The 144179-nt window shown below is 37.4% G+C and overlaps 4 protein-coding genes across 5 annotated transcripts in view; 3 read left to right on the top strand and 1 right to left on the bottom strand.

Moving 5' to 3' along the window:
* LOC106085752 (glucose dehydrogenase [FAD, quinone]-like) overlaps positions 1-1222 on the bottom strand; it is a 1928-nt gene extending 706 nt beyond the window's left edge. Inside the window, exons 1-2 of the mRNA XM_013250155.2 lie at positions 914-1222; positions 1-851 (exon numbers count right to left, since the gene is read on the bottom strand). The exon at positions 1-851 is cut by the window's left edge and continues 706 nt beyond it. Of these exons, the coding sequence (XP_013105609.2) occupies positions 1-851; positions 914-1222 (1160 nt within the window). The remainder of the gene's footprint in view (positions 852-913) is intronic.
* Positions 1223-11653: 10431 nt separating this feature from the next.
* On the top strand, positions 11654-15277 carry LOC106085756 (glucose dehydrogenase [FAD, quinone]). Its single transcript, XM_013250160.2, has 2 exons — positions 11654-12084; positions 13580-15277. The coding sequence occupies exons 1-2, from the start codon at positions 11776-11778 to the stop codon at positions 15140-15142; spliced, it is 1872 nt and encodes a 623-aa protein (XP_013105614.2). The 5' UTR covers positions 11654-11775; the 3' UTR covers positions 15143-15277.
* A 9175-nt stretch (positions 15278-24452) lies between these two features.
* Positions 24453-26853, top strand: LOC106085753 (glucose dehydrogenase [FAD, quinone]). 2 transcript variants are annotated; one of them, XM_059368178.1, is made up of 4 exons: positions 24453-24693; positions 24739-24890; positions 25141-25819; positions 25881-26853. In XM_059368178.1, exons 1-4 carry the CDS (start codon positions 24540-24542, stop codon positions 26780-26782), a joined length of 1887 nt encoding a protein of 628 aa, XP_059224161.1. In that variant the 5' UTR covers positions 24453-24539; the 3' UTR covers positions 26783-26853. The 2 variants fall into 2 exon arrangements, with proteins under 2 accessions (XP_059224161.1, XP_013105610.2); XM_013250156.2 differs by having other exon boundaries at positions 24454-24693; positions 24757-24890.
* A 34060-nt stretch (positions 26854-60913) lies between these two features.
* Positions 60914-109665, top strand: LOC131996732 (glucose dehydrogenase [FAD, quinone]). The gene is made up of 3 exons (XM_059366561.1): positions 60914-61371; positions 107965-108215; positions 108284-109665. The coding sequence occupies exons 1-3, from the start codon at positions 60914-60916 to the stop codon at positions 109663-109665; spliced, it is 2091 nt and encodes a 696-aa protein (XP_059222544.1).
* Positions 109666-144179: the final 34514 nt, after the last annotated feature.

The raw sequence follows: 144179 nt of genomic DNA, 5'->3' as shown, positions 1-144179 counted from the left end.
GCCAAAAGGCCTTTTCCATTTATCAAATAGTCATAGACCATATTGGGAAGCAGTTTGGCATCAGCCTCTTCATTGAATGCAACAAATGCCAAGGCCACAAAATGGTCGTGGAAATTTTTGCCCACTGGTAAATTTCGCATTAAGGGAATTAGCAAAGGCTTCAAAACCTTCTTGGGGCCTATGCCTGAAAGCATCAACAGCTTGGGTGTGTTCAAGCTGCCGGCAGATAGAATTGCTTCCCGACCCACCGCAACGCTTAACTGCTGTTTTTGATTTAAAATTAAATCTATGGACTTTATGCGCTTGCCAGTTACATCGAACTTTAGTTTTGTGACTTGAGCATTTTTGATGATTTTCAAGTTGTCCCTTTGCGACAGCCGTCCCAAATATCCTTTGGCTGAGCCGGTGCGGCGACCTTTGCTGACGGTGCCTTGGACCACACCATAACCCAGGGGGGTATTTTCATTTAGAACATCCACTGTTGGTTGATGCAACTCCTTGGCTGCCTGAAGAATGGCCTGCACAATATCCTCATCACTGTGTTCAAAGTCCTGCACCACCACATAGCCCAGAGGATGGCTGCTGTTGCCCTGGGGCCGTGTAGCTTTCTCCAAATAGGGCCTCACATCATCATAACCCCAGCCAGTGTTGCCCATTCGCAGCCAATTGTCATAATCCTGGCGCAAGCCTTTCATATATAAAAGACCGTTAATGGCTCCAGTTCCACCCATGCCTTTGCCCTGTACCCAATGACATCTATTAGAGTTGTAGGCATTGCAAGCTCTATCCGTGGGTTCGGTGAGATAGGAGTAAATTTTATTTTGCTGCTGGCTAAGAAATAACCTGGGCACCTAGGGAAGCACAAAAGCGGGTGAGGACAAAAAAGCTATTTTCCCCAAGATAAAAGTACTACCTCTGATTCATGCATGGGATTGTCTCCAGCCTCCAGCAGCAAAACTCTCCATTGGGGATTTTCACTAAGACGACTGGCCACCACGGATCCTGCCGAACCTGCTCCAATTACCACAAAATCAAAATTTAAAGAAGCTGAACGGGCCATGGCCTCATCACCATAATCCACTGAATATTCCTCCTCATGTCCCAAGTCACATTGGGCGGTGTATAGGGACTGAACAAGCAGAGTTACTAAAGTATTCATGACACCTGCATTGCTAAAGCCGGAGCACTGGGCGTCACGAGTATTGGCTATAGATAAGGACATTTTTTCGCAATGACTGCACAAATTTCTGCAAGACTATTAGGCAAAGAGAAGTCGTAGAAGCTTAAATAGTTTTCAATAGCTTATGGGAAATGGGTTTAGCTTTGGGACTTGTTATTTAGTAAAAATAATAAATTGTAGTTTTTATTAAGCTGTCGACGTGCGATAACCAAAAGGGAATTTCATTTCGAATTAATTTAGGATAAGAAACACAAAGTGAACGTCTAAATCGTTATGGAACCGAAGGAAAAATTAAAAAAAAAATGCAATAAAATTAATTAAAATAAGGAAAACCACTTTGTAATAAAATAAAATAAAAAAATAAAAATAAAATAAAATAAAATAAACTAAAATAAAAAAAAAAAAAAAATAAATAAAAAAAAAAAATAAAATAAAATAAAAATAGAATAAAGTAAAAGAAAAGAAAATAAAATAAAATAAAATAAAATAAAATAAAATAAAATAAAATAAAATAAAATAAAATAAAATAAAATAAAATAAAATAAAATAAAATAAAAGTAAAATAAAATAAAAAAAATAAAAATAAAATAAAATAAAATAAAATAAAACAAAATAAAATAAAAAAATAAAATAAAATAAAATAAAAAAAATAAAAAAAATAAAAAATAAATAAAAATAAAAATAAAATAATAAAAAAAAACATAAAATAAAAATTAAAAAAATAAAATAAAATAAAATGTAATAAAATGAAATAAACTAAAATAAAATAAAATAAAATAAAATAAAATAAAATAAAATAAAATAAAATAAAATAAAATAAAATAAAATAAAATAAAATAATATAATATAACATAAATTAAAATAAAAATAAAAATATAAAATAAAATAAAAAAAATAAAAAGAGTAAAAATAAATAAATTTAATAAAATAGAATATAAAAAATAAATCAAATAAAGTAAAAATAAAACCAAATCTTATATAAAAAACTTAATTTGTGATTGTTTATTTGTTCCGCATAGACTCAAAAATGGCTGAACCAATTACCTTGAACTTTTCACAGATTTTGTAGGTTGATCTGGAAGGAAACATAGGCTATATAATTTTTTGATATCGGAAGTGGGCGGATCTTCCCCCTTACCACAAAAGTACTACCCAAATGTAAAAATGTACCGATCAGGACAACATGGGACTCAAATGAAAGGAACTCAGGAGAAGAGTACAAATTTCATATTAAAAATTGAATCCAAGTAACTGGGGGCCGCCCCAACCCCAATAACCCCCTTAAATAGGATTATTGGACGATCATGACAATATGGGACACAACTGAAAGGTATTCGGGAGTAGATTGCGGACATGGGTAGGAGGGAGGAACAGGACTTATAATTTGTTGATGGCGGAAGGAGGCGCACCCTCCCCCGTTACCAGAAAAACACCACCCAAAATCAACCCCCTCATACCCCCAAATGCCCACATTAGTCAACAATGGCTATGTGGGACTCTTTTGCACTCTTGCAGTCACCTTAACCAAAAAATGGTTTCTATTATTGGTGTCGGATGCCTTGGCGGCTACCCAAACTCCGCCCAATGGATAAATAGATCAATCACGACAATATAGAGCTCAAACGAAAGGTGTTTGAGAGAAAAAAAAAACGAATTTGATATCCAATTGGAGAGTCATGTGTTTGGAGAGTCACCCTACCCCAAAAATACCTCCCTTATCTGACGTATTTACCGATCATGGCAATTTGTGATATAAAAGCTATTTGGGAGTAGAGTACGATATTTATACTCCATTTTGGGGACAAAGACCCTGGGATCCACCCGACCCTCAAACAGAACTTATTTACCGATCACGCCAATATGGAGTTCATAGATAATGACTGCTCCTTCATAATTATGTAGGGGATGTTAGAAGAAACAAGAAAGAGTATGGTAAGTTCGGCCGGGCCGAATTCTTTGCGCGGTATCTCTCTTTAGACAAACAGGGAAAAGAGGATAAGAATTGTTATGCTATTGGAGATATATCTAGTAATAGCCCGATTCGGACCATAAATGAATTGAATGTTGAAGACCATAGTAGTAGTCATTGGGTAATATTGCAGTCCATTTGGATAAGAATTGCGCCTAGTAGGGGCTCAAGAAGCATATTCTTCGGGAGAGCGGTTCATATAGGTGCTGTATCAGGCTATAGATCGATTAAGACCATGGGAGAAGCCGTTGTACAAATTTCAGCAAAATCGGGTAAGAATTGCGTATTCTACTGTCTCAAGAAGTCAAGATCCCAGATCGGTTTATATGATAGCCATATCAACTTCTAGCACAGTTGTTAGAAGCCATCACAAAGCATCTCATCGACCAAATGGGATAAGAATTGCGCCTTCTCGATACTCAAGAAGTCAAATCGGGAGATCGGTTTATATGGGAGCTGTATCTAAATCTGAACCGATATGATCCCTTTGCAACCCCCAACGACCTAAGCCAACACAAGGTATCTATGCAAAATTTCAAGCGGCTAGCTTTATGCGTTCGACCGCGTGATTTCGACAGACGGACGGACATCGCTAAATAAACCCAGAACGTCGAAACGATCAAGAATGGGGTCTTGGACGAATATTTCGAGGTGTTACGAACGGAATGACGAACTTAGTATACCCCCATTCTATGGTGGTGGGTATAAAAATATTAAAATAAAATAAGTTAACCATTCTCTTCATGACTGTAAGATGTCATAAAAAATACCATCTCCGAAATTTCAGCCAGAGGCTCAGGAAGTCAAATTGGGAGAAGGGTTTATATGGCATCTATATCAGGTTATTAACTGATTTAGACAAAAGTTAGCAAGTTATTGAAAGTCAAAATGATACGTGGAAAATTTCATCCAAATCGGATAAGAATTGCGCTCTCTAGAGGCTTAAGAAGTAATATCGAGAGATCGGTTTATATGGCAGCTACCATACTTGGCAAAGTTCTTGGAAGTCATACCAAAATGACACCAGCAAAATTTCAGTCGAATCGGATAGGAGGCTCAAGTTATAAAACGGATAATGGAATTATATGGCAGCCTTATCCGGTTATGGACTGATTAAAACCATGCTTAGACCAATTGTTGGAAATCGTACAAAAACGACATGCGCGAAATTTCAGCCAAATCGGATGAGAATTGAGCCCTCTAGAAGCTCAAGAAGTCTAATTCGGAGATCGGCTAAAATGATCAAATGAAACTTGCGGCCAGTACTTTGTTCACAAATTAACATGGACATACAGGCAGACGGACATAGCTAGGATAGGTTAGGTAAGGTTGAAAAGACAGTGCGAATATAAATCCGCCCCATCCCACTATGGACATACATTTAAGCTAGTAATCGTCTAGTACCTAAAAAGTAATCTCTAAAAAGGAAATCTAAGTCAGGAATTCCTGGTTCTTAAAAAATCGCTAATTGTTCTCCACACCACTTCCCTAAGTTGGATCATATCTGGTATTGTGTCCCCACCTAAGTGCCAGAGTCTGTTAGCCGTGAAAGCCGGGCAATGACATAGAAAATGCTCCAATATCTCATCATTTTTATCACATGCCCTGACGGACCGATATTGCATAAGTGAGCTCGTAGTCCTATGTGTATCGTTATGATACCTCCTGCTAACTTCCTTTCAGTTATAGCCTCGTCTTCTCACAATCTGGTTTCGCCGTCCTACCGACCGTTATGCTGTTCCACAGGGTCATATGCGCATTCGTAGCCCATGCCCTTTACTCAGACTTTGTTCATCCAAAAGGCCACGGGGTAACCAAGTTATTGACGGCAGTCCTCCGGCCTTCACTTTCAAATCGTTGCTCTATCATTACCCCTTACTCCGCTATGGCCCGACGACCAAACGATGCGGATTGTGCCATTCTCAGAGAAGGCGTTTATCTCCTTCTTACACTCCAAGACTGTTTGTGACCTTACCGTCCTGGTTGTTATTGCCCTGCATGTCCAGTAAGGACAGTAACCTTAAAGATGTTCCCACTGGACATTCTCGCGTTAACACCACACCACTTGATGCATTCCGTGATCGCCCCGTTCAGTTAAAAGCAGATCTCAGTCGCTGGGTTCTCAATGTAGAACCCCAGACCCACTCTGTCCTCCAGCTTTGATCTATCTTTGTAGCATGATCTTCCAGATGACAATACCAGAGTAACGTCAATCCAAGATTATGCCGCGCGCTCGTCCTCATGTGTCGTCGCAGTTACCCGATCGGAAACCTCTTCCCTTCCTTCCAGGTTTCATATTGTCGCCTCGACGATACCGCGATGGTTTGACCTGCTCCTATCTTCCATCCATTCTCCCATCGCACTGAGTCTCATAGACATCTCATTTGGGTCGGATGTCTAAAATAGTCTTCTTGGGCGTGGTCCTCATCGCTCCGCCTATGCCAAGACAACATATTCTCTGAACCTGTTGTATGGTCCTTATGTTGATCTTCTTTTCCATCGCAGTTCACCAAACTACTAAGGCGTAAGTAATTACTGGTCTTATCACGCTCCTGTAGAGCCAGTTGACTATCCTCGGATTCAAGTCACATTTTGAGCCTAAGGCCCGTCTACATAGCACCTAAAATCTGTGGGCCTTCCAAAATACGCTTCACTTCCAATTCTGTTTCCTGGCGAAGATCACTCCCAAGCATTTGACCTTGCCAGATATCGAAATCGTTCTATTGAGGAAACGTGGTGGGTCTAATTGGCCCATGCTCGTTTTCTTCATACGAAACCATTGCTCCTCTGCGGCAAAAGTTTACGGAATGTGTTATCTCTGGACGAGATGACCACATTTGCCCTCCGAGATCTTGTCATTAAACTTCTTGAGTCTTCCTTCACTGGGTTCACGTGAATGATAATTTATAAAGCTATCGAGGACATAGGGTAGACACTTTGTGATTTGGTTATAATAGAAAATTTCATGAAAAGGATATGGTCCTGTAACCATGGTTGTGTTGGTCATGTTATTATGCCCACCACTGTAGTATAGGGGATATATTCATTTATTTTTCATTATTAACGGAATATCTTCTTCAATAATTGGCATTTTTCTTTCAATACTAAAATAACACCTCTTATTGGAAACCCCTGTATACTGTACGCCCATCTGTAAAAAATATCTCAGTACATTGATTTCTAAGGTCATTATAGTTCAGGCACTACGTCATTGCATGCTTGCGAAAAGTGTAACGCCAGCGACACTCCTCTTGCTGCCTCTTGCTATACCTGAATAACTTGTTCGCAGAAAATCAGTAATAAAAATATATCACCTCTAGGGAAAACTTGCTTTTAATATAGAAATGATAATACAGCAATGATTTAATTTAGTACAAACTATGATCCTCTAATTGTTTTGAATTCTAACTTAATATTGATATAAAAATACTCTAGACCACAAATACCCAAGTAAAATTTCTCAAAAGTGTTTATTATTTAAATGTGCATGGTCATGACGCCCATCTAATAACTTTCGCGACAATGTTGGTCATAACCTTTTGGCGTGATTGTTATTTCTTAATTAAGGGGTTTGTTAGAAATCAGTCTATCGAACGATGTCGACGAAAGCAGTGGAATGGAAATAAGTAAAAAGACAAAAAAAAAAATGCGGCCGGGCCGAACTTTGTATAGCTGCCACTTCAGCTATATGGGTACTTTAATCATATTTCGACAAAAGCCGGCGAAAATGCAACATTTATGAAACTATAGCAGCTATAACGAAATATAGTTTGCTCTAGGCCCAATACAGCATGGACGTCAAGGGTCTAAAGTAGTTTACTCTTCTAAAATTCAAGGAAATCCTATTGATTTCCTTTTTGGGTTGCCCAAAAAGTAATTGCGGATTTTTCATATAGTCGACGTTGACAAATTTTTTCAACGGCGTGTGACTTTGTAATTGCATTCTTTCTTCTGTCTGTTGTCAGCTGTTACTTTTAGCTTGCTTTAGAAAAAAAGTGTAAAAAAAGTATATTTGATTAAAGTTCATTCTAAGTTTTATTAAAAATGCATTTACTTTCTTTTAAAAAATCCGCAATTACTTTTTGGGCAACTATTTTAATAAATAAGCCATTTATGGGTTGAAAGGCAGTAAATCGAGGCGATTGGCTGATATATTTAAATATGATCCGATCAGCACTATATTCGGGAAGGAAGACTAGAGTGGAGCCGTCACCGTCAAAACTCACCATACTAAAGTTCTGCAAAATCCCGTTATAAAAACGCATGATATGGCTGAAATACCCTAAATCGGTAGATAGGTGTACTCGACTATGGCAGCTCTACCCAAATACGACTCGATCTAAACCCTACTCCCCATGGATGATGAAGGGTCCAACATAGCTCACAGTGACAAATTTCAGCAAAATCGGGTAATAATTGCGGCTTCTATGGGCTTTTGATCCTAAATCAATAGATCAGTCTATATCCGAGCTATATCAGGACATTGTCCGATTCGGACCAGATTCGCCAAAATTCAGTGAAATCGGGAAATAAATGTGACTTCTATGGGCCCTATACCTTAAATCGGGAGATCGGTCTATCTCACAGGGTTGTAACAAGATATTGTCCGATCTGGATCATATGCGATACGGATATCTTAGGTCTCAAGACAACTCAATGTGCCAAATTTCAGCGAAATCGGGGTAATAAATGAGGCTACTATGGGCCGAAGATATTGAACTGGGAGATAGGTATATATGGCAGCAATATCTAGATATAGTCTCATCTGGACCATATGCTAATCGAATGAGAAGAGGCAATGCAAGTCACTGTGTGAAATTCCAGCTAAATCGGGTAATAAATGTAGCTTCTATAGGTTCCAGATCCTGTGTTGGCAGATCGGTCTATATGGCAGCAATATCTGAGTAAAGACCGATCTAAAGCATATTTGAGTCGAATATCGCGAGGCTTTCAGCGAAATCTGGTAATAAATAAAGATTTTTCCCTGCTTAAGTCCCTCAATAGGGAGATGAGTCTATATGGCAGTTATATCTAAATATGAAGGAAGAATAGGCTTTTTAATTTGTTGATATCGGAAGGGGGGCGGTCCCTCCCCCTTATGTCAAAAACAATACCCTAAATTAAAAAGGACCAACTCACTATTTAAAATTCCAGCGAAATCGGCTATTATGGGTTCCAGACTCTTAATCGGCAGATCAGTCTATATGGCAGCCATATCTAAATATAGTCCGATCTGAACCATATTTAAATCGAATATCGCGAGGCTTCAAACAACTCACTGCTTCAAATTCCAGCGAAATCGGGTAATAAATAAAGCTTTTTCTCTGCTTAAGACCCTCAATAGGAAGATGGGTCTATATGGCAGTTATATCTAAATATGAAGGAAGAATAGGCCTTATAATTTGTTGACATCAGAAGGGGGGGTGGTCCCTCCCCCTTATGTCAAAAACAATACCCTAAATCAAAAAGGACCAACACGCTATTTAAAATTTCAGCGAAAACGGCTATTATGGGTTTCAGACCCTTAATCGGCAGATCAGTCTATATGGCAGCCATTTCTAAATATAGTCCGATCTGAACTATATTTGAGTCGAATATCGCGAGGCTTCAAACAACTCACTACTCCAAATTTTAGCGAAATCGGGTGATAAATAAAGCTTTTTCCCTGCTTAAGAGCCTCAATAGGTAGATCGGTCTCTATGGCAGTTATATCTAAATATGAAGAAAGAATAGACTTTATAATTTGTTAATAATGGAAGGGGAGCGGACCCTCCCCCTTATGACAAAAGCCCCACCTTGAATAAAAAGTGGACCGATCGGGACAATATGGGTATCAAATGAAAGGTATTGAAGAGTAGAATACGAATATGGTATTTAAATTTGTCTACGTACCTGTCGGGCCGCCCCAACCCCAAAACTCCACCAAACAGGCATATTGAAAGTTCATGGCAATATGGGGCTCAAATGAAAGGTATTCGGGAGTAGATAACGAATCTGGCATACAAAATCAGGTCAAAGTATAGGGAGTCACCCCACCCACCAAAAACGCCCCAAATAGGCATATGACCCATCATGACTATATGGGACCCGTTTTGTTTGTTTGTTCCGTAGAATCAAAAACGGCTGCACCGATCAGGACCAACTCGCTATTTAAAATTTCAGCGAAATCGGCTATTATGGGTTTCAGAGCCTTAATCGGCAGATCAGTCTATATGGCAGCCATATCTAAATATATTCCGATCTGAACCATATTTGAGTCGAATATCGCGAGGCTTCAAACAACTCACTGCTTTAAATTTCAGCGAAAATGGGGTAGTAAATAAAGCATTTTCCCTGCATTAGACCCTCAATAGGGAGATGGGTCTATATGGCAGTTATATCTAAATATGAAGAAAGAATAGACTTTATAATTTGTTAATAATGGAAGGGGAGCGGACCCTCCCCCTTATGACAAAAGCCCCACCCTGAATAAAAAGTGGACCGATCGGGACAATATGGGTATCAAATGAAAGGTATTGAAGAGTAGAATACGAATATGGTATTTAAATTTGAGTCTACGTACCTGTCGGGCCGCTCCAACCTCAAAACTCCACCAAACAGGCATATTGAAAGTTCATGGCAATATGGGGCTCAAATGAAAGGTATTCGGGAGTAGATTACGAATCTGGCATACAAAATCAGGTAAAAGTATAGGGAGTCACCCCACCTAACAAAAACGCCCCAAATGGGCATCATGACTCTATGGGATTCGGTTTGTTTGTTTGTTCCGTAGAATCAAAAACGGCTGCACCGATTTTCTTCAAATTTTCACAGATTGTGTAACTTTGTCCGGAAGGAAACATAGGCTATACAAATTTTAGATATCGGTTGATGGCGGACCCTCCCCCTTAACCCAAAAAATAGCACCCAAAACCAAAAGTGGGCCGACATGGAAAATAAGGGTATCAAATGAAAGGTATTGGAGGCTAGAAAACGAATATCGTATTAAAATTTGGGTTAAATTACCCAGGGGGCCGGACCGGGAAGCCCAAATCCCAAAACTCCACTGAAATGATATTGGGTTGCCCAAAAAGAAATTGCGGATTTTTCATATAGTCGGCGTTGACAAATTTTTTCACAGTTTGTGACTCTGTATTTACATTCTTTCTTCTGTCAGTTATCAGCTGTTACTTTTAGCTTGCTTTAGAAAAAAAGTATAAAAAATTATATTTGATCAAAGTTCATTCTAAGTTTTATTAAAAATGCATTTACTTTCTTTTAAAAAATCCGCAATTACTTTTTGGGCTACCCCAATATATTCGACGTTCATATCAATATGGGACTCAAATGAAAAGTATTCGACAGTAGTTTACAAATATCGCATAGGTCCTAGTAATGGGAGGTTGCCCCATCCCCCAAATATCACCAAATGGGCATATTAGCCGACCATGGCTATATGGGACACAAATGAAAGGTATTTGGGAGTAGATTACGAATATGACATACAAATTTGCGTTCAAGTCTAGGTGACGCTTTTTCTCCTCAAAATACCTTATATAGGTTAATTGACCCATTATGACAATATGGGACTCAAATGAAAGGTATTTGAGAGTAGAAAACGAATTTGATATCCAATTGTGGAGCCAAGTGTTTGGTCTGGACTTTATTTCCGACTATGACAATATGGAGCTCAAATCAACGATATTTGGGAGTAAAGACCGAATTTGATATCTTTTTTCAGGGCAAAGTGTCGGTGGCCGCCCCAGCCCCAAAACATCCTCCAAACACTCTCAAATTAAAGGGATTTGGGAGTGTAGCAGGAATTTGATATCCATATTTGACTCGAAATGTCTAAGGTGCCATCCCTTATAAGAATACATGGACAGACAGACAGACGGACATAACTACATCGAAACAGGCTGGTGATTCTAAGCCGATCGGTATACTTAACAATGGGTCTAGCTCTTCCCATTCTTTTGTAATTTTTTAAATTAAGAATTTTACTTGCAATATTTGGCTTTTTTTCTCTACATTTCAAATATTTAATATCTGCATATTACCCTTCCCATTCCTAGGCTTCCCCTCCTTTTGGCTCATGTAGTTACTGAATGTCTAGAATTATTATTTGTTTAAGTATTCTAAACCAGTTCGTAATATCCCCACTTATTGTCTAGCATTTGCATTACTCACTTGTTTCACGACTTAAGCAACGTGATAATTAAATCCCAAAGACTTAGGCAAGTGACCAATTTCAGAAGATTAAGTTTAAATGTGTTAAACCATGTCGCAATAACCGATGATCCAAAAATGGCTTACCTGGAAAGAAAGAAAAACAAAACAAAAATTAAAATAGAAATAAACCAATGAACCCTTAAACATAGCTAAAATATTGGTAAATAATAGTTGCGGAAGCATAAACAGATGGCGGGATTAAATAAAGCACGACGAAATCTTTTGCTAAATGGCCTCTGTCAAAGCATTGCTAAATGAGAGCTCTTAGCAGTTAGAACTCCAAGTCGTGTCTTAATCAATCTTGGCTCAAACACCAGCCCAGCCCAACCCAGCCGACTGTAAACATGATGAGGCTTTATCTAATCTCCACAGCATTCGGTTTGATCAGTTGTAGTTTGACTAGCCAACGTTCAAGATGTCGGCAATTGCAGCAGCAATGGCCACAATGGCCGCTCAGTGCCCCACAGCGAGTGTGGGAACTTTGAATACCCTGGTGACAATGCTGGTTGAAACCATTCTAACAGCCCAATGCAATTTGGAAAGCAAGGATATGCTTGTAGAGGATTACGCCGATGAGGCTTTGGCCAAGGGTCTGGAGACTTTTGATTTTGTTATAATTGGTGCAGGAACAGCGGGTTCGGTTTTGGCAAGTCGTCTAAGTGAAAATTCGGATTGGAAGGTGTTGGTGTTGGAGGCTGGCGGTGATCCTCCACAGGAATCAGAGGTAAATTAAAACAAGTTATGAGCCGCTTCGGACCATACTTAAATTATATGTTGGAGACCTGCGCCCTTTGGGGGCTCAAGAAGTAAAATAGAGAAATCGGTTTATATGGGAGCTGTATCAGGCTCTAGACCAATTCGGACCATAATAAACACGTATGTTGATGGTCATGAGAGGATCCGTCGTACAAAATTTCAAGCAAATCGGATAAGAATTGCGTTCTCTAGAGGCTCAGAAGTCAAGACCCAAGATCGGTTTATATGGCAGCTATACCAGGTTATGAACCTGGTTATGAGAGAACGGTTTATATGGGAGCTGTATCAGGCTCTAGACCAATTCAGACCATAATAAACACGTATGTTGATGGTCATGAGAGGATCCGTTGTACAAAATTTCAAGCAAATCGGATAAGAATTGCGTTCTCTAGAGGCTCAAGAAGTCAAGACCCAAGATCGGTTTATATGGCAGCTATACCAGGTTATGAACCGATCTGAACCATACTTGGCACAGTTGTTGGATATCATAACAAAACACGTCGTGCAAAATTTCATTCTAATCGGATAAGAATTGCGCGCTCTAGAGGCTCAAGAAGTCAAGACCCCAGATAGGTTATATGACAGCTATATCAGGTTATGGACCGATTTGAACCATACTTAGCACGGTTATTGAAAGTCGTGACAGAACAAGCCATGCAAAATTTCAGCCAAATCGGATAGAAATTGCGCCCTCTAGAAGCTCAAAAAGTCAAGACCCCAGATCGGTTTATATGACAGCTATATCAGGTTATGGAGCGATTTGTATCATACTTAGCAAAATTGTTGAGAGTCATAACAAAACACCTCGTGCAAAATTTCAACTAAATCGTATAATAATTGCGCCCTCTAGAGGCTCCAGAAGTCAAGATCCCAGATCGGTTTATATGGCAGCTATATCAGGTTATAGACCGATTTGAACCATACTTAGCACAGTTGTTGGAAGTCATAACAAAACACTTCATGCACAATTTCAGCCAAATCGGATAAGAATTGCGCCCTCTAGTGGCTCAAGAAGTCAAGACCCCAGATCAGTTTATATAACAGCTATATCAGGTTATGGACGGATTTGAACCATACTCAGAACAGATGTTGGAAGTCATAACAAAACACTTCATGCACAATTTCAGTCAAATCTGATAGAAAATGCGCCCTCTAGAGGCTCAAGAAGTCAAGATCCAAGATCGGTTTATATGGCAGCTATATCAAAACATGGACCGATATGGCGCATTTACAATGCCAACCGACCTACATTAATAAGAAATGTTTGTGCAAATTTTTAAGCGGCTAGCTTTACTCCTTCGAAAGTTAGCGTGCTTTCGACAGACAGACGGACGGACATGGCTAGATCGACAGAATGACGAATTTAGTATACCCCCATCCTATGGTGGACGTTATAAAAAACTTTCACATTTACCAAATTTTTTTATTTTTTTTTTGTTGTTTTTTTTTTGTTTCCTTTTTAGATTCCCGGTTTCTTCTACAATCTTCAACATTCCCCCTATACCTACAACTATTATGTGGAACCTGGTCACCGCTCCTGCAAGGCCTTTGGCAATGGCACCTGCTATTGGCCCCGTGGCAAAGGCATAGGCGGTTCCGGCATGGTCAATGGCCTTATGCATGTCACCGGCACTCGTGGCGATTATGACAATTGGCTGGCCTTAAATATCACCGGCTGGGGTTTCAATGATTTATGGCCGTATTTTGAGAAAGCTACTACACCCCAAGGCAATGACACCTATCCCAAGGGTTATGTGCCCGTCGATGGCATCTTTCCCTTTTCTCAGGAAAACACTCTGATGATCTTTCAAGCGGCCCATGAAATGAAAAAATCCATATTAGGCAGCTTTGAATTCGACAACATGCTGGGCTATTCTCGCATGCAGGGTACTGTGGAAAATGGTCATCGCATGAGTTCGGGAAAGGGCCACTTGGCTCGGGTGGCTCAGCGTAAAAATCTGAAGGTTATTAAAAATGCCCAAGTGACAAAGCTAAATTTTGATGAGAGTGGCAAGCGAGTGACTTCAGTGGATTTTGAATTAAGGCAACATCATAATCTCAGTGTTAAAGTGGGCCGTGAGGCCATAGTGTCGGCAGGTGCCATAGATACACCAAAAATTCTAATGCTTTCGGGGCTGGGGCCTGCCGAAGTGTTAAAACCTTTAAACATTTCCCAGCTACGCGATTTACCTGTAGGCCAAAATCTACAGGACCATGCTGTGGCGGTATTCTTTGCCAAATTTGAGGCTGAACCTGTGCACCAAATGGAAGCCTTCGAAGACCTTTACCAATATATGCTCTTCAGTACAGGTCGTTGGTCTAGCATTGGGGATATGGGCACTGCAGGTTTCATACAACTGGATCCAGCATCTCGCGATGACTCCCAACCGGATCTTCAGATAATCCATAATGTTTTTCGCCGAGGCGATGCCAACACCCTCAATACATTCCTGAGTGGCCTTGACCTCAGGGATGATCTCAAAAAGTATTTGCTCATAACCCTAGAGGACCATTCGATTTTTATGGGCTTCATATTGCTGGCCCATCCTAAATCGAGGGGCTCTATTACAATAAAATCCCAAAGCCATCTAGATGATCCCATTATAAATGCCAACTATTTTAATCAGACCGAGGATAGTGAAAAGCTTATCCAGGGCCTGCAGTATATGGAGAAATTTGTCAATACCAAAAGTTTTCAAAGAATAGGAGCAAGTGTGGTGCAATTACCCATAAAAGAATGCAAGCAGTATGAGTTCAAGAGCAAACCCTATTGGCAGTGCTATTTGAGATTCCTTAGCACCACTTGTTATCATCCCGTGGGTACTTGCAAAATGGGAGCCTCCGAAGACATCACTGCTGTAGTAGACCCCAGACTTATGGTTAAAGAGATGGAGAATTTGCGAGTAGTGGATGCCTCCATAATGCCCTTGATAACCAGTGGCAATACCAATGCTCCCACCTTGGCCATAGCCGAGAAGGCCGCAGACCTAATCAAAGAGGATTGGTTAAATAAAAATGCTCCTTGAGGTATATGAAGCCTGGCTCTAAGAAAATAGACGAATTTAATTCCGCATAAGGAGGTTTTCCTGCTCCGTGATCACTAACCTTGCAAATTGGTTGTTTAGGTATTTATTATGATTAGAATTTATGTTAATTTTAAGGCCGATATTTTATGCATATTGCTTTAGCATAAGTATTTCTCATGTTGTTTATGGTTCTAAACAAAGAATATTCTTAGTTATGAATAAATGTGATTATGAAAATAATTTGAATTTTAAACTGGCCCTGAAGAAATTTATTTCGTCTTTTTGCCATGCATCTCATTATGATGAAGCAGAGAGAAGTATAGAGCACTCTAAACAACAACAAAATTGAATAAAATGACAACTATAAGAGATTTCAAGGGAGGCTTAACACTAAACGTGTCATTTACGCTTGCACTGTGTGTATTGCAAGAACAGATAAGTGGGAGTATGAGAGACAAGAATTGGATTAAGGTGAGAGAGATACAGTATTCTAAGAGAGAGAGAGATCAAAGACATAGCTATGGTGAGTGGTGTTGTATTTCCACCTTTTTTACTTTGTTTTTCTATGCAAGAGTGCAAAATTTGGCGGCTAGCTACTTAAGGAGTTGAATTCTTGTTTGAACCGTTGAGTGGAGCGGACGTATTGTTATTTCACTCCGCTAGAATTTTCCTGTAACTCGTAATAGGTCATTATTTTTGAAAGAAAAAATTTAAGTCACTCAAGGATAGCTGCGATAGAGGTATTCATTAGGCGGTTGACGATCTGCGTCTGTTTCCAGTGGAGCAGCAGATCTGGAGCCCGGGAGTAGACTCCAAAGACCCAACAGCTGCGTTGGTGATACCAGGCCATAGCATGTTGTCTGCTACTGAAACCTCGACTAGTGGAGCGGCTATTGACAGCCGACTGGTCAGCAGGGTCTTTTGACAAAGACACCTGGTTCGAGTCTAAAGGACAAGGCCGAACCTATTCTTTCTTCGAATGCCTATATTTTGCCTAGGTCATCGGCCTTCCCCGGCAAACCAATACCCCCTTTAAGAGGTTGGAATAATTGAAGACGCATCGCTCTCAGGTTTATTGGAGGCTTGGTACAAATGAGCCTAAGACTCTCTCTAATGGGGAGAGACTCTCTAAATTGGGAATTAGCTGCACAGGCTACCCCAAAGACTACACGTCTAGATTCGGAAAATGCACCACAGTCAGCCAAAAGGCTGCGGTCATCTGGAGGGCATCCCATGCCTAAAAGGACTAGGGCGAACAACAGTAAGATGGGTCCAAGAACCTTTGCTAATGTCGCTAGGGACAGTTTGATGATGGCAGTTGTCGACAAGGGAGAAGAACAGGGCTGCATACCTAGGAATAATTGTAGTGGGATAGTCAATGGATTGTCATCAGTATACTACGATGTCCTTGCGGAATTTCCTGGGTCCAGTTTGTGTCTATGCAGGCTAGTATCAAGGCCGATTCAGACTAATTGCCTTCGGCGATCAACGCTCAATTGAAATGTATCGTTGTAAGCTAAAAAAGATTGGTGGAATCTGGCACTAGATTTAGTCAAGAAGGAAGATATTCCTTCTCGACCAATGGCGCATGCTTGGATACCAAGGATTCCCTCAGACCCTGCATCGATACTTGAAAAACTAAGGGAATATAATCCCAATCTTTCAACCATCGACTGGAAGTATGGTAGATTGGATGAGGCTGATGGTGACCGGAGATATGTATTGGATTGCCCAAAAAGTAATTGCGGATTTTTCATATAGTCGGCGTTGACAAATTTGTTCAAAGGCTTGTGACTCTGTAATTGCATTCTTTCTTCTGTCAGTTATCAGCTGTTACTTTTAGCATGCTTTAGAAAAAAAGTGTAAAAAAAGTATATTTGATTAAAGTTCATTCTAAGTTTTATTAAAAATGCATTTACTTTCTTTTAAAAAATCCGCAATTACTTTTTGGGCAACCCATTAGTATGCGTACTAAACTCCGGCTCCGGCTCGCAGACCTCAACAAGTCAGAAGGGGTTGTATCCTGCGGATTCAACAAGTTGAGGAATCAGTAGACGACTCAGCAGTTGATGTTGAACACTTGCCTGAGTAACTATCGACCACATCGCTAAAGTCTGGAGAATTGCACGAGGCTGGAAATCCCCCTGCCACAATTGAGATAGGAGGGTATGGCATCAAAACGGGAACCATCAAGCCCTGTGTGGGTGGATCACAAAGTTGGACTGGGCTCAAAGTGAGTGCCAGCGGGGTAGCATGGAACTCAGAAAGTACTTCGACAGCAGCAGTCAATGAAGCATCTAAGGAGAAATCATCCACACCGCAAGTACCCAGTGTCCTGAGGAAGAGTGTTTCCACAGCTTTCTCATATGCCCCTGGATGCGTACGGAAGCTCATCATGACAAGTTCTAAAGAATCTTGTGGGGATGAACTCCTGTTGGTTTCGGAAGATGAGGCTAACACAACAGTGGTGGAAATTCTGAATCCTGTCTATGCTCCGGTTTCTATAGATAAATCTCCACCATTGTAAGGCCGCCTATTTTCACCACGGGATCATTAGGCACCATCAGTGAAAATTTCAAGAAAATCGGTTCAGCCGTTTCTGAGTCTATAAGGAACACACATACACACAAACAAACAAACAGACCTACAAACAAACACAAATTGATTTTTATCTATAAGATAATGTGTAATTGCGAGAAAAAGCAAGGGGCTTTATCTGAAATATACTTATTCGCTCTTGCAGCACTAAGAAGAGTTGGAGGACTTATTGAGCCGTTCTCTCCATCGTACTCACTAGTATTTGGGTGTATAGGGCACCTTAATCAATTTGACAAGGGTGTAAGGCTGAAGTTACATGGGGTAACAGAAATCATTAATCCACCAATAACAACACACACTTGCTCAACTTTTATAAGTTCTTTGCTATGCTATTCTTTGAATAGAAAGCATTGAATATGATCTCGAGCTGGAAGATGTTTAAAAAATCACTAAAATATTTCATAGCTTTTAAATATATTTTTGGACAATCCTGCCATTTTCTTATGTATAAACAATTTAGTAAAAATTTAATTTGAACAAAGGAAATATTTTAAATTTTTTGTTAATATTAATTTATTATTTTTTTTTAATTCTTTCTATTTTTTCATAACATTTCTGTTGCTTGGTATATTTTTTCAAGTTCAATATTTTATAATTATTATAGATTTTTAGTACTCTAAATTTCCATAAAAATATTTCTTTCTATGCGTCTACGAAATATGCGACCAGCATAATTTGCATTTATGCTGGTCGCATATTTCATAGGAGCCAACAAAACATGAGAGCTGCAGTAGGTAGTCAATATTAGATTCGATCGCATAAAAAGAGAAAAACATCACTATTTTCATTATCGCCTTATAATAAAGGCACAATTATAATAGTTGTTGTTGTTATTTCCAAGAATATTTAAAAAGCAATTGAGATTAAGAATAATAAAATGTTTAATCTAAGAAAAAATTTTAGTACACAAAATTGAATGTGAATTAACTGAAGTGTAAAGGTGGGGGAGAAAAATTAAAATAAAAAAATTAATATGAGGAACATTTGAAGAATTTGGGGGGAAAGCCAAGTGCATTATGAAATATTAAATGCTATCTTAAAAGCATTTGATAAATATTTTCAAGGGCCAAACACAAAAAGAAAAACATAAACAAAATAAAAAAATAAAAATATTATCAGGACTTTTTTTATTGTTTTTTTTTTTTGTATATATCATTTCATTCATAGCCATAAATGCTAATGATTAATGCTTGTTTAAACACCGGTAGAAGAAAAAACAAATGAATTATTGATTTATATTCTTAATCAGAAAACTAGAGCAACAAGTCAACTCATTCAAACAGGTGGTTGGACAACAATTCAATGCTTCATAAAAGTTGCCAAATTTACCTAATGGCATGTCAACAAGTTCTTATGGTTTGGCTATATTAACTTAATCACACTTTTTAATTGATATATTTAAGAAAAGAAGAAAAATTGGTTTATGAATTATTTATTATGAGCCCAAAGAAGTGTGGACTATAAAACAGAGAATTTGTTTCAGAGTCTTGCCAGTCTCGTCTTTCTTATTGTAAAACATCAAAATATTGATTGATGATAAGCATTAAACAATGGTCTAAAGCCGGACAATATCCTGCAATGGAATCTCAATATTGATTTTCTTTGAAATTCAATGAAAAAAAGGCATTGCTCGTAACTAACAAAATCCAAAATTATTCATGGTAGGATTTTACAGACTTATTAAGCCCATAAAAAAGTTCTAAGCCCCCAATTAGACCTTTAAATATACGATCAATTACAGTTAAATGTTTCGCTTCGCTTTATATAAATATTTTGTGCCAAAACTTGTTTTCTAATCAAAACAACACGCGTTCAATTTTATTAAATATGTGCGAATAAGAAAGAATTCACAGTTTTTAAGCGCAACTTAAATATGCAGATTATCAATATAAACAGTCTAGTTTCTTTAAAACAAAATCACGTTTTTTAATAATGATTGATTTAACATAGTTGAGATTGTCCATAAATTGTCTGGGAATCACAATGCCTGCTATAAAATAATTTTTAAAATTTCCCACGAACATTTGGTGAATGATAAAATAGACTTTTTAAAGATTTTGGGATTAAAAGATTATTGAAAGATTTAAGATTATGATGATTTGAAATAAGATGAAGAAGTGAAATGAATTCTAAAATAATTCTTTGGCAGTGAAGTGACATCCCATGTCTATTCTTTTAGTATTAGCTTATGTTAGATTAGATAAAGTTGGAAGGCACGCGAATAGCAACACCCTTGGTTACTAGCTGCCGGACTAGGAAACCCCAGGCCCATTTTGTTTACCCCCGAAGAAGGTAGAAGAGAAGTAGAAGAAGAAGAAACAAGTAAAAGAGTGATAAGTTCGGCCGGGCCGACTCTTGGGAGCCCGCCACAATGGATTCTGGCATAATTTTATTCTGAAAAGTGATTTCTTAGCTATTATCTATTTTGCCAACAATGGTTTAAACAGCTAACGCAAGTTTCGTGTTTTGCTTCATTGTCAAACATCTTCAGTTTGGTCCATAATTTAACCATGAGTCGTCTTACAAACGAACAGCGGTGTTCTGTTACGATTTCCAATAACTGTGTCAAGTACGGAGGCCACCGTAGTGCAGAGGTAAGCATGTCTGCCTATGAAGCTGAACACCTGGTTTCGCTGAACAGAGGTGTCGCACTGCGGCACGCCGTTCGGACTCGGCTATAAAATGGAGGCCCCATATCATTGAGCTTAAACTTGAATCGGACTGCACTCATTGATATGTGAGATGTTCGCCCCTGTTCCTTAGTGGAATGTTCATGGGCAAAAATGTGCATTTTGTGTCAAGTACGGCCCAAATCGGTCTATAACCTGATATAGCTCCCACATAAACCGATCTCCCGATTTGACTTATTAAGCCCCTGGAAGCCGCAATTTCCCTCGGAATAGCTTAAAATTTTTAATGGAGTGTTTCGCTATGACTTCCAACAACTGTGTCAAGTACGGTTCAAATCGGTCTATAACCTGATATAGCTTCTATATAAACCGATCTCCCGATTTGACTTCTTGAGCCCTTACAAGCAACTTTTATCCGATTTATCTGAAATTTCGTATGCGGTCTTCTGTTACGATTTGCAATAACTGTGTCAAGTACGGTCCAAAGCGGTCTATAACCTAATATAGCTCCCATATATACCGGTTCCTCGATCATCCTTGCTCGGTTCCTAGAAGCTTTAATTTTTGCTCGTTTGACAGAAGTTTGGTGTGTAGACTAAAATAATGTTTTTCAAATAAATTTATTGTGTAAAAATTTTTAGCAGAATCCATGGTGGTGGGTTCCCAAGATTCGGTCCGGCCGAACTTTTTTGGATTTTATACACCATACGATGGGGGTATACTAATTTTGTCATACTGTTTGTAACACCACGAAATATGCGTCTGAAATATAGCCATGTCCGTCTGATCGTCCGTCTGTCTGTCGAAAGCACGCTAACTTCGGAAGGAGTAAAGCTAGCCGCTTGAAATTTTGCACAAATACTTTTTATTCGTGTAGGTCAGTTGGGATTGTAAATGGGCCAAATCGGTATATGTTTTAAAAGCTGCCATATAAACCGATCTTGGGTCTTGACTTCTTGAACCTCTAGAGGGCGGAATTCTCATCCGATTTGACTGAAATTTTGCACGTGGTGTTTTGATATCACTTCCAACAACTGTGCTAAGTATGATTCAAATCGGTTCATAATCTGGTATAGCTGTCATTTAAACCGATCTTGGGTCTTGACTTCTAGAGCCTCTAGAGGGTGCAATTCTCGACCGATTTGACTGAAATTTTGCACGTGGTGTTTTAGTATCACTTCCAACAACTGTGCTAAGTATGATTCAAATCGGTTCATAATCTGGTATAGCTGTCATATAAACCGATCTTGGGCCTTGAATTCTTGAGCCGCTAGAGGGCGCAATTCACATCCGATTTGGCTGAAATTTCGCATGAGGTGTTTTGTTATGACTTCCAATAAGTGTGCAAATCGGTACATAACCTCATATAGCTGCCATATAAACCGATCTGGGATCTTGACTTCTTGAGCCTCTAGAGGGCGCAATTTTTTTATGGATTTATTGTCTACACATCAAGATAGTAATCTTATAATTAGAGTGTAGATTTATTGTTAAATAATACATCCGACTAAAGTAGGTTCTTAATAAATAAACTAAATTACAATGAATAAAAAGTGTTAAAAAAACCGCCATATGTAATTGGGAATTTAACAAAAAGCACAAATAAAAAATAATTACAAAAACAAAATAATTAAAAAAAAGTTAAAGCTAAATTTAAAGAAATTAAATATCAGTTAACTATGAGAAAAATTTAATAAGCCTTTCTTTAAATATAGTCGTGTTGCTGATGCATTGAATATCGTGTGGTAGATTATCCCAAAGACGTATGTTGCTAATATAAAATTGTCGTTCAGACATAAGACTCCGTCTTCTAAAAGGAATTAGCTTTCTTCCTCTATCAGATTGGTCAAACCTCAGTCTCTTAAACAAATATCTGGATTTCTTTTCCACAATAATCTTATATAAAAATATTAATGATCTGGTATTTAGAAGATTGTTGAAACTAAGTCCAAATAGAGAATCTACGTATTGTGAAACATGCTGACTCCTTTTTAAACCATACACATAAAAGTCTATGCTGTTAAAAGCTACATTCAATTTTCAGAGGCTTGAAGAATGACAATTCGAAAAAAGTTCACAACCATATATCAAACCTGGAACTAGGAATGTTTTCGCCAGAAGAATTCGGATATTTATGGGTGTAAAGGGGTGTGTGATCCATAAAGCACGAAGCTTTGCATAAGTCTGCCCGGCTGCAATGTTAGCATGATCGGACCAGCTTAAATAACTGTTAAATACCACGCCTAAATTCTTCGCACTATATGCAATATCAATCCTCTGACCATTAACGAAAATATTCGGTAGTCGCATGTTGAAATTCTTGTTTTTGTGAAAAACCAAACATTTAGTCTTACTTGGATTTAACAACAAACCATTTGCAGTCGCCCAGTCATAAACGCGATGTAGGTCCGCATTAAGTTTACTTATGCAGTCGTCTACATTGTCCTCACTCTTTGTGAAGATATACCGACATCTGTCCATGAAGAATTTTCTCGAAAACCTTAGAGAGATGGCATAAAATTGATATCGGCCGATAATCAACGTTGGATTTGGGAATGGGGATAATCTTTGCATGCTTCCCAGTAATAGGATACACAATGGAGCTCAAAATTGAGGTACGTATGGAAGTAACATTCGTACAAATCTCGGATCAACTCCGTCCAAGCCAATTGCATTTGACTTAGCACGGACAAAACTCTCATAAACTTCCTTATGGCTAACACATCTAAACTCAAAAGGACTACGAGCATCAAAAACGAAAGCCGGCCCATCATCATCACTGTAAAATTGCGTGTCCGTTTGTACATCGGGTATGCTTACGAAGGTCCTGTTGAGTTCATCTAGATCCCCATGGTGTCGAGTGTTTGACTTGGGTTTACCCACTCCGATGTCATGTATCACTTTCCTCTTACTCTTCGAGCCAATTGCGCAATAATATTGGTAATTTGTGCTTGATATGTTTTCATTGATATAATATTGGGAATTGGAGTTAAACCCAATATCATACAATAATAATTTGTTGTTATTTCGTTTTCGTATAGCTTGTTATAGATATTAAGAAAAAAATTGTTGTCGTATGGCGACATAAACTTAATGCGGAAAATACGGCGAAATACGTTGTATAGTGTTATTTCTGTTCTACAAGCGGTGAATTGATTTAATTCTATCCGATTTGGCAGAAATTTAGTACATCTGCTGCTCTCATGACCTTCAACGTACGTGTCTAATATAGTCTGAAACGATCAATAGCTTGATACAGCTGCCATATAAACCTATCTCCCGAGTTTGCTTCTTGAGCCCCTACAAGGTGCAAATCTTATCCGAATGAAAACAATGACTTCTACAATGTTCAGCATTCAATTCATTTATGGTCTAAATCGGACTATAACTGTTTTTATTTTTAAATTTATTTATTTTTTTTTTGATTTCAATTTTATTTCCCAAACCCATGTACACGAAAAAATTTCTTTATCAACAAGAGTCCCTTTCTCTACTTTCAGATAAAGAGAGAGAGAGAGAGTAACTTACGTACGATGAAAAATGCCATAAAGATTTGTTCAGCCGCTATGGCGCCTATGCCATATTCAAAAATCCAAAAACCCACAAATACACCAACAAATTCACCTTGACTTTTATAAAAACACAAGAAAAAAATTCATTTTAATAATTGTACACCAACAATTCTATAAGGAATGATTACCCATATCTCCTACTCTACCAACAAAGAAAGAGCAACAGAGAGAGAGGGAGAGAGATTGAGAGTAAACAGCATGGAGAGCACATACTTAAGCTTAAGTGCTGTTATACATTTATTTAAAAGCAGATAGGCGCACCTACAAACTTATCTATTAAATAATTTGATTAGATAGAGCTTCAGTGAGAGAGAAAGAGAGAAAGAGCGAAAGAAATTTAAAACACTTGATGAGATGATGTTTGTGTATTTTGCGATACTGTTGTTGTTGTTGTTTATTCATTAAAAGCTTGCCACCTTATCATATCATAGCCATAAACAACTAAAAGTATGCAAATAGCAATGCACTTTGCTTACTTAAGTGCCGGTACTTTAGAATTTAGATTATTGGCGCCCACTATGGCATAAAAAGATCTAGTAAACCTCAAAGCGAATTTAGTTCAAAGAAGTTTTTCAAGCTAAAAGAACATTCGTTCAAATGGACTACCTAAGCACAGAGTGTGCTGCCCGTTCAGCGGGACCGGCAAATACACTGATGACCCTATTGCTGCAGACTTTAATAACGAAATTTTGCTCATTAAGTGATCGCTCGCATTGGCCCAAAGATTATGGTGATGATATTGGCAAAAATGGTATGAGTTTTAAGTTTTTTTTTTTTGGTAAATAATATCTCAAAGGAGATTTTATGCTTGCAGGTTTAGATGAATATGATTTTGTTGTTGTTGGTTCGGGTTCTGCTGGTTCGGTGGTAGCTGGTCGTCTAAGTGAAAATCCTCAATGGAAAGTTCTACTCTTAGAGGCTGGTGGTGATCCTCCAATTGAGACTGAGGTTAGTAAGTTTGAAGGTCAAATGAAGGTTGGGTTTAATGAAGTTTACCAAAAAGGTGGTGCAAGGGTGAAGTGGGGTTGAAAAAAAAAACAAAGCACTATTTGTTCAATTTTAGACAAAATAAAGCAAATATTGAGAACTTAAGTACCAAGTACCGAAACTTCCTCATCATGCTGAGCTTTCTAACACATATTACCCCCCATATTATCCCATAACCTTAAAGATGTTAATTTTCAATTTTCTTTTCAAGTTTGTCGGTTGGCACATGTCCACACAATTCTCCGACTGGGATTGGCAATACCACACCGAACCGAATGGCAAAGCTTGCATGGCCATGGAGGGTGATAGCTGTCATTGGCCTCGTGGCAAAATGTTGGGTGGCACCAATTGCATGAACGCCATGATCTATGCCCGCGGAACTCGTGGCGATTTTGATGATTGGCTTAATCGTGGCAATCCCTCATGGGGCTATGATGATGTTATGCCTTATTTCCGCAAAGCAGAAGATTTACGCTCCACCCGTGGTGATTATATGGAGGGAGACCATGGTGTGGGTGGGCCCATGATAATCGACAACTATGTCTCTGACAATGAGTTTCGAGAAACCATTAAAGCAGGCATGGCCGAGATGGGTTATGGTACAGCTCCTGACTTTGCTGAAGGTTCCTGGGTGGGTCAGATTGATATATTGGGCACCCAACATAAGGGTAGACGTATAACCACCGCCAAATCACATTTGGATAAAAATCGTTCCAATTTACATGTCATACGTTATGCCCAGGTGAAGAAGGTGAATTTCGACAACAACATGAAGGCCACTGGGGTAACATTTGTGCTGAAGGGAGAAAAGGAATATACGGTGAATGTTAAGAAGGAAGTAATTTTGAGTGGAGGAGCCATAGGATCGCCACAGATTTTAATGTTGTCAGGTAAGAAATAAAAAAATTTATAAAAAAACCCTTGTCATAACTATTCCCTATTGATTTTTAGGAGTGGGTCCTGCCTCTCAGTTAAAACCTTTGGGTATTCCTGTCCTTAAGGATCTTCCTGTGGGCCAGAATCTCAAGGACCATGCCAGTCTTCCAGTAGTCTTTCAAATAGACAAATCCACAGCCCGCAAACCCACCGAGGAAGAACTTGTGGATGCCATGTACAATTTGATTATGGGCCGTTATAGCAAACTTTTGCATCATGAGGCCACCGCCCTTACTGGCTTCATTAACACCACTTCCTTGATGGGCCCCTATCCTGATATACAAACCACAAACTTTTTCAGTCTTATGCAGAGCCCCGAACTTAAGGGCTATGTGAAGGCCACTGGTTTTAAGCAACATATAGCCGAATCCATTTTAAAGGCCAATGAGAACTCCAATACCTACATAACCTATTTGTTGCATTTGAAACCCTTCTCCTTTGGCCATCTGGCCTTAAAAAGTGCCAATTATTTGGATGCTCCTCTCATTCATGCTGGCTATATGTCGGATGACAGAGATGTAGAGACCTATATAAGAGCTTTGAACATTTATGCCAAAATTCCAGAGACCAAAGCTTTTAGCGAGAGGGAAACGGTATTACATAAAATCGATTTACCCGCCTGTAACTCCCTGGCCTATCAAAGTGACGAGTATTGGCGTTGTTATATACGTCACATGACCACCACTGTCTATCATCCGGTGGGTACCACCAGAATGGGTCCTGAGACAGATAGCTCAGCTGTTGTGGACTGGCGTTTGAGGGTACATGGCACCAAGGGTCTACGAGTTGTGGATGCCAGTATTATGCCTGATATAGTGGCTGCCAACACTAATGCTGCCATTATAATGATTGGAGAGAAGGGAGCTGATATGATTAAAGAAGACTGGCAGGGCAAGGACTTGCATGAGGAATTGTAAGGAGGATTTTGTAATTTTTGATACTTAATTTTATTTTTTTTTTTTTAATATATGAAGAAATAAAACAAATAAAAAAATAATAATAAAAAAAGTAACTGCTGATATACTTTTATTGAAGCAATAAAAAATCGACGGAATCGGAAAAGAATTGCGCCCTCTAGCGGCTCAATAAGTCAAAATCACAGATCGGTTTATATGGCAACTATATCAGGTTAAAAACCGTTTTGGACATCTCTTGACACAGTTAATAGAAGTCAAAACAAAAAACTTTCATGCAAAATGCCAAAAAAATCGAATACAACTTGCGCCCTCTAGAGACGCAAGATGGCAAGATTCGAAATCGGACTGTCTGGCAGCTAAGTCAGGTTACGGACTGATTTAGACCATACTAGGCACGGTTGTTGGACAACAAAGCAATTACTTTTTGGGCAACCCAATATATAATTTTTTGTGTGTTAGATAAGGACTTCGATGAGTTACAAACGAAATGACGAAATTTGTATACTCTCCATTCTGTGATGCTGGATATAAAAATCGAAACATTATATGAAACTGTTTGTAAATCCCGCATCAGTTACCAAAAAATGCATGTAGCGAATAAACCATACCATGATAGCAATAAATATCTAAAGTTTGATAAAAGCTTTTCATTATGAAAGCTTTCCTCATATAGCATGTTCACAAGCCATATATTATGGCTGCAGTGATTCTTAAACTATAACACAATGGTTTGAATAACTCCAGCAATACATAAAAGGAATAGCAATAGGCACGGGCGGTGTCGCTGTATAATACCCTACACCTACCCTATAAGTACAAAGTAGGAGCTATCTCTTATTTAAAACCATTTTTGATGGACATAGCCGGAGGTTTCCAGATGGGTTATTAGAACTGTACAATAGAACAATCAATAGAACTGAAAATCGGGCGATATACATAAATGGCAGCAATATCTAAATCTGAACCGATTTCTATGCAATTATGTCGGGGTTCTATGCACCACTTATTTCGGGGGTCTAGAGAAAACCCTTCCTGCAAAATCGGTTAACAAATGGCCATTTTATTGCAGTATTACTGAAAATCGGATGAATATATAAATGGGAGCTATTTCCAAATCTGAGTCGATTTTTTCCAATTTCAATAGGCTTTGTCTCTAGGCCGAAAAACATGCCTGTATCAAATTTTAAGATGATCGGACGATAATTGTGAGCTGTACTTTATAGACAAAATAACATGGACCAACGGACAGTCAGACGGACGGACAGACAGACAGGCAGATAGACAAACGGTTATGGCTAAATCAAATCAGAAAGTGATTCTGAGGTGATCGATATACTTATCAATCTGTCTTCTTTCTGGGTGTTACAAACAAAATGCACCAAGTTATAATACCCCGTACCACAGTAATGGTGTAGGGTATAACAAACAAAACTTCATCTTTACGTCCGACTACCGTGGACGAGTGAAATTAAAATTTGCCCATGAACATTCCATTAAAGAACCGTATCAGACTTTCCTCATATCTGGATATGCTGTCCCACTTAGGGTTTAACCTGCAGAAGGGCCAAAAGGGTCCGTTTTAGACTGCCTGACCATAATACGATCTTGAAGGCTGAGATCCGGGCGATCAGGGAATCCGTAAGGTGGTGAGATGTTTACGAGAGGACATCGAGTGTGAACAGCTTAACGGACAGTAAACTAGCCATAAGGGCAATAACAACCAGGACGGAAAGGTCACGAACAGTCTTGCAGTGTATGAAGGAGATTAAAGCCTTCACTAGAGAACAGAGTGGGCCAGGCGGTCTGCATTGAGAACCCAGGGACTGAGATCTGTTTTAGACTGCCTGACCATAATACGATCTAGAAGGCTGAGATCCGGGTGATCACGGAAGGCGTGAGGTGGTGTGATGTTTACGAGAGGACGTCGAGTGTGAACAGCTTTACGGACAGTAAACCAGCCATAAGGGCAATAACAACCAGGATGCTAAGGTCACGAACAGTCTTGCAGTGTAAGAAGGAGATTAACGCCTTTCCCTGAGAATCCGCATTGGTTGAGTGCCGGGCCATAGCGGAGTAATGGGGAATGAAAAAGCAGACGATTTGGCAGTTAAGGCCAAAGGGCTGCCGTCAACAAACTTGGTTAACTTAAAGCCTTTCTGGTCGACGCAGTCCGAGTTAAGAGCGTGTGCTACGAACGCATTTAACACAGTGGAAAAGTGTAACGGTCGGCAGGAAGACAAAAATCCTATAGGGGAGACCCGGGTTGTGAGAAGATGAGGCTACTACTGAGGGGCTCAAGAAGTCAAATCGGTAGATCGCTTTATATGGGAGCTATATCCGGTTCTTGACCGATTTGGGCCGTACTTGGTACAGTGGTTGGAAGTCATAACATAACACCATGTGCAAAATTTCAGCCAAATCGGGTTAAAATTGCGACTTCCAGGGGCTCAAGAATTCAAATCGGGAGATCGGTTTATATGGGAGCTATATCAGGTTCTTGACCGATTTGAACCGTACTTGGCACAGTTGTTGGAAGTCATAACATAACACCATGTGCAAAATTTCAGCCAAATTGGATTAAAATTGCGACTTCCAGGGGCTCAAGAATTCAAATCGGGAGATCGGTTTATATGGGAGCTATATCTGGTTATAGACCGATTTGGACCGTACTTGGCGCAGTTGTTGGAAGTCATAATAGAACACCATGTGCAAAATTTCAGCCAAATCGGGTTAAAATTGCGACTTCCAGGGGCTCAAGAAGTCAAATCGGTAGATCGGTTTATATGGGAGCTATATCTGGTTATAGACCGATTTGGACCGTACTTGGCACAGTTGTTGGAAGTCATAACATAACACCATGTGCAAAATTTCAGCCAAATCGGTGAAATATTAAGGCTTCCAGGGGCTCAAGAATTCAAATCGGGAGATCGGTTTATATGGGAGCTATATCTGGTTATAGACCGATTTGGGCCGTACTTGGTACAGTTGTTGGAAGTCATAACATAACACCATGTGCAAAATTTCAGCCAAATTGGATTAAAATTGAGGCCTCCAGGGGCTCAAGAAGTCAAATCGGTAGATCGCTTTATATGGGAGCTATATCCGGTTCTTGACCGATTTGGACCGTGCTTGGCGCAGTTGTTGGAAGTCATAACATAAAACCATGTGCAAAATTTCAGCCAAATCGGATAAATATTGAGGCTTCCAGGGGCTCAAGAATTCAAATCGGTAGATCGCATTATATGGGAGCTATATCCGGTTCTTGACCGATTTGGTCCGTACTTGGTACAGTTGTTGGAAGTCATAACATAACACCATGTGCAAAATTTCAGCCAAATTGGTTGAAAATTGAGGCTTCCAGGGGCTCAAGAAGGCAAATCGGGAGATTGGTTTATATGGGAGCTATATCTAAATCTGAACCGATATGGCCCATTTGCAATCCCCAAAGACCTACGTGAATATGAAGTACTTGTGCGAAATTTCAAGCGGCTAGCTTTACGCGTTCGACCGCTATAGTGATTTCGCCAGACGGACGGACAGGGCTAGTTCGCCTCAGAATGTGGAGACTTTATGAGGTCTTAGATTAATATTTTGAGGTGTTGCAAACGGAATCCCCTTCCTATGGTGGTGGGCATAAAAATAATCACAATTTTCAGCAATGCATTTAACATTTTTTTTTTTTAATTTATTCAATATATTGCAAAATTCTTCCTTGCCATTTGAATATTATGTTAATATTTAATCAATTATTGGGTTAAATAAATAAAAAAAAAACATTTTTATTTCACACTAAACTTCAAAATATTTTATATTTTTCGGATATTACTTAATGGTCCTCATGGAGAGTCACTGCATGCAATGCATGACGATCAAATGTCGTTTAGGTTTTTTTTTTCTTTTTTTTTACAAGTTCATGGATGAATATTAACAAGCAAATCATGGCAACGATGCCATGGCAAAGCGACACTTTCACTATTAACAAATATTACGTTTAATGTGAATACACCAAGCTCTTAAAGGCTAGAGGCAAAGGGGTGGTCTGCAAAAAAAAAAACCAAACAAATTCGTACAAATTTTCGGCACTTGTCAAAATCATAACGAAATTTCAATCGATTGCAATTTTTTTTTTTTGTTTTTTTTTTTTTTTTTTTTTTTCAAAGCAAAAATCAACAAAGGTTTACCAAAAAAAAAAAAAATTATTAACTGCTTATTTTGCCCATTCGCACAATATCATTGCTCATTAATAGCTCAAAGGTACTTCGTGTTCAAATAAACTCATAAGCGTTAGCTGGGTAATACGCCTCGTCTAGAGGGGTGTGAGCTTAAACGCATAGGCATTATGCTTAGTAGCCAACGATTAGTGGTGGCTGGGTGGCTATAAAGCCACATTTCCATGCGAATCAAAAACCTGATCAATTGCTAACAATATTATAACGATTTTTGTAATTTTATCACGATGGGTCAGGTTATCGATTTAGACCATAGCCATATGGAAATCAATTAACATTGTAAAGTGTGTATGCGATAGGCTATTAACTGCTGGCATATCGCGTGTCTGCCTTTTTGGCAGTGGCAAAAGTTGAATTCCACTGTAATGGCCTATGGCCTAAAGAAATTGTAAAGCATATGCACACGTAAAAGCTATAGAGGAAGCATTTGCTCGTTGTCATTGATTTGATGAAAAGTTTGTTTCTTAAGTCTTTTGTTTTATTTATTTTTTTTTAAATACAAATTTTTATCGATTTTTCTAAAAATCCAAATTCTGAGATATCAAATTTCCCAGCACCTCCGAAGGAAGGGGGTATATTCATTTTGTCATCCCTTTTGCAACACGAAACGAAAATATCCGTTTCCGACCCTATAAAGTATATATTGGCTTGCCCAAAAAATTATTGCGGATTTTTCATATAGCCGGCGTTGATAAATTTTTTTCACAGCTTGTGACTCTGTAATTGCATTCTTTTTTCTGTCAGTTATCAGCTGTGACTTCTAGCTTGTTTTAGAAAAAAAGTGTAAAAAAAGTATATTTGATTAAAGTTCATTTACTTTCTTTAAAAAAAATCCGCAATTACTTTTTGGGCAATCCAATATATTCTTGATCGGCGTAAAAATCTAAGACGATCCAGCCATATCCGTCCGTCTGTCCGCAAAATGCAAATTTTGCCCTTGAACATTTCACTAAGGAGCAGGCGCAAACTTCTCATATATCAATGAGTGCAGTCCGTTTCAAGTTTAAGCTCAATAATAAGGGGCCTCCTCCTTTTTATAGCCGAGTCCGAACGGCGTGCCGCAGTGCGACACCTCTTTGGAGAGAAGTTTTAAATGGCATAGTACCTTACAAATGTTGCCTGCATTAGGAGGGGAAAATCACCGCTGAAAATTTATTCTGATGGTCTCGCCAGGATTCGAACCCAGGCGTTCTGAGTCATTGGGGGACATGCTAACCTCTGCGCTACGGCGGCCTCCATCCGTCTGTCTGTTGAAATCACGCTACAGTATTTAAAAATATAGATATTGAGCTGAAACTTTGTACAGTTTCTTTTTTTTTGGCCATAAGCAGGATAAGTTCATAAATGGGCTATATAGGACTATATCTTGATATAGCCCCCATATAGACCGATTTGCCGATTTAGGGTCTTACGTCCATAAAAGGCGCAGTTATTATCCGATTTTGCCAAAATTTGGGACAGTGAGTTAGGTTAGGCCCCTCGACATCTTTCTGCAATATGGCACAGATCGGTCCAGATTTGAATATAGCTGCCCTATAGATCGATCTCTCGATTTAAGGTTTTAGGCCCTTAAAAGGCGCATTTATTGTCCGATTTCCCCGAAATTTGGGACATTGAGTTAAGTTAGGCCCCTAGACATTCTTCTTCAATTTGGCCCAGATCGGTCCAGATTTGAATATAGCTGCCATATAAACCGATCTCTCGATTTAAGGTCTTGCGCCCTTAAAAGGCGCAGTTATTGTCCGATGTCGCCGAAATTTGGGGTTGTAAGTTGCGTTAAGCCCTTCAACGATATTTTTCATTTTGGGCTAGATCGGTCCAGATTTGGATATAGCTCCCATATAGACCGATCTCTCGATTTAAGGTCTTGGGCCCATAAAAGGCGCAGTTATTGTCCGATTTTGCTGAAATTTGGAACAGTGCGATCCGTTAGACCACTACACATCGCTCTTCAATTTGGCCCAAATCGGTCCAGATTAAGATATAGTTTCCATATTGGCCGATACCTCGATTTAAGTTTTTGGGCCCTTAAAAGGCGCATTTATTGTCCGATGTCGTCGAAATTTGGGACAGTGAGTTGTGTTAGGCCTTTCGACATCCTTCTTCAATTTGGATCCGATCGGTCCAGATTTGAATATAGCTGCCATATAGACCGATCTCTCGATTTAAGGTTTTCCGCCCTTAAAAGGCGCAGTTATTATCCGATTTTGCCAAAATTTGGGACAGTGAGTTGTATTAGGCCCTTCGACATCTTTCTTTAATTTGGCCTAGATCGGTCCAGATTTGGATATAGCTCCCATATAGACCGATCTCTCGATTTAAGGTCTTGGGCCCATAAAAGGCGCAGTTATTGTCCGATTTTGCTGAAATTTGGAACAGTGAGTTGTGTTAGGCCTTTCGATATCCTTCGTCAATTTGGCCCAGATCGGTCCAGATTTGAATATAGCTGCCATATAAACCGATCTCTCGATTTAAGGTCTTGCGCCCTTAAAAGGCGCAGTTATTGTCCGATGTCGCCGAAATTTGGGGTTGTAAGTTGCGTTAAGCCCTTCAACGATATTTTTCATTTTGGGCTAGATCGGTCCAGATTTGGATATAGCTCCCATATAGACCGATCTCTCGATTTAAGGTCTTGGGCCCATAAAAGGCGCAGTTATTGTCCGATTTTGCTGAAATTTGGAACAGTGCGATCCGTTAGACCACTACACATCGCTCTTCAATTTGGCCCAAATCGGTCCAGATTAAGATATAGTTTCCATATTGGCCGATACCTCGATTTAAGTTTTTGGGCCCTTAAAAGGCGCATTTATTGTCCGATGTCGTCGAAATTTGGGACAGTGAGTTGTGTTAGGCCTTTCGACATCCTTCTTCAATTTGGATCCGATCGGTCCAGATTTGAATATAGCTGCCATATAGACCGATCTCTCGATTTAAGGTTTTGCGCCCTTAAAAGGCGCAGTTATTATCCGATTTTGCCAAAATTTGGGACAGTGAGTTGTATTAGGCCCTTCGACATCTTTCTTTAATTTGGCCTAGATCGGTCCAGATTTGGATATAGCTCCCATATAGACCGATCTCTCGATTTAAGGTCTTGGGCCCATAAAAGGCGCAGTTATTGTCCGATTTTGCTGAAATTTGGAACAGTGAGTTGTGTTAGGCCTTTCGATATCCTTCGTCAATTTGGCCCAGATCGGTCCAGATTTGAATATAGCTGCCATATAGACCGATCTCTCGATTTAAAGTCTTGGGCCCATAAAAGGCGCAGTTTTTGTCCGATGTCATCGAAATTTGGGGTTGTAAGTTGCGTTAAACCCTTCAACGTTATTTTTCATTTTGGGCTAGATCGGTCCAGATTTGGATACAGCTCCCATATAGACCGATCTCTCGATTTAAGGTCTTGGGCCCATAAAAGGCGCAGTTATTGTCCGATGTCGTCGAAATTTGGGACAGTGAGTTAGGTTAGGCCCCTCGACATTTTTCTGCAATATGGCACAGATCGATCCAGATTTCGCTATAGCTGCCATATAGACCGATCTCTCGATTTAAGGTTATAGGCCCATAAAAGGCGCATTTATTGTCAGAATTCGGCGAAATTTGGAACAGTGAGTTGAATTAGGTTTTTCGACATCTTTTTGCAATTTGGTCCAGATCGGTTCAGATTTGGCTATAACTGCTTTATAGACCGATCTCTCGATTTTAAGTCTTGGCCCCATAAAAGGCACATTTATAATCCGATTTCGCTCAAATTTGACTTAGTGACTTGTGTTAGGCTGTTCGGCACATTTATAATCCTATTTCGCTCAAATTTGAAATTTTGACTTTTGTTAGGCTTTTCAACATCCGTGTCGTATATGGTTCAGATCGTTCTATATTTGGATATGGCTACCAAAAAGACCAATATTTTGTTCTGCAAAATTGAACAATGACTTGAATATAGACCACTAATATTCATGTCAAATTTGTTTCAAATCGGACCATAAGCTGCTATGGAGGCATAAATTATGCATTTTCCCCTGGATTCTGACGAAAGGTGGTTTATATGTATAGCCGAGGTGGTGGGTATCCAAACTTCGGCCCGGCCGAACTTTACACTTTTTTACTTGTTTTTTTTTTTTGTTTCCTTCTGCTATTTTCTGCATCAAATTTGAGCAAATTTGTGTCTTAGGTTTTTTGCTTTGTTTATATTTTTGAAAAAATTTGTGTCTCAACCACCTAACCAAAAAACTTATTTCTTACAATTTTCTGAGGAAAAAGTTAGTGAATTTTATTTACAAATATAAATTTCCTTGTTTCTTAAATCTTTTGATTTAATTCCATAAAAAACAAATTTAAAAATAAAATAAATTTTTCTTCCAGATTTGTAAACGAAAACCGATTCTCCCAATTTCAATAGGCTTTGCCTCTAGTCCAAAAAGATACCTGGTCCTAATTTGAAGACATAATTGTGACCTGTGCTTTGTACACAAATTAACAAGGACAGTAAGACAGACGGATGGATGGACTGACAAGCGGACGAATCTATCTTCCCTTTACCCCAGTGGCGACCTGTCATAACGCCCAAGTGGTTATAAGGCCCAAAATCAATTTTGGGCGTTAAGACCGCCCACGCCGCGGTCATATGGTTCAAAATGAAATTGAGAGTTAAGAACGCCCAAATAAAAAAATTGGGAGAAATCGCCCAATTTTGATACCCATTACCATCGGATGGGGGTATACTAATCGAGTCATTCCGTTTGTAACACCAAATCTCAAATGTTCGTTTCTCAAGTTGTTTGTTTCGTTCTACAAACAATAAGTGGTTGATTTTTTACTATCGAGTTCGTGTCTTAAGTCTTTTGTTTTTGTTCTACTGTATCTAAGAGCAGGAAGTTTGTTTCTTAAGTCTTTTGTTTCAGTTCATATTTGAGCTTTGTTAAGCCTTTAAAATTTATATTTTTCACAGTAAAATTTCTTGCTAATTCGAAAGAGTGTTCTGCCTACAACCAGCTAACCAAAACAATTATTTCCTGCCCTTTCGTTTAAGATATTAAATTTCATTCCCTTAACAAATGAAAACTATTAAATACTTTTCCTTTCTTTTACTTTTTTTATCATAAAATAAATCATATAACAATTACTAACATGTCATTTCTTTTGCTCTTTCTGTAGCGGTAATTCATGACAATGGGTGTCTTAGTTTACCACTTTGCACATCTCTCAACAATTTGCAATTGAATCTCTTGTTTATTTATTTGTAGTTTTTTTTTTATTATTAAATATTATACTTATTGTTGTTGTTCATAGTTTTGAAAATTTTTTAAGTAGACATTTCATTGTAAAGTCTCTTTGCGGGTTTTTAATGTCATTGCATGCGGATCTTCAGCTTCACAGTGTCCATGATTTGGAGAGTGTGACTTGGGTACATGCAATGATGATTGCATGATGAGTGATGTCTTGTCTATTTTTATATGAAATCATTTTTTTTGCCATGCCAAAAAAAAAAAAAAAAATATCGTAAAGCAACACAGCCCCATTTTTTTTGGTATCAAAATTACTTTGTTGTTTTTGGTGAATTAATTCATTGGTACTGGATCTTTAGTTTTGACAACTGAATTGTTAGAAAAAATTCAAAGACTTACTTAATTTTACGATACTTGTAGCAGGAAAATAATGAAGACAAAGCCATTACAAAGATATATCCATGAAAAATGTACCATCGTTAAGAAAAACTAGTTACCTGAAAATAAAAAAAAAAAAAAAACAATAACAGTTTTAATATGAGGTGTTATAAACTTAAAATAAATAACGAAAATTTGATTGATAAAAGGTGAACTAAAGCGATGATCATTATATTTTCCCATAAAAAACGAAATTTACGGAAATCATCCAAAATCAAAATTTCATTTACAAGAAAATTTTGTCAAAATTTTATTTCTATAGAAAATTTTGTCAAAATTTCATTTCTATAAAAAATGTTATCAAAATTTTATTTTTTTAGAAAATTTTATCAAAATTGTATTTCTATAGAAAATTTTGTCAAAATTTTATTTCTATAGAAAATTTTGTCAAAATTTTATTTCTATAGAAAATTTTGTCAAAATTTTATTTCTATAGAAAATTTTGTCAAAATTTTATTTCTATAGAATTTATTTTAATTTAATTTTAATTTTATTTTTTTAGAAAATTTTATCAAAATTGTATTTTTATAGAAAATTTTGTCAAAATTTTATTTCTATAGAAAATTTTGTCAAAATTTTATTTCTATAGAAAATTTTGTCAAAATTTTATTTCTATAAAAAATTTTGTCAAAATTTTATTTCTATAGAAAATTTCGTCAAAATTTTATTTCTATAGAAAATTTTGTCAAAATTTTATTTTTATAGAAAATTATGTCAAAATTTTATTTGTATAGAAAATTTTGTCAAAATTTTATTTTTATAGAAAATTCTGTCAAAATTTTATTTTTATAGAAAATTCTGTCAAAATTTTATTTTTATAGAAAATTTTGTCAAAATTTTATTTTTATAGAAAATTTTGTCAAAATTTTATTTTTATAGAAAATTTTGTCAAAATTTTATTTTTATAGAAAATTTTGTCAAAATTTTATTTCTATAGAAAATTTTGTCAAAATTTTATTTGTATAGAAAATTTTGTCAAAATTTTATTTTTATAGAAAATTCTGTCAGAATTTTATTTTTATAGAAAATTTTGTCAAAATTTTATTTTTATAGAAAATTTTGTCAAAATTGTATTTTTATAGAAAATTTTGTCAAAATTTTATTTTTATAGAAAATTTTGTCAAAATTTTATTTTTATAGAAAATTTTGTCAAAATTTTATTTTTATAGAAAATTTTGTCAAAATTTTATTTTTATAGAAAATTTTGTCAAAATTTTATTTCTATAGAAAATTTTGTCAAAATTTTATTTTTATAGAAAATTCTGTCAAAATTTTATTTTTATAGAAAATTTTGTCAAAATTTTATTTCTATAGAAAATTTTGTCAACATTTTATTTCTTTAGAAAATTTTGTCAAAATTTTATTTTTATAGAAAATTTTGTCAAAATTTTATTTTTATAGAAAATTTTGTCAAAATTTTTTTTCCATAGAAAATTTTGTCTAAATTTTATTTCTATAGAAAATTTTGTCAAAATTTTATTTCTATAGAAAATTTTGTCAAAATTTTATTTTTATAGAAAATTTTTGTCGAATATGTATTTCTATAGAAAATTTTGTCAAAATTTTATTTCTATAGAAAATTTTTTTAAAATTTTGTCAAAATTTTATTTCTGCCAAAAATTTTGACACCCAAAAATTGGTCCCAAAAGCGGGTATTAATTTCGTGCTCTTCTCCCCAATACCTTTCATTTGAGCTCCACATTGACATGGTCGATAAATATGTCCGATTTAGGGGTGTTTTGGGGAGTGGGGTGGTCCCCCAAACACTTTGCTTTGAAAATAAATCAGCATCGTGCTCTACTCTGAAATATCATATTTGAACCCCATATTGCCATTGGCCTCAACATTAGATATCAAATTCGTATTCTAATCTCAAATACCTTTTATTTGAGCTTCTCATTGCAAAAGTCAGCAAATATGTCCGTTTTGAGGGGTGAGCCCTAAAAACTATCAACATCGAGCTCCACTCTCTTTGAGCACTAAATTGTCATGGTGAGCAAATACGTCCTATTTGGGGGTTGCTATGGCGTTGGATGTCCCCTAGACAGTTGATTCTGAATGTTGATATCAGATTCGTGCTCTACACCCAAATATCTCTCATTTGAGTCCCGTTTTTCCATATTCGGCAAACATGCCCGATTTGGGTGGTGGTTTGGGGGATGAGGCGGCCACTGAGTGACTTGGCACCGAAAATACATTAGACCCGTGGCCTCCTCGAAAACAACTTTTATTTGAGTCCCAAATTACAATAGTCAGCAAATACTTCCCATTGTCAATTTTCCCGGTAAACATGTCCGTTCGGGTGGGTTTTGGGATGGAACGCCCCACCCCAACCCCCCCAAGTTATTTGACCCCAACATTTTATACCAATTTGGTACTTTTGTGGTACTATAAAGTGGCATACAAAATTTCGCTTAAATCTGGCGTTTTTGAAAATTTTGGTAAGGGGAAGGGTAAACGACCCTCCCCCCCCTTGGATATCAAAAAATTTAGTACCCTATTTTCTTGAAATTTCATGAAAATCGGTTCAGTCGTTTTTGAGTCTATATGGAAAGGACAACCAAACAGACAGATCAATCACCAAACAAACAAAAAAAAAAAGCTCAATAATTTCATTTTTATATAAAATATATTTTCTAAATTTTTTATTTACACTATTTTTTCAAAATTTTATTTCAATTGAAAATTTTGTCAACATTTAATTTCTATATAAATTTTTTTTTTAGAAAATTTTGTAAAATTTTTATTTCTATAGGAAATTTTTTTATAATTTTATGAAGATGCATTGCGTATCAGAAATCATGATCCATTAGACAGTTAAAGTGTTTTAAAAAAAGAAAAACACTCACATGCTCAACTTTTATAAGTTTTTTTGCTATGCTATTCTTTGAATAGAAAGCATTGAATACGATCTCGAGCTAAAAGATGGCGTTCTATATCAAATTTTCTTGAAATATTTTTACTCACATTTTTTCTAAAATTCAGGTTTTTGAGTTCTCATAAGTCTCTTGGCAACATTTTTCGGTGCAACAATTTTCGAGAGTAGGCCTTTTGAAAAATCAAGGTTAGAGAGTAGGTTGTGTTCATGCATGCACAAAAGGATTTGCGCTTGTGTCTTAAGTCTTTTGTTTGTGCTCGTGTCTTAAGTCTTTTGTTTGAACATCGAAAACTGAGGGTTTTGAAGCATGGGGTACGTAGATAACAAGAAGAGAGGACACTACCCATGGGGGATGGATGAGGAGTGCCCTCTCTTGTTGACAAAATGTTTATGAATTGCGTAAAATGTGTTCGTGTCTTAAGTCTTTTGTTTGTATATCGAAATTTGAGGGTTTTGAAACATTGTGAGAGCGTCCTCTCTTCATGTTATCTACGTAGGAGTTGACAAAATGTTCATGTTACACACAAATTGTTGTGTGTTCGTGTCTTAAGTCTTTTGTTTCCTTTTTATCTCTTCTTATAAAATTTTTTATCTCTTCTTTCAAATTTTCTTGAAATATTTTTACTCACTTTTTTTCCATTTTTTGAGTTCTAATAAGTCTCTATGCAACATTTTTCCTAAATTCGGTGCAACAATCTTCGAGAGATGGCGTTTTGAAAAATCAAGGTTAGAGAGTGGGTTGTGTTCATGCATGCATAAAAGGATTTGTGCTTGTGTCTTAAGTCTTTTGTTTGAATATCGAAATTTGAGAGTTTTAAAGCATTTTAAAGAAGAGAAGACACTCCCCATGGGAGTGTACCAGGGAGAACGTCCCCTCTTCTTGTTATCTACTTAGGAGTTGACAAAATATGTATGGATTCCGCAAACAAATTGTGTTCGTGTCTTAAGTCTTTTGTTTGTATATCGAAAACTGAGGTTTTTGAAGCATTGTGAGAGCGTCCTCTCTTCATGTTATCCACGTAGGAGTTGACAAAATGTTCATGTTACACACAAATTGTTGTGTGTTCGTGTCTTAAGTCTTTTGTTTGTTTTTTTTTCCCTTCTCATATATTTAAATTTTTTCTTAGCTCAATTGTAACTGAAAATTTCTCCATTTTATAAACTAACCTCGTTATTATTTCACTTGCGATCACTTGGCATTGCGTGTGAAAGATAATATCTATCAGTTTGAACCAAATGTGTTCATAATAATTTGTAATGTTTGGCTTCCGAAAAAAATAAATGCTAGAGATAGAGCCTAAGTGTGAGTACACAGAGGTACGTGGGTACGCATACGGTAAACCATCATCAAAAAGTTAATCGTAGAAAAGAAAACTTTAAATTAAATGAGTGAATGAATTTCAAAGTTAATTTTATAGAAAGAAAGGAAACAAAAAAATGTTGAGAAATGGTCTGGGAACATATTCAATAATTTCGGAAGATTTAAAAAAAATTTCATTATGGATAATAAGATTGAGGGGGAACTTGACCTGATACAAAAACTGAAAAATGCTAGAAAAATTTGTAACAAAATTTCTATTGTTACCTAAACATTGTAAATAAGTTTCAGTTGTTTCTTTTACAGTTTTCTATTAACAAAAAGAGCAAATCAATTATCATAAAACAAATTTTGGGGGACATTGTTGTTTATGCTTGGGGTATTTTAAAAAAATTAAACTTAACTACCGTTATGACCACACAAACAAAAAATAAATCAAATCTCATATAACGTTTGACCTTTTTTAAGGTAATTGGTTTCTTTTTGGAGTACGTGAATTTTAAGGGGACTTTTGGGCTATACTGTTTGCTTTGGGCTTGGAAGTGGTTCAACAAAATTTAATTTAATGATTAAGCATATGTAACGGAAATTACTTAAAATAGCACAATTTATTGCCTTTTTTTATTTGAACAATTTTGCCTAAGTGCTTTGTTATGTGTCGCTTTGCCTCAGTGTTCCGCTGTACTTCTTAAATGTTTGATTGTTTACAAATATTAACGCCTTTTTTTGGCTTATTTGCTTTAATGGCTTGGTCTGAGGTAAAGTTTGTTAATGTCTTGGTCACTCTGTGAAAATTAGATAACACATGGTGAATGAAGAAAAGCGACAATTTGTATTTTTTTTTTTTTGAAACCAGATCAAGGTTACATCCATTTGTTGATAGTTTAACTATGTTATCTTATTCATTTGTATTTTTTGGTATGAAAAATGACTTGGACTATTATTGGGAAGATATTGGAAATGTATGTTTGAAGGGGGGAGTGTTTTCTTTAGAAATTGTCAAAAAAATGTATAAAGACTACAAGAAAAACAATGGAGACAATTACTTAATTTACTGGGAAATCAACTAAGTTTTAGCAGAATTTAATTTTTACAGAAAATTTTATCAAACATTTATATGTATAGAAAATTTTTGTTAATATGACAGTTCTACAGAAAAAGTTGTTTATTTTCTTAAGGAAGATGTGACAAAATGTTATTATTGCAAAAAATTATATAAAATTTTTATTTTTTTGATTTGGATATCAGATTCTAATTCTACTCGCAAATACCTTTTATTTGAGCGCCAAATTGACATAACGAGTAAATAAAGGGTGATTTTTTTGAGGTTAGGATTTTCATGCATTAGTATTTGACAGATCACGTGGGACTTCAGACATGGTGTCAAAGAGAAAGATGCTCAGTATGCTTTGACATTTCATCATGAATAGACTTACTAACGAGCAACGCTTGCAAATCATTGAATTTTATTACCAAAATCAGTGTTCGGTTCGAAATGTGTTCATTCATGTGTTCAGCGATGAGGCTCATTTCTGGTTGAATGGCTACGTAAATAAGCAAAATTGCCGCATTTGGAGTGAAGAGCAACCAGAAGCCGTTCAAGAACTGCCCATGCATCCCGAAAAATGCACTGTTTGGTGTGGTTTGTACGCTGGTGGAATCATTGGACCGTATTTTTTCAAAGATGCTGTTGGACGCAACGTTACGGTGAATGAACACATTTCGAACCGAACACTGATTTTGGTAATAAAATTCAATGATTTGCAAGCGTTGCTCGTTAGTAAGTCTATTCATGATGAAATGTCAAAGCATACTGAGCATCTTTCTCTTTGACACCATGTCTGAAATCCCACGTGATCTGTCAAATACTAATGCATGAAAATCCTAACCTCAAAAAAATCACCCTTTAGTTCCTGTTTATGGGGTGTTTTGGGGAAGAGGTAGAACCCCTAGAAACTTGGTCCGGAAAGTGGATATCAATTTCCTGCTCTACATTCAAATATCATTTATTTCAACCGTATATTGCCATTGCCCCCAAAATCACAAAATCTAATCACAAACACCTTTCATTTAAACCCCATATTGCAAAAGTCAGCAATTATGTCTGGTTTGGGGTATGGACCCTAAAGGCCATCATTATCGAGCTACACTCTCTTTAAGACTCAAATTTTGATGGTGAGCAAATACGTCCTATTTGGGGGTAATTATGGAGGTGCGACGTCCCCGAAACAGTTTGTCGTATGTGTTTACAAAAATTCGTGGTCTACTCCCAAATACCTTTCATTTGAGCCCCATATTTATAAAGTGGGAAAACAAGTCCGGTTTATGGGGTGTTTTAGGTATGGGGCGACCACTCAGTGACTTGGTCATGAAAATGTATATCAGATTCGTATTTTACTCTAAAATACCTCTTATTTGAGCCCCATATTGCAATGGTCAGCAAATATGTCCTATTTGGCGGATGTTATGGGGGTGGGGTGGCCCTATGGATTTTACTTTCAATGACCTCAGTTCAGTCCCATATTTCCATAGACGGCAAAAGTTGTCCTATTTGGAGGATGGGGCGGCCACTCAGTGATTTCGCACTCAAAATATATATCCGATTCGTGTTCTACTCTAAAAATACCTTTTATTTGAACCCCACATTGACATGGTCAGCAAATACGTCATATTCGGATGGTGTAATGGATGTGTAGGTGGCCCCATAGACACTTTTTCCGAATATTCGATTCGATTCATATCAGATTCGTAGGGAAGGGATAAAACCCTAGAAACTTGGTCCCACATTTGGATATCAGATTCGTATTGTATTCGCAAATAGCTTTTATTTGAGCTCTATATTGCCATGGTCGATAAATATGTCTCATTTAGGGGTGTCTTGGGGCTAGAGTGGTCCCCCAAACACTTGGTCCTAAAATTGGATATCTGATAGGTTTTCTACTCTTAAATACCTTTCATTTGAGTCCCATATTGTCGCGATTAGTCTATATAAATATTTGGTAGGTTTTGGGGGTGGGTCGGCCCCCCTAGGTACCCCATCCGAAATTTGAATACTAAACGTTGGCTTTTAGGCAACTATAAAAGGACACATAAAATTTCGCTTATATCGCACCCCCCATCTTCGAGATCTGGTGTTTTTCTATTTTAGGGTAAGGGGGAGGGTCCGCCCCTCTTTAGATATAAACAAATTTAGTACCCTATTTTTACCATAGGTCCATAATGCACCAACTGTGAACATTTCAAGAAAATCAGTTCAGCCGTTTTTGAGTCTAAACGAAACACACAAACAAACACAAATTAATTTTTATACCCTACACCACAACTGTGGCACAGGGTGCATCCCAAAAGGAAGAGAGATAGACCCATTGAAAAGTATACCGGTCGACTCAGAATCGCTTTCTGATTCGATTTAGCTATGCCCGTCTGTACGTCTCTCTGTCCCTGTTATTTGTGTACAAATTACAAGTCGCAATTTTCATCAGATCGTCTTAAAATTTGGTACATGCAAGTTTTTCAACCTAGAGACGAAGTCTATAGAAATTGGAAAAAATCGATTCAGATTTGGATATAGCTCCCATATATATCTTCGTCCGATTTAGAGAAATGTTGCTAAAAAGTTCTCATTTGTTAACCGATTCCCTCGAAATTTAACAAGAAGGTTTTCCTCTTGACTTTCGACATTACTGGTGAGTTTCATAAAAATCGGTTCAGATTTAGACATAGCTCTCATATATAAATATAGCCCGATTTTCACTCTTAGAGCCACTGCAAGCACATTTATTGACCAATCTTGCCAAAATTTTGCACAGCGCTTTTTTCGACGACTACTACAATATTTAAGAATTTTGGTTGAAATCGGTTCAAATTTTGATATAGCTCCCATATATATGTTCGTCCGATTTTGAGAAATATTGCAATAATTTGCTCACTTGTTAACCGATTCTCTCGAAATTTGGCAGGAAGGATATCCTCATGACTCTAAATATTACTGGCGAATTCCATAGAAATCGGTTCAGATTTAGATATGGTTCCCATATATATGTTCATCCGATTTGCAGTAATATTGCAATAATGTGGTCATTTGTTAACCGATTCTCTTGAAATTTGGCAGGAAGAATTTTCTCTTGACACTCGATATTAATGGTGAGTTTCATAGAAATCGGTTCAGATGTAGATATAGCTCTCATATATATAACGCCCGATTTTCACTTCTAGAACCACTGCATGCCCATTTATTGATCAATCTTGCCAAAATTTTGCACAACGCTTTCCTCGACCGCTACCACAACATGTGTAATATTTGATGGAAATCGGTTCAGATTTTGATATAGCTCCCATATATATGTTCATCCGATTTGCAGTAATATTGCAATAATGTGGTCATTTGTTAACCGATTCTCTCGAAATTTAGCGGGAAGAATTTTCTCTTGACTCTCGATATTACTGATGAGTTTTATAGAAATCGGTTCAGATTTAGATATAGCTCTCATATAAATATCGCCCGATTTTCACTTCTAGAACCACTGCATGCCCATTTATTGACCAATCTTGCCAAAATTTTTCACAACGCTTTCTTGGCTCGAAATTTGATTGGGATTGTTTAATAATTCATCTGAAACCATCCGCCGGGGTCCATAGAAATTGGTTCAGAATGAGATATAGGTTCTACTGTGTGCCTAAAGGGTAGGTGTAGGGCTTTATATAGTCGGCACGGCCGGACTTTTGCCTTTCCTTACTGGTTATACATAAGATATTCTTCCAGAAAGAAAGAACATTTAAAGAAAATTTTGTTGGAATTGTATTTTTAGATAAATATTCAATATTTATAGAAAATTTTATACATATTTTATTTCTTAAGAAAAATTTTATAGATATTTTTTGGTTTTTTTTATAAAAAAAGATTAAAAAATATTTTTCCTTAAAAAAATTTCAAAATTTTGTCAAAAATTTTGTTCTATTCAATAGTATCTCGGGACCATATGCTGCCTTTTTCTTTCTTTTTTTTTTTTTTTTGCTGCTTAAATTCAATTTACCTTAAAAATCCCTTTGGCATGTTACATGTTAGCTAACGAAATAATTTTGCCACACGAAATTTGTCGCATTTCCCTTGGTTACGTATGATCGTGATATGAAATTAGGTCTGGGAAAATATTCAAATTGCAGCTAAATCGTTTTTATACCAACTTAAAATTAAACTTGTTTTCATTACTAGGCAATTAAATTACAACAAAAGCCAGAGAATTGCTCACTAAAATAGAGTAAAAAATAAAATAGTTAATGTTATCAAATCTTCACATGGTGGCGACCAAAAAAAAAAAAAAATCACAAAAAGTGCCTCATATGTAGGTTATGCATAAAATGCGTATTTTGGGGACCATATACCCCCTGGAAAAATTAAATATCAAGCAGCAGATATACTTATCATGTGGCAACTTAAATCCCATTTATAAATGAGTTGAGTTTTTAATGACAAATATTTACTAATAATTTTTTTTTTGATATGCGTTCATGCCAAAGGGAACTGATGTTATCCCAGACTATAATTAAACACAAACTTGCTGAAATATGGTACGTTTTTCTTATCATTTGTTGGTATTTGTGGTGTTTTTTAAAACGTTTTTGAATAATTTGCCTTATGCATCAATGAAAATAGAAGTCACATCAAAAAATGTTTTTGTATAGTGATACCCTCTATAAAAAAATGAAGATGCTACAGCCATGTCGACCTTCAAATACGCATGTTGCCACTTGAAGGTATGCAACTTGCAAAATTACATGCTCAAAACTTTTGGCACATAATCTGCAACACAATGTTGGCAATTTTTAGTTTGCAAAACTGGTTTCATGAAATCAGAAACAATAAAAAAATACATATTTTATCTCAAGTTTTCAAAAATTTTGTTTAGTATACGGAATGGACTAAATTATTTTACTTGTAAAAATTTCATATCTTAAGAAAATTCTGTCAAAATTTTATTTCTATAGAAAATTTTCTCAAAATTTTATTTCTATAGAAAATTTTCTCAAAATTTTATTTCTATAGAAAATTTTCTCAAAATTTTATTTCTATAGAAAATTTTCTCAAAATTTTATTTTTATAGAAAATTTTCTCAAAATTTTATTTCTATAGAATTTTTTCTCAAAATTTTATTTCTATAGAAAATTTTCTCAAAATTTTATTTCTATAGAAAATTTTGTCAAAATTTTATTTCTATAGAAAATTTTGTCAAAATTTTATTTCTATAGAAAATTTTCTCAAAATTTTATTTCTATAGAAAATTTTCTCAAAATTTTATTTCTATAGAAAATTTTCTCAAAATTTTATTTCTATAGAAAATTTTCTCAAAATTTTATTTCTATAGAAAATTTTCTCAAAATATTATTTCTATAGAAAATTTTCTCAAAATTTTATTTCTATAGAAAATTTTCTCAAAATTTTATTTCTATAGAAAATTTTCTCAAAATTTTATTTCTATAGAAAATTTTCTCAAAATTTTATTTCTATAGAAAATTTTGTCAAAATTTTATTTCTATAGAAAATTTTGTCAAAATTTTATTTCTATAGAAAATTTTGTCAAAATTTTATTTCTATAGAAAATTTTGTCAAAATTTTATTTCTATAGAAAATTTTGTCAAAATTTTATTTCTATAGAAAATTTTGTCAAAATTTTATTTCTATAGAAAATTTTCTCAAAATTTTATTTCTATAGAAAATTTTGTCAAAATTTTATTTCTATAGAAAAATTTCTCAAAATTTTATTTCTATAGAAAATTTTCTCAAAATTTTATTTCTATAGAAAATTTTCTCAAAATTTTATTTCTATAGAAAATTTTCTCAAAATTTTATTTCTATAGAAAATTTTCTCAAAATTTTATTTCTATAGAAAATTTTCTCAAAATTTTATTTCTATAGAAAATTTTCTCAAAATTTTTTTTCTATAGAAAATTTTCTCAAAATTTTATTTCTATAGAAAATTTTCTCAAATTTTTATTTCTATAGAAAATTTTCTCAAAATTTTATTTCTATAGAAAATTTTCTCAAAATTTTATTTCTATAGAAAATTTTCTCAAAATTTTGTTTCTATAGAAAATTTTCTCAAAATTTTATTTCTATAGAAAATTTTCTCAAAATTTTATTTCTATAGAAAATTTTCTCAAAATTTTATTTCTAAAGAAAATTTTCTCAAAATTTTATTTCTATAGAAAATTTTCTCAAAATTTTATTTCTATAGAAAATTTTCTCAAATTTTTATTTCTATAGAAAATTTTCTCAAAATTTTTTTTTCTATAGAAAATTTTCTCAAAATTTTATTTCTATAGAAAATTTTCTCAAAATTTTATTTCTATAGAAAATTTTCTCAAAATTTTATTTCTATAGAAAATTTTGTCAAAATTTTATTTCTATAGAAAATTTTCTCAAAATTTTATTTCTATAGAAAATTTTCTCAAAATTTTATTTCTATAGAAAATATTCTCAAAATTTTATTTCTATAGAAAATTTTCTCAAAATTTTATTTCTATAGAAAATTTTCTCAAAATTTTATTTCTATAGAAAATTTTCTCAAAATTTTATTTCTATAGAAAATTTTCTCAAAATTTTATTTCTATAGAAAATTTTCTCAAAATTTTATTTCTATAGAAAATTTTCTCAAAATTTTATTTCTATAGAAAATTTTCTCAAAATTTTATTTCTATAGAAAATTTTCTCAAAATTTTATTTCTATAGAAAATTTTGTCAAAATTTTATTTCTATAGAAAATTTTGTCAAAATTTTATTTCTATAGAAAATTTTGTCAAAATTTTATTTCTATAGAAAATTTTCTCAAAATTTTATTTCTATAGAAAATTTTGTCAAAATTTTATTTCTATAGAAAATTTTGTCAAAATTTTATTTCTATAGGAAAATTTCTCAAAATTTTATTTCTATAGAAAATTTTCTCAAAATTTTATTTCTATAGAAAATTTTCTCAAAATTTTATTTCTATAGAAAATTTTCTCAAAATTTTATTTCTATAGAAAATTTTCTCAAAATTTTATTTCTATAGAAAATTTTCTCAAAATTTTATTTCTATAGAAAATTTTCTCAAAATTTTATTTCTATAGAAAATTTTCTCAAAATTTTTTTTCTATAGAAAATTTTCTCAAAATTTTATTTCTATAGAAAATTTTCTCAAATTTTTATTTCTATAGAAAATTTTCTCAAAATTTTATTTCTATAGAAAATTTTCTCAAAATTTTATTTCTATAGAAAATTTTCTCAAAATTTTGTTTCTATAGAAAATTTTCTCAAAATTTTATTTCTATAGAAAATTTTCTCAAAATTTTATTTCTATAGAAAATTTTCTCAAAATTTTATTTCTAAAGAAAATTTTCTCAAATTTTTATTTCTATAGAAAATTTTCTCAAAATTTTTTTTTCTATAGAAAATTTTCTCAAAATTTTATTTCTATAGAAAATTTTCTCAAAATTTTATTTCTATAGAAAATTTTCTCAAAATTTTATTTCTATAGAAAATTTTGTCAAAATTTTATTTCTATAGAAAATTTTCTCAAAATTTTATTTCTCTGTTAGGGTATTGTTGACCTGGTTTAAAATTCTTGTAATTTTGTTGTATTGTATCGGCTATAGGTCCATTAAAACACAAATATTTAAGGTTTTTTTTTTTTTCTTTTATTTTTCTCCAATATTTCGGTAGACTCCGTCTACCATTTTCAAGGCTAGTTGTATTTAAATAAAAAAACAGAAAAACACAAATTTTAGTAAAAACGAATCACACAATAAAAACAGAAAAACAATAATTTTTAAGAAACTTTAATTCCTATTACATTTAATGAGTTGTTACACGAACTATTGTCTGTTGGCAACTAAATGTTCTCTTCTGCTGTGCTTGTTGACTGTGTGGCGGTATACCTTCGCGCAGCTTTCTATATCTTTCTTGAAATTCATTCTCTCGTCAGGCGGTAAGTCGATGATATGCAACATCTCGAGAGTGAATCTTCGTCTGTAATTGTTCTCTTGAGCTAAGATGTCCACATCGTTGAGGTTTGGCTTATGACCAGTCAATGCACAGTGGGCTGCTAGTGCAGTTTTCTGCTCGATTGGTCTATTATTGGCTTTTTGGTCAGATTTATGTGCAGATAACCTAGTTTTCAATTTCGTCATGGTAGTGCCAATATATGCCATCGGGCATATATTGGACTTGTCGCCGTTACATCTAATTTTATATACCACGTTTGATTTCTCCTCATTTTTAATTTTACATTTTGTCTTGCTGAATAATTCATTCACAGTTTTGCCTGTTTTTAATGCGAGATGGTATTTGTCCTTGTCGTATAGATTTGATTTGCCAAATCTTTCGGAGAATCCTTGTATGTATGTTAGCGATTTATAAATTTTTCCTTTTGTAGGCTGCTCTCCGTCTATGATTTTTCCAAGACGTTCCTTGGCCTTGCCTAATAGTGAATTAATTGTCCAATTAGGGAAGTCGTTGGCTCTAAGAATTGCCTTTATTTTCCTCTCATTGTCAGGATGAAAGTCTGGATCACTAATGCTAAATACTCTTCTTATAAAATTCGTTGCTGTGTTTGTTATTACTCTCTTGTGGTGTTTAGAGTAAAAATTGATTAATCTTCCGGAAGCCGTCGATTTTTGATACCAATCTATTTTTAGCTGGTTGCCATGTCTATAAACTACCGAGTCCAAATAAGGTAGTTTGCCATCATATTCTTCTTCCTTCGTAAATTGGATGTAGTTGTTGAAGGAGTTCAGAGTCTTCAGCGTCTCTGCCACGTCTGATTTCTTCAAAATCGCGAAAATGTCGTCTACATATTTTGTCAATATCTTAGGTTTTCTTATTTTGTCAAATGTGTTATTGAGAAGTTCCTCCATTACGATGTCAGCAATAATGGGTGAAGCGGGTGATCCCATTGGCATTCCTCTAAGCTGTTCATACAACTTGTCATCGTATTTAAAATATCTGCTGTCCTTAATGCAGAATGTTAGAATTTCCTTGAAAATTTCCCTTGGAATATTGGTATATTTTTCAATCTCGTCCCATTTATTCTCAATTGTCTGGAGTGCTAAATTTATTGGAATACTTGGGAACAAGGACACCACGTCAAAAGATACTAAAACTTCGTCATTTTCTATGGTCATGTTCTTTATCTTAGCTTTAAAGTCCACTGCGTCTTTCACATTATATTTGGAATCCTTGGTGATATTTTTCAAAATATTCACTATGTACCTACATAGATGATAGGACGGCGCGTTTATTGATGAACATATTGGTCTCAACGGTGTACCTTCTTTATGGATCTTTGGGAGTCCATATATTCGAGGGGCCAATGCGGTCTTGCTGGTCAATTTATTCTTCTCCTGGATGCTGATAAGATTCAAGTTGTGAAGTTTATCCACCAATTTGTTGTTCCTTGTCTGTAGCCTAGATGTTGGGTCAATCTTTAAGCGCCTATACATACACATATCGTGTATTATTGCCTTCATTTTTTGCTCGTAGTCATCTTTGTACAAAGCCACTGTCTTTCCTCCCTTGTCTGCCGTTAAAATTAATAAATCCTCATTCTCCTTTAAATATTTTCTTGTTTGAGACACTGTGTCCACCACATATTTGTCTCTCATGCTCATCTTTGACTTTCGTAAGTGATCGTCTATCAATGTTGTAAGCTTGGTTCTTCCCATCTCCTGTTCCTCTCTATTCTCTATAGTTTGTACACACTCCTCTCCCTCTGCAATGACTTGCAAGAGTGGAAAGTTCTTGTTGGTGTGTGGGAGAGCGTGTTTCGGACCTAAAGAGAGAATCCATTGTACGTTCGTTGGTATCTCTCGCAAAATATGTAGACGACATTTTCGCGATTTTGAAGAAATCAGACGTGGCAGAGACGCTGAAGACTCTGAACTCCTTCAACAACTACATCCAATTTACGAAGGAAGAAGAATATGATGGCAAACTACCTTATTTGGACTCGGTAGTTTATAGACATGGCAACCAGCTAAAAATAGATTGGTATCAAAAATCGACGGCTTCCGGAAGATTAATCAATTTTTACTCTAAACACCACAAGAGAGTAATAACAAACACAGCAACGAATTTTATAAGAAGAGTATTTAGCATTAGTGATCCAGACTTTCATCCTGACAATGAGAGGAAAATAAAGGCAATTCTTAGAGCCAACGACTTCCCTAATTGGACAATTAATTCACTATTAGGCAAGGCCAAGGAACGTCTTGGAAAAATCATAGACGGAGAGCAGCCTACAAAAGGAAAAATTTATAAATCGCTAACATACATACAAGGATTCTCCGAAAGATTTGGCAAATCAAATCTATACGACAAGGACAAATACCATCTCGCATTAAAAACAGGCAAAACTGTGAATGAATTATTCAGCAAGACAAAATGTAAAATTAAAAATGAGGAGAAATCAAACGTGGTATATAAAATTAGATGTAACGGCGACAAGTCCAATATATGCCCGATGGCATATATTGGCACTACCATGACGAAATTGAAAACTAGGTTATCTGCACATAAATCTGACCAAAAAGCCAATAATAGACCAATCGAGCAGAAAACTGCACTAGCAGCCCACTGTGCATTGACTGGTCATAAGCCAAACCTCAACGATGTGGACATCTTAGCTCAAGAGAACAATTACAGACGAAGATTCACTCTCGAGATGTTGCATATCATCGACTTACCGCCTGACGAGAGAATGAATTTCAAGAAAGATATAGAAAGCTGCGCGAAGGTATACCGCCACACAGTCAACAAGCACAGCAGAAGAGAACATTTAGTTGCCAACAGACAATAGTTCGTGTAACAACTCATTAAATGTAATAGGAATTAAAGTTTCTTAAAAATTATTGTTTTTCTGTTTTTATTGTGTGATTCGTTTTTACTAAAATTTGTGTTTTTCTGTTTTTTTATTTAAATACAACTAGCCTTGAAAATGGTAGACGGAGTCTACCGAAATATTGGAGAAAAATAAAAGAAAAAAAAACCTTAAATATTTGTGTTTTAATGGACCTATAGCCGATACAATACAACAAAATTACAAAAATTTTATTTCTATAGAAAATTTTCTCAAAATTTTATTTCTATAGAAAATTTTCTCAAAATTTTATTTCTATAGAAAATTTTCTCAAAATTTTATTTCTATAGAAAATTTTCTCAAAATTTTATTTCTATAGAAAATTTTCTCAAAATTTTATTTCTATAGAAAATTTTCTCAAAATTTTATTTCTATAGAAAATTTTCTCAAAATTTTATTTCTATAGAAAATTTTCTCAAAATTTTATTTCTATAGAAAATTTTCTCAAAATTTTATTTCTATAGAAAATTTTCTCAAAATTTTATTTCTATAGAAAATTTTGTCAAAATTTTATTTCTATAGAAAATTTTGTCAAAATTTTATTTCTATAGAAAATTTTGTCAAAATTTTATTTCTATAGAAAATTTTCTCAAAATTTTATTTCTATAGAAAATTTTGTCAAAATTTTATTTCTATAGAAAATTTTGTCAAAATTTTATTTCTATAGGAAAATTTCTCAAAATTTTATTTCTATAGAAAATTTTCTCAAAATTTTATTTCTATAGAAAATTTTCTCAAAATTTTATTTCTATAGAAAATTTTCTCAAAATTTTATTTCTATAGAAAATTTTCTCAAAATTTTATTTCTATAGAAAATTTTCTCAAAATTTTATTTCTATAGAAAATTTTCTCAAAATTTTATTTCTATAGAAAATTTTCTCAAAATTTTATTTCTATAGAAAATTTTCTCAAAATTTTTTTTCTATAGAAAATTTTCTCAAAATTTTATTTCTATAGAAAATTTTCTCAAAATTTTATTTCTATAGAAAATTTTCTCAAAATTTTATTTCTATAGAAAATTTTCTTAAAATTTTATTTCTATAGAAAATTTTCTCAAAATTTTATTTCTATAGAAAATTTTCTCAAAATTTTATTTCTATAGAAAATTTTCTCAAAATTTTATTTCTATAGAAAATTTTCTCAAAATTTTATTTCTAAAGAAAATTTTCTCAAAATTTTATTTCTATAGAAAATTTTCTCAAAATTTTATTTCTATAGAAAATTTTCTCAAATTTTTATTTCTATAGAAAATTTTCTCAAAATTTTATTTATATAAAAAATTTTGTCAAAATTTTATTTCTATAGAAAATTTTCTCAAAATTTTATTTCTATAGAAAATTTTCTCAAAATTTTATTTCTATAGAAAATTTTCTCAAAATTTTATTTCTATAGAAAATTTTCTCAAAATTTTATTTCTATAGAAAATTTTCTCAATCTTTTATTTCTAAAGAAAATTTTCTCAAAATTTTATCTTTTTTTTTTTTTTTTGCCCCAAAGATATGGTCCCACATTTGGATATAAGTTTCGTATTCTACACCAAAATACATTTATTTGAACCCCATATTGCGCTGGTCAGTAAATAAATGCTGTTTGTGGGATGTTTCGGGGAAAATGCGGACCCCGTTATTGGTTTTCTAATCTCAAATGCCTTTCACTTGAGCCACATTTTGCGATGGTCGGTAAATTTGTACCCTTTTGGAGGGTGTTTTGGGGAAGGTGCAGTGTCCCAAATACATGGTCCCTCATTTGGATATGAGATTCGTATTCGTATTCCCTTATTTCAACCACATATTGCTTTGGTCAGTAAATAAATGCTGTTTGTGGGATGTGTTGGGGAAGGACTAGACCCCAGAAAATTGGTCCCGAAAGTGGGTATCAATTTCCTGCTCCACTGCCCAATACCTTTTATTTCAGCCCCACAATATCATGGTCGATAAATTTGTTCGATTTAGGGGTGTTTTGGGGAGTGGGGTGGTCACCCAAATACCTAGCCTTAAAAATATATCAGCATCGTGCTCTACTCTCAAATATCATTTATTTGAACCCCATATTGCCATTGGCCTCAAAATTGGATATCAAATTCGTTTTCTAATCTCAAATACCTTTCATTTAAACCCCTTATTGCAAAAGTCAGCGAATAGGTCCGGTTTGGGTAGGGCCCCAAAATATTATCAATATCGAACTTCACTCTCTTTAAGAGCCAAATTGGCATGGTGAGCAAATACGTCTTATTTGGGGGTCGTTATGGGGGTGGCACGTCCCCAAGACAGTTGGTCCCGAATGTTGATATCAGATTCGTGGTCTACTCCCAAATACTTTTCATTTGAGCCCCATACTTTCATAGTCGGCAAACATGTTCGGTTTGGGGGGTGTTTTGGGGGATGGGGTGGCCACTCAGTGACTTGGTCATGAAAATGTGTATCAGATTGGTGTTCTACTCTAAAATATCTCTTATTTGTGTCTCATATTGCAATGGCCAGCAAATACGTCCTATTGCGTTGCCCAAAAAGTAATTGCGGATTTTTTAAAAGAAAGTAAATGCATTTTTAATAAAACTTAGAATGAACTTTAATCAAATATACTTTTTTTACACTTTTTTTCTAAAGAAAGCTAAAAGTAACAGCTGATAACTGACAGAAGAAAGAATGCAATTACAGAGTCACAGCCTGTGAAAAAATTTGTCAACGCCGACTATATGAAAAATCCGCAATTACTTTTTGGGCAACCCATATTTCAGCATCATGCTCTACTCTCAAATATCATTTATTTGAACCCCATATTGCCATTGGCCTCAAAATTGGATATCAAATTCGTTTTCTAATCTCAAATACCTTTCATTTAACCCCCTTATTGCAAAAGTCAGCGAATAGGTCCGGTTTGGGGTAGGGCCCCAAAATATTATCAATATCGAACTCCACTCTCTCTAAAACCCAAAATGTCATGGTGAGCAAATACGTACTATTTGGGGGTCGTTACAGGGGTGGAACGTTCCCTAGACAGTTGTTCCCGAATGTTGATATCAGATTCGTGGTCTACTCCTAAATACTTTTTATTTGAGCCCCATACTTTCATAGTCGGCAAACATGTTCGGTTTGGGGGGGCGGCCACTCAGTGACTTGGCCCTGAAAATATATATCAAATTCGTGTCCTATTGAATATCAGATTCGAATTCTACACTCAAATACCTTTTATTTAAGCCGCATGTTGCCATGGTCAGCAAATAAGTCCTGTTTGGGAAGGGGGTGGTCCCCAGAAACTTGGTCCCACATTTGGATATCTGGTTTATATTCTATTCGCAAATACCTTTCGCTTGAGTCCCATAATGCCACGGTCGGTAAATATGTCCGATTTAGGGATGTTTTGTGGTTTGGGGTGGTCTCCCTAACACTTGGTCCGACAAATGGATTTCAGGTAAGTTTTCTAATCTTAAATACCTTTCATTTGAGTGCCATATTACCATTATCGGTAAATATGTCCAATTAGGGTGTATTTCGGGGCTTGGGGTGGTCCCCTAAACACTTGGTCCGACAAATGGATTTCAGATAAGTTTTCTAATCTTAAATACCTTTCATTGGAGGCCCATATTGTTGTGATTGGTCTACATAAATATTTGGTAGATTTTTGGGGGTGGGGCGGCCCACCCAAAATTTGAGGCCCATATTGTTGTGATTGGTCTATAAAAATATTTGTTAGATTTTTGGGGGTGGGGCGCCCCTCCCCCCCCCAAGGTACCCCATCCGAAATTTACATACCAAATTTTTGTTCTTAGGTTCTATAACAAAACAAGAAACAAAATTTTGCTTTATTCGCACCACCCATCTACGGGATCTGGCTTTTCTGAAAATTGGGTTAAGGGGGAGGGTCCGCCTCCCTTTTAGATATCAACAAAGGTAGTACCCTTTTTTCACCACGGGGTCATTATGCGTCATCTATGAAAATTTAAAGAAAATCGGTTTAGCCGTTTTTGAGCTTATAAGGAACAGATGGAACAAACAAACCAACTATCAAACACAAATTGACTTTTATAACCTCCGCCATTGGATGGGGGTATAATGACTTCGTCATTCTGTTTGTAACTCCTCGAAATATTCGTCTAAGATCCAACAGAGTATATATGTTGTTGATCGTCAAGTCCGTCCGTCTGTCCTTCCGTCCATCTATCCGCCTGTCCGTCCGTCTGTCCGCTTGTCCGTCCGTCCGTCTATCCACCTGTCCGTCCGTCCGCCTGTCCGTCCTTTCATCCGTCCGTCCGCCTGCCTAACCGTCCGTCCGCCTGTCCGTCCGTTCATCCGTCCGTCCGCCTGCCTGACCGTCCGTCCGCCTGCCTGACCGTCCGTCCGCCTGCCTGACCGTCCGTCCGCCTGCCTGACCGTCCGTCCGCCTGCCTGACCGTCCGTCCGTCTGCTTATCCATCCGTCCGTCTGTCTATCCGCCTGTCCGTCCGTCCGTCTGCTTGTCCGTCTGCTTGTCCGTCCGCTTGTCCGTCCGCCTGTTCGTCCGTCCGCTTGTCCGTCCGCCTGTTCGTCCGTCCATCCGTTCGTCCGCCTGTCCGTCCGTCCGCCTGCCTGACCGTCCGTCCGCCTGCCTGACCGTCCGTCCGCCTGTCCGTCTGCTTGTCCATCCGTCCGTCTGTCTATCCGCCTGTCCGTCCGTCCGTCCGCTTGTCCGTCTGCTTGTCCGTCCGCTTGTCCGTCCGTTTGTCCGTCCGCCTGTCCGTCCGTCTATCCGCCTGTCCATCCGTCCGTCCGTCTATCCGCCTGTCCGTCCGTCCGTCCGTCCGCCTGTCCGTCCGTCCGACTGTCCGTCAGTCCGCCTGTCCGTCCGTCTATCCGCCTGTCCGCTTGTCCATCCGTCCGTCCGTCCGTCTATCCGCCTGTCCGTCCGTCTAGTCCGCCCGCTTGTCCATCCGTCCATCCGCCTGTCCGTCCGTCCGCCTGTCCGTCCGTTCGCCTGTCCGTCCGTCTATCCGCCTGTCCGTCCGTCTATCCTCCTGTCCGTCCGTCTATCCGCCTGTCCGTCCGTCCACCTGTCCGTCCGCCCGTCCGCCTGTCCGTCCGTCCATCCGTCCGTCCATCCGTCCGTCCATCCGTCCGTCCATCCGTCCGTCCATCCGTCCGTCCATCCGTCCGTCCATCCGTCCGTCCGCCTGTCCGTCCGTCCGTCCGCCTGTCCGTCCGTCTATCCACCTGTCCGTCCGTCTATCCGCCTGTCCATCCATCCGTTCGTCCGCCTGTCCATCCGTCCGTCCGCCTGTCCATCCGTCCGTCCACCTGTCAGTCCGTCCATCTGTTCGCCCGTCCGTCTATCCGCCTGTCTGTCGAAAGCACGCTAAATTTCGAAGGAGTAGAGCTAGTCGCTTGAAATTTTGCACAAATACTTCTTATTATTGTAGGTCGGTTGGGATTGTAAAAGGGTCATATCAGTCCATGTTTTGATTGGATATTTACTTCTTGAGCCACTAGAGGCCGCAATTCTTTTCCGATTTGGGGTTTTGCACGAGGGGTTTTGTTAAGACTTCCAACAACTGTGCTAAGTATGGTCCAAATTGGTGTATAACCTGATATAGCTGTCATATAAACCGATCTGGGTCTTGACTTTTTCAGCCTTTAGAGGGCGAAATTCCTATCCGATAAGGATGCAATTTTTAACGATGTGTTTCGCTATAACTTCCACAAACTGTAGTAAGTCTGGCTCAAATCGGTCCATAACCTGACATAGCTGCCATATAAATCGATCTTGAATCTTGACTTCTTGATCCACTGGAGGGTGCAATTCTTATCCGATTTGGCTGAAATTTTGCACGACTTGTTGTGTCTTGCTTTTCAACTGTGCCAAATATGGTTCACATCGGTTAATAACCTGATATAGCTGTCATATAAACCGATCTGGGATCTTGATTCTTGAGCCTCTAGAGGGCGCAATTATTAGCCGATTTGACTGAAATTTTGTACAACGGTTTCTCCCATGACCTTTAACGGCTTCTCCCATGACCTTTAACCATGGTCTGGATAGGTCTATAGCCTGATACAGCTCCCCTATAAACCGATCTCCCGAGTTTACGTCTTGAGCACCTAAAAGGCGATTTGGCTGATATTTTACACAATGACTTCTACTATGGTCTCCAACATACATATATAGATACCGGGAAAAGAATTCGACAAATGCGATCCATGGTAGATTCGATCCGGCCGAACTTAACACTCTTTTACTTGCTATTGGGTTGCCCAAAAAGTAATTGCGGATTTTTTAAAAGAAAGTAAATGCATTTTTAATAAAACTTAGAATGAACTTTAATCAAATATACTTTTTTTACATCTTTTTTCTAAAGCAAGCTTAAAATAACAGCTGATAATTGACAGAAGAAAGAATGCAATTACAGAGTCACAAGCTGTGAAAAAATTTGTCAACGCCGACTATATGAAAAATCCGCAATTACTTTTTGGGCAACCCAATATATATATAAGAAGATTGTGTCAAAATTTTAATTTTAAAGAAACAATTTTAGTGCTATAAAAAATTTCGTCAAAACTCTATTTTTGAAAAAAAGTTCTATAGCAACAAAAATTTTTTTTAAATTTAATTTTTAAGAAATATTTTTATTTGTTTTGAAAATTTTGTCAAAATTTTTTTTATATAGAAAAAATTTTATTGCTATAGAAATTTTTTTTCAAAAATTTTTTTTTAAAGAAAATATTCTATATCTATAGAAAAATTTGACAAAATTTCTTCTTTAAAGAAAATTTCGTCAAAATTTATTTTTATAGAAATTTTTATAAAAATCTTGTATTTTTTGGAAAAAAATTTTTTTTTGTCAATATTGGATTTTTATATTGGATTTTTATTTCAGTAGAATTTGTCCTTAGATGTTTTTTTCGAATTTTTATCAAAATTGAATAGTTGATATTATTATAAGAAAAAGTAATAAAAAGCCTATTGGTTGAATAATTCACACATTTATTTCAGCATTGTTTATTGTTTACCTATGCTGCGGTTTTGCAAAAGTTTCTCCATTTATTGTTCTATTATTTGACAATTGTAAACGATCATTTATGCTGCCACAATACCAGAAATGCAAACTTGATGACAACATTTTTATAACAACAGATGAGGGCACTGGCATAAAACTCAAAAACCAAACAGACGTTAAAATTCGCACGTAAGTAGTGGCGTAAATACTGATGCAACAAATAATTAGAAAATCAAACTCATGGCTGGCGAGGGGAAAATCCCTCTCTCTCAAGGAAATGGGTGAATTTCAAAGACATGAGATGTTTTCGATTAATTCATCCATGGACAATCAGCTGCAACATTACAAGCAAATAAACTCAAAAAATATGTCAATAAAATAAGCCCAAAGGAGATGTAGCACTCCAAGCTAAAAAGACCGAGATCTATTGCAAGTTGCCGCTGCCATATCGCTGCCGTTATAGTCATAGCCAAAGTCTTCGTCATAGCCATGCACATGTGCCTCAGTGAGTGTTTGGCCTTACATGGCCAGAAAAGACAAACAGAGACTCTTTTACAGTTGCAGTCGTTCGTTCGATCCGAGGGGGGATGGTGGGGGGGGGGGGGGGGGAACTTGGCTGACAGCCTGGCCAAGTCTATTGTGGCGATGTTCAGTCACACCATTTTAACCATAATTGAGACTGGAGTGCCGCCACAAGAGTTTTGAGCCAATTTACTGAAAATCAACGACAGTCCAACAAAATCCCACTCAGTTGTCGACAAACTTCAATGCGCGGCGGTAGACTTTGCGCATGCCTACTTCTTTTCAACACACAAGCCAGGCCTGCGATGCCTTTCGAAAAACGCTTTAAAGCAAACTCTTAAAAAAAAACTGTCTTGAAAAAAAAAGCTTTTGTATACATTTTCGGTTTTCTTGTGTGCTATTTTGAATGAGATACACCATGAAGTGTTCATTGCAGTGCTGGGCCACAATGGAAGCTAAGCGAACAGTGTAATTGCTCAAAAAATCAACAAGAAAATAAAGGAAAAAGGAAAAAATCCCATAATTTTGAAACGTGATGAAATTTTGCAAAGAAAATAAAAATATTTACCAAGAAAAAGTGAAAATTTATGAGATTTAAATTTGGCAAAGTTACAAAAAAAGTGTCTCTCAAAAAAATTATTCAACCCTTTTTTAATAAACAAAAAAAAAACTATGGTGGTGGTTCCTGCCATAGGTGCCGCTGCCTCTTCGGTGGCCGGTTTACTTTTCAAAGCCAGCTCTGCCTCCACGGTGGCTGCCTCAGCCGGTGTAGCTGCCATTGGTGCCTCCAAACTTAGCCTGGCTATAGCGGGAGCCGTGAAGGTAGCCACCGCCATTATAGGTGTGGGCAAATTGGCCATTATACCCTTTCTGATAGCCGCCATTGCCTATTACAACTACGATTTGTTCGATCCCGAAAATCGTCCGTTTAATGTTAAAGAAGTTGATCGGGTCTATGATTTTATAATCATAGGTGGCGGTTCGGCGGGCTCGGTTTTGGCTTCGCGTCTCTCGGAAATACCTCATTGGAAGATATTACTATTGGAGGCTGGTGGTCATGAAACGGAAATATCGGATGTGCCGCTATTATCGTTGTATTTGCATAAAAGCAAAATGGATTGGAAATATAGGTAAGGGGCTGGATGGGGAAACATAAGTACTGGGTGGTGGGTCTTTGTAAAATAGGATAGGTGGAAACAAAAAACTATGTTCTTCAAATTCATTCGACTTTGTGTGTGGAGAAAATTTTTTCAAAATTTTTTCAAAATTTTTACCTAAACATTGAAGTTCGGTTAGTGGAAAAAAAGCCGGGAAATTTGGTTTTTACGCAAAAAAAATCCAGTAAATTTTTGGAGATTGTGTAGATATGGAAAAAAACAACAAAAGAAACAGAAAAGTGATTATCTTATATATAAAAATTATTTTGTGTTTATTTGTTGGTGCATAATGATCCCGTGGTAAAAATAGGGTACTTCATTCTTTGATATCTGAAGGGGGGGCGGACTCTCCCCCTTAACTTTTTTTTCAAAAACGCCAGATCTTGGAGATGGGTATCGAAATTTTGTATGCCGTCTTATAGTAACCTAAAAACAAAAATTTAGTATATAAATTTCGGATGGGGTACCTAGGGGGGAGACCCCCCCCCCCCCACAAACCTACCAAATATATATTTAGACCAATCACGACAATATGGGACTCAAATGAAAGGTATTTAGGATAAGAAAACGTTTCTGATATCCAATTGTCGGACCAAGTAAAATATGGGACTCAAATGAAAGGTATTTAGGATAAAAAAACGTATCTGATATCCAATTGTCGGACCAAGTGTTAGGGGGACCTCCCTAACCCCTCAAAACACCTCTAAATCGGACATATGCAATATCGACCATGGCAATATGGGACTCAAATGAAGAGTATTTACAAGTAGAATATGAATCTGATATCCAAATGTGGGACCAAGTCTCGGGGGGTCTTCCCCTTCCCCACAATACCCCCCAAACAGGACTTATTTACTGACCATCGCAATATGGGGCTCAAATAAAAGGTATTCGAGAGTAGAATACGAATCTGATATCCAAATGTAGAACCAAGTGTATGGAAGGCGCCCCTACCCCAAAAAACACCCCCCAAAGGGTACAAATTTACCAACCATAGCTATATGGAGCTCCAAAGAAAGAACCTGATATCAAAATTCAAGAAAAAGTATCTATGAGGCCGCCGCTCCCCGAAAAAAGATAAGGAGGACAAATTTACCGACCATAGCAATATGGGGCTGAACTAAAATTAGTTCTACACGAATCTGAGGTCACTAAGTGGCCTTCGCATCCCCCAAAATACCCTCCCAAACCGGACAAGTTTGCCGACTACAGAAATATGGAACTCAAAGATATTTGGGAGAAGAGTGTGAATCTGATATCAATATTCGGGACCAATTATCTAGGGGACGTCCCACGCCCATTATAATCCCCAAAGAGGATGTATTTGCTCACAATGGCAATTTGGGGCTGAAAGGGAGTGGAGCACCATGTTGATAGTTTTTAGGGCCACCCTCCAAACAGGACTTATTTACTGGCCATGACAATATGGAGCTGAAATAACAGGAATTTGGGAGTAGAATACGAATATGATATCCAAATACGGGATCAAGTATTTGAGGCACCGCTCATCTCCCAAAACACCCCTCAAAGAGAAAAAATTCAACGGCCATGGCGAATTTGATATTCAATTTTGGGGTCAAGAGTTTGGGAGACGCCTCATCCCATAAACCAATGGCAATATGATATTTGAGATGTTAGAGCACGACGTTGATAGTTTCTCAGGGTTAAGTGTCTGGGGGACCACCCCACTTCCCAAAATCCCTTAAATGGGATATATTTACCGACCATTACAATACGGGGCTCAAATGAAAGGTATTTAGGAGTAGAGCATGAAATTGATACCCACTTTCGGGACCACATTTCAGGGGGTCTATAGCACCGCCTCAACCAACCACCACCCTTTGAGCCATACCACTTCCAATCCCTCAAATCAAATACTGCTGGAAAAGATTATACGAGGGATTTCGGCATGCTGAAGGAGAATGGTTGCGGCCACAGTTCGATTCTGGGTGTTATGGATGCAAAGGGTAGACTGAAGAGGATCTCCGACTACCTGGCACCAGCGCCGACTGAAGTGAGGGCATTCACTATTCGTTTTTCTGGGGAGATGCATGGAGAGCGAATACTGTACTTTAGGAAGATGAGACCTCGATCTGCACCGATGGCTCCCAGATGGAGTCATGGACTGGATTGGGGATCTACTTTGACGCACTCAATATCCGTATGTCTCTGCGACTGCCGGACGAGTGTACGAGACTGGGGTCTGTGCCATTGCAATGGCCGCAAGGAAAATTCTGATAAGAGATTAACCACCCTTAAAACTTGGAATTAATTTGGGCAGTATGGCGGAGCTTTAGGCCTTGGGGTCGAAGATGGTTAGGTCGAGATGAGTTGCGGATTGTTTGGAGTTTCTGGATAGCTCCTGGGCATGAGGAGATTACAGGAAATGAGAGGGCGGACGAGTCACCGGTCTTGCTCAAGGCCTTGGGGTCGAGGATGGTAAGGTCGAGATGAGTTGCGAATTGTTTGGAGTTTCTGGATAGCTCCGGGCCCAAGATGTGACGATGACATGGTTGAGGAGATTCCATGGGCATGAGGAGATTCCAGGAAATGAGAGGGCGGACAAGTCACCGGTCTTGCTCAATGCTTTGGGGTCGAGGATGGTAAGGTCGAGATGAGTTGCGGATTGTTTGAAGTTTCTGGATAGCTCCTGGGCATGAGGAGATTCCAGGAAATAAGAGGGCGGACGAGTCACCGGTCATGCTCAAGGCTTTGGGGTCGAGGATGGTAAGGTCGAGATGAGTTGCGGATTGTTTGGAGTTTCTGGATAGCTCCAGGCCCAAGATGTGACGATGACATGGGTTTCTGAGCATGAGGGGATTCCAGGAAATGAGAGGGCGGACAAGTCACCGGTCTTGCTTAAGGCTTTGGGGTCGAGGATGGTAAGGTCGAGATGAGTTGCGGATTGTTTGAAGTTTCTGGATAGCTCCTGGGCATGAGGAGATTCCAGGAAATGAGAGGGCGGACGAGTCACCGGTCTTGCTCAAGGCTTTGGAATCGAGGATGGTAAAGTCGAGATGAGTTGCGGATTGTTTGGAGTTTCTGGATAGCTCCGGGTCCAAGATGTGACGATGACATGGGTTCCTGGGCATTAGGGGATTCCAGGAAATGAGAGGGTGATCGAGTGCGCCAGGAAGGGTGCGTCTGCGCCGGGCAAACCAGTCACCAGGTCTTGCCTACGCCATTTTGTCGAGCTACTGAACCCAGTGGCGTTGGTGGCGTGGCTGGCGTGGTGGGACTCGGTGGATAGTTGCTGGACTGCGAAGGTGCTATGATCAGTCATCGAACGGAGGAGGATGAGGAAGTTGCCCCCTTAACAGGGGTCATAACCGGATACTGTGACATAGGCCGCATGGCGGTGCGCATGGGGAGTAAGAGTTGCCTCGATGAGGATAAGGAGGAGACTATTGAGCACATGCTGTGTTCCTGTCTGGGTCTGCAGTGACATAGGCGCTATGGTCAGCCATCAAACGGAGGAGGATGAAGGAGTTGCTGGCGTTCGTTAAGAGGTCGATGTGTACCTTGACAGGGTGATCAGTCATCGAACAGAGGAGGATGAGGGAGTTTCCCCCCTTAACAGGGGTCATAACCGCACTCTGTGACATAGGCCGCATGGCGGTGCGCATGAGGAGTAGGAGTTGCCTCGATGAGGATAAGGAGGAGACTATTAAGCACTTGCTGTGTTCCTGTCCGGGTCTGCAGTGACGTAGGCGCTGTGGTCAGCCATCAAACAGAGGAGGATGAGGGAGTTGCTGGCGTTCGTTAAGAGGTCGATGTGTACCTTGACAGGGTGATCAGTCATCGAACGGAGGAGGATGAGGGAGTGGCCCCCCTTAACAGGGGTCACAATCGCACTCTGTGACATAGGCCGCATGGCGGTGCGCATGGGGAGTAAGAGTTGCCTCGATGAGGATAAGGAGGAGACTATTGAGCACATGCTGTGTTCCTGTCTGGGTCTGCAGTGACATAGGCGCTATGGTCAGCCATCAAACGGAGGAGGATGAAGGAGTTGCTGGCGTTCGTTAAGAGGTCGATGTGTACCTTGACAGGGTGATCAGTCATCGAACAGAGGAGGATGAGGGAGTTGCCCCCCTTAACAGGGGTCATAACCGCACTCTGTGATATAGGCCGCATGGCGGTACGCATGGGGAGTAGGAGTTGCCTCGATGAGGATGAGGAGGAGACTATTGAGCACTTACTGTGTTCCTGTCCGGGTCTGCAGCCATCAAACGGAGGAGAATGAGGGAGTTGCTGGCGTTCGTTAAGAGGTCGATGTGTACCTTGACAGGGGTCATAACCGGATACTGTGACACAGGCCGCATGGCGGCGCGCATGGGAAGTAGAAGTTGCCTCAATGAGGATAAGGAGGAGACTATTGAGCACTTGGTGTGTTCCTGTCCGGGTCTGCAGTGACGTAGGCTCTCCTTTCTGTGGAGCTGTTTCTTCTGTGATCTGGGTCAACTTGCAAACGTACCTCTAGTAGATCTTCTGAGATTTGTTGAAGGATCAGAATGTTTCCCACGGGGGTGCCATAAGCTCTGGCGTAGGTACATCCGTGCTTGCGTGGGGATGGGCGTTTCTTCACCCTCCCCTCGGGTTCTACATTTCTTCTGTTTCTCTTTTATTCGTGTAAGTCTCTAATCCGAGATCTCACATCTTCTTTCTCTTCCCTTTCTTTCTACCACAATGGGCCAGACTGGCCTTCGAGTGAACTCACCTTTGGTGGGCCAACCCACCAAACATATCATCTGAATTTTTTCAAATTTAAATAAATATCAAAAAAAAACACACGACTTAAGGTAATGTAAGATATTATAAACAAATAAATATCAGATATTGTAAGCAAAATAATTTGCAATTCATTTGCATCTTGTATGGAATTGGGAGGAACAAACGAAAACACCCCATAAAGAAAAAACAGTAGCTGCCAGCAAAAGTGTTAAATGACATTTAAAATAGTTTCGGGCAAAGCAAAGATATGCATAAAATATTTAAAAACAATCGCTTAATAAGTCATACTAATTGCTGATTTTTTTGTTCATAATGGCAAGGGAGTTTTTGGGCAAAGCCTTTTCATTAAAACGATTTTTGATGCATAGGTAGCATTGATGAGATTATTTCATGGTTTATGGTTGTTTGTTATGCTTTGTGTCTTAAGTCTTTTGTTTTTGCCAATACTCACGCACCAATCAATATCATGCAGGGTCAGATGAACAACATCAAAAAAAAAAAAAAATAATAATAATAATAATATAATAAACTAAACATAAATAAATTTCTGTTTGGGTCTATGCGTCAGATTTGTCTCATAGTTTTGAAAATGTATACCAAAGTTGACTCAATCTTGGTTAAGATGATGTAGTGGGATTTTACCCAAAGCCAACCCAATTAATCATTGTTGGTGGTTTGTATTAAACATAGGCAATATAAATGACGTTTTTTTTTTTTAAATATTTGTTGTAGGCTAAACAAGACAGTTTTTGAAATATTATGACAGGTTGTAAGAAACTATAAAAAACATGCTATAAAAAAACTTTTTTTCAATTTTTTTTGTTTTGTTTTTTTTTTTACATTTCCCATAGCCAAATTTAATGCATTTTTGATTTTTTTTTAAATCCATCACCAACTTAAACTTCAGGCGCCACATAATAGAGCAAATATTGAGGTCTCTCCCTTAATGTTTGTTTTTCATGGCTTTATAATTAAAGTAGAGATTTAAAGCTTTTCCCATGTTCAATAAAATGACCGCCTTTTGCTCATATTTATTTCCTAGAAAGTCTGATAAACATAATTTTTCCTGGAGTAGGCTTTCTCCAGTTAGTTAGGTCGCCACTGGAAATCTGTGTTTCTTAATAATTCTTGTGTTTCAGTTTGCTTTTGGCTTTGCGGCGCATTCATGTTGCAGCAATTATGTTGGTTTCCAACAAGTTTGTGTCTTAAGTCTTTTGTTTTAAACAGATACTTTGCCATAGCGCGGTATTGTAGCATTTCCACTTGCACATCATGGTTTTAGTCTCTTCCTTGGCATGTTGTACATTTCTAATCATACATTTTTCTGCTGTTGGCTATTCTCACCGCCTTATTGGTCATAGCCTAGTATTGCTATTAAGAATTTTTTAATGAGTAACCAGAAAGTTGTGTGTAAATGGGCGGAAAGGAGATTCGCATTTGGACGTCGAAGTTAAAAAAATTTTAAAAAATAGTAAAAACAACAAAAAATTAATTTTTTAAATTTTTATGAATTTTTTTATGATATTTCTATTAAAGAGCAATAAGTCGAGCTAATGACCATACGCATGAAAATCAACAGAAAATGGAGGATTTAAATGATTATTGAAAATAAATTGCCAGACAACAGGTGAAGTTCATCACCTTTGGCCAATATTTCTAGAGTGTCTAATGCTATCATTAGTGACGTAGTGCTGCTCTCTAACCTCCCGCCTGTTTTTAGCGATTTTTTGTTTTTGGAAAAAAATTGTTTAACACTTTTTTAAAGACAACAATTTATTTAAATATTTTTATTTTTTAAAATGTTTTACGAATTTTGTTGTTTGAGAAATTTCCAAGAAAAATTATCTTAAAAGTCAATTCCAAGAAAAGTTTGTCTTTAGAGAAAATGTCTGGGAAATTTTATGTTGAGAGAAAATTTCTAGGAATTTGTTAGAAATTTTGCGTTTACTGAAAATCTTGGAAATTTTGTATTAAAAATACGAACCGTTGACTTTAGCAGACATGTTCTTATTTCGCTCCTCGAAGAAAAAAATTCCCATCTCGGAATAGGTACCTATTACGAGAAATGTTAAAGCCTTTCGGCAGTAGGCTCAAAATGGACTCCAAGAACAGCTGCAGTGGTAGCATCAGACCATAGCCTGTTGGCCTCCCCTCCTATAGGTGTGGGTGCCTTGTCACCGGTAGACGAGAGTAATGCTTCAAGCGCATAATCAGTCGTCAGACTTACAAGTGAGGAAGAGACAAATAAACCAGAAGGAAGCAAAGTTCATCCCCAGCCTTTAAGTAAAGGTGGTGTTTCCTATACAGATACAAACAGCGTCAGTGTCAATGCAGCCGAATCAAGAGCTAAGGATAGCGGAATGACGGCAAAAGTGAGCGATGGAACAGCTGGATAAATTGCGGGTCCCATGACATAAATAAAAGATGATTTTTTAGGAGCTGAAAATGTTTGACAGTGAAAGAAAACACAAAACGTGGGTGAGCTGTTTAAACCAGTGTTGCCAAAAGGATAATAGCTAAAAAATCTCCCTTTACAAAAGGGTCTTGTTGCTTTTTTATACTCAATATCGGCACATTTTTAGATTTTTGTATTTGGAGAAAAAATTTTAAAAATTTTTTCTTCAGAGGTATCAAAAATTTTGGCTGAAGAGATTTTTCTTAGTCAGATTTTTTTTTTCGAATTTTTGAGATTTTATTTTCAAATTTTATCTCGATTTTCTAAAACATAAAAGGGACCCGTTGCTTGTTTATACCCAATATCCAAGAATCGGTAAGCCAGTAATCGGCTTATTGTGCGCTCTAAAAACTTAAAAGTAACCTCGAAAAAGAAAATTTTAAAACAAAACAAATTTTTAATTGTTTTCCATACCACTCCCCCTAAGTTTGTTCGTGTCTGGTACGGTGTCCCCACCAAACTACCGGTTTCTGTTAGCCGCGATAGCCGAACAATGACATAGGAAATGCTCTAACGTCTAATCAACTTCCCCACATGCCATACAGATGCTATCACTTTCCGCACCGATTTTACACGAGAGAGCTCGTAGTCCTATGTGTCCCGTTATGACACCAAAGCTATACTGACCTCCTTCTTCAGTAATAGCCTCGTCCTCTCACTATCCGGATATCCTATGGATCGCCATAGGATTTTCGCCTTCCTACCGACTGTTTCGCTGTTCCACAGTGTTACATGCGCGTTTGTCGCCCACGCCTTTACTTCGGACTGCGTCCTCCCGAAAGACTTTGAGTTAACCAAGTTTATCAACGGCAGATCTCTGGCCTTCACCACCAAATAGTCTGCCCTTTCATTCCCCCTTACTCCGTTATGGCCCGGAACCCAAACGATGCGGATTGTACCATCCTCAGAGAAGGCGTTAATCTCCTTCTTACACGGCAAGACTATTGGTGACCTTACCGTCTTGGTTGTTATTGCCCTTATGGCCATTTTATTGTCCGTAAAGAGGTTCATACTCGACGTCCTCGCGTTAGCACCACACAACTTCACGCAATTCGTGATTGCCCGGATCACGTCCTGCAGTACCGTATCGTGGTCAGGCAGTCGAAAACAGATCTCAGTCCTTGGGTTCTGCATGTAGACCCCCAGGTCCACTCTATCCTCCAGCTTTGATTCATTCGTGTAACATGATCTTCCAGACGGCAACACTAGGGCTGCGTCAGTCCAAGATAGTGCCCCTGGCAGCTGTGCTTCGCACTCGACCTCAAGTGTTGTCTCAGGTATCCGATCGGAACTCTCTTCCACTCCTTCCAGATTTCCTACTGTCTCTTCAATTATACCGCAATATTATGAGCTGCTCCCAAACTCAATCCATTCTCCCATCGCCTTAAGTCTCGTGGCTGTCTTTCATTTAATCGGTATGTCAATGGGTCGGATATCTGGAATAGTTCCCTGTACCCTAGTGGGCGTGGTCTTCATCGCTCCGCCTATGCCAGGACTACGTGTTCTCTGAACCTGTTTTATGGTCCTAACGTTGCACTTTTTCTCCATAGAAGTCCACCAAACTACTGAGGCGTAAGTAAGTATTGGTCTAATAACGCTTCTGTAGAGCCATTGGACTATCCTCGGATTCAGGCCCCATTTCGAGCCAACAGAACGGCTACATAGTGCCCGACATCTATGAAATTTCTCAGTTCACTCCTGAATGTGACACTTCCAATTAAGCTTCCTATTCGAGATCATTCCAACTATTTAAACTTGTCAGATATCGAAATCGTTTTGTTCAGAAAACGTGGTGCGTTAAATTGGTCTTCCTCGTGAACAGGCATATTTCAGTCTTCTCTGGGTTAACATTGAGACCCCCGGGTCTAGCCCAGTCATATGCCATACGCAAGCCCCTTTGGGTCCTTCTGGATAGCTGGTTCAGATCCTTACCCCTTAGAAGTATTATAACATCATCTGCATAGCAGACGAGTTCAAATCCCTCCTCAGTCAGCATCCGTAATAGGTAATTTATGGTGGTCACCCATCGGAGTGGCGATAAAATGCCCCCTCTGGCGTGCCTTGTGCCACTTTCTCGCTTATGGGACACACAATTTAGACCTCTGGGTCTAGCCCAGTCATATGCCATATGCAATGCCCTTTTGGCGTTTCTGCATATCTGGTTCGGATCCTTACCCCTTAGAAGTATTATAACATCATCTGCATAGCAGACGGGTTCAAATCCCTCCTCAGTCAGCATCCGTCTTAGGTCATTTATGGTGGTCACCCAAAGGAGTGGCGATAAAATACCTCCTGTGGCGTGACCTGTGCCACTTTCTCCCTCATATTTATGTCATGGGACTGGCAATTTATCTACCTATTCCTTAGCATATGGTTTATTCAGTCTCTGAGGACTCGGTATTGGTCTAAGGATCCTATCAATGTGTCGGTCTGCACATTATTAAACGCCCCCTCGATGTCAATGCAAACCGCCAATGTGTACAACTTGGCATCGAAGGATTCTTCTATTATATGCATAACCTCGTGCAGGACAGTCTCCACCAACCTTCCCTTGACATAGGCCTGCGGTTTGTATCTAAGCAGTTCGCTGGATGTCCTACACTTAATCATGGTATCTATAATGCGTTCCATGGTGTTGAGTAGAAATGACGTAGGTTAGGTTAGGTTTAAGTGGCAGTCTGCTGTCAGACTCACTTAGAAGTTTTCGTCCATTTTAATACCACAGGAACAGAAGATGCCTTCTATTGGGTTGCCCAAAAAGAAATTGCGGATTTTTTAAAAGAAAGTAAATGCATTTTTAATAAAACTTAGAATGAACTTTAATCAAATATACTTTTTTTACACTTTTTTTTTTCAAAAGCAAGCTAAAAGTAACAGCTGATAACTGACAGAAGAAAGAATGCAATTACAGAGTCACAAGCTGTGAAAAAATTTGTCAAAGCCGATTATATGAAAAATCCGCAATTACTTTTTGGGCAAACTAGTTCCTACCGTTAAACCATCCAGATCGCTTTAAAAAGCCCAAAAACTTGCGAATGTTCACATCCGCCAAATCAGAGAGGTTCTCAAAGAAATGAGAACCTAAAGTGGAACTCCTTCTAACTGCTAGTGAGGGACACACACACACACAGAAGGTGTTCTATAGTCTCTTCTTCTTTGATGTCCTTACAGCTTCTGCTAAAATCGTTCCTGGCAACCTTCAGTCTGTCAGCATGTTTTCCGATTAGACAGTGACCTGTCATGAGGGACACAATGACTGAGACTTCAGTTCTAACCAATGACAGCAAAGAAGGCTTATAGGTCTGTAGGCTTTTGGTGTCGCCTAACTTTTTAAAAATTTAATTTCATTTTTTTTTTTTATTTTTTATTTAGAGAAAATATTTATAAAAAATTTTTATAAATACTGTGCCATAAAATGTGAAATTGCCCCCACTGTTATAAACAATTACAGAAAAAATCAGGTTTGTAGCCTAAGTCTTTTGTTTTATCAACACTTTCTTAGGATCTTATAAAAGCAGCAATTGTCACCCAGCTGTATGTGTCTTAAGTCTTTTGTTTTATGTGCCTATATGGTGATGCACAGGTTCTATAGCCTCGTTACTTGCAGATTAAACTTACAATTGACACCATTGTCTTGCGGTTTTATCTTACAGGGGTTTCCGTATTATTTTTTGTTTTTTGTTTTTTCTTGAGTCTTCTTTATTTCATGCTCAACGGGCAAGTTTGTGTCTTGAGTCTTTCGGTTTGCAATGCATTCAAGCTTGACATGATTAAAAATAAAACAACTTTCAAGAGTTATTATTATTGCCATTATGGCATATTGCTTTGTTTTATCTTAGAGACCTTATAGGTTTCATTACAAACAGTTTATTAACCTTTTCGATGGGTCATAACATACGTCATAAATCTATTTGGAGTGTGTGTTGTTGAACTTTTTATTTAGTTAACTTTTAGCACTCATTTTATAATTTTTCACCATTTTTTTTTTTTTGTTTTTTACTTTTTGGCTTTATAGTTCAATGTCAATTTTTATGTTTAATTTTCCTTTTTAAGTTTTACTTTTGTTTAGTCTAAGCTTTGAGAATGCCTTAAATAGTCTACTCATAACCAGATGATTTCATAATACCAGCAGCCTTTTATGTTTATCAGCGTTTCTCTTGGGCAGTTCCCCTTAAAAACACCTCAGTGGCCTATGTCTGTTGCTAAGTGTGGTAGACGTGAGCATTATCATGACATACCTTAAAATGGCAATTATTTTTGTCCACTGTAAGACTCATGTAGGGCTAGAGTTGGTGCCAGTGAAGTTTCTTGTATTATCACTTTATTACAGACGACCTTCAGGGGGGTTTTTTTTTCGTTTGGTGTGTTTTCAAGTGATGATGCTGCAGTTAAAGTTGAAAAAATGCGGTACCGTTTTTGCGATTCACTGAAGCCGTTTGTTTGCCTAAAGTGTGGAGTTGTTATGAATAAGTAAGAAAGAAAAAAACAAAACCTAGGCAGACATGCGTCGAGGCTCTTAAATGTTTAATTTTCTTCGAAATCAGGCTACATTTGTAATGCTTGACCTCAATACAATGATCATATGACATTTTAATTAAGCACATCTGCTGTAATTACGAATTTTTTTAGGTAGGGCAAATTAAAAGGTAAATGATATGCCAGCAATTGTTTAAGTTTTAAGGTTAATGAAATTTATTTGGTTTAAAAATACATAATAAATAATAAAAATGAGAATTTTTTGAAAATTTTTTAAAAATTTTGTATTTGTAGCAAATTTTAAGGAAATTTTGATTTTAGAGTAAATTGCTGAAAACCTTATCTTTGGAGAGCATTTCATTGACATTTTGTCTTTAGGGAAATTTTATAGAAAACTAGCTGACCCGGGCCCGCTCCGATGCGCCTTCTTTTACTTTATATGGAACCAAAGATTCCTTGGAATATTATTTTCGACAATTTAAGATCTTTTAGTCAAATACCATGCTAACTTGACGAACAGTTTAACAATATAAGTGCCTTTATCTGAACCATCCATATGGTCTTTATTGGTCTACGAATTTAAGTTTGGATGTAATGTGTACTTAAAATACATCATTTCAGCCCGATATTCTCATGATGTCTGATTTAGTGGTGTTTTCGGGGGAGAGGTGGTCCCCCAGATACTTGGCCCTGAAAAATATCAGCATCGTGCTCTTCTCTCAAATACCATTTATTTAAACCTCATATTGCCATTGGCTTTAGAGGAGTTTACAGGATGGGGCGTCCCCCAAACACATGGCCCCAAAATTGGCTATCAAATTCGTTTTCTAATCTCAAATATCTTTCATTTGAGCCACATATTGGCATGGTCGAAAAATGTTTTCCCTTTGGGGGTGTTTGGGAAAGGGGTGATGCCCCAAAAAACATGGTCCTACATTTCAATATCAAATACGTATTCTACTCCCAAATACCTTTATTTGAGCCCCATATTGCGATGGTCAGTAAAAAAGTTCTGTTTGTGGGGTATTTTGGGAAAGGGGTAGACCCCCAGAAAATTGGTCCCGAAAATGGATATCAATTCTTGCTCTACCCCCCAATACCTGTCATTTAAGCTCCACATTGACATGGTCGGTAAATATGCCCGATATATGGGTGTTTTGGGAATTGGGGTGGTCCCCGCAAACACTAAGCCCGGAAAATATATCAGCAACGTGCTCTATTCTCATATATTTATATATCATATATCTTTACCCCATATTGCCATTGCCATCAAAATTCGATATCAAATTCGTTTTCTAATCTCATTTAAACTCCTTATTGCAAAAGTCGGCAAATATGTTCGGTTCCACTCTCTTTAAGACCCAAATTGTCTTGGTGAGCAAATACATCCTATTTGGGGGTTTTTATGGTGGTGGGACTTCCGCTAGAGTTTTTATGGTGCTGGGACTTCCGCTAGACAGTTAGCCCCAAATGTTGAAATCAGATACGTGGTCTATTCCCCCATACCTTTTGAGACTCATATTTCCATAGTCGGCAAACACGACCGGCTTGAGGGGTGTTTTGAGGGGATGGGCGGCCGCTCAGTGAGATGGCCTTGAAAATATATATCGGATTCGTGTTCCACTTTAAAAACCCTCTAATTTGAGCCTCATATTGCAATGGTCAGCAAATGCTTACTATTTGGGTGGTGTTGTGGGGGTGTGGTGGCCCCATAGACACTTTTCCCGAATATTGATATCAAATTCGTGCTTTACTCCCAAAGACCTATCATTTGAGTCCCATATTGCTATGGTCGTAAATTTGTCCCCTTGGGGGGATGTTTTTGGTGAGAGGCGGCCCCCCAAACACTTGGTCCCATATTTGGATAACAGATTCGTATTATACATTCCAATACGTTTTATTCAAGCCCCATATTCCCATGGTCAGTAAAAAAGTCCAGTTTGGGAGGTGTTTTCGGGAAGGGGTGGACCCCCAGGAACTTGGTCCCACATTTGAATATCAGATTCGTATTATTCTCGCAAATACCTTTCATTTGAGTCCCATATTGCCATGGTCGGTAAATATGTCCGATTTAGGGGTGTTTTGGGGGTTGAGGTGGTCCCCCAAACACTTAGTCCGACAATTGGATGTCAGATAAGTTTTCTTATCCTAAATACCTTTCTTTTGAGTCCCATATTATCGTGATTGGTTTAAATTAATGTTTGGTAGGTTTTAGGGTGGGGCAGCCCCCCTAGGTACCCCATCCGAATTTTGGATACCAAATTTTTATTTTCAGGGTACTATATGAGAGCACACAAAATTTTGCTTAAATCGCACCACCCATCTCCGCGATCTGGCGTTTCTGATAATTAGGGTAAGGGGGAGGGTCCGCCCCCCCTTCAGATATCAAAAAATGGTTTAAATATATGTTTGGTAGGTTTAAGGGTGGGGCGGCCCCTCTATGTACCCCATCCGAATTTTGGATACCAAATTTTTATTTTCAGGGTACTATATGAGAGCACACAAAATTTCGCTTAAATCGCACCACCCATCTCCGAGATCTGGCGTTTCTGATAATTCGGGTAAGGGGGAGGGTCCGCCCCCCCTTCAGATATCAAAAAATGTAGTACCCTATTTTCATCACGGGGTCATTATGCACCATTTGTGAAAATTTCAAGAAAATCGTTTCAGCCGTTTCTGAGTCTATAAGGAACACACAAACATACAAACAAACCTACAAACAAACACAAATTGATTTTTATATATAAGATGCGTCTTTAGAGAAAACTTTTTGAATATTTTGTTTGAGGAAAAATTTTTTTTTGTCAATATTGTCGTTAAATAAAAAAAATAATTAAAAAAATAATTCAGAGGAAAATTTTTGAATATATTGTCGAAGAACAACTCCAGTATTAAGTTTTACATGGTCAAACAATCAAAAGTTCAATGAAACATGGTTTCTCTCAAATATTTATGAAGTATGTGTCTTAAGTCTTTTGATTTAAATGGTTCAACCTATAGGTAGACTCTGTAGCATCAGGCAAAATTAATACGAGACACAAAGGGCAACATTATTTTGTAATTTCATGGGACATAAGTTTCTATAAAAATGTGCCCAACTCCAGTATTAACATGGTTTCTTTCAATATTTATGAAGTATGTGTCTTAAGTCTTTTGATTTCATGGATGGTTCAACTTATAGGTAGACTCTGTAGCATCAAACAAAACTAATACGAGACACAAAGGACAACATTGTCTTGTGATTTCATGGGACATAAGTGTCTATAAAAATGTGTATGTCCTCTTTCTTTCGTGCCCAACTCCATCATTAAGTTTTACATGATCAAATAATCAAAAGTTCAATGAAACATGGTTTCTCCCAATATTTATAAAGTATGTGTCTTAAGTCTTTTGATTTCAGTGGTTCAACTTATAGGTAGGCCCAGTAGCATCAGCCTAAACTAATATGAGACACAAAGGACAACATTGTCTTGTGATTTCATGGGACATAAGTTTCTATAAAAATGTGTATGTCTTCTTTCTTTCGTGCCCATGGTTTAACAATCAAAATTTCAATGAATCATGGTTTCTCTTAAATATTTATGAAGTATGTGTCTTAAGTCTTTTGATTTGAATGGTTCAACTTATAGGTAGGCTCTGTAGCATCAGGCAAAACTAATATGAGACACAAAGGACAACATTATCTTGTGATTTCATGGGACATACGTTCCTATAAAAAAGTGTATGTCTTCTTTCTTTCGTGCCCAATGACCAAGTTCGTGTCTTAAGTCTTTTTTTTTGAAATAAATTCAAAAAACTTCCTGATTTTTTTTTGTATTAAGAAAAACCATAAAAGTGTTATTACAAGAGTACATTAAGAACCACAAGAAATCTTATCGTTGGGGAAAATTGAACGAAAATTTCGCTTAAAAGACATTTTTTGGAAATTTTTTTCAATAAAAATATTTCGTTAGTCGAAAAATAAAAAAAAAATGGTATTTTCAAAATTCAAAATTCAAATGATCAAATATTCAAAAGTTCAATGAAGCATGGTTTCTCTCAATATTTATGAAGTATGTGTCTTAAGTCTTTTGATTTGAATGGTTCAACTTATAGGTAGGCCCTGTAGCATCAGCCTAAACTAATATGAGACACAAAGGACAACACTATCTTGTGATTTCATGGGACATAAGTTCCTATAAAAAAAGTGTATGTCATCTTTCTTTCGTGCCCAATGACCAAGTTCGTGTCTTAAGTCTTTTGTTTTGATATAAATTCAAAAAACTTCTTGATTTTTTTTTTGTATTAAGAAAAACCATAAAAGTTTTACTACAAGAGTACGTTAAGAACAACAAGAAATTTTGTCGTTGGGGAAAATTGAACGAAAATTTCGCTTAAAAGACATTTTTTGGAAATTTTTTAAATAAAAATATTTCGTTAGTCGAAAACTTAAAAAAATCGTATTTTCAAAGCAAGTTTTACATATTTCCAACAAAATTCAAATATGCTTGCACAAGCTTTTCAATAAGTTACCTCTATCTGTAGACAATCAAATGGTTTTAAAGGAGCTACATATCTCTTACTTTCTTATTAAGTCTTGCTTAATGCTCACAATTATTGAAAATGTATGTGTCCACCACATGCAATATCTAACTGCATCAAGAAAAATGCTAATGCAACGCATATTTTTCAATTCCTTAATCACTTCGAAAACCAATTCAGCGAAAACTTCAATCAAAACAAAAACCTAAAAACAAAAATAAAAGTTAAACATGAAAACAGCAATGAGGCAATTCGCACAGTTCAATTCATTTGCAATTTGGTTGTCGTCACTAGGCCAGTTATGGCCTTAGACCAAGACATGAGACTCCAGTCTCCACATGCCACACAAGCAATGTTTAACATCATGCATGATATGAAAAGGTAATAAACAAAAAACAACAGCAAAAACAGCAACATGGAAAAGCAGCAACCATCGAAAGAGCAAAAGGAATATCTCACTCAAAAATATTTTTTAAAAATTGCATAATTATCGAGTGGGTCATAATTAAGCCAGCAAGCATGACTCGTTTTTTGAGTGAAATCTGAAATTAATTTCTCAACTCAAATGAAGCAGGTGGTGTTGCAGAATATAATATTTGCCAAAGAGAGGCTTTGAGTTAACAAAAATCACTTGATATCTCTCATAACTGTGTTTATGTTTGAGCCTTTTTTTCTGTCTTCAATTGTTTTTCGATTTGAAATATTTAAGCAATGGCAGGGCTGTCTTTACAGAAGACAACAAAACGATCTTTTGTAAATTTTTATTTTCTTGTGACCTTCTCTGCGGTTATGGCCAAGAGTGTTAAAAAAATATTTCGCAATGGAATTTTCCTGTAAATATTTTCTATTGTCAGCTGAAGTTCATGGTATGTAGGAGAAAGATGTTTGTTATTGGGGTATAGTTGACCTTTTGTTGATTATTTGTTGGAGTTCCAACAAAGCTCCATACGGATTAGCTGCAACGGCAGTCCCCGACAATCAGCGGTATTGAGCGGAAAGTCCCTGTGGAAGGCCGGGCGGCACCGGCTCTTGCACAAATACTGAGCGCCTTCGATACTCAATATGACAGGGCGGATAATTGGCGCCTTTAAATAACCAATGGCCAACCTGTTCCTGCGGCGATCGGTCCTTTGGATCGGAACGAGCGAAATTCTCCAACGATGATCGGGAGGAATAGCACCCTCAAGCGTCTTGGCTACAGTTGAGAGAAGGGAGATTGGTCTGTATGATCCCCTCTAGGACTCTGACAGGATCCCTCTGCACATCTTCCAGACAGCCTGGAAGCCCGGCATGGGATAGTTGTGAGCACCACACAGGCTGGAACATTGAGGCCCAATCTTTGTGGTGTACATTGCTGTTACAAGAAGCTTGGCTGCGAGCTACCCGGCGCGTTCACAGGCTGCGGATAGTGAAATGCTCCATACGGAGTAGCTGCAACGGCAGTCGTGGACAATCAGCGGTATTGGGCGGAAAGTCCCAGTGAGAGGTTGGATGGCACCGGCTCTTCCACCGATACTGAGTGCCTATGATGCTCGATAAGGCAAAGCCAGTTATTGGCGCCTTTAAATAACCAATGGCCAATCTGTTGCTGAGGCGATGGTCCTTTGGATCGGAACGAGCTTGTTCACCTACAGGAGCTTGACGAAGATCGCCACCTACACATGCAAATGTGGCTATAACAACAACAACTGCGTGGAAGATGTGCAGAGAGATCCCGCTACCCCTTGTCCATCTTCCAGACATCGGGTAATATTGGGTTGCCCAAAAAGTAATTGCGGATTTTTTAAAAGAAAGTAAATGCATTTTTAATAAAACTTAGAATAAACTTTAATCAAATATACTTTTTTACACTTTTTTTCTAAAGTAAGCTAAAAGCAACAGCAGATAACTGACAGAAGAAAAAATGCAATTACATAGTCACAAACTGTGAAAAAATTTGTCAACGCCGACTATATGAAAAATCCGCAATTACTTTTTGGGCAACCCAATATAAGAGTGTTTAGAGATAGGTTGAGAACAGTTGTGATATCCGATAGAGAATGGACTCTCCCCCTAACCCAAAGCATTAAAAACGTCGGATATCGGAGATGAGTGCATCGATTTAAGGCAAATTTTGTATGCCCCGTTATGAGGTAATATGCCATGATAAAACTTCTTCCCAAAGAGGTGTCGCACTGAGGCACGCCGTTCGGACTCAGCTATAAAAAGAAGGCTCCTTATCATTGAGGTTAAAATTGAATCGGACAGCACTCATTGATTTGTGAAAAGTTTGCCTCAGTTCCTTAATGGAATGTTCAATGAAAAATTTGCATTTTTGCCCCTAGAAGCCGCAATTGCCATCCAATTTGTCTGAAAATTTTCAAGGTAAGTTTTGTTCCAACTTCCAATAGCCGAGGCAAGTACGGTTCAAATTGGTCCATAACTTGATACCTGAAGCCTGAATTTTTGCAAAAGTTTTTAAAATAAGTCCATATGTGTAGATTTGTATCATAATTCATGGTGGTGGGTGCCCCAAAACCTGGGGCCTTGCCGAACTTAGCACATTCTTACTGGTTGAGTCTCAAACTTCATCAAAGTTGTAGTTTTATTTTGGGCTAAGAATGTTTGTAAAATACATTTTTTCAAACCTCTTTCGTTGCCATGGCGTCATAGTTTCGCAGCATTTAATTGCATGAATTACTTGTTCAACTCACGTTACACCAGACGTGCGAGCATGTTGTCAATTTGATGTCGTTTTCGCTTACCTTGACAATGATTTTGTGAGTTAGAACATTGAGGTAAACAAGAAAAATATTGCGGTTCGCTTACATTTTTCAATGCCACATGAAAAAATAATTGAATACAAGATAGAATAATATCCGGTTTAGAGAATACAAGAGAAAATTTGTAGAAAAAACTTAATTAATTAATTAATTTTGGTAGTTTGAATAGTCTCTTAGTACAATTTTTGGGAAATCAAGGAAAGAGTCCTCAGCCTATTAGTTAATAGCCAATTTAAAGTCTTACCACACTAAGGCCTATATATTGGGTTGCCCAAAAAGTAATTGCGGATTTTTCATATAGTCGGCGTTGACAATTTTTTCACAGCTTGTGACTCTGTAATTGCATTCTTTCTTCAGTCAGTTATCAGCTCTTCCTTTTAGCTTGCTTTAGAAAAAAAAGTGTAAAAAAAGTATATTTGATTAAAGTTCATTCTAATGTTTATTAAAAATGCATTTACTTTCTTTTTAAAAATCCGCAATTACTTTTTGGGCAAGCCAATATATACTTTAGGCGGTCTTAGACGCATATTTCGAGGTTTGACAAATGAAATGACGAAATTAGTATACCCCCATCCTATGGTAGAGGGCATAAAAACTGAAAAATTTTTAGAAAAAAATAAAATTTTTGATAAATTATCCAATTTTTTGATAAATTATCCACATTTGTGAAAAATTATTCACATTTGTGAAAAATTATCCAGATTTTTGAAAAATTATTCACATTTTTGATAAATTGCCATGAGGTATAGAGATATCAATTCATTTTTGGACTCCATATGGTCAATTCCTTTGACTAATCAAAACTTAAAACTACAATATTTACACATGTAGCCAAACAAGTTGCTGTCTTAAGTCTTTTGTTTTTTTGTGGACATATCCATCACATTCGAAATTTTCAAAAAAAAAAAAATGTTAAAAAAAGTTTTATCATTAAATTCTCATCGAATTTATTTAAAAAAAATAAGGCTTTAAGATTTATGTTTTTTTTTTATCTCTTAAAAATAAGACCGGCCGGTCAGGCCATAAGTCAACAAACATAATTTTATTTAATGCTGACAAACACCTGCCTCGACGGTTTTTTGCAAAGCCACTAATCAAGTGTTCGAATAACAAAAACATAATGCATATGATAATAGGCTTAAGCGCATCTTGTTTTTGTGTGATTTTATTTCATTTTAAATGGAGCTTTAATACGCCCATTCCAGTTGTTTTCAGTGTTATGGCTAAAATCCCAAAAACTCTCAAAACCGGATGAAAGTTCAAAGACTAAGGTTTGATGAGCATCGTTAAAAGTTGAGTTTGAATGGAAATGCCCAGAAAACTAGTTTTATTCTTTACTTTTCCTTTCATTTGTGGCATACAGTTATTTTTTTTTTTGTTTTTTCTACGGAAATAAAACCAAACAATGATATTCTGGAAAATTCTGAAAACAGCCCACTTTCTCCGAAATAAAGATCACTGGAAGTTTTGATGAAATATTTTTAATAGAAAATTGTGATTCATTCAAAGAAATTTCTTTTATTTTTGCTTAGCGTTTAAGCTTTAATTCTCATTTTCTTTTATACCCATCTTCATTCATCTGTATGTCTCTGGCTGGGATTAACGGTAGAAAATGTCTAATGTTTTCAAATTAAGTGGAAAATAATTGTTCGTTGATCAAAAAGAATGGCTTTGAAAAACTCAGCAGGCAATAAACTTGTCCACACGGAATGCTGTACCATTGATACATGAATACATGGTTTTCTTTGTTAAAAATATGCGCCTAAGTGGGAAGTAATGTGACCCTGGGATAAAAGTGAAATTAATCATAGACAGATGGAAACCGAATACCATTAAATGATGTTTAATATTTTTTTTTTTTTTTGTTTTTAACACCATCATATTCATCAATTTTAATCTGAATAGCTAAATAGTTTCTCTTTGGCGGCAAAAGAGAGAAAAAAGGTGTGTAGGTGTAGCTGGTGGCCTATTAAGAAATTGCCCAACATTTATTTTGACAAATATGACAAGGGTGGGCAAGTTTTTGAGCATGTCATATATTATCTATGATGATTAAAAGTAAGGTATGGGCAATCAAACAACTTGTTATAAAAAGTTGGTAAATCAGCCAAGTCATAAATTTCTAATAAAAAATATTAACAAAATTTTATATAAAAAATTTTAAAAAAAATATATAAAAAATTCTAATGAAATTTTATACAAAAAAAATTTTTTTTCAACAAAATTTATTTTCTGTAGATGTTTTTTTCAAAATTTTAGTAAAATTTTATGTAAAAAATGTTAACAAAATTTTATGTTAAAAAATGTTAACAAAATTTTATGTAAAAAATTTTAATAAAATTTTATGTAAAAAATTTTAACAAAATTTTATGTAAAAAATTTTAACAAAATTTAATGTAAAAAATTTTAACAAAATTTTATGTAAAAAATTTTAACAAAATTTTATGTAAAAAATTTTACCAAAATTTTATGTAAAAAATTTTACCAAAATTTTATGTAAAAAATTTTAACAAAATTTTATGTGTCTTTTACCAAAATTTAATTTCCTTAGAATATTTTGTCAAAATTTTATTTCTATAGAAATTTTTGTAAATTTTTTTTTTCATAACTTTGTCTTCTTGGTTTGGCTCGAGGGCATCGAACAATTAACAAAAACAGGTGTTGGTGTTTTTTTGTAATTTTTACCATTATTTCGACCACCGCCGGTGATCTTCGTCAGGATTTGAAATTTTGAAACAAAACAATCCACTCTTTCTTTACAGCGCACAAATTCGACAGTCGAAAGGAAAAGTTGAAAAGTTTTTTTTAAGGAATGTTTTGTCAAAATGTTATTTCTAAAGAAAATTTTGTCTATTTGCGCCTTTTTTCTTTGGTCTTAAAATCTTATTGAGATTCCATTGCAGGATATTGTCCAGCTTTGTCAAAATTTTATTTTTTAAAAAATTTTGTCAACACTTTGTTTCAATAAAAATTTTATTTTTCAGAAAATGCCAATTTTTCTTTTTATAAATTTTTACTTAATCCCGCATGTCTTTCTTCTGAGTTCTATATTACCGTATTGGTAAATATTTCCTGTTAAGGGGGTATTTCGGGGTGGGGTGGCCAGACACTTGGTTCTTAAATTAAATATAAGCTTTGCGCTCTACTTTTAAAAACATTTTAGATCAGCCCCATTATGGCATGATATGTAAAAAAGTTCTGTTTGAGGGTGGGATGGACCCAGGGCCTTTGTTCCGCAAATGAGTATCAATTTCGTACTATACTCCCAAATAGCTTTTATATCAGAAATTGCCATTGTCGGTTAACACGCCCGATTAGGGAGGTATTTTGGAGTGGGGCAAACTGCCCAAATTCGTTTTATTCTCTCAAGCATCTTTCGTTGGAGCTTTATATTGTGATTGGTCTCTATATCCATATGGCGGGTTTTTGGCCACCGAGGCATCCAACCCCAACAATAGAAACCATGCTTTGTTTTTGATGACTAGGAGAGCGCAAAAAACTTTCGAACAAATCACATTACCAATCTCCGAAATCTGGCGTTTTTTTAAATAGGGGTAATGAGAAGTGCTTTTTGGGCGAGGGATGGCACCTCAGACATTTCGACTCAAATATGGATATCAAATTCGTGCTCTACTCCCAAATTCCTTTAACTTGGGCCCCATATTGCCATGGATAGTACCTCAGACATTTCAACTCAAATATGGATATCAAATTTGTGCTCTACTCACAAATACTTTTAATTTGAGCCCCATATTGCTATGGTCGGAAAATGTGAACGGGTTGGAGGGTGTTTTGGTCCCGGGGCGACCCCCGACACTTTGCCTTGATTTAAGCTCCATATTGACATAATGGGAAATGTAGTTCAGTTTAGGAGGTGCTTAAGGGTGTATCCCCAAAAACTTAGCTCTAAAATTGGATATCAAATTTGTTTTCTATTTTCAAATATCTTTTATTATGGGTTTCTTATTATCATAAAGGTCAATTAACCTGTTCGACATATTTTATGGAGGAAAAGCGCCAAATAGACTTGAACGCAAATTCCAATTTGGCAATTTTGGCAATCTACTCCCAAATATCTTTCATTTAAGTCCCATATAACCATGGTGGGCTATTATGGCAATTTGGGGGTATTTGGGGTGGGGCGACCTCCCATTACTTGGACCTAATTTTTTTATGCAATATTTGTAATCTACTGCCGAATACTTCTCATTTGAGTCCCATATTGACATGAGAGTCGAATATATCTGTTAAGAGGAGTTTTGGGGTTGGGGAGGCCCGCTGGGTACTTGGACCTACAATTTTAATATGATATTCGTTTTCTAGTTTCCAATACCTTTCATTTGATACCCATATTGTGACTATCGGTCCACTTTTGGCTATGGGTGGCGTTTTTGGTTTAAGGGGGAGGGTCCCCTACTTTGGATATCTAAAAATTATGTAGCCTACGTTTCCTTCCGGACAAACCTAAACAATCTGTGATAATATTAAGAAAATCAGTTGAGTCGTTTTTGATTCTACGGAACAAACAAACAAACCGAGTCCTATTGGGTTGCTCAAAAAGTAATTGCGGATTTTTCATATAGTCGGCGTTGACAAATTTTTCAACGGCTTGTGACTCTGTAATTGCAATCTTTCTTCTGTCAGTTATCAGCTGTTACTGTTAGCTAGCTTTAGAAAAAAGTGCGCGAAATTTTGTTTACATTTGTTTGTTTGGAGCATTTTCGTCATATTTTACTTTATTATTTCCGTAAAGGAAAAAACGCGGAGCAGGTTGCTAAAAAGTTACGAGATGTGTATGGTGATTTCGCCTTAGAAGGAAGACAGTGTCAAAATTGGTTTCGCAAATTCCGTTCTGGAGATTTTTCACTTAAAGATGAGCCACGTTCAGGTCGGCCAAATGAAGTTGATGATGACCAAAGCAAAGCATTAATCGAATTGGATCGTCATGTAACTGAGCGTGAGATAGGAGAGAAGTTAAATAAACCAAAATCAACCGTTCATTATCACATAAAAAGTCTTGGACTGGTGAAAAAGCTTGATATTTGGGTACCACCACATGTATTGAAAGAAATTCATTTAACAAACCGAATCAACGCTTGTGAAATGCACCTTAAACGCAATGAATTCGATCCGTTTTTAAAACGAATCATAACTGGAGATGAAAAATGGATTGTTTACAACAACGTTAGTGGAAAACGATCATGGTCCAAGCATGGTGGACCAGCTGAAACCACTTCAAAGGCTGATATCCACCAAAAGAAGCTTATGATGTCTGTTTGGTGGGATTGGAAGGCTGTGGTATATTTTGAGCTGCTTCCAAGGAACCAAACAATTCATTCGGATGTTTACTGTCAACAATTGGACAAATTGAATACAGCCATCAAGGAGAAGCGACCACAATAGGTCAATCGTAAAGGTGTCATATTCCATCAGGACAACGCTAGACCGCACACATCTTTGGTCACTAGCCAAAAACTGAGTAAGCTTGGCTGGGAACTTTTGATGCATCCACCATATAGCCCTGACCTTGCACCATCAGACTACCATTTATTTCGATCTTTGCAGAACTCCTTAAATGGTAAAACTTTCGGCAATGATGAGGCTATAGAATCGCACTTGGTTCAGTTTTTTGCAGATGAAGGCCAGAAGTTCTATGAGCGTGGAATACTAAATTTGCCAGGAAGATGGCAAAAGGTTATCGAACAAAATGGCAATTTTATATTTGATTAAAGTTCATTCCAAGTTTTATTAAAAATGCATTTACTTTCTTTTAAAAAATCCGCAATTACCTTTTGGGCAACCCAATATATTTGCAAAGTAGTTAGCGTACAAAATTTCAATGGAAATACTATTTTGGCAAAACTTTCAACAAAAATAAAGTTTTTTCTAAGTTTTATTAAAAATGCATTTACTTTCTTTTAAAAAACCCGCAATTACCTTTTGGGCAACCCAATATATAGTCATGCTGGGTCAGAGAAGATTTAGTCAAAATTTTATTCCCATAAAAAAATTTTGTCAACATTTTATTTCAGTAGAAATTTTTACCAAATTGTTATTTTTTAATAGAAAATTTCATTAAAATTTAATTTTAATAGAAAATTTTGTTAAAATTAAATTTTAATAAAAAAATTTTGTAAAATTTTTATTTTTATTGAAAATTTTTTCAAAATTTTATTTTTGTAGAAAATTTTGTCTAAATTTTATTTTTGTAGAAAATTTTGTCTAAATTTTATTTTTTATAGAAAATTTTGTCTCAATTTTATTTCTATAGAAAATTTTGTCTAAATTTTATTTTTATAGAAAATTTTGTCTAAATTTTATTTTTTAATAAAATTTTCTGTAATTTTAAATTTATAGGAATTTTTTCAAAACTTTTATTTGAATAGAAAATTTTTTCAAAACTTTATTTTTGTTGAAAGTTTTGCCAAAATAGTATTTCCATTGAAATTTTGTTCGCTAAGTACTTTGCAAATATATTGGCTTGCCCAAAAAGTAATTGCGGATTTTTTAAAATAAATTAAATGCATTTTTAATAAAACTTAGAATGAACTTTAATTAAATATACTTTTTTACACTTTTTTTCTAAAGCAAGCTAAAAGTAACAGCTGATAACTGACAGAAGAAAGAATGCAATTACAGAGTCAAAATTTGTCAACGCCGACTATATGAAAAATCCGCAATTACTTTTTGGGCAACCCAATATAAGACGCTTTACCCTAGCTTCCACATTTTTGATTTTGCCCGCTTTTATACTTTTTACCCTTTCTTAGTACACTTTACCATTTTAACGCTTTTCGGTATCTTTGTAATCAATTGATTGATCGCATAATTATAAGGCATACATTAATTGCTGTAAAGAAAAAAAAAATTCTCACTTCAACGCCTTATATTGTTTTTCTTCTGTGTGGTGTTTTCAATCCACCCTAGCTGTCATATTTTGACAGTTTTGTGTAACCTGTCTTATTTGTTTGTTCACATTCATTACTTCCGAAAGCCATGGATAAACAAAAGAACTTTCGCCTTCCATGCGGCTTATAAAACCGGATAGCCATACTGCCAAGCCTTTGGATTACTAACTGTGTTTTGTTGCTTAGCTGTTATAACTTCTACTTAGCGATTTTTATTGATTATTTGCTTAAGAAAATTTTTTTGTAAATATATTTGTTTTATTAATTTGTGGCTCTAAAAAATTGCCAAAGCCCATGCTGAAGGCTATTTTTATTAGGGGTTTAAAAGTTTATTTAAATATCATTTTGGTGGGCTTCGTTTTTTTTTTGTTGGAAAAATTTCTTTGCGTTGGCGCTATAATTTACAAAATTTGGCCAATAGCCAAATCTAAGACTGTGTAAAAGTGAATAGCCTTGGTAATGAGTAAGACAACATACCAACTGCTGCATTGGCCAATAGCCCGTCGTCTCAGTTGTAGGAGAAGAAAAAAATCACACACACATAGCAATGTTTGTTTTTGGTTAACACATGATTGATGGTTCGACAATCATTGAGTTTGAATATGTGATTTGACTTCCAGTTGTTATGTGTAGCACTCACTTTGCTTGGTGGGGGGGGATTGATGGTATATCGCATGAATATTTTTGTTTTTGTTTTTTTGCAATTGTCATCAACAACAACACTCTGGGCCCCAAATGATGATGAAGTTATTAACAATGAGCAGCAGAGCTAACATGCAAACACACCAAACTCATGCCACATGTTAAGGTAACAATTTTGGTTACACGTTTGTGGCTTAAGTCTTTTGTTTAGTTGAGACAAATTATCCAGCGATTCTTCAAATGTTAAATAGAGTGTGGCTTAGGGAAGTTTAGTTATTTTTTCTATGGTAGGCAAAAAGTAGCTTGAAGAAAAAAAAAAACTATACTGGAAGTTCAAGTAACCCACATAATGGGTTTAAGTGGTAGAAATGTGTTATTTAAAGCGGCTTAAATAAAAGAAATGAAACATAGGCAAAAAAAAAATTAAATAATTATTTTAAATTAATTAAAGGAGTTATATCATGCATGCGACTTTTCTGAATGGTGGTAAACATTTTGGGGCATTTAAAAATGATCAAAGAGAAAGAGGATGGAAGTAAAATTTAAAAGGGCATTAAATGTTTAAACGGAGGCCACCATAGCGCAGAGGTTAGCATGTCCGCCTACGACACTGATCGCCTGGGTTCAAATCCTGGCGAGACCATTAGAAAAACTTTCAGCGGTGGTTTTCCCCTCCTAATGCTGGCGACATTTGTGAGGTACTATGCCATGTAAAATTTCTCTCCAAAGAGGTGTTGCTCTGCGGCACGCCGTTCGGACTCGGCTATAAAAAGGAGGCCCCTTATCATTGAGCTTGAACTTGAATCGGATTGCACCCATTGATATGTGAGAAGTTTGCCCCTGTTCCTTAGTGGAATGTTCATGGACAAACGCAATAAAAAAAAAATATTTTCAAATTGAATATTTAAAAAGAAGTTTTCAAAATTTTTGATAAAAACAGAAACAGTTGACACCACTCTTTTAAGAAATAAACATGTTGACAATATTATGTAAAAAAAATGTTGACTCATATTCTATAGAAATTGAGCATGGAAATATTGGGTTGCCCAAAAAGTAATTGCGGATTTTTTAAAAGAAAGTAAATGCATTTTTAATAAAACTTAGAATGAACTTTAATCAAATATACTTTTTTACATTTTTTTTTTCTAAAGCAAGCTTAAAGTAACAGCTGATAACTGACAGAAGAAAGAATGCAATTACAGAGTCACAAGCCGTTGAAAAAATTTGTCAACGCCGACTATATGAAAAATCCGCAATTACTTTTTGGGCAACCAATAATTTGCTTGGAAAATTTTTGAAAATATTAACCATAGGAAAAAATTTTTTCTATATTAATGAAATTTTGACAAATTTTTATAGAATTACAATTTTTACAATGTTTTCTTATAGAAATAAAATCTTGACAAAATTCTCGATTGAAACAAATTTTGAAAATTTTTTTTATAGAAATAAATATTAGATAAAATTTTCCTTACAAATAAAATTTTGAAGAGCTGGTGCTCTTCATTACAAGTTACCGGAGTTCAGACTCCCGTCCTTGAATGGGGTCACCCTGTGGCTGTCGAAGGAAAGTACCTGGGCATACTCCTCAATTCGAAACTGCCCTGAAGAGGAACACCGACAAAAAGGACGCGTAAGGCATTGTGCGCTTTTTGCTCCTGCAGGAGAATGATCAGTAGGGAGTGGGTGGTAGGAAGTGGGTGGTATGAAGTGGGTGGTATGAAGTGGGCGGTAGGAAGTGGGTGGTAGGAAGTGGGTGGTAGGAAGTGGGTGGTAGGAAGTGGGTGGTAGGAAGTGGGTGGTAGGAAGTGGGTGGTAGGAAGTGGGTGGTAGGAAGTGAGTGGTAGGAAGTGGGTGGTAGGAAGTGGGTGGTAGGAAGTGGGTGGTAGGAAGTGGGTGGTAGGAAGTGGGTGGTAGGAAGTGGGTGGTAGGAAGTGGGTGGTAGGAAGTGGGTGGTAGGAAGTGGGTGGTAGGAAGTGGGTGGTAGGAAGTGGGTGGTACGAAGCGGGTGGTAGGAAGTGGGTGGTAGGAAGGTGGGTGGTAGGAAGTGGTTGGTAGGAAGTGGGTGGTAGGAAGTGGGTGGTAGGAAGTGGGTGGTAGGAAGTGAGTGGTAGGAAGTGGGTGGTACGAAGTGGGTGGTACGAAGTGGGTGGTAGGAAGTGGGTGGTAGGAAGTGGGTGGTAGGAAGTGGGTGGTAGGAAGTAGGTGGTAGGAAGTGGGTGGTAGGCAGTGGGTGGTAGGAAGTGGGTGGTAGGAAGTGGGTGGTAGGAAGTGGGTGGTAGGAAGTGGGTGGTAGGAAGTGGGTGGTAGGAAGTGGGTGGTAGGAAGTGGGTGGTAGGAAGTGAGTGGTAGGAAGTGGGTGGTAGGAAGTGGGTGGTAGGAAGTGGGTGGTAGGAAGTGGGTGGTAGGAAGTGGGTGTTAGGAAGTGGGTGGTAGGAATTGGGTGGTAGGAATTGGGTGGTAGGAAGTGGGTGGTAGGAAGTGGGTGGTAGGAATTGGGTGGTAGGAATTGGGTGGTAGGAAGTGGGTGGTAGGAAGTGGGTGGTAGGAAGTAGGTGGTAGGAAGTAGGTGGTAGGAAGTGGGTGGTAGGCAGTGGGTGGTAGGAAGTGGGTGGTAGGAAGTGGGTGGTAGGAAGTGGGTGGTAGGAAGTGGGTGGTAGGAAGTGGGTGGTAGGAAGTGGGTGGTAGGAAGTGGGTGGTAGGAAGTGGGTGGTAGGAAGTGGGTGGTACGAAGCGGGTGGTAGGAAGTGGGTGGTAGGAAGTGGGTGGTACGAAGCGGGTGGTAGGAAGTGGGTGGTAGGAATGGGTGGTAGGAAGTGGGTGGTAGGAAGTGGGTGGTAGGAAGTGGGTGGTAGGAAGTGGGTGGTAGGAATTGGGTGGTAGGAATTGGGTGGTAGGAAGTGGGTGGTAGGAAGTGGGTGGTAGGAAGTGGATGGTAGGAAGTGGGTGGTAACCCCCAAATGATTTATTGGATGTATACGGCCATCGGGAGACCAGCACTGACCTATGGAGCCCTGGTATGGTACAAGGCCGTAGAGAAGAGGACGCGAGCGATAGAGTTCGAGAAGGTCCAAAAACTGGAATGCTTCGGGATCACTGGGGCGCAGAGATCCGCACCGCAGGCAGGCCTGGAGACGATGCTTGATATGCAGCCCATTGAGGCCTATATTCGAAACATTGCCGCCAAGGTCGCGCTTAGGCTGAGGAAGCTCGGCATACTGAAGGAGGATGGTTGCGGCCACAGTTCAATTCTGGGTGCAATGGATGCGTAGGTTAGACTGAGGAGCATCTCCGGCAAACTGGCAACAGCACCGACTGGGGTGAGGGCATTCGCGATTCGGTTTCCTGGAAGGGATGAATGGAGAGCGAATGCTGTACTTGATTGGGATGAGACCACAATTTATACCGATAGCTCCAAAGTGAAGTCCGAGACTGGATTAGGGGTCTACTCTGAGGTAAACAATATCGATATGTCTATGAGACTACCGGACGTGTGTACGGTCTTTCAGGCAGAGGTCTGTGCCATTGCAGTAGCCGCAAGAGAAATTCTAGTAAGGGATTTACCACGCTCAAAACTCAGGATTTATGTGAACAGCATGGCGGCGCTCAAAGCCTTGGGGTCGAGGATGGTGAGGTCGAGATGAGGTGGCGGGTGGCATTCGGGTCCACGATGTGACGCTAACAGGGGGTCCTGGACATGAGGGGATTCCAGGAAGTGAGAGGATTCGTCTGCGCTGGGCGTACCAGCCACCGATCTTGCCTACATGACATTTGTGGAGCTACCGAACACAGTAGAGGGGATGGCCAGGGCAACATCGGTGGCGAGATGGGACTCGGTGGATGATTGCCGGACTCTAAAGGCGCTCTGGCCTATCATCGACCGGAGGAGAACGAGGGAGTTGTTGGCGTTCTATAAGAGGTCGATGCATACCTTAACAGGGGTCATAGCCGGGCACTGTGCCATAGACCGCATGAGAATACCGCACAATGACTTCTGTAGGAGTTGCCAGGATGATGATCTGGAGGATAATAATAAGTTTGTTTCTTAAGTCTTTTGTATTTTTTTTCTATACTCATCACCATAGGATGGATGAGGGGCATACTAATCTATTGGGTTGCCCAAAAAGTAATTGCGGATTTTTTAAAAGAAAGTAAATGCATTTTTAATAAAACTTAGAATGAATTTTAATCAAATATACTTTTTTACACTTTTTTTCTAAAGCAAGCTAAAAGTAACAGCTCATAACTGACAGAAGAAAGAATGCAATTACAGAGTCATAAGCTGTGAAAAAATTTGTCAACGCCGACTATATGAAAAATCCGCAATTACTTTTTGGGCAATAGTTATTCCATGTTAATACACCGAAACAACGATTTGCAACCCCATAAAGTTTATGTATTTTGATTGTCTAGACATCCGAGTGGTTCTAGTCATGCCTGTTCGTCCGTCCATATGTGGAAATTACGATAGCGGTCAAAGGAATAAAGTTATCTGCTCGAAACTTTGCACACATACTTCTTATTGCTGCAGGTCATGTTGGATTGGAAATGGGCCAAATAGGTTGAGATTCGGCGCCATAAGTGTAGAAAGGCCTTAGGAGGGTGGGCTAAAAACTCCCCAGAATTTTTAAAACCATGTTGTTTTTGACAAAATTGGTTAAATTTTGTTGGTATTCATAGAAAGATAGGCTGGTGACGCTAACGGCTTCCATATAATATGGTCTTTTGATTAGCCCTCTTTTCTTAATTGGGCTGAAATTTCGCACAGTGTATTCTGTCAAAATTTCCAACAACCATGCCAAGTGTGGTCCAAATTAGATTCGAACCTGATAAAGCTGCCATATAATTCAATCTCCCGATATGACATACTAAACCACTCGAAGCCTCAATTGTTGTCCAATTTGCCTGAAATTTTGCAAGGAGTGTTTGGTTTAGATTTCCAGCAATCTTGACAAGTATGCTTCGAGTCGGTGTATAATTTGTGATAGACCCCATAAAAACCGATCTCCTGATTTGGCAACTTGAGCATTCAAATGCCGCAATTTTTATCCTATTGGGCTGAAATTTTGCACATAGTGTTCTGTTATGAATTCCAACAATCTTGAAAAATATGGACCAAATCAGTGCATAGTATGATATAGCTCTCCTATACACTTTTCTCCTGATTTCACATCTTGAGCCCATGGAAGCCGCAATTGTTATCCGATTTGGCTGAAATTATGTACATAGTGTTATGTAACGATTTCCAACATGCCGATAACGACATAAGCCTTCTGCGGCCGCTAAAACTTAGTTTATTTGGGTGAATTTGTTGCAGAATCCATGTTAGTGGTATCTCAAGATTCGGCCTAGCCGAACTAAGCACTTGCAACATGTCATTTGTTACTCCTCTCTTAGAATTATTCTTTTTTATTCATTTTTTTTGTTTCTATTTTCCCTTTTAAATACTTTAATCATTTGTCGTTTTCATTTTGGCGTGTTTAGTAGTTGGGTTATTAACACTAAAATGGCATTAAATTGCCTTGATAATGATTTAGCAAGGTAGACAGTAATGACAACAACTAAAACACATTGCCCTAGGTCGTTGTTGTCGAAAAATAAAAATGTATAAAAAAAAAATAAAAGTCAACTAAGTCAAGACAAACAAAAAAACTAGAATTCAAAAAAACGTGAAATTTAAATAGGTAAAAAATTCATAATGTATGTCTCTATAGCAGCTATTTCGAAATATGGTCCGATCTGGACCAAATTCGACACGGACATTGAGTGGTCTAATAAATACAAGTCATTGTTCAGTTCTGTAGAACAAAATATTGGTCTTTTTGGTAGCCGTATCCAAGTATAGACCGATCTGAACCATATACGACACGGATGTGGAAAAGCCTAACATAAGTCACTGTGTCAAATTTCAGCGAAATCGGATTATAAATGTGCCTTTAATGGGGCTAAGACCCTTAATCGAGAAATTGGTTTATATGCCAGCTATATCCAAATCTGAACCGATCTGAGCCAAACTACAGATGGATGTCTGAGGGCCTAACACAACTCAATGACCCAAATTTCGGCGAAATCGGACAAAAAATGCTCCTTCTATGGGCCCAAAACTTTAAATAGAAAGATCGGACTATATGGCAGCTATATCCAAATCTGGATCGATCTATGCTAAATTGCAGAAAGATGTTGAAGAAACTAACATCATTCACTGTCCCAAATTTCGTCGAAATCGGACAAAAACTACACCTTTAATGGATCCAAGGTCTTAAATCGAGAGATCGGTATATATGGCAGCTATATCCAATTCTGGACCGATCTGGGCCAAATTGAAGACGGATGTCGAAGGGCTTAACACAACTCACTGACCCAAATTTCGACGAAATCGGAAATGAATGCGTCTTTTATGGGACCAAAACCTTAAATTGTAAGATCGGTCTATATGGCAGCTATATTTCAATGTGGACCGATCTGGGCCAAATTAAAGAGAGATGTTGAAGGGCCTAATACAACTCACTGACCCAATTTTCGACGAAATCGGAAATGAATGCGCCTTTTATGGGTCCAAAACCTTAAATCGAGAGATCGGTCTATATGGCAGCTATATCCAAATATAAACCGATCTGAACCATATACGACACGGATGTCGAAAAGACTAAAATAACTCATTGTGCCAAATTTCAGCGAAATCGGATTATTAATGGGCCGTTTTATGGGGCTTAGACTTTTAATCGAGAGATCGGTCTATATGGCAGCTATATTCAAATGTGTGTGAATAAGGATGTCAAATGGCCTAACACAAATCACTGTCCTAAATTTTGGCAAAGTCGGACAATATATGTGAATTTTATGGTCCCAAGACCTTAAATTGAGAGATCGGTCTATATGGCAGCTATATCTAAATCTGAACTGATCTGAGCCAAATTGCCAAATGATGTCGAGGGACTTACCACAACATACAGTCCCGAATTTCAGCAAAATCGGATAGTAAATGTGGCTTTTATGGTCCTAAGACCCTAAATCGAAAAATCGGTCTATATGGCAGCTATATCAAAATCTGGACCAATCTGAGCCAAATTGAAGAAGGATGTCGAAAAGCCTAACACAACTCACTGTCCCAAATTTTGGCCAAATCGGACAATAAATGCAACTTTTATGGCCCAAAACCTTAAATCGAGAGATCGGGCTATATGGCAGCTATATCCAAATCTGGATCGATCAGGACTAAATTGAAGAAGCATGTTGAGTGGCTTAACACAACTCACTGTCTCAAATTTCAGCAAAATCGGAAAATAAATGCAACTTTTATGGGCTCAAAACCTTAAATCGACAGATCGGTCTATATGGGGGCTATATCAAGTTATAGTCCGATATAGTCCATCTTCGAACTTAACCTGCCTATAAACAAAAAGGGAATCTGTGCAAAGTTTCAGCTCAATATCTCTATTTTTAAAGACTGTGGCGTGATTTTAACAGACAGACGGACGGACAGACCGGACGGATATGGCTAGATCGTCTTAGATTTTTATGACGGTCAAAAATATATAAACTTTATATTGTCGGATATAGATTTTTCGATGTGTTGCAAACGGAATGACAAAATCCCCATCCTTCGGTGGTGGGTATAAAAAAAAGTATAAATTAAAAATATGGTAGTTTCAAAACAAAAGACTTAAGACACGAACCTGGTGATTTTAAAATTTTATAACCTATCAACGCCTGACCCACAATTTGCTTATACGAGTTTGTTAATTTTTATATGGAAGGAATGGAGTCCTAGAAACCGAAGTCTGATTAACCTTTGGACAAAATTTTTGAAAACATTTGGATTTAAAACCAAATGGAGATTTTATTGATAAATAAATAAAATCACCCACGGTTGGTTACTCATAAATAAGTTGATCAACCAATGGCTAACCTAGGGTAAATGCCATCCAATAACACACTAACGAAAAAGCTATAAAAAGGCATCAACAAAAACAAAGAAAACAACTTATATATAGACTTTAATTAGATAATTGGCTATTCCTTGAATTTTTTTTCAGTTTTCAAACCAAAAAAATTTAAATGGAAAAAAATTGTTTTTTTTTAAAGATTTTCCAAAACGCTTTTAGTGTTAAGCTTTATATAAAAAGAGGAATATTGACAAATTACGAGATTGGTATTTAAACAATGCAATCTGTAATTTGTGAAAGGTGGTAGTAGAAAAACAAAAGACTTAAGACAAAAACCTTGTGGATTAAATTTTTAGTAAATCTTACAAAGCTTACTTAGCAACTTAGTAAAAATTGTTTGATGTTAACAGACATATTTGTAACTAATACTTCAAGGTGTTATCACCAGTGCTGAAGGTTTTCCTTTATGTTGACGGAAATTCTTTGCAACCGATATAAAAAAAAACTGCAATTTTCCTTTTTATATGAAATGAGCATCTGAAAGCTTACATTAAAAAATATGTACATCATTTCCTTTCAAAATACTTTTGCATCAAAAAATATTTAAACTTAAGGCACCAGACAAAAACACCCTAAACAATGAGTGAAGGCATTTCTCAAAAACAAAACGTGATGATCACTAAGTCACGTGCAGACTTTGGAAATATGAAGAAAAACGAAAACAAAACAAACATAAAATACCACTATGAATCTCAGATGGGAGATATGCTTCAAACCTCAATCATTTGTTGCGGTGGTTCATTGACAAAAAGTTTGCCAAGAAAATCAGGAAGAGGCGAAAAAAACGAAGCAAAAAATTAACAAAAATTGCCAAGATAATAAAAATTTGCCCTGAGAAATCTTAGTATGATAATAAACGGAAACAATTAGTATTTCCCAGACACCATAAAAGCTACGACCATTTGTTTTTTGTACAAAAAAAATATATGCAAAATAACTCTCACAGTAGGTGTTTGCCGCAAAGCCGTTAAAGACGACAATTTTCCAAACGTTTATGTTTTCGCGCTCTGCTCAATTTAAGTTATTAACATAATTTTTGTTTTAAATGCTTGATTAGCCAAGTTAATTTGGTTATTAACAAATGGTGGTAAAAAAACAAACCAAAAAAATTTGTGAAAGAGAAATTTGTGCCTTAGGTCCAATAAAGAGGAGAAAAAAAAAACAAGGAAATGTGTGTAAAGTTCGGCAGGTACGAATCTTATATAATCTCCAGCATGTATAGCAATTGACATAATCTTCGAATGACTTTTTCAAAGATACAAGAGATGTGGAAGGAAGGAATGGCCCGATATGGACCGACTATTAGTGTATGACAATTAGAAGTCATAAAACATACCACGTTTGAAGCATAAAGAAGTCAAATCGGGTGATCGGTTTATATGGGAATCACATCAGGTTGAGAACGATTTAAATCATAGTGTTGAAAGTCATAGCAAAACCGAATTCGAAGACTGGTTTATATGACAGCTATGTAAAAACATGGACCGATATGGCCCGTTAACAATCCCAACCGACCTACATTAATAGCAAATAAAACGCCGAATTTGGCTTTGAACTCACTGTCCGAAATTATGCCGAATCGGACAATAAATGCGCCTTTCATGGGCCAAAGGATAAAGATGTTAACAATGTGAAAAAGATATCCACAATGGGGAAAATAAATCCATGATGTGGATAAAGATATCCACGATGTGGATAAAGATATCCACAATCTGGATTAAGATATCCACGATCTGGGTAAAGATATCCACAATCTGGATTAAGATATCCACGATCTGGGTAAAGATATCCACGATGTGGATAATGATATCCACGATGTGGATAAGGATCTCCACGATGTGGATTAAGCTATCCACGATCTGGATAAAGATATCCACGATCTGGGTAAAGATATCCACGATGTGGATAAAAATGTCAATGATGTGGAAAAAGATATCCACGAAGTGGATAAAGATATCCACGATGTGGATAAGGATTTCCACGATGTGGATAAAGATATCCACAATGGGGAAAAAGATATCCACGATGTGAATGAAGATATCCACATTGTGGATAGAGACATCCGCGATGCGGATAAAGATATCCACGATGTGGATAAAGATATCCACGATGTTGATAATGATATCCACGATGTGGATAAAGATATGCACGATGTGGATAAAGATATCCACAATGTGGATAATGATATCCACAATGTGGATAAAGATCTTCACGATGGATAAAGATATCCACAATGTGGATAAAGATCTTCACGATGGATAAAGATATTCACGATGTGGATAAAGATTGCCTGGAATATCTCTGTGGTCCCGCACCCGGTGACTTTTAAACGGTTCAGCCATCTAGTTGAGAGATCTGTGACAGTCGAGGGCGGTTTTTAAATTCAGAAATAATTCTCTGAGGAGTTAATGACTGTCTGAGTGGATATTTGAGCCAATCGTTGTTATGAAATTACATCTAAGCCATACCGCCACCTCTTTATTGCAAAGATCTTCGCTTGATTCTGCACTGCAGTGGTCGGATAACCTTCTCGATATGACCTGTCCAAATGCATCAGAGTACAACCCAAAGTCCACATGGACGACTAGTTTGGAATCACCAGGGATATTGTAGTTCCATTGGGTGCTTTTTTGACAAAATTTTCTATAGAAATAACAGAAAAAATTGCAACAAAATTTTTCATAGAAAAATATTTTGACATAATTTTGTATAAAGCAAATGTTGACAAAATTTTCTATAGAAATAAGATCTTGAAAAATTGAAATTTTTGCAGGAGTACTACATATTTGGATACTTTAAGTGGGGCGGACGCTCCTTCTTTCCCCTTATTTTCAAACACGTCTGATCTCGGGGATTATTTAGGCGATTTCCCCGAAATTTGAATTGCGTTATTAAAGAGACCTAAAAACAAAAACTTTAAGTTTGGGAGAACCCAATAACCTACAAAACTCCCCAAAAGATTGAAAGGGAAGGTATTTGAGAGCAGAAAACGAACATGTTAACCAATTTCGGGACCATGTGCTTGGAAATAGCCTCACTGAAAAAAAAGTAGCCCCACAGGAATTATTAACCGGCCGTGGTGTGATGGAACTCAGAAGAAAGGTATATAGAAAGGAGGAACACGAATTTGATATGCACTTTCGGAACCAAAGGCCTGCTGGCCCGCCCCGCCCCCTAAATGTAAATTTGCCCATGAACATTTTATTTAGGAACAAGGGCAAACTTCTCACATATCAATGAGTGCTGCCCGATTCAAGTGTAAGCTCAATGGGAAGGTACCTCCTTTTCATAGCCGAGTACGAAAGACGTACTGCAGTGCGATACCTCTTTGGGGAGAAGTTTTTACATGGCATAGGTTAGGTTAGGTCGAAAAGAGGGTGCGGATATTAATCTGCCCCATCCCACTATAGACATACAACTAAGCCAGTAATCGGCTTATTGTGCGCTAAAGAAAAAAAGCAACCTCGAAAAAGAAAATTTTAAGGAATTTTAAGGAATTCCTTGGTACTTACAAAATCCTTACTTGTTTCCCATACCACTCCCCTGAGTTGGTGCATATCAGTTATTGTGTCCCCACTTATGTACCGGTGTCTGTAAGCCGCGAAAGCCGGGCAATGACATAGGAAATGCTCCAACGTCTCATAATTTTCCCACATGCCCTACTCCAACATCTCATCATTCTCCCCACATGCCCCACACATGCTATCACTTGCCGCACCGATTTTGCATAAGTGAGCTCATAGTCCTATGTGTCCCGTTATCACACCTTTTACATGGCATAGTACCCAGCAAATATTCCCAGCATTAGGAGAGGATTACCAACGCTGAAAAGTTACTTCTGATGGCCTCGCCAGGATTCGACCCCTGCGTTCAGAGTCATAGGTAGACATGCTAACCTTTGCGCTACAGTGGCCTCCAAATACCCACCTTATAGGACTCACTGTCCATGGGAATATGGAGCTCAACTAAAAGGTTTTTGAAGGGACCTCCATTTTATAGCCCAGTACGAACGACGTGCAATATCTCTTTGGAGGGAAGTTTTTACATGGCATAGTACCTCACAAATGTCGCCAGCATTAGGAGGGGTTAACCACCTATCATAATTTGTTTTGATGGCCTCGCCAGGATTCGAACCCATGCGTTCAGCGCCATAGGTGGACATGCTAACCTTTGAGCTACAGTGACCTCCAAATACCCACCTAATAGGACTCACTGCCCATGGCAATATGGAACTCAGATAAAAGGTTTTTGAAGGGCCCTCCATTTTATAGCCCAGTCAAACGACGTGCCGCAGTCCGATATCTCTTTGGAGGGAAGTTTGTACATGGCATAGTACCACAAAAGCCAGGATTCGAACCCATGCCTTCAGCGTCATAAGTGGACATTCTAACCTTTGAGCTACAGTGGCCTCCAAATACCCATCAAGTACGACTTTTTCACTGACCATGGCAATATGGAGCTCAAATGAAAAGTTTTTGAAGTGGCCGCAGTGCAATACCTTTTTGGGGAGAAGTTTTTACATGGCATAGTACCTCAGAAATGTCGCCGGCAAAAGGAGAGGATTACCAACGCTGAAAAGTTTTTTCTGATGGTGTCAGCATCATAGGCAGATATGCTAACCCATGCGCTACGGTGGTCGCCAAATACCCACCATATAGGGCTTTTTCACTGAATATGAGAAAATGGGGCCCAAATGAAAGGTTTTGGAGAGTAGAACATGAATCTGCTATCTATTTGTTAGGGTCAAGCCATTAGGTGAACGCCCCACCCCCAAACCGAACGCACTTTACGAATATGACTTTATGGGACTCACAGGCATTTGGGAGTAGAGCGTGAATTTGATATCCACATTCAGGGAGAACATTCTGAGAAGCCGTCTTACTCCCAAACGAATTATATTCAGAATTAAATTACAATTAAAGGGTATTAGGAGGGGTAAGAAGGCACAGCGGAGCAGACCCGGTCCAGATAATTTTTCTATAAAAATAAATGTTTTACAAAAAATTCTATAAAAATAAAGTTTTGAATAATTTTCTATAGAAATAACGAAAAAAAATCTATGAAATAAAATTTTATCTTATGTGAAATTTTATTACCCTTCTAGAAACAAAATTAGTTAAAAAGGCCTTATAAGGCTAATCGTTTAATTCCACTCAAAACTCATATCTATGGCATATCACACACTAAGCCTGGAGGCTTACACCATTAATCAAAACTTACTCACTCAGTTACAATACTCGTAATTTGCCGCTTAGCAAAAAACACACAACACTTGAAAATCAAGAAAAAAAGCTTAACGAAAAATGTGTAATAAAAAACACTGAGCAGACTAGCACGTTGTGCAAAAAACAAGTTTTCTTATAGATTATTTACAAGAGTTTTTTTATTTTACAGTCTTGAGTCTTGAAGCAGTCAAAAGGAAACTTGCAGTAATTTTGCAAAGGCCGTTTGAAAAAAACCGGTGAACTCGGTAGTTTTAAAATGTAGGTCAGTATGACAACCGCAATGATTATTAAACAAGGACTTGGGCAGAGGAAATACAAAAAGGAAATGATTTTTTGATTTGCCATGGCTAGCTGCTTTAGCGATATGAGGAAATAAGAAAAAATGAATTGTCAAATAATTTGCATTATTGATAACGCATGGAAATAGAATTTTGTCAACTAAGATATTAATTCCCAAAAAAAAAAAAAAAAATGCCAGCAAATACTAGTGGTCTAAAGACAAATTACAAACACGGGAATTGCAAAACAAAAGACTTAAGACACAAACTCGATAAAGTGATTGCTGATTCTATTACAAAACTGGCTATTTAAAGCAATAGCCATATCTAATATTTAGTATAAGTGGTAAATGACACATAGGCATAGAATTTTAAGAAATTATAAATCAAAAGACTTAAGACACAAACTTGGATAAGTAATCGCGGACTTCTTTATAGAGAACTTAGATAAACCTTTAATATGAGACCCTTAACAATCTTTTACGATTTGAATGCAATCTAATAAAATCATCATTTAGAGCAAGTACACTAGCGAGGATCGAAAATCGAAGGAATACAAGTTAAAATGTGCTAAGTTCAGCCGGGCCGAACCTTGCGAACCCACCACCAAGAATGCAAATACCAATTTACCCATGAACATTCCATTAAGGAACAGGGGCAAACTTCTCACATATCAATGAGTGCAGTCCGATTCAAGTTAAAGCTCAAAAATAAGGGACCTCCATTTTATTACCGCGTCCGAATGGCGTGCCGCAGTGCGACACCTCTTTTGAGGAAAAGTTTTTACATGGCATACAACCTCACAAATGTCGCGAGCATTAAGAGCGAATAACCATCGGTGAAAATTTCATGATGGTCTCGCCAGGATTTGAACCCAGACGTTCAGCGTACGTACGCAGACCTCCACCATCAGGATTATGCTAAAAATTTATACCAAATAAATTCAGTTGAAGGGCAAAATTTTATTCTACATACCAGACATCCGTCAAACCAGCAAAAATTAAAGCTTCTAGGAACCGAACAAGCATGATCGAGAGACCGGTTTACATGGGAGCAATATCAGGTTATAGACTGATATGGACGGTAATTGGCACAGTTGTTGGAAGTCGTAACAGAACACCGCAAAATCGGACCATACATGTCACATTTGTTGAAAGTTATAACGGATTACCGCATGCAAAATTTTAGCCAAATCGGACAAATATTGCGGCTTGTAAGGCCTGAAGAAGTCAAATCGGGACATTGGTTTATATGGGAGCTATATCAGGTTATAGACCGATTTGAATCGTACTTAACACAGTGGTTGAAATTCATAACGGAACACCACATGCAAAATTTCAGCCAAATCGGACAAAAATTGCGGCTTGTAAGGGCCCAAGAAGTCAAATCAGGAGATCGGTTTATATGGGAGCTATATCAGGTTATAGACCGATTTGAATCGTACTTATCACAGTTGTTAGAAGTCATAACAGAACACTACATGCAAGATTACAGCCAATTCGGACAAATATTGCGGCTTGTAAGGCCTGAAGAAGTCAAATCGGGACATCGGTTTATATAGGAGCTATATCCATAACTGAACCGATAAGGAGGGACGGACGGACATGGCTAATTCGAATCAGAATTTTGAGACGATCAAGAATATAAATACTTTATGGGGTCATAGATCAATATTTCGAGGTGTTACAAACGGAATGACTAGATTAGTATACCCCCATCCTATAGTGATGGGTATAAAAAATTGTATTAAAAAGGTTTTAAAAATTAAAGCGAATTTAAAAAAAACGGCTTCAATTTTTTAACTTTAATAAAAAATTTTTTTTAACTTCCTAAGACAGAATATCTATGATAGGAAATTTTGTGATTTTCTTCAGATACTATTATTGGTAAATTTAGTGCCCATTATTGTTTTATTCAGTCTCAAAAAGGTTTTTTTAATAACCATGGCATAAAATATAGGGTTGCCCAAAAAGTAATTGCGGATTTTTCATATAGTCGGCGTTGACAAATTTTTTCACAGCTTGTGACTCTGTAATTGCATTCTTTCTTCAGTCAGTTATCAGCTGTTACTTTTAGCTTGCTTTAGAAAAAAAGTGTAAAAAAAGTATATTTGATTAAAGTTCATTCTAAGTTTTATTAAAAATGCATTTAATTTCTTTTAAAAAATCCGCAATTACTTTTTGGGCACCCCATTGGTATTCCCATTGCCATAATTTTTTGTTTTAAACATAGAAAACACCAACAACTAATCGCAAACCAAACAAGGGTTCAGAAATCAGACCCAAAATATTTTGAAAAAAAAAAAATATTTTAAAAATATTCCACTTTGAGTGGTAGTGGTAGTAGCAAAACAAAAGACTTAAGACACAAACCTGGTGGAGTTATTTCAGACATAATATTTCAAAGCTTACTTAACAAAGATTGGTAAATGATAAATAAGAAGAACCCAAGAACAAAACCGCATTTTCAACATTAACAGCGTTATCTTTCAATGCTTAGACTTTGGAAAAAAATTAAAAAAATTAGAAAAAGTTAACATTAATTTGTTGAACTGCTTGCACCAAATTAACCCGGAAATAATCGAAAAATAACCCCATTTATTTACCCCCACACACAGTTGTCACAGTTTTTTACTTTTTTCTTTGGCTCTCCATAGCCTTATGGCTATGGAGTTTAACAAGCCTACGGGCGTCTTGGGTGTCGTCAAATAATTCATAGCTTATTTTGAAAATCAACACATTTTCGAAAATATTGTGTGAAACTAACCCATAAAGCAAACATAAATTATTCACAAAACTATATGCATTTCTTTCAAAAAGTCAATGCACGGAATTATACAGAGCTGTAAGCAGCTCATAAATAATACTGTTTTATTAAAAAATGGTTTATGCACATATATTGAATATTTTAATACAATAGGGTAAACAAGCTGTTGTCAACGGGGATGGGCTTAAAGTGAAAAACCATGTATACACTCAGAAAAAAATCTATACATATAAAATATTTACTTCTTTATGATTAAAACAAAACAAAAAATCAAAAATTTTTTTAAAAAATTTAAAAAAAAAAACAAAACAAAATAATTTTCACAAATATTCTACAAAAAAAAAAAAATTATAAAATTTCAGTATAATATTTATTTACAACATTTTGTAAAGAAACAAAATTTTAACAATATTTTTTTGCAGAAATAAAATTTTGATATTTTTAACATATATAAAAATGTTTAAAAATTTTCTACAGAAACAAGGAAGAGTGTGCAAAGTTCGGCCGGGCCGAATCTTATATACCCTCCATTGATCGCATTTGAGTTCCTTGCGCGGTATCTCTCTTAAGCCAAACAAAGAATAATGGATAGGAATTGTTTTGCTATTGGAGCTATCTTCGGACCATAAATGAATTGAACTTTGAAGACCATATTAGAAGTCATGGGGTAATATTTTGGTGCATTCGAACAAGAGTTGCGCCTTGTAAAGGGCTCAGGAAGCATATTCGGGAGATCGGTTTATATGGGAGCTGTATCAGGCTATAGATCGATTCAGACCATGTTGGACACGTATGTTGAAGAAGAACACGGAAGAAGCCGCTGTAAACAATTTCAGCCAAATCGGATAAGAACCGCGCCCTTTAGAGGCTTAAGAAGTCAAGATCTCAGTTCGGTTTATATGGCAGCTATATCAGGTTATAGACCGATTTAAACCATACTTAACACAGTTGTTGGAGGTTATATCAAAACACCTCATGCAAAAATTCAGCAAAATCGGATGAGAATTGCGCCCTCTAGTGGCTCAAGAAGTCAAGATCCAAGATCGGTTTACATGGTAGCTATATCAGATTATGGACTGATTTAAACCATATTTAGCGCAGTTGTTGGAAGTCATAATAAAGAATTTTATTTATAATTTTATTTAAATCGGATGAGAATTGCTCCCTCCAGAGGCTTCAGAAATCAAGATCCCAGATCGGTTTATATGGCAGCTATATCAGGTTATAGACCGATTTGAACCATACTTAACGCAGTTGTTGGAAGTCAAAACAAAACTTCTTAAGCCAAATTGAGCCACATTGGATAAGAATTGCTCCCTCCAGAGGCTTAAGAAATCAAGATCCCAGATCGGTTTATATGGCAGCTATATCAGGTTATAGACCGATTTGAACCATACTTAACACAGTTGTTGGAAGTCAAAACAAAACTTCTTAAGCCAAATTGAGCCACATTGGATAAGTATTGCGCCCTCTAGCGGCACAAGAAGTCAAGACCCAAGATCGGTTTATATGGTAGCTAAGTCAAAAAACATGGACCGATATGGCCCATATACAATCCTAATCGACCTACACTAAGAAGAAGTATCTGTGCTATATTTCAAGCACATAGCTTTACTCATTCGAAAGTTATCGTGCTCTCGGCAGACGGACGATCAAGAATATATATACAATATGGGATCTTAGATGAATTTTTCGAAAAACGGAATGACGAAATTAGTATACCCTAGTTCTATGGTCGAGGGTATATAAAATTTTCTATAGAAATATTGCCCAAAAAGTAATTGCGGTTTTTTTAAAAGAAAGTGAATGCATTTTTAATAAAACTTAGAATGAACTTTAATCAAATATACTTTTTTTACACTGTTTTTCTAAAGCAAGCTAAAAGTAACAGCTGATAACTGACAGAAGAAAGAATGCAATTACAGAGTCACAAGATGTGAAAAAATTTGTCAACGCCGACTATATGAAAAATCCGCAATTACTTTTTGGGCAACCCATAGAATTTTAACAAAATTTTCTATAGAAATAAAATTTTGACAAAATTGTCTCCACCAAGCCCAAAACTCCAAAACAGGCAAAACTCCAAACGTTCATGTCAATATGGGGCTCAAGTGAAAGGCATTCGGGAGTAGATTACGAATCTGGCATCCAAAATCAGATCGAAGAATAGGGGGTCACCCCACCTCCCAAAAATGACCCAAATGGCCATATGATCCAAAATGACTATATGGAACTCGGTTTGCTTGTTGGTTCCGTAGAATCAAAAACGGCTGAATCGATTTTCTTAAAATGTTCACAGATTATGTAGGTTGGTCTGGAAGGAAACATAGGCTATTTAATTTTTAGACATCGGATGGGGGCGGACCCTCCCCCTTACCACAAAAACGCAACCCAAAACCCAAAAGTGGGCCAATGGCACAATATGGGTATCAAATGAAGTGTATTGGAGACTAGAAAACGAATATCGTCCAAGTACCCAGCGGGCGGCCCCAACTCCAGCACTTCTTTAAACAGATATGCTCGACGCTCATGTCAATATGGGACTCAAATGGAAAGTATTCGGCAGTAGATGACAAATGTGACATAAAAAAATCCACCCCCAAATACCCCCAAATAGACATATTAGCCGACCATGGCTATATGGGACTCAAATGAAAGGTATTTGGGAGTAGATTACGAATATGACATTAAAATTTGCGTTCAAGTCTATTTGATGCTATTTTTCTTAAAAATACTTTAAATAGGTTAATTGACCCATTATGACAATATAGGACTCAAATGAAAGGAATTTGAGAGTAGAAAACGAAATTGATATCCAATTTTGGAGACATGGGTTTGGTGGTAGGCCCTAAAGCACTCCCAAAACTAAACTTTATTTCTGACTATGGTAATCAACTGTAATTGGGAGTAAAGAACGCATTTGATACCCATTTTCAGGGCAAAGTGCCGGTGGCCACCTCCAGCCCCAAAACAAGCTCCAAATGGTTCTTACTTACCGACAATGGCAATATGGGGCTCACATTAAAGGGATTTGAGAGTGTAGCACGAATTTGATATCCAAATTTGAGTTTTAAATGTCTGAGGTGCCATCCCTCCCCTAAAAAGCACTTCTCATTACCCTAATTCTCAAAAAAAAAAAAACAGATCTCGCAGATTGGTGCAATTTTTTGCACTCTCACAGTCACCAACAACAAAACATGGTCTCCATTGTTGGGGTCGGGTGCCTCGAGGGCTGCTAAAACCCCAAAATTGATATATAGACCAATTACGACAATATAGAGCTCAAACGTATAGGGGCTTGAGAGAGAAGAAAAACGAATTTGATATCCAATTGCAGAGCCATGTGTTTGGGTAGCCGCCCGGCCCAAAATATCTCCCTACTATTTAGGGTGGAAATTGATCGATTTTCGGGATACTGATACTCATTTTCGGGACAAAGACCCTGGGGTCTACCCCACCCTCAAACATAACTTTTTTGGTGATCATGCCATTATGGGGCTCATTTAAAATGTATTAGGTTGCCCAAAAAGTAATTGCCGATTTTTCATATAGTCGGCGTTGAGAAATTTTTTCACAGCTTGTGACTCTGTAATTGCATTCTTTCTTCTGTCAGTTATCAGCTGTTACTTTTAGCTTGCTTTAGAAAAAAAAAGTGTAAAAAAAGTTTATTTGATTAAAGTTCATTCCAAGTTTTATTTAAAATGCATTAACTTTCTTTTAAAAAATCCGCAATTACTTTTTGGGCAATATTATCCAAACAAAAGACTTAAGACACAAACTTTAAACACTTCAAAATTTTCTATAATTAAACTTTTTTTGTAATTTTTCCAATATTTTATTCTTATTTCTCTTTTAGAACTCAACCCCAAAACACTGCTTGCCAAGCCATGAAAGACAAACGCTGCTGCTGGACTAGAGGCAAGGTATTGGGTGGCAGTTCTGTGCTCAACACCATGCTGTATATAAGAGGCAATCGTCGTGATTTTGATCAATGGGCTTCGTTTGGCAATGAAGGCTGGGGCTATGAGGATATCTTGCCATATTTTAGAAAATCAGAAGATCAAAGGAATCCCTATTTGGCCAGAAATAAAAGATATCATGGAACAGGCAAATATCAATGACAACAAAACTATTTAAAGAAAAACTTTTTAAAAAATTTCTTTTTTCCTCTTCAGGTGGCTATTGGACAGTGCAAGACTCTCCCTACAACACCCCCCTGGGTCCTGCCTTTCTGCAGGCCGGCGAGGAAATGGGCTATGACATAGTCGATGTTAATGGAGAACAACAGACCGGTTTTGGTTTCTATCAATTCAATATGAGACGTGGCTCCAGGGCATCAGCTGCCAAATGTTTCCTCAGACCAGTGCGTTTAAGGAAAAATCTGCATGTAGCTTTATTTTCACATGTTACCAAAGTTCTAACACACCCAGAGACCAAACGGGCCACGGGGGTGCAATTCATAAGAAATGGAAAGCTGCAAACAGCCTATGCCACCCGTGAGGTTATACTATCGGCAGGTGCCATAGGCTCCCCCCATCTGATGATGCTGTCTGGCATAGGACCTGGAGATGAGATACAAAGAGTGGGTCTGCCTTTGGTACACCATTTGCCGGGAGTGGGACAAAATCTGCAAGATCACATAGCTGTGGGAGGCATTGCCTTTCTAATTGACTATCCCATTTCAGTGGTTATGAATCGCATGGTTAATGTCAATACCGCCTTGCGTTATGCCATCAGTGAAGAGGGTCCTTTAACCTCCAGTGTGGGCCTGGAGGCGGTGGCCTTTATCAATACCAAATATGCCAATTCCAGTGATGATTGGCCTGACATCAGTTTCATGATGACCTCAGCCTCGGTGATGTCAGATGGTGGCAGTCAAGTCAAGGAGGCCCATGGCTTGACTCAAGAGTTCTATGATGATATGTATGGCGAGGTCAGCAATCGAGATGTCTTTGGTGTCTTCCCCATGATGCTGAGACCCAAAAGTCGCGGCTTCATGAGATTGGCCTCCAAGAATCCCTTGCGTTACCCCTTGCTCTATCACAATTATCTCACCCATCCCGACGATGTGAATGTTATGCGAGAAGGTGTCAAGGCTGCTGTAGCTGTGGGTGAGACCAAGGCCATGAAGAGATTTGGAGCACGTTTTTGGTCCAAACAATTGCCCAATTGCAGACATTTGCCCCACTACACCGATGAATATTGGAATTGTGCTATACGCCAATACACCATGACCATATATCACATGTCTGGCACAGCCAAAATGGGTCCACCCACTGATCCCTGGGCGGTGGTAGATCCCCAGCTGAGGGTATACGGAGTGCCCGGTCTGAGAGTGATAGATGCCAGCATTATGCCCACCATTACCAATGGCAATATACATGCCCCAGTCATTATGATTGCCGAAAAAGGAGCCGATATGATCAAAGATCTGTGGTTAACACCCACCGAGTATCGTCAGAAACGCAACTTGGAGGAATTGAGTGCAAGTGATTTAAGAAATATCACCGAGAGCATAGGAGGGACTCTAACAAATAAAGTGGATGAGAATACGTAGCCTTGAGGAAGTAGTATTTTCTAAAAAAAAACCCTTAATTTAGTGCAATTTTTCGTTTTAAAATTTTAATTTATTTTTACCAAAATTGTAATCTACCTTGCTATGTTGTAATGTTGACCAGTGCTTACCGCTAGCTTATAGGAAATTAATTAATTATTTTTATTTATAGTCCCTATATGTGTATACTCGCTTGTATATATGTATTTTCAAGTCAATCTTTAGAAGTCTGTTCTAAGTTAGTTTTTAAGTTTGATTTAATAAAAAGTATTTTTTAAGAATTTTTTTTTTTGTTTTTTTTTTAGAAGGCTTTCTAGCTATAAACCTAGATTGTCTGAGTCTTTTTAGAAAAAAATCCGCATATCGAATGCTACACCCAAAGGGGAGATTATGAAATGAGTTTTGAAGAAAAGAAATTTTCCAGAATTTTTCCAAATTTTGCCAGACTTTTTCGGACAAATCAGGACACAGATGATACCACACCACTGGTGGACGCGTTTCGATTATTGGTTACATAATCATTTTCAAAACCATCGTGGATCATATTCGTCCATCTGACCGGCCTACCGTTCACATCATAGATTGTGTTTATGCATTGAAGAAAAGAAATTGCCAGTTATCAGACAATCGGACATGGATATCAAAACCATTGGCAGACGCGTCTCTGGGCTGGTGACCCTCTTCAATGCCTAGTGTATCATATCCGTCCGTCTGACTGGCCCACATTGTCATGATATGCTAATTGTCCTATTTAAGCTTACAGTAAATTGCAAAATACGAAGAAGGCCTCGGCCAAAATTGCAAAAATACAAAAATTAAAAGTCGAATATCCCCAAAACCAGTGGAGATATTGTAGACCTCAAGTGGATTTTTTGGGAGGAATTTTTGAGCACTATGCAGAAAAAAAATTTGTATATCGGACCACAAACAAAGATTTTGGCAGCCTGAAAAAATGTTCGAAATACCGAGGTGTTCTATTTTGAGGTCTGGCAAAAGGCGGCCGGACATCCTCAGCTTAAAACATTCCACATTTCAAAGAGATATCTATACGAGGCCACTGTAGCGCAGAGGTTAACTTGTCCGCCTATGACGCTGAACGCCTGGGTTCGAATCCTGGCGAAACTATCAGAAAAAAATTTAAACGGTGGTTTTCCCCTCCACTAAATCGGACCACAAACAAAGATTTTGGCAGCCCGAAAATATGTTCGAAATACCGAGGTGTTCTATTTTAGGGGTCTGGCAAAAAACGCCCAGACAACCTCAGCTTTAAACATTCCACATTTCAAAGAGATATCTATAGGAGGCCACCCTAGCGCAGAGGTTAACTTGTCCGCCTATGACGCTGAACGCCTGTGTTCGAATCCCGGCGAGACTATCAGAAAAAAATGTTCAACGGTGGTTTTCCCCTCCTAATGGTGGTAACATTTGTGAGGTACTATGCCATGTAAAACTTCTCTCCAAAGAGGTGTCGCAATGCGGCGCGCCGTTCGGACTCGGCTATAAAAAGGAGACCCCTTATCATTTGCCAAGTTTGCCCCTGTTCCTTAGTGGAATGTTCATGGGCAAAATTTGCATTTGCATCTATACGGCATATTTCGTACAAGTTTTTTTTTTCGATTGTCTCCCACTGTGCAACGGGTTTGATAGGTTTTAACTTGGCAAAATCCAGGCTTATATTGGTCTTCCTTCACCTCAAATGTGGACACAAACCTTCCCGCTGCTACCTTTAACATCAGTTAAAGGGAGTGAGGCAAAATATGCCACAAGTTCACCTGTAAAACGATGAAAAGGTGAATTGGGACCCCAGGTCCCAATTTGCCCATCACCTGGAAAGCTTGATGAGATTACTTTGAAGAAATGAAGATGACTAAAAAAGGGAGCCTCCCTATGTTGACGGCTCCCGCAAACGTTTTAAGGGCCATCATTTGAGTATCTGCATTTAGAATGTCCGCGCTATTTAAAGAGAGGGCACAGTATTCGCACTGGCGGGTTTTGGGCAGACATTGCTGCCATAGAAACGAGGCATGAATTCGGTTGTGGATTTGTGGTTAGTCAGAGACTGAAACACCTTGTCTCCAGCTTTACTCCGGTGGAAGAGAGGCTAGCCACAATCCGCAAAAAAACCAAATTTTTCAACATCAGCCTTATTTGCGCCCATGCCCCGACCGAAGGCGGCACGCTGATAAGGCATATGCATCAACTCGTTTGCGCAATCTGGCCGATGACCGGCAATAACGACTTAACAGTACGGAAACCCTCCACCGAGTCCCACCTCGCCACCGACGCCGCCCTGGCCATCCCCTCTACTGTGTTCAGTGGCTCGACAAATGGCACGTAAGCAAGACCGATGACTGGTCCGCCCGGCGCAGACAAACCCCTCCAGGCGCACACATCCTCCCCCTCATTCCCTGGAATCCCCTCATACCCAGGAACCCATGTCAGTGTCACATCGTAGGCCCGGAGCCTATCCAGGGACTCCAAACAATTCGCCACGCATCTGGACCTCATCATCCTCGACCCTAAGGCCTTGAGCGTCTTCATAATGTTCACATAAATTCTGAGTTTCCAGGGCTGTTAGCCCCTTACCAGAAGTTCTCTTGCGGCCACTGCAATGGTACAGACCACTGCCTGAAAGACTGAACCCTCGTCCGGCAGTCTCAAAGACATCACGATATTGAGCATCAGAGTAGACCCCCAATCCAGTCCCTGACTCTATCTTGGGGCCTTCGGTGTAGATCGAGGTACAGCATTCGTCCTCCATTTATCCCTTACAGGAAATCGAATCACGAGTGCCCTCACTTCAGTCGGCACTGGTGCCAGGTAGTCAAAGATCCTCCTCAGTCTGCCCTCCGCAACCATAACACCCAGAATCGTACTGTGGCCGCAACCATCCTCCTTCAGCATGCCGAGCTCCCTTTGACAAAGCGCGACCCTGATGGCGCAATTCCGAAAATAGGCCTCAATGGGCTGCATATCCAGCATCGCCATCAGGCCTGACTGCGGCGAGGATCTCAGTACCCTGTGACTTCGACGCACTCCAGTCTCTGGACCTTTTCGAACTCCCTCGCAAGCGTCCTCTTCTCTACGGCATTCCACCATACCAGTGCTCCATAGGTCACTACTGGTCTCACGATGGCCGTATACATCCATTAACCCTCTTGGGGGTTACCCCCCACTTCCTACCGAACATCCTCCTGCAGGAGTAAAAAGCTCACAGTGCCTAATGGCTTCTTTCCTCGGTGTTCCTCTTCCAGGACAGTTTCGAATCGATGTCTATGTCTAGGTACTTCGCCTCCTTCCACAGTCGCAGGGTGACCCCTTCCTAGGACGGCAGTCTGAATTCCGGTGTCTTTTATCTACGTGTGAAGAGCACCAGTTCCGTCTTCACTGGGTTTGTCCTCAACCCATTTCAGGTAGCCCATTGCGACAACCTCCTCAGTGACCCTTCTATGATCTGGCTAATTGTCGACAAAAATCTGTCTCGGAACAGCAGCACGACGTCGTCCGCATAAACCATAATCCTCTTGCCGTCCCCACCAAGATCCATCAGGATTTTATTAATCACGAGGTTCCATAGAATCGGCGAGAACACCTCTTCTTGTGGCGTTCCTATGGTCACCCTTCTGACCACACTATCTCCCAAGTTCGCATTCATAATCCTGCCATAAAGCACTGGGAGGTTATGGGGTGCATCGCCGTGCGATTCAGTACAGCGACTATCGCTCCTATCTCCACATTATTGTGGGCCACCCTAAATACCCAAGAAGGCCGCCAAATTATACTCCTCTCTGTCGGAGAGACATGTCTCGACCTCCTGTACCACTTCGTGATTCATACAACTTATTGAAATTATTTTATATGTGTCACCCTGTGAACGTTTCTTACCACTTATCCGAGACATAAACCCCACATAGACAAAACCCAAAGCTTTTGATTGGAAGTAGATGAAATTTACCTGGAATAAAAGAGAAAACAGATAAAAAAGTTAGATAAATGTTATGAATGAACAAAAAAAAAAATAAAAAGATGATGTCAAATAAATGCTTTAAGAAAAGCGCTAGACAGCGAGCCATTGGAATTAACCATAACGTATGTGCGAGTTCTCCACAATATGAGACAATTTACTACAGAAGTAATATTTTGCAAAATAAAATAAACTTAAAATTGTTTATAGAAAATTTTCGACACACTGTTATCAAAAGTTTTCTATTGGAAAATTTTTAGTAGGAAATAAATCAATAAAATTTTTGACAAAATTTTCATAAAAAAAATAATTTAATTTCTTAAACTTCCTTCAGAAAAATACTGAAAAATTCTTAAAGGAAAAATTTCGGTAAAAAAAAATTATGACAAAATTTTTTTCTATCGAAGAAGTTCCACCCATATCTCATATTTTCCATACATTAAGTTTTTATAGAAAACAAATTTGGCTGAACTTCTAGAAAAAATATTTTAACAAAATTTTCTCTGTAGAAGAATTTGCAACCATATGACTAAATATTCAATACAAATTTTTATACAATAATTTTGAAAAAATTTTGCAAAAAAAAATTTTGAAAAAAAAAATTTAAAAAAAAAGTTTTTAAAAAAATTTTGCAAAAATTTTTGTAAAAAAATTTCAAAAAAATGTTGAAAAAAAGTTTTTGAAAGAACTTGAAAAGGTTTTTAAAAAATTGACAAAACATTTTTATAAAAAATTTAAAAAAAATTTTGAAAAAATTTTTATAAAAAAAATAAAAAAAGAAATAAAAAAAAAATTTGAAAAGAAAATTGAAAAAAAATTAAAAAAAAAAATTGAAAAGAAAATTGAAAAAATTTTTAAAAAATTGACAACAAATTTTAAGTTTTTAAGAAAAAAAATTTGGATAAACTTCTAGAAAAAATATTTTAACAAAATGTTCTCTGTAGAAGAATTTGCAACCATATGACCAAATATTCAATACAAATTTTTAGACAATTTTGAGAAAATTTTGCAAAAATTTTTATAAAAAAATTTTGAAAAAACTTGAAAAAGTTTATAAAAAATTTGACAAACATTTTTATAAAAAATTTCAAAAAAATCAAAAAAAAAAAAAATTGAAAAGAAAATTGAAAAAAATTTTTATAAAAAATTTAAAAAAATTTTAAAAGAAAATTGAAAAAAAATTTTAAAAAATTGACAAAAATTTTCATGTTTTTATAGAAAAAAAATTGGGCTAAACTTCTAGAAAAAATATTTTAACAAAATTTTCTTTGTAGAAGAATTTTGCAACCATATGACCAAATATTCGATACAAATTTTTATACAATTTTGAAAAAATATTGCAAAAAAAATTTTAAAGAAAAATTTAAAAAAAAAAGTTTTTAAAAAAATTTTTATAAAAAAAATTCAAAAAATTTTTAAAAAAAATGTTTTTGAAAAAATTTGAAAAAACTGAAAAAGTTTTTAAAACATTGACAAAATTTTTTATAAAAAATTTCAAAAAAATTTTGAAAAAATTTTTATAAAAAAATTTAAAAAAAAAAAATTTAAAAAAATTCAAAAGAAAATTGAAAAAAATGTTTAAAAATTTGACAAAAAATTTTAGAAAAACTATTTACAAAATTTTCCATAAACAATTTTGAAAAAATTTTCTATTAATAATTTTGAAAAATTTTTCTATTTACAAAATTTTATTTATAAAAAACAATTTGTGTTTGATTGTTTGTCACTTCGGCATAGACTCATTAACGGCTTAAACAATTTTTTTGAAATTATCGCAGATGGTGCATAATGATCCCGTTGTGAAAATAGGATACTACATTTTTTGATATCCGAAAGGGGGCGGACCCTCCCCCTTACCCTAATTTTCTGAAACGCCAGATCTAGGAGATGGATGGTGCGATTTAGGTGAAATTTTGTAAGATCTCTTATAGTAACCTAAAAACAAAAATTTAGTATCCAAATTTCGGATGGGGTACCTAGAGGGGCCGCCCCACCCCCAAAACCTACCAAATATATATATATAGACCAATCACGACAATATGGTACTCAAATGAAAGGTTTTTAAGAGTAGAAAATGAATCTGATATCCAAGTGTCGGACCAAGAGTATGGGGGTCCACCCCAACCCCCAAAACACCCCTAAATCGGACATTTTTAACGACCATGACAATATGGGACTCAAATGAAAGGTATTTGCGAGTAGAATATGATATGATATCCAAATGTGGGACCAAGCATTTCACCACTTTCCCAAAAAAAGCAAACACGGTGGTACACGCAAACCGGGAAGACCAAAAGCCCGATGGAAAAGATAGGATAGTTTTGTTCCACACATTGTAAAAGAAGGCGCAGCGGAACGGGTCGTGTTCAGCTAGTTTTCTATGGGAATCTTTAGTGGAGAACCTTGTTTGAAATCATTTGGTTTCCCCTTACAAAAGAAAAGTCCAGAAAACAAAAGAAAACTTAAGGCGAACTTAAAGTTTTTTTTATTCAATTTTCATATTAGCTTCAATTGCTTAGGTCATGTAAAGTCTACTTTCCACATCAAGAATATTTTATACATGAAATTAATTAACAATCTTATACAATGTATATTTTATTCTAAAATTCCCAACAGAACCCCATGACGATAGCTCAAAATAACCTGTTTTAACTGGCCGTAACAAATTATTATGGCAAAATTGTAAAGAGTTGTAAAAAACAAATAGTTTGCTACTATCAACAGAGCAATTAATTCGTGAGCTCCAACTATAATTCAAATGGGTCTGTGTAGGAAAGCAAAAAAAAAAACTCCAAAAGGAATTTCCATACATGTTGTGCGTAACAAATTCCACGAATTTCCTTATTGCATTTCAAAAAAAAAAATCAAAGCAAGGAAAAAAACTCTGATGAGCTAAAAACCATTACAACAATCAAAGCAGAAAAATTTACAAATGCACCGAGGCCAGTAATAAAGAATAAATGCATGAATTTATACGCCTTTTTTCATACGAAGAAACAGCCACTGCCATTGGCATTGGCGTTAAGTTAAATAAATGCATTTTAAAAAAAGAAGAAAAAAAAAGAATTTAATGGCGAAGCAAAAAACACGCACTGCAGGAGAAAAAAAAAAGTGGAAAAGCCAACGCATTACCCATCATGGCGCTGTAATGTGTACGAAATGGCAATTAAGAGTTTTTCACTAAAATTTTCTTTCTTACAACCATGGTGGAGAGAGGCAGAGAGTGCAAGAGATGGATTATTTAATAAAAGTTTTTATGATTTATTAGTTTGCCATTGCCTCGGGTGCAAATACCTTAGAAATTTACAACAATGAAATTATACTTCAATTAATTAGTGGTCTTGTAATGACCATTTTTTTTTAAAAATACAGTTGTCTTAATTAAATTTTAATTTACAATCAAGGCCATGAACCATACTTTCTTAACTACGAATGTTTATTTCTTATTCCCCATAAGATTATTGCACTTAGCTGAAGAAGGTAATATAAAAATGAAATAAAAGGGAAATTTATATATAAATTTTGTTTGTAACATTTTAAGGAAATAATCTGAATAACACCTTTATCCATTGAATAGTTTCGAAATATTTTTGGAGGGTGTTTTGAGGGATGGGCGGCCACTTAGTGGGTTGGCCTTGAAAATATGTATCGGATTCGTGTTCGACTTTAAAATCCTTCTTATTAGAGCCTCATATTGCAATAGTCAGAAAATACTTACTATTTGGGTGGTGTTGTGGATTTGGCGTGGCCCCATAGACACTTTTCCCGAATATTGATATCAAAGTCGTGCTTTACTCCCAAAGACCTTCTATTTGAGCCCCATATTGCTATGGTCGTAAATTTGTCCCCTTGGGGGATGTTTTTGGGGAGGGGCGGCCCCCCAAACACTTGGTCCCATATTTGGATATCCGATTCGTATTCTACATTGAAATACCTTTTATTTAAGCCCCATATTGCCATGGTCAGTAAAAAAGTCCTGTTTGGGGGGTGTTTTCGGGAAGGGGTGGACCCCCAGAAACGTGGTTCCACATTTAGATATCAGATTCGTATTCTACTCGCAAATACCTTTCATTTGAGTCCCATATTGCCATGGTCGGTAAATATGTCCGATTTAGGGGAGTTTTGGGGGTTGGGGTGGTCCTCTAGCACTTGGTCCGACAAATGGATATCAGATACGGTTTCTTATCCTAAATACCTTTCATTTGAGTCCCATATTGTCGTGATTGGTCGAAATATATGTTTGGTAGGTTTTAGGGTGGGACGGCCCCCCCTAGGTACCCCATCCGAAATTTGGACACCAAATTTTTATTTTTAGGATACTATATGAGAGCACACAAAATTTCGCCTAAATCGCACCACCCATCTCCGAGATCTGGCGTTTCTGAAAATTAGGGTAAGGGGGAGGGTCCGGCCCCCCCTTCCGATATCAAAAAATGTAGTACCCTATTTTTACCACGGGATCAGTATGCACAATCTGTGAAAATTTCAAGAAAATCGGTGCAGCCGTTTCTAAGTCTATAAGGAACACACAAACATACAAACAAACAAACAAACACAAAAAGATAATTTCCTCATTTGATTAAGGAATTTTATAAATTTTGGTCTATTGAAATATTGTGGCAAAATGTTTTAGAAAAGTTTATAGATTTTTTTCAATATTTCATTTTGCTGTAAATGCTCCTTATGTTCGTATTTTTTTTTTATTCTTATCAGCACCCTTCATTTACACACCTTATTATCCGTTTTGGTATAGATGTCCGTTGTGGGGCGGATTCCCAGACAATATTCTGTTCTCAAATACCTTAAAGTTTTGGCTTACATATCCATGGTTAGAAAATATGTCTTACTAGCTGAACCGTGCCTGATCTGCTTGAGTCTTTTTCCACTCTTTAATACCCCTTGTTCGAGCCCCATATTCCGATGGTGTATAATTATGTCCTATTTGTAAATCTTTTTGGGGTGGGACGACCCCTAGATATCTTTCCCCGAGTGTTGTTGTCAATTTCGTGCTCTTCTCCCAAGTACCTTTCTTTTGAGCCCCATTTTGCTATGGTCCTTAAATATGTCCAGTTTGGGAGGTATATTAAAAGTGGGCCGGACCCCCAGACTCATGGCCCTTAAAAATGTGCATCATATTCGAGCTCTACTCCCAAATAACTTTCATTTAAGCACCATATTGTCATGGTCGGTAAATGTGTCCAATTTAAGAGGAGTTTTTGGAGTGGGACTTCCCTCCCAAAAATATTGCCCCAAAAAGGATACCAGATTCGTTTTCTACTCTTAAAAATCTTTTATTTGAGTCCCATATTGTTTGGCAGGATTTGCGGGTTGGGCGGCCCCCTAAATTTGGATAATTTTTTTTTGTTTTTGGGTTAAGGTGTGCACACACTATTTCGCTTGAGTTCGCACCAATCCCCGAGATCTGGCGTTTTTGACAATAATTGTAAGGGGATGGGTGAATAGTTCCTTTTTTCTCTCTGCCTCCTTTTTTCTATTTTTGTTTTTTGCTCTCTTCTCTATTTTATCTTTTTTTGTTTCTTATCTCTTTTATCTTTTCTTTTCTCTTTCGTTTCTTCTCTATCACTTCCTATCTCTTCGCTCCAGGCGCAGACCCCTACGCTTTTTGGGCTACTATTTCGCCTGAATTGTCCAACCTCCCAGATCTGGCGTTTTTTAAAGTTAAGGCTAGGGGGTGCGTAACTATTTTCTCTTTTCTTGTTCTTTTCTCTGCCCTCTGCCCCCTGCCCTCTTTTCTCTCTTATCTCTTTTCTTGTTTCTATTCTCTCGTTTCTTCTTCTCTTCTCTATTCTCAATTTTCAAATTCCCATTCTCAATTCTCAGTTCTAAATTTTAACTCCCAAATCTCAATTGCCAATCCTCAATTCTCAATCCCCAATTCTCATTTCTTTATGCTTAATTTTAAAAATTTCAAATCTCTTTTCTATATTCTCAATCCTCAAACCTCAATCCTCAATTCTTAATTCCTTATTCTTAATTCTCAACTCTCAATTCCTAATTCTCAATCCTCAATTCTTTCTCAATTTTAAAAATTTCAATTGTCTTTTCTCTATTCTAAATTTTAAATTTTCAATCCTCAATTTCCAATCCTCAACTCTCAATCCCCAACTCTTAATTCTCAATCCTGAACTCTTCATCCTCAACTCTCAAAGCTCAATTCTTAATTCTGAATTCTCAATTCTCGTCTTGTCTCTTCTTTTCTCGCAACTTTTTTAACCTTCGTTTCTCTTCTGTCCTGTTCTCTTATCTTCTCATCTCGTCTTGTCTCTTCTTTACTCCTTTTAACTCTTCGTTTGTCTTCTGATTTTTCTCTTTTCTTCTCTTCTTTACTCATCTCTTCTATGCACTGTATTTTATTTTCATTTTGTTTTCATTTTTCTTGTCTTTCTACTCTTCTTTTTTATTTTTTTATCTTCTTAACTTTAATCTACTCTACTATTTTCCACTCTACTTTACTCAACTCGACTCTACCCTACTATAATCTATTATAGTCTACTCTATTGTATTCAACTCTACTCTTCTCTACACTACTCTACTCCACTCTAATCTACTGTACTGTACTGTAGTGTAGAGTTCTATACTATTCTCTACTTTATTCAACTCTACTCTACTCTACTCTACTCTACTCTACTCTACTCTACTCTACTCTACTCTACTTTACTCTACTCTACTCTACTCTACTCTATTCTACTCTACTCTATTCTACTCTACTCTACTCTACTCTACTCTACTCTACTCTCCTCTACTCTACACTACTCTACTCTACTCTACTCTACTCTACTCTACTCTACTCTACTCTACTCTACTCTACTCTACTCTACTCTACTCTACTCTACTCTACTCTACTCTACTCCACTCTACTCTACTCTACTCTACTCTACTCTACTCTACTCTACTCTACTCTACTCTACTCTACTCTACTCTACTCTACTCTACTCTACTCTACTCTACTCTACTCTACTCTACTCTACTCTACTCTACTCTACTCTACTCTACTCTACTCTACTCTACTCTACTCTACTCTACTCTACTCTACTCTACTCTACTCTACTCTACTCTACTCTACTCTACTCTACTCTACTCTACTCTACTCTACTCTACTCTACTCTACTCTACTCTACTCTACTCTACTCTACTCTACTCTACTCTACTCTACTCTACTCTACTCTACTCTACTCTACTCTACTCTACTCTACTCTACTCTACTCTACTCTACTCTACTCTACTCTACTCTACTCTACTCTACTCTACTCTACTCTACTCTACTCTACTCTACTCTACTCTACTCTACTCTACTCTACTCTACTCTACTCTACTCTACTCTACTCTACTCTACTCTACTCTACTCTACTCTACTCTACTCTACACTACTCTACTCTACTCTACTCTACTCTACACTACTCTACTCTACTCTACTCTACTCTACTCTACTCTACTCTGCTCTACTCTACTCTACTCTACTCTACTCTACTCTACTCTACTCTACTCTACTCTACTCTACTCTACTCTACTCTACTCTACTCTACTCTACTTTACTCTACTCTATTCAACTCTACTCTACACTACTTTACTCTTCTCTACTCTACTCTACTCTACTGAGTGCTATCCGATTTAATTTTAAGCTCAAGCGACACCTCTTTGGGGAGAAGTTTTCACATGGCAAAGTACCTCACAAATGTCGCCAGCATTCGGAGGGGATAACCACCTCTGAAAATTTTTCTAATGTTCCTGCCAGGATTCGAACCCAGGCGTTCAGCGTCATATGCTGACATGCTAAACTCTGCGCTACGGTGGGCTCCAACAGCCTGACCATAATACGGCCCGGAGGTCCGGGTTACCATTGGATGTGTGAGGTGGTATGATTTTAATGCAAGAGTGTTAAGTAAGTAAGGACAGCAATCTGGCCGTCAGGACTATAGAAATCAGGATGGAAAGGCCATGAAAAGTTTTGGAGTGTAAAAGCGAAATAAACGCCCTCTTTGAGGATGGCAAGATCCGCATTGATGAGGGCCATAGCCCGTAGACTTGGTCAATTGAAAACCCATCGGGGGGACAATGTCTGAATCCGATCGCCCATGTAGCACTGTGTTCGATAGGACCACGAAACTTCTATGAAGGAAACCAGATCGGGAAGGTTTGATGCCATTACTGAGAGGAAGTGAGAAGGAAGGTATTCGGTAACATTACTGAGGGCGCACTAATGCATAATTGGACAGCAAGTGACAGAGTGTGTAGAGCATGTGGGGAGTATGATGAGATGTTTGAACATTTCCTATGTCCATGCCTGTCGCAATTACTTTTTGGGCAACCCAATAGATATCCGTCCCATAGACATACAGATTAAGTGTGAATCAGCCACTGCGGCCATGAGACTTAAGGCGATGGGAGAATGGATAGAGGATAGAAGCAGCTCACACCATCGCGCTATAATCAACGAAAGGAAGGAACAGAAGAGGTTTCCGATCGGATACCTGAGACGACACTTGAGGTTGAGTGCGAGGCACTGCTGCCAACGGTACAGTCTTCGAATGACGGAACTCTAGTATTGCCATTATGTTACACGTATGTATCAAAGATAGAGAACAGAGTGGGCCAGGGGGTCTGCATTGAGAACCCAGGGACTGAGATCTGTTTTAGACTGCCTGACGGAGATCCGGACGATCAAGGAATGCGTAAGGTGGAATATAAGGGCAATAACAACCAGGACGGTAAGATCACGAACAGTCTTGCAGTGTAAGAAGGAGATTAAAGCCTTCTCTGAGGATGGCACAATCCGCATTGTATGTGTGCCGAGCCATAACGGAGTAAGAGGGAATGAAAGGGCAGACGATTTGGCAGTGAAGGCCAGAGGGCTGCCGTCAATAGTGGGCCAGGGGTTCTGCATTGACAACCCAGAGACTGAGATCAGTTTTAGACTGCCTGACCATAATACGATCTAGAAGGCTGAGATCCGGGCGTTCACGGAATGCGTGAGGTGGTGTGATGTTTACGAAAGGACATATCATCTCGCGATAATCAAGGAGAGGATAAGAAACCTGAGTGGAATGGAAAGGTGTCAGATCGAAAAGCTGAGATGACACTTGAGGTTGAGTGCGAAGAACTGCTGCCAGCGGCAAGGTGTTGCATTGACGAAACTCTTGTATTCATGAAATTCATGTGTAGATGGAGGACCCAGGGACTGGGACCAGTTTCCTGCAGACGGAGATCCGGGCGATGACGGTATGCTATGTGAACATCTTGAGAAAAGTAAACTGGCCATCAAGGCTATAGCAACAAGGACGGTAAGGTCACGAAGATTCTTGGAGTATAAGGAGATTAACGCCTTCTCTAATAATGGAACGATTCACATCGTGTGGGTGAAGGGTCGGTCACAGCGGTGTAATGGGCCATAGCGAGAACGAAAAGACTGACGAATTGGCCTTTCAAAACTTGGTGAATCCAAACGCTTTCGGGGCGACGCAGTCCAAGTTAAGGGTGTGGAAAACGAACGCCCATGTAGCACTGCAAAACAGTGAAATGGTCGGTAGGAAGCTGAAAATCCTATGGGGAGATCTGGATCGTGAGGAATGAGTTCAGCATGGCTTTCGGTTTCATTATGGGCCACATAGGACTATGGGCGCATTTATGCAGAATAGTATGGGTAAATAACATCTTATGTAGAGCATGCGGAAAAGATGATGAGGCGTTAAAACATTTCAATGTTCATGACCGGCTTTTGCAGCTTTCAGACTTCTGCACTTATGTGCCGATACAATATCGGAGTGGTTCCATCTTAGGGGCATAGAATCGAAAGCCATTTAGGATTTTGTGAGAAGCACAAAATAACTGACAAGGATTCCTTCAGGTTTAAGTATGAGAGAGTGGCAGTCTATTTTCTAAGCAGAATCACTTAGGCTATTTGGGTTCATTGTGATTCAACTTTAGCGACAGACCAGGCCTCTAGTGGGAATCGAAACCCTCGACCCCTGCCGTTGGAATCTGACAACGTTACCAACTCTGCTACTAGGGGAACCTTTCTTCAAGGTTACTTTTTTTTGGAATCTGACAACGTTACCAACTCTGCTACTAGGGGAACCTTTCTTCAAGGTTACTTTTCAGATTTAGAGCGCACCACAAGGCGATTACTGCCTTAGATACATACGAGTAATCCATAGTGGCATGGGACGGATTTGAGAACACTCTCTCTTTCCAACATAACCAAACCTAGGTATGATGTGTCCCCAGAAGTGAGCTGACTTTGGCCTCAGGACATCTTTTTCTTTTATTTAAATTCTATTCTTCCCCTCTCTGGTTAACAACAGTGTAGCCGTTTATAAACAAATGAGTATTAAATCCAATAAATTATGGTTCCGACCTACTACATTGAGACAAAAAGCCGGGAAACAGGCAAAGTGTAAGTAAACTGTGCATTTATAAGCTTAAACAGACAAAGATGGATAATAGATTTATTAAGCCTTTTCATTGGTGGAAATTTGCAAAGAAGTGCAATGCGAAAAACAAAGCAACAACGAATTGATTTGATGAATTTTTAATTTCTCAATTTTCACGTGGAAACATTGCCTTGCCTTACTCCTCAAGGTACTAAAAACGAAGCTTTATTTGGTTTTGCACTGTTTTTTGTGAAATGTTCAATTACAATGATTTAGAGTTTTTTTTTTCTTTGGATTCACAAAAGTTCATGCTGCAATTATAATGAGAGAGTATAGCACATCGTCCGCATAATGGTCATTTTATGCAATGAAAAGCAACTAATTTATGACCCAAACTTGGGATGGTGTTGGACTGACTGGCTGACTGGCCATGTGGGAATTTATGGCTTGCAATTTGCTAAAGAAGAGATTTCTTATCTATCACTCACCATGAGGAGGCACAAACATTAGCAGTGTGCTTTTGTCCATGGTGGACTAGGCCTGGTAGTTTTTCCTTTATTTTTCTTTTAAGATGCTTGAATAACTTTTGGGGTTTTACTTTGCACTCTCATTTGCTGTTGTTAACAAAATGCCTGTTGAACACCTCTTTTTTCGAGGTGTTTATTGAGCAGCAGCACAATGTTTGTAGCATTTGTTTGGATATCACACAAATAAATAAATCAGAGCACTTAATAGCAGTTTTTGATGTTAAGACACATGTAATTATGTCCATGATACATGGGCGCATTGATCTTCATGGTTATTGCAACAGATGGATACATCGATTGCCAAGTCGAAAGATGGGAGACAAACCCATTGGAGACATGTAAAAAATGGATTAATTGCATTAGAAAGGTCTCAAAACGTTTATTCTTTAGGTATAGAACCAAGTTGAGTTGAATTGGGTTGAAAGTCAAAGTAGAAGTCCATATGCAAAATGTCATCCATGTGAATGGGAGCTACACTGTGTACTAAAAAAGTCAAAGTCGGTTTCTGTTGGAGTTATAGTCTAAGTCAAATGGACGGACAAAAAGGCTGTGGGAGCAACGGACAAAAAGACGGATAGATGGACGGACAAAAAGACGGATGGATGGACGGACAAAAAGGAAGACGGATGGGGTACATACGAATCGACAGACGGACAAACACATGGATGAATGAACGAATAGACAGGGCCACGAACAGCCAGACACTAGGTTAGGTAAGGTTTGGTTGAAAATAGGTTGGGGATATTAGTCCGCCCCACGCCACCATGACACGGACAAAAGACCGGATGTGCGAACGAACAAACAGGCAGATGGATGGGGAATATACGAGTAGACAGACAGGCACACTGAACTTCGGATGGAAAAACAGGTGGGTGAATGAACGAATAGACAAAGGCACGAACAGGGTAGGGTTAGGTTGAAAAGAGGGTGTGGATATACATCCGCCCAATGCCACTATGGACATACACCTAAGCCAATAATCGGCTAATTGTATGCTTTAAATACTAAAAAGCAACCTCGAAAGAGAAAGTTTTAAGATAGGAATTCCGTGCTACTTACATAATCGAACAAAAAGACGGACACTAACGGTTTTCAGATCGTCTTTTACATCACTTTTGTGTAAAAATTACATAAAAAGTTTGCCCACCACCATGGATTCGGCTAAAAATTTATTCTACATAACAAACTTCTGTCAAACCAGCAAAAATTAAAGTTCTTAGGAACCGAACAAGGATGATCGAGAGACCGATTTATAGCGGAGCTATATCAGATTATGGACCGATTTGGACCGTACTTGGCACAGATGCTGCGAGTCATAACAGAACACCGCATGCAAAATTTCAGCCAAATCGGACACAAATTGCGGCCTTTAAGGGCTCAAGAAGTAAAATCGGGGATCGGTTTATATAGGAGCTATATCAGATTATGGACCGATTCGGAGCGTACTTGGCACAGTTGTTGAAAGTCATGACAGAACACAGCATGCAAAATTTCAGTCAAATCAAACAAAAATTACGGCTTCCAGGGGCTCAAGACGTCAAATCGGGAGATCGGTTTATATGGGAGCTATATCAAATAATAGACCTATTTGGACCGTACTTGGCACAGATGTTGAGAGTCATAACAGAACACCATATGCAAAATTTCAGCTAAATCGAACAAAAATTACGGCTTTCAGGGGCTCAAGAAGTAAAATCGTGAGATCGGTTTATATGGGAGCTATATCAGATAATAAACCTATTTGAACCGTACTTTGCACAGTTGTTGGAAGTTACAACAGAACACTATGTGCAAAATTTCAGCCAAATCGAACAAAAATTACGGCTTTCAGGGGCTCAAGAAGTCAAATCGGGAAACAGGTATATATGGGAGCTATATCAGATTATGGACCGAGTTGGACCGTACTTGGCACTGTTGTTGAAAGTCATAATATAACACCGCATGCAAAATTTCAGCCAAATCGAACAAAAATTACGGCTTGTAAGGGATCAAGGAATAAAATCGGGAGATCGGTTTATATAGGAGCTATATCAGATTATGGACTGATTCGGAGCGTAATTGGCACAGTTGTTGAGAGTCATAACAGAACACCGCATGCAAAATTTCAGTCAAATCGGATAAAAATTGCGGCTTACAGGGGCTCAAGAAGTCAAATCTGGAGATCGGTTTATATGGGAGCTATATCAGGTTATAGACCGATTTGAACCGTTCTTGACACAGTTGTTGGAAGTCATAACAGAACACCATATGCAAAATTTTAGTCAAATCGGATAAAAATTGCGGCTTGTAAGGGTTCAGGAAGTCAAATCGGGAGATCGGTTTATATGGGAGCTATATCTTAATCTGAATCGATATGGCCCATTTGTAATCCCCAACGACCTACATCAATATTAAATATCTGTACAAAATTTCAAGCGGCTAGCTTTACGGGTTCGACCGCTATCGTGATTTCAACAGACGGACAGATATGGCTAGATCGACTCAGAATGTCGAGACGATCAAGAATATCGAATTAATGGGGTCTTAGGCGAATATTTCCAGGTGTTACAAACGGAATGACTAGATTAGTATACCCCCATGGTGGTGGATAAAAATGATAGATTTGACAAAATGCCCATGGAAAAAGAGCGCGTCGTTTTCCCTTTATACCCTCCACCATAGGATGGGGGTAAATGGACTATATCGGTCCACGTTTAGATATAGCTGCCATATAAACCGATCTGGGATCTTGACTTCTTGAGCCCACTAGAGGGCACAATTCTTATCCGATTTGGCAGAAATTTTGCATGCGGTGTTTTGTTATGACTTCCAACAAATGTACTAAAAATAGTTCAAATCGGTCCATAACCTGATATAGCTGCCATATAAACCGATCTGGGGTCTTGACTTCTTGCGCCGCTAGAGGGCACAATTCTTATCCGATTTGGCTGAAATTTTGCACGACGTGTTTTGTTATGATTTTCAACAACTGTGCTAAGAATAGTTCAAATCGGTCTATAACCTGATGTAGCTGCCATATAAATCGATCTGGGGTCTTGACTTCTTGGGCCTCTACAGGGAGCAATTCCTATCCGATTTGGCTGAAATATTATATGACGTGTTTGGTTATGACTTCCAACAACTGTATTAAGAATGGTTCAAATCGGTCCATAACCTGATATAGCTGCCATATAAACAGATCTGGGGTCTTGAGTTCTTGAGGCTCTACAGGGAGCAATTCCTATCAGATTTGGCTGAAATTGTGCATGTGGTGTTTTGTTATGACTTCCAACAACTGTACTAAGAATAGTTCAAATCGGCCCATAACCTGTTATAGCTGCCATATAAACCGATCTGGGGTCTTGACTTCTTGAGCCACTAGAAGATGCAATTATTATCCTATTTGGCTGAAATTTTGCATGAGGTGTTTTGTTATGACTTTCAACAACTCTGCTAAGAATAGTTAAAATCGGTCTATAACCTGATATAGCTGCCATATAAATCGATCTGGGGTCTTGACTTCTTGGGCCTCTACAGGGAGCAATTATTATCTGATTTGGCTGAAATTTTGCATGAGGTGTTTTGTTATGACTTCCAACAAGTGTATTAAGAATGGTTCAAATCGGTCCATAACCTGATATAGCTGCCATATAAACCGATCTGGGATCTTGACTTCTTGAGGCTCTACAGGGAGCAATTCCTATCCGATTTGGCTGAAATAATGTATGACGTGTTTTGTTATGACTTCCAACAATTGTATTAAGAATGGTTCAAATCGGTCCAAAACCTGATATAGCTGGCATATAAACCGATCAGGGGTCTTGAGTTCTTGAGCCACTAGAGGGCGCAATTATTATCCGATTTGGCTGAAATAGTGTATGACGTGTTTGGTTATGACTTCCAACAACTGTACTAAGAATAGTTCAAATCGGTCCATAACCTGATATAGCTGCCATATAAACCGATCTGGGGTCTTGACTTCTTGAGCCTCTACAGGGAGCAATTCCTATCCGATTTGGCTGAAATTTTGCATGAGGTGTTTTGTTATGACTTCCAACAACTGTTTTAAGAATGGTTCAAATCGGTCCATAACCTGATATAGCTGCCATATAAACCGATCTGGGGTCTTGACTTCTTGAACCGCTAGAGGGCACAATTCTTATCCGATTTGGCTGCAATTTTGCACGACGTGTTTTGTTATGACTTCCAACAACTGTGCTAAGAATAGTTCAAATCGGTCCATAACCTGATATAGCTGCCATATAAACCCACATGGGGTCTTGACTTCTTGAGCCACTATAGGGCGAAATTATTATCGGATTTGGCTGAAATTTTGCATGAGGTGTTTTGTTATGACTTCCAACAACTGTATTAAGAATGGTTCAAATCGGTCCATAACCTGATATAGCTGCCATATAAACCGATCTGGGGTCTTGAGTTCTTGAGGCAATACAGGGAGCAATTCCTATCGGATTTGGCTGAAATTGTGCATGTGGTGTTTTGTTATGACTTCCAACAACTGTACTAAGAATAGTTCAAATCGGCCCATAACCTGATATAGCTGCCATATAAATCGATCTGGGGTCTTGACTTCTTGAGGCTCTACAGGGAGCAATTCCTATCGGATTTGGCTGAAATTTTGCATGAGGTGTTTTGTTATGACTTCCAACAAGTGTATTAAGAATGGTTCAAATCGGTCCATAACCTGATATAGCTGCCATATAAACCGATCTGGGATCTTGACTTCTTGAGGCTCTACAGGGAGCAATTCCTATCCGATTTGGCTGAAATAATGTATGACGTGTTTTGTTATGACTTCCAACAACTGTATTAAGAATGGTTCAAATCGGTCCAAAACCTGATATAGCTGGCATATAAACCGATCAGGGGTCTTGAGTTCTTGAGCCACTAGAGGGCGCAATTATTATCCGATATTTAACATACGTGTCAAATATGGCATGAGTCGGTTTATAGCCTAATACAGCTCCCCTATAAACCGATCTCCTTATTTTACTTCTTTAGCCCCTAAAGTGTGCAATTCTTACTAGATTTGGCTGACATTTTACACAATGACTTCAAGTATGGTCTTCAATATTCAGTTCAATTATGGTCCGAAATGAACCATAACGTGATATTGTTCCAATAACATATCAATTCTTTTCTTGTATCCTTTGTTTGCTTAAAAAGAGATACCGTGGCAAGAGCTCAACAAATGCGAGGGTGGAGGGTATATAAGATTCGGCCCGGCCAAACTTAGCACGCCTTTACTTGTTTGATATCGTTTTTTATAATCAATAGCTCGCGAACCAATTAGGAACCCAAACCCGTTGTAATATTCAAACTTCCTTTGCTCACTCTGGGTATTAACTGTTCCTTCCTTAGCATCGAGTTTTGTAAAGTCTTATGGACCAACTTTTATTTAAAAATTTCATTAACCAACGAAATATTTTCAAAGCGTCATGAACCAAGATTTGGGGATTTTTTTTAATTACCGTCTAATATTTTTTTCCTTTTTTTGTCCAACTCTATTGCATTCAGATGATGTAACAATCATTTGTTCACACAATGATCCTTTCCAAACACAATGAAAAGAAAACTAACAAAAAAATCAGCATATCTACTTCCGCTTGGATTTGTGGCCATAGTCACTTTTGACTGTTTTCCTTTCTTCCACAGGAAGAGCCGACCAGGCCAAACTAACGATCATAAATCAGTTGCCTTTTTCAAACAGCAGCATCAACTGAGTCAGTATTTTTTCGCGCAAGAAAAAAAAAACTCATGGTTTAAATGGGTCTTTGTAAATGCAAACGGTCCTATGCGTTAGCCATAAACAAAGATCATTGGCGAGGAAAAACATAAAAAAGTCGCAACTACTCTACATTAACACAGCTTGCATTGGATTTCATAACATTGACATTGGTAGGCGAAGACCGCAGTCACTGTCATGGCTGGCTATATGTGTAAATGTAAAGTCGTTTACAGTAGAAATGCATGTTGCATGAACAAAAAAAAAATGCGGTTACCACAATAAAAAAAAGGAAATCAACAAATATTGTAAGTCTAAGCAAATCATGGTGGTTTTGCATACCCATGGTAAATAAGACCTAGGTAGTTGTATTTTACGAAACTGCGAAATACAGAAACTCCGAAAGCAACGTTTCTGCCAAATCAGACACGAATAATCAAAACATTTTATAGAAATAAAATGTTGGAAAAATTTTGAAAAAATTTACCATCGGTCCATAATACGGTCCTTAAGGCGAAGATCCGGGTTATTACGAAATGCATGAAATGATGTGGTGGTCGTCGAGTATGAACATCTTTCAGGACATCAAACTGGCCATCAGCAGTAACAACCAGGACGGTAAAAGCATGAACAGTCTTCTCTGAAGACGACACCTCTTACTGAGAAACGCGTATCAGCAAGTGTCATCCTGCAGAGTCTTATTAACTTTGCAGCAATACCAAACTCAGACATGGCTTGAAATCTACTTTAAACTTAAAAAGGCTGTCGAAAGCGGCTTTGTAGTCAACAAAAATATGGTAGGTGTTGATTTGTCCTTCTCAAGTCTTTTCCAGGATTTGGCGCAGTGTGAATATCTGGTCTAGGGTGGATTTACCAGGTCTAAAGCCGCATTGATAGGGCCCAATTATCTCATTGGCTTTAGGTTATAATATTTCACCCAATACGCTCGAGAGTATCATGTATGCAATGGGGAGGAGACTTATTCCTCTGTAGTTGGCACATTCCTTCTTGTCTCCTTTTTTGTGTACGGGACATAGTATGCTAAAGTTCCAATCATCGGGTATGCGTTCTTCTAGCCAGATTGCGCAGACAAGCTGATGCATGTGTCGAATCCGGTCTTTAATAGTTTAGCGGGTAACCCGTCGGCTCCTGCTGCCTTATTGTTGTTCAGTCGGGTCACTGCTACTTGGACCTAATTCTGTCTAGGAGGTAAACATTCTATACCATCATCAGGGATTGGTTCTGCGATATCATCTTCGCCGTCAACGTCGAACACTAGCAGTTGGGTAAAATGTTCTTTCCATATCCTAGGAGGTTAACATTCTGTCTAGGAGGTAAACATTCTATACCATCATCAGGGATAGGTTCTGCGATATCCTCTTCGCCGTCAACGTCGAACACTAGCAGTTGGGTAAAATGTTCTTTCCCTATCCTCAGCATGCTATCTGTGTTAGTTGCCAGATTTCCTTCTTTGTCTCTGTGTTAGTTGCCAGATTTCCTTCTTTGTCTCTGCAGAAAGATGTACCTGCACCAAAGCCATTGGTTTGATGTTTAATTCCTTTGTAGAATTTCCGGACTTCATTCTGACTCCTGTACATCTTAATTCGTTCACACTCAGGTCTTTCCATTTCCTTTTTCTTTCTGCGGAATAGACGTTTCTCCTCTATCCTTATCTCCCGGTACCTCTCATTCATCTGGCGCGTTGCTACTGAATGCAGGGATGCTTTATATGCCACATTCTTGGCTTCAGTAGAGGTTTCCGTTACCCAAGAGGAGAGGTTTCCGGTACCCAAGTACGGATTTCGCGTCATTTACCATGGAGTGAGCAAAGGTCTGAAACTGTGCCATTATATCATGGGAACCAGAAGTGCTTTCATCAAGCAGATGGATTAGTCGAGTGGAGAATGCCCTTGCAATCTGTTGTGTTTTCTATGTCCAGCTTCCGTGCAGTGTCAGATCGTACTTTCCTTGCCATATTTAAACGGCTGCGAACCGCTGCTGCAACAAGGTAATGATCCGAATCTATATTCGCTCCACGGATCGATCATACATCTAACACGCTGGATGAATGCCTTCCATCTATCCTTTCTTAACCAGTAGATAACCGGGTAACCCGTCTGCTCCTGCTGCCTTGTTGTCCTTTAGTCAATTTGGTTCCTCGTGTTTTGATCGGATGACAGGCTTTGTGATTATTTTTATGTTGAAATCTAGTGCTACAAACTTCCATGTTTTTCGCTGCGGTGAAATATATCATCCTCAACCCATTGCAGGACGTTATCTCGTGGAGGCTAAACTTTCCGACTGTTGGACCAAAGAAGTCTTACTTCCCTATCTTTCCATTAAAATCTCCCAGAACGATTTTAATATCATGGGCGCAGCAGCGGTCATATTCTCTCTCTAGGCGCTCGTAGAAAATATCTGCTCGTCCTTGTCTTCCATCGGGGCATGGACAAAAATAAGGCTGATGTTGAAGAATTTGGCTTTTATGCGGATTGTGGCTAGCCTCTCATCCACCGGAGTAAAGCTTGAGACAAGGTGTTTCAGTCTCCGACTACCCATAAATCCACAGCCAAATTCATGCCTTGTGCTATGGCAGCTTTAGTATAGTTCGTCAACGTTTGGTGGGTATAAAAATATCAAATTTTTGGAATTTTTTTCTTTTAAAAAATCCGCAATTACTTTTTGGGCAACCCAATATATACTGTAAGAGGTCTTAGAGGAACATTTCGAGGTGTTACAAACGGAATGACTAGATTAGTATACCCCCATCCTATGGTGGTGGGTATAAAAATATCAAATTTTTGGAATTTTTTCTTTTAAAAAATCCGCAATTACTTTTTGGGCAACCCAATATATACTGTAAGGGGTCTTAGAGGAACATTTCGAGGTGTTACAAACGGAATGACTAGATTAGTATACCCCCATCCTATGGTGGTGGGTATAAAAATATCAAATTTTTGGAATTTTTTCTTTTAAAAAATCCGCAATTACTTTTTGGGCAACCCAATATATACTGTAAGGGGTCTTAGAGGAACATTTCGAGGTGGTGGGTATAAAAATATGAAATTTTTTTAATTTTTTATACTCGTAGAAACAATTTTTGTTTCCGTAGATTAAACACAGTTAAGGTTTCATTGTCTTACATGTTTTGTTTTTTTCGGCCACAAAACTGAAAGGGACAATGTCAAACAAACACAACATGACATTCATGGTCAAAGAAAAAAAAATATACACAAAGAAATATTGAAAATAAACACCAGGCAACCTGACTAAGCCGTAGAAAATAGGAAAATGCAAATGCACAGGGCAATTTAAACCAAAACTCGAAAATGAAATAAACGAAAGCAACAAAACCTGGCTAACATGCACCACATGTCAGTTTGCCGGTTATTGCCATTGTGTGTGGCATAAGCATGGCAAAAACAAAAGCGGCATGGCCCACATGAACTCTGATTTGAGCCAGGTTTTTTTTAGGCAAATTTTTACACCAATATGGGATTTTCTCACTCTCTCTCTTGCTCTCTGTTGGTTTAGCTGCTCAGAGAGGTGGTGCAACAACTTTCAATTTTTAAATGCAGCAGTTGTAAAGCTTCTACAATGACACTTTGCGCATGCGTGCATTTCAAATTTAAAGCAACTGAAATTGCTATTATTTTGAATTATTGGATAATTTGATGATTTGAATGCTTAAATGAATTTGAATTAAGAAAATCATATTTATTGATAAAACACTCAAACAGATATTTTTAACCATCAGCCATTCAGGTTTGAATTGATTTGGGGAGAAATTTCCCAACATAAGACATTTTGCAGAAATTGAAAAAATTTTTATTTTAGGTAAAATGGAGGGGTTTCTGTTGTTTTTCTATCACCCAAATAATTATATGGTTGCCCAAAAAGTAATTGCGGATTTTTCATATAGTCGGCGTTGACATTTTTTTTCAATGGCTTGTGACTCTGTAATTGCATTCTTTCTTCTGTCAGTTATCAGCTGTTATTTTTAGCTTGCTTTAGAAAAAAAGTGTAAAAAAAGTATATTTGATTAAAGTTCATTCTAAGTTTTATTAAAAATGCATTTACTTTCTTTTAAAAAATCCGCAATTACTTTTTGGGCAACTCAATATAATAACAGCAAAATGTTTTGTCACCACTTTCAATAACTGTGTGGTCGGTCAAACAACTGCCTGCCATTAGGAGATAAGAAGAATTTAAACAAAATTATAAAAATTCAAGCAAAATGGTGACAAACAATTAATGCCATCATTAGTTTCAAACATGTCCATTAAAATAAACAAAAACACATTTTCCAGTCATTCACAAATCAAAAAGGCTTTTGAAAAATACCCCTGTCAAACGTCTAAAGTCAAAACGCCAGTCAACTCATGGTCATATGGCCAGGCCTTCAAGCTCACTCATCACCTCTATGGTGATGGTATGATGGCTGAACTGCATTTGCAATCAAAAATTTATTGACACCTGCCGAATGAAGCAACCCAGCAATTACACCTAACATTTATAGCTGGCACAAAAACGTGTTTTAGTTTAACTAAATCTACTTATTTCAAAATTAAATAAATATTTACCAGCCACCATAGAAGGTCTTAGCTTAATATAACCTCTTTAGCAAAAAGGAGCTTTTGGTTTTTTTTTCCAATTTTAACAATTGTTTTTCTTTGACCATCCTTATGTTTGCTCAAATATTTTTAGCATGCGCAACGTGTGTGAAAAAAACTGAGTGACTTGAGTGTACATTTTCAACAAGTTTAACAGCAAACAAGTGCCAAACATGATTTCGTTATGGTTACACTAATTGTAATGTAAACCTTCCCCGGAGATGGACAGCATATGATAACGACAGATTATTTGTCAGTGCAAGCGGTAGATGAAGCAGTAGTAGTATGTCCGGTATGAGCTGTTGATGGAAATAGATTAGCAGTATTGCAATACAATTTTCCAGCCAAATGGATTTCATTTGAATTTAGTTTTTGGCCAACTATAAAATCGTTAAAAAAAAATTTTATGATGATTAAATACACCATTTCTTATGGATAACAAGTAAAAGCGTGCCAAGTTCGGCCGGGCCGAATCTTATATACCCTCCACCGTAGATCGCATTTGTCGAGTTCTATGCACGGTATCTCTTTATAGACAAACATAGAATAATGAATAAAAACTGTTATGCTATTGGAGCTATATCAAGTTATAGTCCGATTCGGACCATAAATGAATGCTGAACATTCTAGAAGTCATTGTGTAATATTTCAGTTCATTCGGATAAGAATTGCGCCTTGAAGGGGCTCAAGAACCAAAATCGGTAGATAGGTTTATATGGCAGCTGTATCAAGCTATTGATCGATTCAGACTATATTATACCACGTATGTTGAAGGTCATGAGAGAAGCCATTGTACAATATTTCAGCCAAATAGGATGAGAATTGCGCCCTCTAGAGGTTCAAGAAGTCAAGATCCCAGATCGGTTTATATGACAGCTATATCAGGTTATCTACCGATTTGCGCCATATTTAGCACAGTTATTGGAAGTCATAATAAAACACCTCATGCAAAATTTCAGCCAAATGGGATAAGAATTGCGACCTCTAGAGGCTCAAGAAGTCAAGACCCCAAGATCGGCTTATATGGCAGCTATATCAAAACATGAACCGATGTAAACCATACTTAGCGTAGTTGTTGGAAGTGCTACCAAAACACTATGTGCAAAATTTCAGTTAAATCGGATGAGAATTGCACCCCCTAGGGGCTCAAGAAGTCAAGACCCCAAGATCGGTTTATATGGCAGCTATATCAAAACATGGACCGTTTTAAACTATACTAAGCGTGGTTGTTGGAAGTGCTACCAAATCACTACGGGCAAAATTTCAACAAAATTGGATGAGAATTGCGCCCTCTAGAGGCTCAAGAAGTCAAGACCCAAGATCGGTTTATATGACAGCTATATCAAAACATGGACCGTTTTAAACTATACTTAGCGTAGTTGTTGAAAGTGATACCAAAACACTGCGTGCAAAATTTCAGTTAAATCGGACAAGAATTGCGCCCTTTAGAGGCTCAAGAAGTCAAGACCCCAAGATCGGTTTATATGGCAGCTATATCAAAACATGGACCGATGTAAACCATACTTATCATAGTTGTTGGAAGTGCTAACAAAACAGTACGTGCAAAATTTCAGTTAAATCGGACGAGAATTGCGCCCCCTAGAGGCTCAAGAAGTCAAGACCCAAGATCGGTTTATAAGGCAGCTATATCAAAACATGGACCGTTTTAAACTATACTTAGCGTAGTTGTTGGAAGTGCTAACAAAACAGTACGTGCAAAATTTCAATAAAATCGGATAAGAATTGCGCCCTCTAGAGGCTCAAGAATTCAAGACCCAAGATCGGTCTATATGGCAGCTATATCAAAACATGGACCGTTTTAAACTATACTTAGCGTAGTTGTTGGAAGTGCTACCAAAACATTACGTGCAAAATTTCAGTTAAATCGGACGAGAATTGCGCCCCCTAGAGGCTCAAGAAGTCAAGACCCAAGAACGGTTTATATGGCTGCTATATCAAAACATGGACCGATTTGGCCCATTAACAATACCAACGGACCTACACTACTAAAAAGTATCTGTACAAAATTTCAAGCGGCTAGCTTTACTCCTTCGAAAGTTAGCGTGCTTTCGACAGACGGACGGACGGACGGACATGGCTAGATCGACTTAAAATGACATGACGATCAAGAATATATATACTTTATGGGGTCTTAGACGCATATTTCGAGGTGTTACAAACAGAATGATGAAATTAGTATACCCCTATCGTATGGTGGACGGTATAAGAAAACTATATTTTTATATTTCTATTAAGGAGAAATATTTCTTTAATTATTATTTTGAAGTTTTTTTATACCCACCACCATGGGATGGTGGTATACTAATCTAGTCATTCCGTTTAAATCACCTCGAAATATTGATCTAGGACCCCATAAAGTATATATATATTGTCGATCCACTCAACCATCTGAGTCGATCTAGCCATGTCCGTCCGTCCGTCTGTCGAAATCGTGATAGCTATCGAACGCGTAAAGCATGCCGCTTAAAATTTCGCACAGATACTCAATATTGATGTAGGTCGTCGGGGATTGCAAATGGGCCATATCGGTTCAGTTTTGGATATAGCTCCCATATAAACCGGTGCCCCGATTTGACTTCTTGAGTCTTTACAAGCCGCAATTTTTGTCCGATTTGGGTGTAATTTTGCATGTAATGTTCTTTTATGACTTCCAACAACTGTGCAAAGTACGGTCCAAATCGGTCCATAACCTGCTGTAGCTCCCATATAAACCGATCTCCCGATTTAACTTCTTGAGTCCTTACAAGCTGCTATTTTTGTCCGATTTGGCTAAAATTTTGAATGTAGTGTCCTGTTATGGCTTCAGACAAGCATGCTAAGTACGGTCCAAATCGGTTTATAACCTGATATAGCTCCCATATAAACCGGTGTCCCGATTTGACTTCTTGAGTCCTTACAAGCCGCAAATTTTGTCCAACTTGGCTGAAATTTTGCATGCTGTGTTCTGTTGCGACTTCCTACAACTGTGCCAAACACGGTCCAAATCAGTCTTTAATCTGATATAGCTCTCATTGTTACACCTCGAAATATTGATCTGCGACCTCATAAATCATATATATTTTGGATCATCTCGACATTCTGAATCGATCTAGCCTAGAGCTGGCAAATTATCGATAACATTATGGACATTTAATTTTTTTACTGAATATCGATTGATATTTTTCCGATGGATACTTTCGCAAAAAATAAGCAATCACACACTGAATGTATCCCTTAAGATACATTGCGCCTATAGAGGGCGCAATTGTCATCCGATTAGGCTAACATTTTGTACAATGATTTCTCTCATGACTTCCAACTGACTTTATTGATCTTGGGTTTCTTTGGTCTGGCATTGATATTGCTTCTATATAAATCGATCTCTCGATCATTACTTCTCATTTTCGTTTGAAGTATAGGTGATAGGAAATAAACGATAGCATCGATACTATCGATATTTATTATTTAAAATATCGAATGTTGCGATAATCGATAAGTTGACACCTCCAATCTAGCCATGTCCGTTCATCTGTCGAATCACGATAGCGGTCGAAGGTATAAAGCTAGCCGCTTGAAATTTTGCACAGGTACTTAATATTGATGTAGGTCTTTGGGGAATACAAAAGGGTCATATCGGTTCATATCTGGATAGTGCTCCCATATAGACCGATCCCCCGATTTAACTTCTTGAGCCCCTAGGAGCCTCAATTTTCATCAGATTTCGCTAAATTTTGGAACAAGGACTTGCTTTATGACTTCCAGTATCCATGCCAAGTTTGATCCGAATCGGTCCATAAACTGATATAGCCCCCATATAAACCGATCCTCGGTTTTGATCTCTTGAGTCCTTAGAAGTCTAAATTTTCATCAGATTTAGCTGAAATCGGGAACAAAGACTTGCGTTATGACTTCCAACAGTCAGGCCTAGGTACGGTCGTAGTCGGTCTATAAACTGATATAGCCCCCATATAGACCGATCCCCGATTTTACTTTTTGAGCCCCTAGGAGCCTTAATTTTCAACGGATTTCGCTGAACTTTGGAACAAAGACTTGCGTTATGACTTTCAGTATCCATGCCAAGTTTGATCCGAATCGGTCCATAAACAGATATAGACCCCATATAAACCGATTCCCGGTTTTGACTTCTTAAGCCCCTTGGAGCCTCAATTTTCATCAGATTTAGCTGAAATCTGGAGAAAGACTTGAGTTATGACTTCCAACACTGATGCCTAGTACGACCGTAGTCGGTCTATAAATTGAATTAGCCCCCATATAAACCGATCCCCGGTTTTGACTTCTTGATCCCCTAGAATCCTCAATTTTCATCAGATTTAGCTGAAATCTGAAACAAAGACTTACGTTATGACTTCCAACAGTCATGCCTAGGTACGATCGTAGTCGGTCTATAAACTGATATAGCCCCCATATAAACCGATCCCCGGTTTTGACTTCTTGAACCCCTAGAATCAATTTTCATCAGATTTAGCTTAAATCTGGAACAAAGACTTGGGTTATGACTTCCAACAGTCATGCCTAGTACGATCGTAGTCGTCGATCCGAGTCCGATCACTGGATTTGACTTCTTCAGCCACTAGAAGGCTCAATTTTCATTCGATTTGGGTGAAATTTGGAAGAAAGACTTGAGTTATGACTTCCAACAATCATGCAGTCGGTCTATAAACTGATATAGCCCCCACATAAACCGATCCGCCGATTTAACTTCTTGAGCCCCTAGCAGTCTCAATTTTCATCAGATTTTTCTGCAATTTGAAAAAAAAAAGACTTGTGTTATGACTTTCAATATCCACGCCAAGTACGATCGGGGTTGCCCAAAAAGTAATTGCGGATTTTTCATATAGTCGGCGTTGACAATTTTTTTCACAGCTTGGGACTCTGTAATTGCATTCTTTCTTCTGTCAGTTATCAGCTGTTACTTTTAGCTTGCTTTAGGAAAAAAGTGTAAAAAAAAGTGTAAAAAAAGAATATTTGATTCAAAGTTTTATTAAAAATGCATTTACTTTCTTTTAAAAAATCCGCAATTACTTTTTGGGCAACCCAATATAAACTAATATAGCCACCATATAAAGCTTCTAGAAGCCTAAATTTTCACCCGATTTGGCTGAAATTTGACCCTAAAACCTATCTCATGACTTACAACATCAGTGCCAAGTTTTATCCGAATCGGTCAATACGGTGATATAGGCCCCCTAAGTACCCATTACCCCACCTTGGTATCCCCATGTGACTTCTTGAGACCATTGAGGCCTAATAAGATACATTTTTAGCTGAATCCATGGTGGTGGGTACCTAAGATTCGGTCCGGCCAAACTTATCTCCTTTTTACTTGTTTTTTTAATTTTTAGGATTTTGTTTAAATTTTATATTTAATTTTTTTTTGGGTTTTCTTTTAGTTTTTTAAGCATTTGTGCAAAATTTCAAAAAAATTATTTAATAAAAATATTTAACAATAAAATTTTTCTAATGCCAAAATTTCAGCGCAACATGCTCTAATTATAAAATTTCAGCAATGGCTAGAGCCCCCTCGAAATTATTTTTTATACACAAAATTTCTTCTAAATTTTTACTAAAGACAAAACTTTAAAGAATTATTTTTAAAGGACTAAATTTCAGCAAGATTTTTTTTAAAACCCAAATTTCAATAAAATTTTTCATTTTGCGACACTTTATTTTGCCTAAACATTTTTAAATCTTTTTCAAAAGAAATAGGATTTTTTTTAACTATTTTTATTTCAGATTTTTTTTTTTGCACCTTTGAAATGGTGTTACTGATTGATTTCTTTTGTCACTACTGTTCATCTTCATATACGTACGCATGTTAATAAACGCATGCATCTATTTTTGTCTATTAATCCATCATTCGCCATTCAATAAACATTGTGAATGTCAGGCACACCCCTGGAGTTTCCGTGATCGATAGAGAGGCATTTGTTGTAGCGGTTATTGTGAGTATTGCGCCAGGCGGCAAACCACCATAAAGTCACGTAGTGCAGCCATTGGCGCATGATCAGTGTTTAACATCAGTGCTGTTGTAGAAGCCAACAATACTTTGCTGTGATGTGCAATACAAGAAAGCCATTTGAGGGAAAGCTTTTGTTATTGGGACTTGGACTTGGAGTTGAGAGATTGATGATACCATTATTTTGGCGCATGATATGGTAAAAGGCTTAACCACAAACAAATGAGATTTGCAAAATGGCACTCATTTGAAGGAGAAGAAAAAAATGAGAAAAAGAAACCAAACAAAGTTTACTTTAAGCTTCAAGGCTTTATGGCAGCAGGCTATGCAACTGCTACAAAAGTGGCCAGATCATACAAAAAACGAGTAAAAGTGTGGTAAGTTCGGCTGAATCGAACCTTACAGATCCTCCACCATGGATGGCATTCGTCAAAATCTTTGCCCGGTCTTTATAAGCAAACAAAGGATAATGAATAAGAATTGTTATGCTATTGGAACTATATCAGGTTATGGACCTATTTAGGGCATATTTGTCTTGGATGTTGGAGACCATATTAGAAGTCGTTGTGCAAAATTTCAGCCATCGTTCCTTGAGCATCGTCGTAATGTGGGTTGTGTGACGCTGTTCTATAGATACTTCCATGGTGTGTGCTCCCATAGATATTAGACTTCTTATTCCTGATGTAAGGATGATCGGCTTATGCACTATAGAGAGAACTCTTTCTTTGCCCTTGCGGTTCATATGTGGAATAGGCTTCCTGCCAATGTCTTTCAACCTGACTACGACATCCAGAAATTACTCTCTCTTTTCCCCCTCTGATCCTTAACTTTTCCTTGACAACGCATTGCACTGCATTCATAGGGGTCACCCCCTGCGTGTTGATTGAAGATAAAAAAAATCGGGAGATCGGTTTATATGGGAGCTTTATGAGGTTATAGACCGATTCAGACCATATTTACAACGAATGTTGAAAGTCAGAAGGTAGGAAGAATTCATTGTGAAACATTTCAATCAAATCAGATAAGAATTGCGCTCTTTAGAGGCTCAAGAAGCCAAATCGAGAAATCGGCTTATATGCGAGCTATATCAGTTTTCAGAAAGTTTCGTAAAATAAAATAAAATAAAATAAAATAAAATAAATAAAATAAAATAAAATAAAATAAAATAAAATAAACTAAAATAAAATAAAATAAAATAAAATAAAATAAAATAAAATAAAATAAAATAAAATAAAATAAAATAAAATAAAATAAAATAAAATAAAATAAAATAAAATAAAATAAAATAAAATAAAATAAAATAAAATAAAAAAAAAAAATAAAATAAAATAAAATAAAATAGAATAAAATAGAATAAAATAAAATAAAATTAAACAAAATAATATAAAATAATATAAAATAAAATAAAATAAAATAAAATAAAATAAAATAAAATAAAATAAAATAAAATAAAATAAAATAAAATAAAATAAAATAAAATAAAACAAAATAAAACAAAATAAAATAAAATAAAATAAAATAAAATAAAATAAAATGAAATAAAATAAAATAAAATAAAATAAAATAAAATAAAATAAAATAAAATAAAATAAAATAAAATAAAATAAAATAAAATAAAATAAAATAAAATAAAATAAAACAAAATAATAAAGATGACCACCTCCTCGAGTATAAATGTTAACCACCTTTCACCATAATCCGGTTAAAAAGGCTATGAACCCATAGCAGCTGTATCGAAATATTGAACCATGTAGAACACGGATGCAAAAAAGCCCAACCTAAGTCACTGTCTTAAATTCAGCGAAATCAGATAAAAATGCGCCTTTTATGGGCCCAAGACCCTAAATCAAGAGATCGGTCTATATGACAGCTATATCAAAAACTGGACTGATCTGGGCTAAATGTAAGAAGGATGTGGAGTGGCCTAATACAACCCACTGTCCCAAATTTCAACGAAATGGAACAATAAATACTTTTTTTATGGGCCCAAGGCCTTAAATCTAAATATCGGTCTATATGGCAGCTGTATCCACAACGGGACCGATCTGGGCCAAATGTAAGAAGATGTCGAGTGGCATAATACAGCCCGCTGTCCCAAATTTAAGCGTTATCGGACAATAAATGCATCTTTTATGGGTCTAAGGCCTTAAATAAAGAGATCGGTCTATATAGCAGCTCTATCCAAAACTGAACCCATCTGGTCCAAATTGAAGAAGGATGTCGAGTGGCCTAACACAACCCACTGTGCTAAATTTCAGCTAAATCGGACAATTAATTCACCTTTTATAGGATCAAGACCTTAAATCGAGTGATAGGTCTATATGGCAGCTATATCCAAAACCAAACCCATCTGGGCCAAATTGAAGAAGGATGTCGAGCGGGCTGTTGCAACTCAATGTCTCAAATTTCAGTGAAATCAGACCAAACATGCGCCTTTTATGGACCCAAGACCTTAATCGAGAGATCGGTCTATATGACAGCTATATTCAAAACTGGGCTGATCTGCACCAAATTGAAGAACGATATCGAGGGACCTAAAACAACTCACTGTCTCAAACTTCAGCAAAATTAGACAATAAATGCGTCTTTTATGGGCCTAAAACCTTAAATCGAGAGACCGGACAATAAGACAGCTATATCCAAAATCGGACCGATCTGGCCCTAATTGAAAAAAAGATGTCGAAGGATCTAAAGCAACTCACTGTCTCAAATTTCAGCAAAATCCGATAATAAATGAAGCTGTTATGGGCCTAAGACCTTCAATCAGTAGATCGGTCTATATGGGGGTTATATCAAGATATAGTCCGATATAGCCCATCTTCGAACTTAACCTGCCTATGGACAAAACAAGGTTAAGTAAGAGTGGCAGTCTTTTACAGACTCACTGAGACAATTTTAAGTCCATTGTGAAACTACAGCAGCGAGCGACCACGGCTTTTGGCGGGAACCGAAACCACGACCCCCTGCATTGGTAATCTAAGCATGCTACCAACTCGGCTACCGGGGCGCTCAAGAACCGGGACAAAACCTGCCTATGGATAAAACAAGGTTAGGTTAGGTAAGAGTGGCTGTCCTTTACAGACTCACTGAGACAATTTTAAGTCCATTGTGAGACCACAGTAGCGAGAGACCAAGGCTTTTGGCGGGAACCGAAACCACGACCCCCTGCATTGGTAATCCAAGCATGCTACCAACTCGGCTACCGGGGCGCCCAAGAACCCAGACAAAATAAGAACCTGTGCAAAGTTTCAGCTCAATATCTCTATTTTTAAAGACTGTTTCGTGTTTTCAGCAGACGTACGGACAGACATGGCAAGGTCGTC

The sequence above is a fragment of the Stomoxys calcitrans genome, chromosome 4 (assembly GCF_963082655.1).
Source record: "Stomoxys calcitrans chromosome 4, idStoCalc2.1, whole genome shotgun sequence".
Classification (NCBI taxonomy): Eukaryota; Metazoa; Arthropoda; class Insecta; order Diptera; family Muscidae; genus Stomoxys; species Stomoxys calcitrans.
Note: the sequence above shows the minus strand (reverse complement) of the source record. Positions and strands in the feature narration are given on the sequence as shown.

Bases quoted from the DNA above. Each gene is read 5' to 3' on its own strand.
- LOC106085756 (XM_013250160.2), top strand. From the start codon at position 11,776: ATGTCGGCAATTGCAGCAGCAATGGCCACAATGGCCGCTCAGTGCCCC. The intron at 12,085-13,579 runs GTAAATTAAAAC...TTTCCTTTTTAG, and splicing joins ATCCTCCACAGGAATCAGAG to ATTCCCGGTTTCTTCTACAA.
- LOC106085753 (XM_059368178.1), top strand. From the start codon at position 24,540: ATGGACTACCTAAGCACAGAGTGTGCTGCCCGTTCAGCGGGACCGGCA. The intron at 24,694-24,738 runs GTATGAGTTTTA...AATATCTCAAAG, and splicing joins TGATGATATTGGCAAAAATG to GAGATTTTATGCTTGCAGGT. The intron at 24,891-25,140 runs GTTAGTAAGTTT...TTTCTTTTCAAG, and splicing joins ATCCTCCAATTGAGACTGAG to TTTGTCGGTTGGCACATGTC.
- LOC131996732 (XM_059366561.1), top strand. From the start codon at position 60,914: ATGGTGGTGGTTCCTGCCATAGGTGCCGCTGCCTCTTCGGTGGCCGGT. The intron at 61,372-107,964 runs GTAAGGGGCTGG...TTTCTCTTTTAG, and splicing joins AAAATGGATTGGAAATATAG to AACTCAACCCCAAAACACTG. The intron at 108,216-108,283 runs GCAAATATCAAT...TTTCCTCTTCAG, and splicing joins TAAAAGATATCATGGAACAG to GTGGCTATTGGACAGTGCAA.